The sequence below is a fragment of the Apteryx mantelli genome, chromosome Z (genome assembly GCF_036417845.1).
Source record: "Apteryx mantelli isolate bAptMan1 chromosome Z, bAptMan1.hap1, whole genome shotgun sequence".
NCBI lineage: Eukaryota > Metazoa > Chordata > Aves > Apterygiformes > Apterygidae > Apteryx > Apteryx mantelli.
In genome coordinates, this window is record NC_090020.1 from 68,560,699 (window position 1) to 68,692,073 (window position 131,375).

At 38.9% G+C, this 131,375-nt stretch overlaps 2 protein-coding genes across 4 annotated transcripts; one reads left to right on the top strand and one right to left on the bottom strand.

Annotated features, from left to right (window-relative positions):
* The first annotated feature begins 61,344 nt into the window (after positions 1 to 61,344).
* Positions 61,345 to 65,508, top strand: MOCS2 (molybdenum cofactor synthesis 2). 3 transcript variants are annotated; one of them, XM_067315656.1, is made up of 5 exons: positions 61,345 to 61,504; positions 62,119 to 62,254; positions 63,036 to 63,189; positions 64,607 to 64,730; positions 65,399 to 65,508. In XM_067315656.1, the coding sequence occupies exons 2-5, from the start codon at positions 62,134 to 62,136 to the stop codon at positions 65,465 to 65,467; spliced, it is 468 nt and encodes a 155-aa protein (XP_067171757.1). In that variant the 5' UTR covers positions 61,345 to 61,504; positions 62,119 to 62,133; the 3' UTR covers positions 65,468 to 65,508. The 3 variants fall into 3 exon arrangements, with proteins under 3 accessions (XP_067171757.1, XP_067171755.1, XP_067171756.1); XM_067315654.1 differs by lacking the exon at positions 65,399 to 65,508 and adding an exon at positions 65,123 to 65,392; XM_067315655.1 differs by lacking the exon at positions 65,399 to 65,508 and adding an exon at positions 65,123 to 65,392 and having other exon boundaries at positions 61,345 to 61,440.
* Positions 65,509 to 69,961: 4,453 nt separating this feature from the next.
* Positions 69,962 to 121,571, bottom strand: ITGA2 (integrin subunit alpha 2). Its single transcript, XM_067315636.1, has 29 exons — positions 121,372 to 121,571; positions 112,353 to 112,462; positions 111,033 to 111,124; positions 106,919 to 107,033; positions 106,409 to 106,536; positions 105,089 to 105,237; positions 103,849 to 103,999; positions 103,249 to 103,414; positions 101,922 to 101,995; positions 100,344 to 100,482; positions 98,118 to 98,263; positions 97,273 to 97,416; positions 94,906 to 95,109; positions 94,002 to 94,138; positions 92,366 to 92,505; positions 91,120 to 91,271; positions 89,841 to 89,951; positions 89,153 to 89,235; positions 88,159 to 88,300; positions 86,472 to 86,564; positions 85,312 to 85,388; positions 85,129 to 85,212; positions 81,658 to 81,760; positions 80,735 to 80,845; positions 80,086 to 80,190; positions 79,655 to 79,768; positions 77,207 to 77,296; positions 73,510 to 73,626; positions 69,962 to 72,647 (listed from the first exon to the last, which is right to left on the bottom strand). Exons 1-29 carry the CDS (start codon positions 121,569 to 121,571, stop codon positions 72,558 to 72,560), a joined length of 3,567 nt encoding a protein of 1,188 aa, XP_067171737.1. The 3' UTR covers positions 69,962 to 72,557.
* Between the last annotated feature and the right edge of the window lie 9,804 nt (positions 121,572 to 131,375).

Consider the following 131,375-nt stretch of genomic DNA (forward strand, 5'->3'; position numbering starts at 1 on the left):
ATTAAATAGTCACATCCATCACAGAGGCTGCAGCACAAAACACTGATTTGGAATATTGGTCTCTGAGAGCAAAGAATTCTTATTTCAGGAACTTGTTACTGAACTCCTTACTGGATGCGATCAATCTAAACCCAGACTGACAGCATTTAGATCAAACCGTAACTTGTTCCAGGAAATGTTCCATTTTAGGAAGGATGTCTGTGAATAAATTCTATCAAATTAAAGACTATAGGATGTAATTGTTCATGCATGACTATAAGTGTTGTTTAAAAGTGAAGGTTATAAGTACCTAATAAATACTTCAAAACAGTTTGAAAACATAAAAACTGAGATTACTTCCAAGCATTCTATGATTTGAATGTCCACACAAGAATATTTTTATTACAATTAAATGTAATTCACTTTGTAATCATTACAATTAAAAATTTCTCAAACTGCATTAGCTGAATCAGTCTACAAATCTTACTGAGATACTTCATATTCTTCCCATTAATTTTCTTCTTAAAAAACAATCAGAACTCATTTATCATTGGACAAATCCAGAGCTGCATGCTAGAGCTTGAGTGAAAGCTATCTGGTAATGTGCTAAGGAAACACATGAACCTCAGCCCTCAACAGCCACCAGGCAGGTCTGCAGACACTACCTCAAAGAGTAGTACCTTACTTGGCGTTTATTTTCTTTCCTCCTGCAGGATCTGGGCTCAGCACTCCATGGAAGCCCATTAATCACCCCAGGGTAGCCACAACTTTGCTGCAGAAGCCCCTTCCTTGTGGCTTGGACTTCCTGAACTCACACTTTGTTTCTACTGCTTTAGATTACACTGCGACTGTTTATAGGTCAGTGCAGAATGAAGCTGTTATTAGAAAGAGATGCTCTTTTGATTCAGTATTGCTCCAGCCAGTGGCTAAAAACAGACATTTAAATGTGCAACAGATGAATGAATGTGTCTTGGGATAAATATCTTATGAACTGGAAATCATCATCCTGTCCTTTCCAAACAACATTTCTATCTGCTTATGTGGTGAACTCCTGTGGTTTGTGGGCAGCTGATTTGGTAGGAGTTACAGAAAGCTCACAGATAAAGTTAGCATTTAATCTTCATTGCCTCACAGCCTTTATACAGATGTTCTTTCTTGCATATTGCATGTATATATGATCAATGCACATGCAATATTTAAGACCAAATGTCTATGTAAAGACTGCAGGGTAATGAAGATTATATTCTGAAAACAATTGACACCTTATAAACATTAAATGGAGGTGTCTCAGTCCTTCCAAGACCACTGGGAGGGTAAAGTGGGAGGGAAGATGCTTTCATTTTTTATATTAATGTTTTCTGGAATCTCATGTATACTTTAATTTATTTTTAATAATGTTACTGATTAGGATTTTTTTTTTTTTTTTTTTTTTTTTTTTTGCCTCAGACTGTCTGGCTGAAGCTGCAGATGTCCATATGCCTTTGAGATGCTATTTGACCTGTTTGATCCTTGCCCAGGTCCTGTCAAAAAATGGCTGATATGTACAGACAAATTGCTTAAAATAGGATTTTCAAAGGCTTTTAGGAACTTATAGTGCAAGCAGCATCTAATGACATTTTCAAAAGCTCCAAAGCCAGTTTAGAGTCTAACTCCTGTTAGCTTTAATGGGCAGTAGATACTGAACCTTGTTAGGCTGCACATGCATTTTTAGGTATCTGCCATTCCCTTGATTATCTGACTCTGCCTGTGCTTGTAGAGATACTAGTGTTTGCCAAAAATGCAACACGGGACTGTAAGGGATTCTCATGGGTCCTCAAGTCCAGTTCTCTGCCCTAGCAGCCAGCTTCATCATGTAGTGCCATACATTGTCAGATTCAGCTCATTATTACCAGTAAACCATTTTAGGTTCCCCAGTGGAAAGAGTAGCAAAGAAAATATAAAGTGTAATTATTGTGTATACTTAACACTAAACATATACTCCTGTTAATCTAAAGTGCATTATTTGGAGACTATAGTAACAATATCAAATTATATAGAAAGATTTTATAATGATTCCAGTTTCCAAAATAAATGAGGAAACTCATTAGCTAGCTTTACCTTTGGCCTACAAAATATATCTCCAGTTGATTCAAATGTTCTTTAACGAAAAAATATTGGATCTTATCTCTTTGTTAGAATGATTCATACCTAATACTTTAAATCAATTCTGAGAAATGAATACTTCTCTAGTACTTTGTTATGAGACAAGGTATCAGCCACTGTTACATCACATTAGTGATTCATTAGTCAGACTTCTGATGTTGATGCCAATCCCGTGACATTTGTATAGAAAACTTCTGTTCTTTGTTGGTACAGTAGCTCAAACAGGTCAGTACACTCTAGTTTTCATTTAATGTAACATTAGTGACTCATTTGCTTTTTCAGTTTGAGGTCTGTTTGCCAGGGATTTATGAATGGTATTCTTTTTATATAGTGATTTGATTTCTCTAAATTGCTTTTTGTCTTTGCAGGCAGTGGTCATTATATTCAAATGTGAATGTCCAATGTTGTGTTAGAATGAAATGTGCTGTATACTGACCTGTTTGTAAGACAGTGGCAGATGAGAGGGATCAACAGTTTTAAGAAAGTAGCTTTTTATTTATACTCCTCTAAATGGATTTGTTTAGGTAGTATTTTGACTACACAAATTTATTCAAACACAGAAGCTATAATGGCAACAAAGTCAGGCCTGGGAGTCACAAAGAAGATAAAGAGAAGATGCAAGTTCCTAACTTCCAGTGGTCCTTCTGGTTCAGTCGCCCTCATTCTGACAGTGTGTAGGTGCTTCTCTCCCTCTCTGTGCAGAATAAAAGAAGGGAGAGACACGAGACACACAAATACAAATGCAGTAAAAAATAAAAGATAGTCAATTACTCTCTGGTTTCAGTGAAAAAATTTGAGTAAAAACAATTCTAAGAAAATAGGGTATCTGGCCAAAGCAGAGATATCTCATGGACTTAAAAGGCTCAAAAGCAGTCCTGGGTAAAGCATTTTGTTTCAGGGGAGACTCCACAAGGTTGACAAGAAGTTGTCATGTTGATGTAAACATGTCAAATGTACCAAGCACAGTTAATAGCAGTTCATGGCAGTTCATATAGTATAGATCATATAGCCTCTGTCTTGTAATTTTGACTTAACTAATCAGAAGCCCTGGCTGTTAACAACCACAGTGCATCAGATAACACAAAGCATTTCACTCTGATCCCTCCAAAGAGGAGAAAGGAGAAAAGTCTAATAGAGGGTGATGGTCACCTGTGGATCATTCAAGCAGACATAGGGTATTGGTTTTTCCTTTGGTTAGATCTTGCTCTGATTTGCTTTTTTTCAATGAGCGTGTTAGAAATTGTGATACCAATATTTATACCATCATTTATCATGGATTATTTATTTTGCTAGGACTGAAAATAAATATTGACACAAAGGTTCAATAATTCAAAGGTTATTGTGAAAAACTGAAAAGGAAAAGATTGAGAACAATTTGAGAAAAACTGAAAATAAGCAGATTTGTCCTCCAAAGTTTTCCAGACATGGAACCCATAAACCTAGAAACTTAAATGTACTTTTTGTGCTTTCTCTGGCATTATATAAAACATAACACCAAACGTATTTTATATTGTACAGTTCATCCCAAATATACCCTAAAGCAAGCTGTAAAATGGAATGCACTTAGACACACCCAATTACACTATAAAACCAGAATGCTATATAGCAATTAATCCAAGGTAATTCATAAATCTAAGCAAAACCACTGAGAATAAAGTAAATTAAAAATGATAATTTTGATTTGGCATTTAAAATACAGTAAAAATCAAATATAAAACTCAAGGGCCACATTTTGAAAATTCATCCTTTTGAATTGTACCTGTAAATTACAGAACCAAGTCACTGTTGTAAAAAAAAATTGTACTAAAATAAATTATGTCACAAATGTATTTCTTTTGAATGTCCACTACACTATTCTGCCATATCAAATGCATAGATGATTGAATAGCATGCATTGCTATGGCTTTCTCATTGAAGGATTTCTGTCAGTGATAAACATCATTTTTTGATATCTGTTTGCTTGTGTGTGCCCACAGATCGGAGGCATCTGAAACCCAGAGAACCCTGCATTTGGGGGAAAGTCCTTTGGACTCAATGAGCATTTATCCATTGAGTTAAACAGGCATCAGATCAGACTACAAGTGACCTAAATGGTGAGAGCAAGTGCCTTCAGGAGCAGTGTTGCAGCTGGACTTGGTGGCTGTGCCTGCACTAGTAAATCTGTGCGTGCTTCACAGCATCTCTGGCCATGGTTGTCTGGGCCAGCAAACTCTCACAGCAGTCCCTGGCATGAAGCGGGCCCATCCATCTCGTACTCTCCCGAGCAATTCCTAGGCACAGTTTGGGAGTTAGATGATCCAGGGACTGTTTCCAATAGGAAGGCTGCATGCAGCCAACCCATTTTGGAGGTGAAGGCATATTCCTGCTGTAGACTCAAGTCATTCAGTGCCAATTGGCTTTAGTACCTGGAATGTTCCCAGGCACGAGTGTAGATGTAGCCATTGTGGGTCAAGAAGTGACTTCCCACTTGCACGGGTACAATGAGAATGCCCTGGCCCAAATGTTTCTGAGGACTTTTTCATGGTCATATGCCCAGCTTTTCAACAGTCCTGCCTAATAAATGGAGTGGAACTTGCCATGGAAATACTATCTTCCTTAATGCAAAAGAAAAAGTATTTTAAGAAACCAAAGAACATGCACTGAAATGTTGTGCTGCCTTCTCCAATAATTAGCGCTGTTATGGCTCTGTATGAAGAATGTGGAACATTAGAATATAATAGTTTGTCGATACACAATACTGCATGTTAAGACATGTAAGGATTCTACATAAAGTATGTAAAGGATACAATGGCTGGGAAAAGCTGATCATCACACATTTGTTAAAAAATTTTGGGGATTAGTGTCTGGCTGCATATTGCTGAATCAGCTGCTTTTGGACAGTGAGAAACTTGTGATCACGTCAAGCTAAACTTGAGTGTGATCAGGCCTATTTGTGAAAAGCAGGCAACAAGAGCTTGGCACTAGTAGGCAAAAACTCTTTTCTGTGAATGATATGAACAACATAAGGAAAGCCATAAGTATAATTCATTAGGAACTCTTATTTTCCTCTACCGTGTGTCTGAATGTAAGAATTAGTCTTATCATCACTGTAAGTGAGCAGGAACATGAGCACATTAGCACGTTATTTTGAATAGGAGCCAAATAGACCTTTGTGAGAGACCACTTCTCACCTTCACTTGAGGCTGCAAACTGTAATTTAGGGGTGAGACTACACGTTGCAGGAGGATTCATGGAGAAGGCAGCTGTGATCTGGCTGACCGAGGCGGTGGATGGAGTGACCACATGAACTGACACCTTCAAACCATGCTGAGCCCTGCAAGGGTAAGGCCAGTGCTGCCACACAGGGGGATCTGAAACTGCTTTTTGGAATAATGGATCTGATCCCAGGAATGTTGGAACTTTCTCATGTAAACGGTGGCTTACAGAGCTCAGTGCTTCACAAGACAAGCTAAGGACTGGGTAGGCTTGGCCAGAATACAGGGAGATCAGATATAGAGACAGATTTATGAAATTAGATGTTGAAGGCAAATATTTCATGATGCCCCCTATTTAGAGAGGACACCTAATTTAAATGACATATTCATTAAGCTATTAGGATTTGGGCCTAAAACAAAAAAGTATTTCTTGGTGAATGATTGGACATGGGTATAAAAACGCCTAACTGACATCTGCTGTATTTATTTTGGAGAGTGGTTCAAGAGCATCCTTGCCAGAGACTGATGCTGGCTGGCACTCAGAGGTAGAAGGTGCCAAAATGAACTGCACAAATCTTTTTTGAATGTAAAGGAATCTTGGCAGTAATTGGGAAAGACAATACAATAAACTGTCTCTTAAATTTGAATGGTTAATCCCATCTATTGCTTTGTTCAGCAATGATCTTTTGAAATAAACATCAAGCACGTAGGTCTGCTGAGTTTGCAGCAAAGTAAAAGATTGGAGGGTTGTGATTTCATAGGTGACCTGCATTTTAGCAGTGGCATCAGGCTAATGTATTGACATTTTGTACCTGGCATTGGGTCCCTTTGTCTTATCATGGCCACGAAAAGTTGATGACTGGTGAACAATTCAAAAGCACCCTATCTCTCCAAAAGAAGAAGGGGAAAAGGGGACGTGGCATCACTGGCATCTTAATATCAGTGATCTCAACTATTCTATGGATACCAAAAACGTAGTCACCTCCAAGGCCAAAACCACAGTCACTCTCCAATTTGGAGATACAAAAATACCAATCTTTCCCAGCTTTTCACAGAGTTTTTGTCTTTTCATCAGCAGCATCTACAAGTTAATGACTTGAATCCAGAATCTGAAGCTGTTATTTTGTGGGCAATTTATGAGCTGGTGATGTGCTTGTGAAATGCACAGGTGGAAGGGACAGCAATTTAACCTAAAGTAGGAAGTAAAGAAGGCTTTAGGGTGACCCTACATGATTCTAGCATGGACTATTGCTTTATGTGCCCAAAATCTGACTTTGCTAGACTGGTGTGATTACCTCCCTGACTTACACACAGATGCAGTACCAGCGATATGGAGCAACCCTTCACAGTCTCTTTTCTTGCAGCTGCTCTTCAGCATAGCCTCTTATTCATAAGAAGCAGGTGACCTCATGCTAACTCTTTTTATCATGGTGAATGTGAAGTTTCTCAGTCTCTGAAGTAAGTATGAGTGCTGAGGGCTTTGTCAAGATAATAGCGTTAGATGTGAGAGTTGTTCTGAAAGACAAAAGCTGCATCTTAGCTCTGAAAAGAACCTTTGGTGGCCTGCGGGATCATCTCTCCAATCTAGCAACATTATCTGCTTTTGTCAGAAAGGGTAAAATAAGGTCATACCTCCCTGCTAGTCTTTCTTTCCTTCTTCCCTCCCTCACCCACTAATAGAGGAGCTTTTGCCAGCCTTAATAGAAACATATTTGGCAAAATGGAAATTATAATCTGGAAAGCAAATAATTGAATTTGACCTATCATTCTCTTAAATGCTAAAATGAGACTCTGAGTATTTCGTTTACCTTTTTAAATTGTGTTTGTTTCATATTGATTTTGCAGTGTGGCTTCAGGGTTCTTTACACATGTAGATCTCATTAACCATTTGACTGATACAGAAAAAGAGGGAAGTCACTCAGTGTTTTATTGGTGGCTCTTTGACAGATACATACACAAGGCACTCAGCCATCAAAAAGGACAGCAGATCCAGTCAGGGCATCAGCTTTTAGCTTGCCAGGGGGGGATATCTTTTAATCATTCCAGAGGAAGATTTTAATTATGCTATCCCTTCTAAAATAGTAAAATAATAGACATCCATTGCAAGGAGGAAATCATACAACAGGAAATGGAAAGAGGAAGTGTGCATGATGTCATGCAAGAGCCATCCTCTCTCTAGGCCTTGTAGTGGACAGCAAGTCCATTTGTCCAGTAATGCAAACACTATCACAGAGTCCTAACACATGCTTGCAGTATGGAATTCACTGAATTACCAGCTCAATACCAAACCACTAGTTACCAAGGGTTTGTTTTCACAGACATACAGGCATAAGGGTGTCTACTGCTGACGCTGCCCTACATAGTTCAAAGTCACAAAGACAAATATTCAATGAATAGGCCAGGAAAGAGGTCAGAGGAAAAAGAGGTCAGTGTAAAAATCACCTTGAAGTTTACTGTGATTCAAGGCTGGCACATTAATATGTTTGTCATGAGTAGAGGTTAAAGATCCAGATATAGGACCAGAAAGTGTAAAAAGAGACAGATTCAAATAAAAACAATGGACAGGGCAACAAGTACCACCTCTGGGTTTGACCCAAGACCTGTTGTTTCTTGTTTTACAGAATAATTATTGCAGAGAGAAACTTACAGGCAGCAAGAAGACTTCTGTAGGAAATGTGGGGTCACAGTGGATTGAAGAAGGGGCTTGTCACAGCAACCAGATGGAAATGCCTGGCTAGAGCCATATACAAGTTGTGATTTACTCAGACACAAGTTATTGGGCTCAATACAAGGATAACTGAGTGAAATTTAATGGCCTGTGACATATAGGAGATGAATCTAGATGATCTAATGGTCCCTTTTGGCCCCCAAGCACTATGAAAGAAAAAGTGGAAAATTTTACATTTCTAAATAAACTTTTTATCTGGAAGAATCCCAAAGTTTTGCATTAATCATAGTAACCATCATATTTAGCACTCATGGTGTCCTGTATGTTTTTAAAGAAGCATTTAAATGTGAACTCTAAATGTGTGCATGTGTGTATGTGTTCATGTCCTCACATGAGTGTGTGCCTCTGTAAGTACCAGGGTTACTAGTTAACCAAGACATCAGGCTTAATGCCCAGTATTTCATTCTCTTTCAAAGACTGATCTTTAATGACCTCAGAGTAGACCAGACCTCTGTGTTGCATCTTGTCCAGACGAGATATGGTGCCTCCAGCAAGCGACTGTATGAATGCTGCAAGACATCAGCTCAACGCTGAATCACTGCCATAACTTCTCAAATCAAATACAAACAGATCTGTATGATATAGACATCCTGTGTTTCATTGCACTCGCATAGGTTGGGGATGGGAATTACATACATTACATACACATATTTTCCTGCCCTCGACGGTGAGAATGCAAGTTGTACCCTGAGGTGGCAAATAAAAAGATGAACACACATGCAAAACAGATATCAAGAAAGGACTGCTAGCGAACTAATGTTTGTTTATTTATTTTTGTAAAGAAGCATAGCCAAGAAACTTATGAGAGAAAAATTGAAGATGAAATTATGTTGCCTGGACAACACAAACCTTCAAATTATACTAGGTACTGAATCTTCAGTAGCAATGAAATAGACATTGAAGAATATTTGTAACTGGACCAACCTACCGAGAGTAGTTTCAGCGAAAGAGTGCAAAACACCTGCATTTTCCTCATGACATCAACAATACCCTATGGGCAGCAAGCTGAAATACATATGTCAACCTGCACCTCTGTAATTGTGACATAAGATACCCAGTGACTTGAAAAATAAGAAAAATCTCTGCATTCCTAAATGCAAAGGTTAAAAGGTCTGGGTCTACGAACAAAGTCCAGGATACAAATCAACAGTCATTTTATCTGTTATGCAGAAGCATGATGGAAAGAACTCTTAAAGTTAACATGAGAAATGCTGGTCAGAGAATGATTTTTTAGAAAAAGCTTTTATATGTCTTTATTGTGCCAAAGCTAATGCTGCAATTATTGGCTTACTCTGACTAGGGTGGGAGTTCTGCTACTTTTAGCTAGTTACATATAATAAAGTATTACTATATATAGTTCTTATTACACACTTCCTCAAGTATGATGAGAAAATAAGTTAATTCAGTCTAATATAGTATTGTGCTGCACATTGTAGAAACCTTACAAATAGAGTTGGGCAGAGAACTGCACTATCAAGCTAATTAATGAATGTGAAAATGTGTATTTAAGCCACATAGTCACTCAGCTGGTCATTTTTCTTGGCTTCTGTGTGCTGGAAAAGAGAACTATGTGATAGAAAAATCAGTTATATGTCCTTGTGAGCCAACAATCAGAATTGAATGTTGCACATCTGCCTCTTGCATTATAAAAGTTTGCTTGTTCTGTTATACTGAAGCCTATGCAAATACTGAAGAGGTTTTGAATCTTCTCAGTGGGTAAGACATTCTCTAAGGTCTTTACTGAGTCTTTCCCACTCACAAGTTGTTATTTTCAAATAAATAATATGAAGCATCTCTCTCTATCCTTTCTATCTATCTAAAACTGACTAGTGTTCTTATAAAAGTAAGGATGATAAACATTAAGAAATCCTTTGAAGGTGATTCCTGAGATTTATCATTTAACTTTGAGCATTCACATGAGATAAGAGGAAATGTGTACAAACAATGAGAGAGTCCAGGAAGGCTGTGATGGTGGTGGTAGTGTTTAAGAGAGTCGGAGAGCTCCTTATCCTATGGAAAAATGACAGAAATTGTCCTGAAGCTGGTATGACTTCATAGAACCTCAGAGTGGATGGCAGTGACCTGGCACCAGCAAGACCCTGGGAATGAGGAGGGGTCCTGGGCTGGGTTCATCTCCACCTCGCTCCTGCCTGTCCAGAAGAGAAAGCTGGATTTGGATGAGGACAATCCATTCATGTCAAGGTTTCACTGGTGGTTGATAACACATTGCTAGTATTGTTCTTATTAATGGTAACTTAATCAAGTAGTGGAAGCCATTAACATCAGGCAGGTCTTCCTGATCTTATATTGGTGCATTAAATTGAGCAGGTTGTATACTTGTTCAGAAAGAGATCTTTTCAAAGGGGATGCAAATGCTCAGTGAAGATACAGTTCTGGAGTATGAAAGTGAAAAGTCTAGTACCCCAATCCTACCAAGAAGTAACTGCAGCCACTCAGGACCTTCAGACTTAAGCCAGCTAGGAGGCAATCCTGTATGTGTGTACGTAGCTGGACACACAGTTCTGAAAGAATTAATTAGGCTGTTGGAAGGCGGAAAGTCATTAGCCTCCCAGCACAAAATGAATATAAGAAGAGGCTTGTGGTGGAGAAGAAAGGTACAGAGAATTGTAAAGAACAAAAGGTAACTCAAGGAAAACAAAACACATTTCAAGATTTGACTGAAAATAGCAGATACTGCTTTATTACTGGCCAACAAAGGAACATAGTCAGGAGTGCTGAGAGCTATGGGAACACTCTGATACACACAGTTAAAAGGTCAAAATTTAATTAAACACATCCATGGCCTAATTAGAACACAAAGAGATAGAAGACAAGATACCATTCATCATTCAGGGCTTTCTTCATTTAAGGGTTTTCTGTACTGCAAGTAAAATTTTCATATAACTTTCTGGAAGAGAAAATAATGTAGTAAACTGTGAGAGTTAGCAGTTTTTTCTTAGATGACAGCACAGTGATTTACAATACAATTTAGTTTCTCAGAGAAAAGTATAAATAGATTTTACTTTTTAAAATAATCTGATTCTTAGCTTTTTAAAGGAATTTCTAACGATTCAAAGACATTCAGACTTAAAATTCAGCATCCGCTTTTAGAGAGAGTGGTTCCCACACCATTTCTCCAAGCATATTATGTTGCCTAATGTTTGCCTCATTAGCATCTTTCTAGTTAGTTTTTGATAGGTGTTCCCCACATTATTTGTTTTTATCATTTGGAAGACTCGTGTTTCTTTACAATCCGTTGAATCAGGTCTCCGTGACTTTCTGACTTAAATGTACCATCAAATCCCATCTTTATTGCTTTTCTGAAGTCCCTACTATTGGGCCTGATTCAGATCTTCACTGAAATAGTATAGAGATTTCTATAGACTTCAAAAGGCTGGGGATCATACCTACAGCATGCAATTGAAGATGATTTCTTTTACGCATCATACAGATGATTAAATCAGCACTTGTTTCCAGCTGGTGTAACCATATTTTCTTAATACTTGGAGAAGAAAAAAAAATACCCAAATTATCAGATTCTGTATGATGCACAATTTACAGACGATATTTTAGGATTTTCATCTTCTATAAAAAGAAGCTTAACATCATTATTTCTCTTGTCACTTCATAATTAATACTCACTTGGTTTCATTTCTCATATTCTACTAGGCAAAATGCAGTTTGCTTCACCTTTTCTTTTTGTTTACATGTAATAGGCATGAAAGACTGTGCAATCCGTGTGATAAAAATAGTGGTGTAATATTTGTGCTCAGCGAATTACCTATAGACAGCAGGTGTTACTGTCTAGAAGATATTGCATATTCTTCATCTGCTGTGTTGTTGCTGAAATTGAGTGGCCATGTGAAACTCAGTTGTAAGATGCCTCATTCATTAGGATTACCTGCATCCCCAGACTGTATACAGGTCAAAACAAGCTGTTGCAGGGCTGCTAGTCTCTATATGAACAGATACTCTTAAACTGCTTACATATGGGCTTTTTCCCCATAACCACTGGGGCTTCAGAACTACAAACCTCCTTTTCTCTTTTGAATTCAAAATTGAGGTTGTGGTAGTAATCACATGACCCCAGAAGCAGTACCCAAAATATAGGTAGAAGGAATGAAAAAGAATGAAAAAGATACTAAATTGACAGTGTTGGCCAAAAACCAGATGCATGTATATTTGACATCAAATAATTTATCATGGAATGTAGAATAAAGTTTTGAAAATTCTGTAATTCCTATCATTTCTATGTCACAGTATGACACTTTCCACTACCTTTGCCTTGAGTTCCATCCACTCAAAATTGAGATTACTTTTTTCTGGGCCTTGCCCAAGCAAAAAATGTTATTTATTATTGCAATACAAAATAACTGCAAAGGCACATCCATTATACTGATGCTCATAAACCAAATTCAGTGTTAATGAGATCAAGTGCAATTCATTTAAAACATTTATGTTTCCTTAGCTTCAGTGAGATTATTTTAAAAATTATGTGCTATTTCAAAGTTTTAAGTATCAGCCTGACGTGAAATAACAGAATGCTTTGTTTCACTTTGCTAGCAGCATTAAGAGCGTGTAAGGTCATATTATATGTTATATGAACTTTTGCATGTCATGAATGCAGTTACAGTTCTTATCTCTAAATGGGAATACGATATTAATGAGCATAGGTTTCTCCAATAGCATATTTACATATGACAGATTCAGTGTTTTACTGTATAGAGCTTTTCAGTGTTTTTAAAAGTATTTGTGTAGTTGATATATTTTCTGGTAGTCCGGCATTTTTAAAGCAATTTTTTTCATTATTGGTAGCAAGTACTGGCATCTGTATTTTTTTCTTGGCTCAACATTCTCCTAATTCAGTAATAGATGTATTTGAGTGGTTCTAACATACCTAATTTGTTTGCTAAGCTATTATGTCCCAGGACTAAAAACTGCTTCCCCCCCAAAAAAAAAAATCCAAGTAGGATAACACTTAACTTTATTTAAATTATTTAAAATAATTCCTTGGAAAACTTCACCCCAGACATTCTTCATTTGAAGAAGGAATTAGGAAAAAAAGGCAAAGAAAAAAAAAGAAGTGTCTGCACAGGGCTCTCCTGTTCTTAATTTTGGTTGAAACCAAGCATACCCCTTTGAAGTACTGGCTCTAGTAACACACACCTTATCCCTCTCTGTGCCAGCCATATGAACCTATTTACATTGTAAGATTCAGCCAGAGGCCAGGAAAGAGATATGTACAGTAATTCCAAACACAGTCTATAAGGAAGTGCCTCAAAGATTTTCATAAAAGTCAATGACACCTATCAAATGGCATTAGAAACATGTAAGCAGGCATGGCCATGATTACCTCAAACTGACATGATAGTACCTGTCTCAAAGAAATTGCACTTTATTGAATTGTCTTTAAACATTTATATAAGTAACAAAGTCAGCAAAGTAGTTTAAACTCCACCAAAACAGATGTCAAAGAGTGACTATGCTTTGAAATATAAATGAAGTCAAGGGTCTTCTGTTGCTTTTGAGTAAGACAAGCTGACTGAAAAGCAAAACAATTTAAATGAAAAATATTGTTTTTATGTTGTGGTACTTTTAGCCATAACTATCTATCTGTCTGTCTGTCTATCTGCCTGCCTGCCTACCTAATAAAAGTAATGTGTGCTCCTAAAGGTAAAGAAACAAGACTGAAAATGCACTCCAAGCCCAGCTTTTACTACTTTGGAATAACAGGAGACATTATTTTCTGTCACTGGATCCTTCATCAATACTGGATACTACATATTCTTGTATGGAATTACATACATTTCAGCAAAACTTACTGAGCACCATCAATGCCTGTTCTAGGTATGATGCTAAATATTTTGGAGCTTAGTTCAGCTATCTAGTTATGAAGAATGACAGTCTGGAGTATGTCATAAATCTACAGTAAATCATAAATCTGCCATAAATTATCATAGTAGAAGGGGAATTGAGATAAAGCCATATACATTCAGCAGTAGCAGCTTTGGATCACCACAGAACATACGTGTGTGCTTGACTTTAAGTACTGAAACCATCTACATTCTTCAAGGGAAATGTGTGCTTGGGGGACTTCCTGCTTATATCACCAAACCTTTGGAAAAACTGTGTTTTTCAGAGTTTTCCAGGACCGAATTTTCCAGTAGTTTTTTTCACATTATACAATATTGATAACAGTTGTCACTCTGTCACCCTCAGCAACTGACTGGGCATAGATCCCTGGCTACTCACACTGTAGGGCTTCTCTGTCGTGATTTCAGTCTGTGTATGAGCATGTGTTGAATACATTAAAATGAATCATCAAAAGGCACCAGGTGCATAGAGTGAACAGAGCCATATAAAAAAGCAAGAAAGTCATAAGTGCTATCATGCCCTGTTTTCCATGAAATAAACAAGGGAATACTGCACCATTCCATATTTATTATGGTTAAGGCTTCATTAGCTCCCACAGTAATCCAGACCATCCCTATTGCCAAAGAGTTTCATGTACTATGAAGATGGGGGAGATGATGGAACTAACTTAGTAAGTGCTAAATATCTATTGAAAAATTTTGTTGTGGGCTATATCCATATGCACTTTGTAACCCATTCTCAAACTCCAGAATTATTTAATAGTATTTCTCATTATACTACAATTAGTATAACATTTTTATTCTAGAGCTTGACTCCTGTGTTCTGGGAATATTTGTTTTTTCCCAGATTCTAGCTATTGCCTGAGTTCTAGCATTCCATAAAGTTCCATATGGACATAAAAAGTTGCCAGACCTCAAATTCCAAAGAGGAGCATCTCCTGCTCTTGCTTTGTGCATATTGCTGTGTCACAGCTATGTGTCCAAGGTTCCCAGGTCCTTCCATGCTTTCAACACCTGTAGGTTCAGTCCAGGACACAGCCTTGGGTGACGGCTGCAGCAAGCAGCTGCTCTGTGGAGTCTCTTCAGCTCTGGTCGGATCCCTGTCCTTCCACAGGCGCCCTCCTGCCAGTACCTCCCTTGCTCTAGTATTGATGTGCTGTGTGGAGTCCAAGAAATACAGAAGCCAAGCTCATGAGAACATGCTGTTCCACCAAACTCTGCGCTCTGTGTCCTGATAAGGTTGCAGATTACACTCTTTATTCCAGAAGCTCTGGAAGCAGGTTTCCAGAGCTCTGTTAATATCCTTCTGCTTGCTATCTCTAGCATTACTAAGATTGCCAAGTATTTTCTTCTCAAATGCCTAATCAAAATAAAATTTAGAAATGCAAGATTAATTACTTTCTAAACCTTTTCTCCATGTGTAAACAGTAAGTCTGACCATGAACAGCAGTTTGACATTTCATTTGCATTTCACTAATATGGAAATCTGCTAAAAGTAACCAAAGAAAATGTGTGCCTGTTATTGTCATAAATGTTCTAGAGTCAGTGCTGGGTTGGGTTGGGCTATACCCTGTTTACTTTGCTGAAGGCACAGTGAAATTTTCTATACCTGCACATTGACAGTGATCCTGAGAATTCTGTTGAAAAATACTGTTTATTATTATTATTGTTAATTATCACTGTTACTATTATTACCATTAATGCAAGATGTCACTGACTGCTGATATCATAGGGCTACCATCCAAGACTGGAATATCAATACCAAAATTCAGGAGTGGCCAACACACACCTGGGAATTCCCTCAAATTCCCAGTCTTAGCCCTTTGTATGCCAATCACAGAAGAGCTGTGTTGGTGCTCTCCAACCTGAGACTGATTGGGTGCTATACAACCTTTTGCTGGAGAGATAGGCAACAAATACCAACTGGACCATTCAGGTGTCAGTCATTGCTATAAGGAGTTCTCTGGGGGAGTCCTGCCCATATCATTCCTTCCTTTCTTTCCAGATTTATGCTGTTGGGCTTTGCTCAAATGTTGTTATAGTTTATGTGCTGGGAATTACTTTAAATACACATTTTCTTCTCTGAAAAATAAAAGTGAACCAAGCCATGGATTCACAAAATTAAAAACATGGAAGCAGCAGCTCACGTGAAATGCAGATACCTGGAAGCACAAAAGTTAGAAATCTTGCCTTTCTGTTGGCAGGCAGCCACCAAAATCCCAGCCCTGGGGCAGGAAGGGCAGGGATCATTGCCCCACTGTAGTGATAGCAATGCCAGCTGCTTGCCGGCCTGCCGAGCCCCATGTACCTCATACAACTCTGAGGGATTTGGCAGCCTTGTCTTGTCTACCTGCACCTCCAATGCAATATTGAGAGAGGATAACCAATAGCCTTAGGGATGAGGTATTCAGGTGAAAATATAAGCTTTGGGCTTTACCACTTCAAAGTGCTGACAATATTCCTGTATACATCACAAACCTTATTTTTGACACTTAGATTTCTTTGTATGCCTGCTGGCAGGCAGTTATCATCCTGACCCTTCCCCTTTAGTAACAGTTGCACAAGATCATCCCACGCAGAACTGGGAATAGGTCCCAAGTGTGACAGATCCAGATCTTGGTCACACTGCTTTTCAGAAGAAATAAGCCAAACCTTGAGCTCTGCTCACTTCAGGCAGGTTGCATGCAAGGACTGCAACAGAGGGACTGGGACACAGACGTTACCGTCTGGCAGGCGTGTTGGGTCCACCACCTGCAAGAGGGTAGATGCAAAGGATAAGAGCCTCTTTCCACTGTCATTTGTAGAGCTGTAATCTGTGTTATGCATCTTCAGACCTGGAATTTAAAGTTTTGAGAAAAAAATATTTGTAATCTTATGATGAAAGATGAATAATAATAGACTGTAATAGTAAAGAACCATTGTTATGTGGCAGCCTTTCACCAGGTCTAAATCCATTTTTTAAAGCTCAGGTGAATCTGCAATCATTAAAATTAGCTCATTAAATAAATGGCTTAAAAATCAGATGTGGAGCTGCACAAAACTGTGGCTGCTAGACCCTTTCTCTGCCTGACTCCACCAGTCAGCAGGCAGGGCAGGTACTTTGAAGCAAGCTTGTTACAGCCCAATATTAAATGAACAAAGAGGCAGAGTCTGGTTGCACTAGGGTGCACTTTGGAAAGGGAGAATGTGAAAAAGAAGTACTCTTTGGCATACTTAATTTAAAGGGACTTCAATGGCAAGTTAAAGAATTCATAGCATGTCAGTAGCAGAAAAAACGAGTGCTGTATTCAGTCATACACCTCTCATTATATTTCTATTTCTAACACTTCACTGTTTCTCAGACAATGCATTAGCATTTCTTTCGTTTCTATAATAATAAAACATGATATTTATTATTAAAAGGTAGAGACTAGAGACAGAAGGTAGGGAGCTTTCATCCAGGGGGACAAGACAAGTGCTCTGTAAGAACATTACTTAATGTAGAACCATGACTCACATGCAATGTCATTTTAACAGCTTTCTGTGTTTAATTTCCTTTCCTTTAACCAGTAGCCTGACACAGCGGCGCTCAGACTGCAGTCTATGGACCACCAGTGATTTATGGGGCTCTCCCAGGTGGTCTGGAGAATTAAACGTTTTGGGAGCTAGGCCATATTTGACAGATGTTGGGGAAGGGAACCGAGTGTTTGAGAAGACAATTTTTTCTTTTTGCGTGAATGGTCTCCAGAGCAAAAAAGCTAGGAAGCCATTGGTTTGGGGAGCCCTTTTCTTTTATTTTTGTGGAGAAAAAATACTATCAGTTGATTTTTGGACACTGGTTTACATTCTCAGTGTCTATAGCAGTCAGAAAACCTTATGCCTTTGCAATGGAAGACAAAACAGAATTTTATATGATGCAGAGCAGCACAACCAAAGAGTTGCAAAACAGGAGTGGAAACCATGGAAGTTTTATCCTTTCGAAACTTCAGAGAGATTTCAGGTAGCTGAATTTAATTATCTAGGCCAGATCTAAACTTGGCTTTGCACTTCCCAGCTCCTGTGAGGTCCCAACATCCCAAAGGGAAAACTTCCCCAGGGTGAGAACAGGCTGTGTTTCTTCTCCTTTGCTCCTTGAGAAGTTTTGTTTGGAGGGAAGGGAAGGGAAGGGAAGGGAAGGGAAGGGAAGGGAAGGGAAGGGAAGGGGAGGGAAGGGGAGGGGAGGGGAGGGGAGGGGAGGGGAGGGGAGGGGAGGGGAGGGGAGGGGAGGGAAGGGAAGGGAAGGGAAGGGAAGGGAAGGGAAGGGAAGGGAAGGGAAGGGAAGGGAAGGGAAGGGAAGGGAAGGGAAGGGAAGGGAAGGGAAGGGAAGGGAAGGGAAGGGAAGGGAAGGGAAGGGAAGGGAAGGGAAGGGAAGGGAAGGGAAGGAGCAGTGGGGGAAGGCCAGTGCTTGGATGGAACATGTGTCTTGGCTTCTCTAGGCCCACCCACCCCCCAATGTGCCAAGCGCAGCTTGAGTCCTGTGGTAGGATGCACAACGGCTCATCCTGCTGATGGACACACTGCCAGTGGTGTCCATGCACAATTCAACAATGATGACGCAGACACCAGGAAAGAGACAAGACACCTGCTGGGATGTTTAACTTGCTACTCTGCTCAAACTCTAATTGATCAGTGGCCCTGGAGGGGGCGGTTTGAACTTGTATCTAAAAGTACAAGTGAGTACAAATTCACAAGTGAGATCTGTCTAGCACCAGGCAGCGGTGGTCTGAGTTAACTCCAAAGGAAAGGGTGCCACCTACTGAACTGCCAGCTGTGATTTCTGCAGCACCTGGTTTTTCCTTGGAGATCTTTTCATGTACTTGCTGACCTAGCCTAACCCTGCCAGAGTTTATGAGATCCAGTGAGCTCATTGCCTAAGGGGGCATGGCTGCAGGCCAGATAGGAAGAAATGTAATACTTAAATAATGTGTGTACTTCAGTGTTCAAAAATGCAACAGTTTGGAGAGTGTAAAGATGATGGGGAAAAATTGGAAAGCTCTTTTTATGTCCAAAATTAGAGCTTACACCAGAAGCAAGAACAAGGCCAATATAACTCATTTACAGGGAAAGAACACTTCCAGTAATGTTCATTTAGCCTATTTCTAGCAATGAAGTCTGTCCTGGGAAATTTCCATTACATTATGATGGGCTTAATTAGAATTATTAGAATCAAATAACTGTATTTGACAGAACACTTGGAAAAGAGAATGCTGCAGTTGTAGAGTCAGCTGCATGCCTGTCCTTTTCTGATCTTCTCTGACTGTACCGCTCAGATATTGGTCTTCACTTTTCCTCCAGGGAATTCCAGTTTTTCCAGACTTAGACTGAACTTTGGGATGCTGAACTCTGTGCCATAACCCTGAACACCCAACAGGTCTGAGTGGGCCTTGAACATGCAGGTCTTCTACAGACTCATTTGGAAAAAAAAATGGTGACAGGTTCTGGTTTAATTATTATGTCACAGAAGCCTGTTCTATAGTCTAAACCATCTTGCCATCAGTTCTTGAAAAGTCTTCTTTTTTCTTTCCCTTCAAAGTGATTTAAAAATGTTCTATGTGAGAAATAAAAAGATCCTGAAAGCATAAACTAAGGATCAATGTCAGAACAAAATTTTCAAATGTATCAAAACAACCAGGTCTAAAAAAATTCCTTTGGAAAATCAAATGGTTATTTTGACATTTTTCCTGGTTTGGGAACAAAAAGTTCCCAAACTATTTTTTTTTTTTTTTAATGGAGGGAGGAATTCATTTTTCTTGTGTACTCTTTCAATGGGGGTTCAGGATGATGAGCATCTTACAAGATCATGCTTTGGAACAACTCCACTGAAAGTCAATTGAATGATATTAAAGCAAAACTGGACTAAAAAGAGAATAAGGCTTGTAATATACCCTGGGGACTCAGAAAGTTCCATTTTCCTTTCCATATTCTTACATTACTCACACTAGTACCAATACCATGAATGCCTTCAGGATTTCAATTGTTAAAAGTAAGCCATTTTAAGATGGAGATCACTTAAAAATGAGTGTAAATCCAGGTGAAAGCAAATGTATACTGCTCTACAATCAGGAGATTAGATAATAACTTACCAAGAAAAACTAAGAATATTTCACATACAGCTTCTGAGCTGAGAATTAACATTTTTTTGCTGGACTTCAAACAATTTTATTGTCGCTACTAAAACAATATACCAATAAGCCACCAAAATGATATTTTTAGAGTGAAATGAACTTTCAGTAAAATTTGATACTTCCAAAGTACTTTTTTTAATCACTTGAGAGAGATTGCTTGCCTTTTTTTTTCATCTTCTTGTGAAATGAGAGGAATGTGCAAACCAGTATGGGCTAGTAAAGCATATGACACAAAGTTTGGCTCTACTGAAGTCATAATTGGATGAGACTATGATCCACCCACAGAAATAACACAAATCCTTTAACGAGAGACTTAAGAATAGTTAACTAAAGCCAACATAGCAACAAACTTCCCCTGAAAACACACCTTATCTCAGGAAGTGAAAACTATTCACTGCCTAAATTTCAATTAACTTTGTCACGCTTTTCAGAACCACAGCAAACTTGATTCACGTTATGATGACAGATAATTGCTTTTACAGGTCTGGCTTGGTGCAACTGTGGAAAAGGCTTGCCAGACTGTATTACATGAGTGAAAAACATTAAATAGACAGCTAACATGTCTCATCTCTTCCTCTACCTCTTCTCTCTTTTTTTGTATCTTTTGTAACCTCCCACAGAGGTTTATGTGTGTGCATCTGTGTGTCTGTGTCAGTAAAAGCCCAAACATTAGATCACAAGTTCTTGTTTATATAAGCTTCAATTTATCCTTCAGGCAAAAACTTAGAGATTTCCAAACACACAGATGCTTGCCACTATCCAAATTCAATTTGAAATGCTCTGCACAACATCTCCTTTAACTTAACTAACCTTGTACTGTTCAAATACTTCATAGCGTGTTTTGATTGCCAAACATCATTACTAACTTTGCCATCGTTAACAAAGCTAACTGAAATACAAATAAATGGAATTCCATAAAATGTCAAATCTTCTGAAAAAAAAAAGTATTCATTTTATTGAACACACAAATCTGGTTTTACAAACATTTATTATACAACATTATTATAGAAATTCTACCATAAAACCAAAAGAAAATTATGTTACCTGGTATGATCTTCTAGACCCTGAAAGAAACACTACAGGAGTCTGCAGGAATGGACCATCATCTGCCAAGGTTCGAAGGACTATAATTTATCCACTTACAGCAAAACCTAAGGAAGAGAGACAAACCCTGGGAGACAAAGCAAGGTTTACTCAGGGAACCGCCAAAGAATGATCCCCTCAAGGGAAAATTTGGAAGTCTGTGGAAGAAAGTGGGAGAACTGCTGAACCTAGCAAGCTCTGGGGAATGTAAGGTTTTGACACCGTGACATGTTGCAGATTCTTTCCACGGGCGTACGATGCACGCAGTGATTCTGTGCTCCAGAAATAATTTAAATAAGAGAGATTCAGGAAGAGAGAACCAGTGTCACTAGCTTCCCGAAAAACTCATACTGCAGGTAACACTGAGGAGTCTTCAAGATCTCACCCCTTATGAATTCATTTCAAGAGAAAGCACAATGCAAAACATAATGTAATTACAGACAAGGGAAGCAGAAGGTTTGGCATCAATAATCTCCATTTTGTCCACATGTAAATGTAATCCTGTTTTTAACTTCATTGTTATTATTATTATTTTTGCTTTCAGACAAAACACGCTTTATAAAGTGGCTGCACATAACCCTTCCCAAAATCACAAAAATTTGAGTTTGTAGCAATGTCATTATCTGCTAGATTACCTGTTGAATAAGGAAGGACCATTCTGCATGGAGCGTCTTCTGCAGCATGTCTTCCAGCTTCTGCTTCTCCCTGATCCTCCTGTGCCTCACATAAAAGGGGTATGGGTCCCCAGTCTGCAACTTCCATTCTGTAGAATGGACATGCACAAACACTTAACAATTAGCTGACCCAAATTTACTGTTGTTAATTTTTCGCTAATGAGCTAGCTGCTACAGAGTAAGCTAGAGTGAATTTGCAGAAAAACATCTACTCTGTTACAATGGACTATGACATGTTATTACTCTGCAGTGTTCCCTACCAGAGACAATGTTGTTGACATCTCAGTGAAAGATAGATCCTGGATACACCCTGGATACACCATGAGATACAGTAGGTAATAGCATCTGCATGGGATGCTATCATGAACAGCTGAAATGCTGCAAGTTCACTCCCTAATTTACCCAATAGTAACTTGCTCATCTACCTATAAGTGTTTGATGCATATTGAAAATATGCTGTTCCATGCCCACAGGTATTCGTGTATTGTCCCCATCTGGCACAACATGAATCTATAGCAGGAATTGTTGCATAGCTTGAAAAATGTAAGCACAGTATGTTCTCCAAAATACATAGCAACATGCGTCTGTGTATCTTGTTCAGAAACATGTTAATGTGCATGTACAAGTAATAGCAAGTAAAAGAGCTTTTGGTTTAGGCACATTTTACCACTGGATTTATATGGGCATGAGGTAACACCTACTTTTTTTCTTCAAAGAGCTAATCCACATGCATAATTGAAACAAGTGCTTATTCTGCTCACTATAAATATGTACCAGATGTATCTCTTATAAATGTTACATTTTGCAGTGTGGTGGGATTTGCTAGTACCTGTGAGTTATGTCAGCCTTGATCCAAAGGGAAATAAAAATGAAGAGCACTGCATTCTAGGATATGGTGTGCCCTAGATGTGGTCACAGGCAAGTCTGTAAATACAGTAAACAGTTACATTATCATCCTATTGATTTACTCTGTGTAACACGATGGCTTGATTGTTGTAAACAGGAACCATGTCACTAAAATAACAAACAAAATTGATTGTACTGAAGCACACACATTGTAATTTCCACTGGCTCTTAGGCTTGTTCTGATATACACTCACAGATCATGGGGTTATGATTAGCTGTTCTTCATGGTCTAACAAGAGAATAAAGACGTGAAAATATTGTGAATACATTGCATGGGTCAGGATCCTTAAGGATTCACTTCAAGTATTGGGTTGCTTGCAGTTAGAAGGCATTTGAAAGAGCTAATCATGTAAAAGTGTCTTGGCTTTAGATAACTAAACACTCTGGGACTTCTTTTAGAGCCCTTCTTATAATATAAGAGCCCATTTAAAAATATGAATATGCTACATGAAAAGTTTTTGCTACAGTTTCTCCAAATAACCCTGAAAAATGCTATTGCAGGATGTCAGATATGGACCCTCTTCTCACCGGCTCCAGGTGACCCAATAAAAAGGCTTTAGGCCCGTATTCTCCAGCAGAAAATCCTGTGTGTAGTCCAAGAGATACAAAACAAACTGGAGAAAAAACATAACACAGCTTCAAAGCTTTCTGAGATGTTTATCCTCTCATTTGTGCATCTGCTAAAAAGTCTCTGTTTTCACTTAATATATTAAAAAAATGCAGCAAAAAGAGAAAGGCAACTTGTGAACCAATTACTAACAAGTAGAAGTATAACAGATGCAAACAAAGAGCTACAGTATTTTTCACCATATGTTTCAAATCAATCTTATTCCTTCATCAGTTGGAAACAAAGCATAATGTTGTGGTTCTGACAGTAACTAACCTTGATCTATCAAACCATAGAAAAACTAACAGTGCTTTGAGAAGCCATTTGTTATATTTATCATAAACAGGCAATAGGGTTATTCACCATTCATTTAGAATTGTATTATCTAATTATTCCCATTTCAACTCCTTTCTAATTGCCCTCTGGTGTTCAAATATATATATTTCTCATTTACTTGTTTCTGCTCTATTCAGTTGGCATTTTATTTAATAACTTCCAGTCTTTGCAATTTCATGTACACTGGTCTGTAGGCAAACAGGATGGAGATGGGAGGTGGACCTGGGAAATTGCTGAGCAGGATTGCAGCTGCTTCCCCCTCACATGCCACAGACCACACAGAGCACCAGGGAGTGCTAATGGTGTCCCTTAAGTCCTCATGAGAAATCTACCCACACATACAGGCACCTGCACAGCATGGCATTTTTACTGTCTTTTAAACAAGTCATTCATCTTGAGGCTAATAGCAAAAAAGCTCCACATATTGGGTCTCTACAAGATTATCTTGGAACCTCAGTATGCTTTTTAAAACCAGAGGTTCTTTCGTAACTTGTCTCTCTTATTTTTTCATTCAGTCATTTATTTGGCTTCCACACAATAGAATCCAAATGGTACTCTACATCTTTGAGACTGTCAGCATAATAGGGACCTGGTAAGATGTTAAGAGTGAGGCATAGAAAGGAACCCCACAATTTCAAGTTTCAGGTAGGAGTTTGGACTAGATGATCTCTAGAGAGACCTTTCAACTAATTTTTCTATCATTCTCTCTTGCAGCTTCCTTGTAAATGTACAGAGACATGTTAGGAAGAGTTGCAGGTGCATTTTGTCACCTGTCTGCACTGCGTGCCCTAGTGGCTAATATTGTGCAAGACTCAGCAAAGGTGCTTTGGACATGGATTTTATGTTCTCTTTCACCACCTGTAATTAATCAGCCTAAAAGCCAGGATATTACGTACTGTGCTCAGTTTCACAGATTTGTTGAAGTGCAGCTCCCTCTACACATACCAGTTTAGACAGGGCTAGCACCGAGAGCTCTGAATGTCACAGCATTCACGGGCACGCTGTTATCAGTTCAGACTTTCAAGGGCTCCCTGCTCCCCAGTTAGCCTTTCCTTACTTCAAGCTGCTTGCACTGAGCTCATCTCAGGCTCATATATGGGGTGATAAATGTACTCTATCTTGCTCTGAGTATGAATGAACTGTAAAAATCTAGGGTTATAGGTTTGCCAGATTCCCAGCTCTCGGAACCACCTTAGTTTGTGTTTGCCAGACTTTCAAGATCATTGGCTTATGTTCATGAACTCAATGAACTTTGCACCCAAAACTCAGGTCAGAGAGCACTGATGTTTAATGTAAATATTGTGTTCAGATCTAACCGTGACTTTGGGTGAACTCCAAAAGAGGACTTAAGCACTTTATTTGGGAATATAGGAATTCAGGAACTTAAGTCCAAAGCATGACACTGAAAATACCTGCCTAACCCTGGAGGCAGCTAGGGTTAATAGACATTTGACTTTTTTCACCTTAACTTTTCATCCAAAGTTGCTCAGTTTATGCATCTTGATGTGGACAATCAAGTTCAGTTCCCACTTCTTCTGGGATGGTTCAGAATTATACCTCCTCCCTTAAAGGGAAGTGTCCAAACACCAGGCAATAAACAGTTCTGAGCAGAAGTACTCTCTACCACTATGCCACTGTACAGAAGACTTCAAGGTTTATGGGGCCAAGCATGACTCAGTAGTTTAGTAGATAAGTGGCTCAGGTCAGTATGAAAAGATCTGAGTTCTGGATTTTGCTCCCAAGACAGTGTCTGCATTTCAGATAAAGTAGATAAAATACAGGAACAATCATGCAAACAGCAACCAGAACTGTGTTTCTTCCTAGCTGTAAGTGTAACTGCTCTACATCTCTCAGTGAACCTTTAGTATTTTCTGCACAGCAGTACAATTTTCCCAAGAGGGGTGAAAGGGGTCCTTTTGCACCTCCCATGCTAGCCTATTACCAGATTAGGTAACTTCTTGGTGATCTACATCTTCTGGAGAGTGAGAAAAGAGGGATTAAAGTATTTTGAGATGAGGAAAGAATTGAGCCTATTTCCCTTGAGCACTCCCACTGCTTTTGAAGGGCACAGCATAAGTTCTGGCTACATTTTAAAAGAAACAAATGAGTCCTGCCTCGTTCTTTAGAGACATATACCTTCCACTGAGGGTCCTGGCTGTGCATACCAAGTGGATAAAAGAAATTTCTTGCAGCCCTGAGTGAAGGGCAAGATCGAAGACACACGATATCCTTTGAGTTTCTTTTCGGGCAAGCTTTTGGAGGCTGTATGCTGACTGACATAAGGTAGCTCCTGGCTTAGCTTGCTCTTTGGTTTTCAATATCGTTCTAAGATGCCTAATTTTGCATGGACAATTTACAGACAACTAATTCTGGGTTCTAGTTTTCATGCTGGGTAACAGATGTTTGAAAGGCACTTTCCTAGCATCTAGCTTTTAAAAACCCAGGTTGGGTATTTAAAATGGATCAAGCCTACAGTATGGGAGTGCTGAAATTTCCCTCTTTTCTGTCAGTCTCTTCAGCTTTTCCTGCCCTTCTCCAGCTGTGTGCAAGCAAGACTGTAGGCGAGGACATGGCTCCAGCAGTAGCCCCTTGCTCTCTCCCATTTTTTTCCTTCATTTTCATACTCTTCGCTCCCCGTGAGGGCAGAGGGATCGTGTTATCAGAGGCAAATCCCCTGGCCTCCCCTCCCTCATTTGCATATACCCTTCCTATTGGTTAAAATGCAATGGTTCCACAGTGATGTCACCAAGGGAAGGCGTGTGCAGACATCACCGCACACTTGCATTGGCTGCTCCAGAATAAAACGCTTGTTACATTAAAAATGAATAAAAAGATGAATTTACTGCGATCACCATCGCTCAAGAGACCATAGAGCAGCAAGAAAGCTCTTGTCTGTGTTTAGTCTGAGAATATTTACTGTAAAAAAGACCTTTGTTCCTGGCTGGGCCAATGGGACCTGTGCTTGTGGGAGCTTGCAGGGTCACCCCCAGGTATGGGTTGCCTGCAGTGTATTGTGAGGGCAGGGGGCCTGGCTGGAAGCAAGCAAGGACTGTTATTTCTTTTTCAGAAGAGGTTTCAAATTCTAAAGAATGAATAAAACTGTTATTTATAACCCATCACAGGCGTGCATGGCTCTTTGCTGAGGGCAGAGATTAACAGAAACAAGTCTCTCTTCTTTCAGATCCCCTCTTGAGACTTGCATGTGCTGTTACGGGATCAGAAATCATCTAATATATGAGAGACTGAGTAAAGGGCAGTTTGAGAAAATCAATATTTATATTAATATTTACAAAGTAAAGAGGTAAATAGACAGATGGTCTGAATGCTCTATATGGAAGTGAAACTGGCTAAATGTATGCACATAGAGAGGTCAGACTACTACTCCCTTTTCTATTTCGTGTCAAGTCAATACTAGCCAAGCACAGGTCCAGTAAGAGCACCACGATGAACTAATTACTTAATTAAAAAGTGGGGGCCATACAGGGCACTTTCTGGCTCTACTACATGGTATCATCCCTGAACTGAGGCTGAATATCCTACTTTCCAGAAAAACAATCCAGTAACAGAAGTGAGGACACTAGTGCTTGAGGTTTTTTTCCCATGTAGAAATTAAAGAGGTGGCATTATGATATTCTGTAGTGCTGGCAAGGGGATGTAGCTGCTTGCTTAGGCTGAAAACGGGGCACACTGTGCTGTTTTTCCTTCCTGCCGCGTGCAAGGACAGTGGGGCCCTCTCAGAGGAGAGAACATTGGAGTTGAACCCTACTCCTTGGCATATATGCTGTTCTTGTCCATTGGAGTTATTATTTTAGGCTCTTTTCTGAATCAGCAAAATGTAACTGGGTCTTTAATATTTAGGATAAGTTTTTTTCACAGCTTTCATTTTCCTGAAAAAAAAAAAAACAACAAAATGCAACATCATGAGTGGAGTTAATGGATATATCTCCTGCTCTAATACCAGTGTGGCAGGTGCCTTTATGAACAGCTCACAGGGCCATGCGGCTATCCATGGAGATCTGATATGCCTTGATTCTGTCCCTGATCATTAATTGCAGTCACTGCTGTTGTCCTTAGAAACTAATGAAGGAGAGAGAGCTCTATAGTCAAAAGGAGTACAGTACAAGGTCCAAAAGTTCATTTTTCCATATAAAATGATCTTACACATATAAGGTGAGGTTGCCCATCATCACAGCCCTTGAGTTTCTCTCTGAATTGGTGGTCTTATCTACAGCATAGCTCCTGCAGTATCAGAAAGGAGATCTGACCCACTGTCTATTGAGAGGAAAAGTATTGCAGCTAAGTCTTGTATCACACTCTGGCCTTTTTTGTAAAAGCTTCTCACCCAAGTCCTGACTGGTCAAATTCTGCACAGAGCAAAGCTCAAGGTGGTGGCTGAAGGTGAAGTTTTACATAGCTGAACTTTTCATTTTCAGAGACGGGTTTGGAACCAAATTATTCTTGAGTTATTTATTACCTTACCATAACAAAATAAAAACCATACTGTATCTTTCATAGCTGAGAAAACTACAGAAGAATTAATATAATCCATTTGTTTATTTGGGGGCAAAAAGTCACAAAACCATGCAGTGTCCCTGAGTTCTGGATTTTGCATTTGGATCTCTTTGGATGCTGTCTAAAATTACGCATAGGCAGACAATTTCCTACTGAATTGGAAGATACTCATTTGCATGAAATATACTGCTGACACCTTACTGCCAGCAAGCAATAGCTGGTGAGCAGGGGTAAAAACCACAGACATTTGATCAGAGCATATCTTTCATCACAGCTATGTAGCCCTGTATCAAAGCAATGTGATGGGAACGGTTTAAGGCAGAAATAGTAGTAGCCAACATGCACATTTTCACTCTTTGGAGAGTGCTAGGAATTAGTCTTTACAGTGTTGAGCCTAAAGAATTTTATAACAATCAGCAAATGCAAAGTACAAGCAATGTGAGCCCAAATGGCTCTGCCACAGGTGAGAAGACATGGGTTTCCTGAAAATGTAAATATTTTTATTTACCTGTGTTCCTCTAAGATAGAAGTTTGTGGTTTCTCTACCACTTGATCAAGAATTATGTTGCTTAAAGATACTTGTGCCCCAGCTCAGCAAATATTACATGCTGGAATTACTATTATCATGGATAGACTCACTAAGTTGTAAGATCAAGGTTGTGACCATTTGGAATGTTTTGGCAGTATGAAAAGGACCAGAAACTGTATGGAAATTCTTTGCATTACATCACTGCAAAGGTGGAAAAGAGATCTAGGCTGCTTCTTTATTAGGAAAATTGGTTTGTTCTTAACCAAAACATTCTGACTACCACAGAATAAAATCTTGGTGAAGACAAGGCAGCTTACTGTTTTCACACATTTTGGTAGGTTGTGTTAAAGACAACAGGAAAATTTAAGGCTATGGTAATCTACCTCATGTTAAAAATAGAAGCTGGTTTGTCTTCAGCAACCTTATGTTTGTTATTAAGTCTCAAGTTTTTTGGCACATGAACAAGTCACTGCAAGCACAATGTGGGTACTGTGCGAGTTAGCTACTCATGGTAAGTATCCCAGTGAGCATTCTTCCAGTATCTTATGCCCTAAAGGCAGCAGGAGTAAGTTAGCTTGCACTTTCTAGAGAGTACGGCATGCAAAGAACAAGTACAAAGCAGCTAAGCTAACTCAAGGCTCTGGGGTAACAAGTTCATGTGACAGAGTCCCAGTGTAGGTGAGCTTGGAGAACACGCCTTTTTCCCAATGAAGACAAAACAACAGCTTAAACGTGCAGTGGGACTATTTGCCACACCATCCAGGTGATCTCTCCGCTTACACTACCGATCACTCTTTTGACTGAAGTAAAAGCATTAAGAAATCAGACACCATTTATTATAAGCAATTGTTCATTAAAACAGTACCTGCTATATTGCTTCCTTTTAACTGTCAAAATTCTAATCATTAAGAAATTTTCCTTAGGCAGTGTAATCCTCTTATTTTAGGAGATAAAGAGCTCCTTTACAACTGCTGGAGGGTGAGGAGAAGGCAGCAACTCCTCCCCTTCTGTTGTTGAGATTTTTGTTGAAAATTTAGAGCCTCCTCTGATTTACAGGATCTTGGGTATTCCCAATGGTAGGAATAAGTATATGCAGGTAGCATTCAAATACTGCAAGTACTGCTAATAAAGGTAAGTATGTGTAAATCTCTAAGAAAATATCAAGCCACTTTGAAGAATACCTTGTACCTTTTTGTTGGAATTGGGCTGCTACTGAAAAAAGCTATGCTTTAAACTAATTTCCAAATTCTGAATGGAATCAGATGGGTGTTATCACTACAATATATTAATTGAATATAAAAGCAAGAAGAATACTGCTGACATGACTCAGAGATGTAGAATCCTGCCCCAAGAGTGTGGCTGTTTCAGTATTTCTGGCCATTGTATGGCACTGCAATATTTTTAATGGTTTTGTTTTTTCTCTTCCAGAATCCAATAACTAGGAGCAGCAACACTTGTCTACTGCAGAGAGGTGTTGTGAGGTTTTATGAATGTTCTGCACTGAGAAAATGTAAACACTATAAAATATAGGAAGCCAGACTGTCAAACCAGGGAACACCAAACTAAACAGCTTCCTCTCTATTCAAGCCTTTAGCTAGGCCAACAGCTACTGGAAACTCTTGTGCACCTGTAGCTCTAGATGAAAACTGAAGGAATTCTGAAGTTGAGACTGCTGACTTGGGTGCTCACATATCAAACTACACTTTTGAAATTCAGACAAAGAGGTTGAAAACGTAGAGCTTATATTTTCCTGCTATGTAATATATAATTTATCTTTTCTGCTGCTCTGTGCCTGCATTTTAGGCATTCTCTTGCTTTCAGGGATAACTTACAGGTGGCTGAAGCCTGCTGCATAGCATGCAGTAACATTAATACAAGCTGACTACATGAAGTCTAGCTTGAAGCTGGTTTGTTGTAAGAGTCCTGAAGCTCAGTATCCTTCCCCTTTCCATCTTGCCATTACTCTTACAGGTTTCCTCCCTGGGCCTGTTCTAAGATCTTTTTCTGGTTTTAGTTTGTACTAATGAGCTTTTTTATACACAAGTTTACTTTAGCGCAGATGGTATTTGTCCACAGCCAGAAACACTTTCCAACAAGTACCATAGCTCAATAAATAAGTTCAAAAAGCATCTTAATGGAAATAAACAGTCAAATGAAATATTGCTTGGATCAAAACAGAGATTAGCGAGTATTAGCTCCTATGAACACCATAACTGGCCCCTTTTTCCTTCCCTTGTCTTAGTTTTAACAATTTGATCTAGTACACAAATACAAAAAAATAGACAACTGATTTCATGACTATATAGCGTGTGTATATATATGTATATATATATATATGATTTAATGAGACTTAGTAACTCGATCTGCCAACACCTGTGCTGCATTAAAAACAGGATATTGTGCATCTCTCTAAACTGTACCAGATAAAAATGTTCACTCAGTATATAGAGTACTTTGCTTTATAAAAGTGTGGTAACAGATGCCTGTTACCAAGGACAGCGGAGAGTCCCTTGAGAAATCCTGTCTATGTTTTTTCCATATAGGTGTAATTTCTTCTTTACATGCAGGCTGTTAAAGTTAATTTAATTTAATTTGACTTCATCTTATTTTTGCATGTAAGAAAACAGCAATAAAAACATACTGTTGATACTTCATGATAACCATAATTTCTATGAAAATATGTCACAGTCCCTTAGAAGGAACAATGGAAGGAAGTATAAGTGAACTGCTTTCATTATAGTTGAAAGAAGTACAATGAAATGTTAATGAACAGATCATCACACAGATTTTTTCCTATGAAGATCCCATTTACTTGTTTGTCTTAGAGTGTTTTAAGAGTAGGCATTCATCCCTTAGCCTTGAAGAGTTTATATCAAGATTTGGCTCCTGCATTTGATACTTTTCAGAAGAACAAAGTTGAGATTTAAATGCAATAAATAACATTCATATCATTGCAAAAGTGAGGGATTGCTGCTAATGTGTACTGCCACCAAATGGTCAGTTAAATGAAAAGAATCACAGAATCACAGAATCGCAGAATCACAGAATCGCTGAGGTTGGAAGGGACCTCTGGAGATCATCTAGTCCAACCCCCCTGCTCAAGCAGGGTCACCTAGAGCACGTTGCACAGGATCGCATCCAGGCGCGTTTTGAATATCTCCAGAGAAGGAGACTCCACAACCTCTCTGGGCAACCTGTTCCAGTGCTCTGTCACCCTCACAGTGAAAAAGTTTTTCCTCATGTTAAGATGGAAGTGTCTGTGTTTCAGTTTGTGCCCATTGCCTCGCGTCCTGTCGCTTGGCACCACTGAAAAGAGTCTGGTCCCATCCTCTCGACACCCTCCCTTCAGATACTTGTACACGTTGATAAGATCCCCTCTCAGCCTTCTCTTCTCCAGGCTAAACAGGCCCAGCTCTCTCAGCCTTTCCTCATAAGAGAGATGCTCCAGTCCCCTAATCATCTTTGTGGCCCTTCGCTGGACTCGCTCCAGTAGTGCCACATCCCTCTTGTACTGGGGAGCCCAGAACTGGACGCAGTACTCCAGATGCATCAGTTTCACCTATCACTAAGCCAAAGAACCAGTATTCCCTGAAATGACTTAAGTGGCCTGATAGAAGAATGTGTGTTTAATTCATAAAATAATAAAGTAGATATTTTACTTATTATCTGATAAGCAGAAAAAAGAAAATTAAGTGTTTCAGATCTGAAGGGGAATTATCACTGGATTAAGTAAAAATGACTAACCTTTTGAAATCCCTTTCCTCTCCTTCTTTCTTTTGATTCTAATCTGCATTATGCTGTGCCCTCACCACGACAGCTGAACATATCCTGTCTGAACTGGGATTCTCCCCCTTCATGCTACACCAAGATCCTTCTTTTTCTCTTTTAATACTTTCCTACAGCTTTTGTCCAACAAGCCTATCAGCATTAACCTGCCAGGGACTTACTGCCCTTTTGTTAGGGAAAAGAAAGAAAAAAATAAGCAAACTATGCCTCCTTTCCAGCTTACATGTCTTTGCCTGTTAAATCTATCTACTTGTCAACTTCAAGTACTTCTTCAAGACTTGCTTCTAGTGCAAAGCTTACAAGAAACTGCCATTGGGCTAATGGCTGATCAGAGAGCCACAGCAGGCTGCTGCTATGTGGTTTCCTATATCATAAAGGTCCCTGGGTACAATTCAGAGCCATTACTCTGTGAGTGGTGCCAGCCTACAGTAACCTGTGACCCTGATGCCCATGTTGCCTTGTTTACGTTACTTCTGTTTGTTTGCTACATTCACTTGTTATGCTGTATCCTAAATTACATTTTAAGTTCTACAGAGCAAAGCCTGTATCTTCTTATATGCTTATGTGGTGTTAAGCACAGCAGGACCCTGACTGAGACATCTGGGTACTATTATAAAACAAAAAATGAATCATACCAATAGTAACTAGGACTTAAAAAAAAGCAAAAAAATTATGGTTAGATTTTGGCTGTTGCAGCATGGGAATGTAAGAAGGCCATCTCCTTTCTCATGGTCTCATGCACAGACTGTCCTAATTTTGTTTCTTGGGCTAAATTAAAAGACACATGGTCACAAAGACCAATTTATTTGGGGTAAGGGCTACTCTTTTGCAGTACTTAGGGCAAAGGAGCTCTGAGGGACTTCCAGGCATTGCCACAGTAAAAAAGCGCTACCACTGGCTCTGACACCTATGCAACAAGATGGAAAGGTGAAGCCTTGCCCAAAATATTCTTCTACACTATGCACTGAAGTGGGTGCTGAGTCTATGAAAGAGCAGCACTCAGCCTGCTTGCTGCAGCCAGCAAAGTAGTTAAAACCTTCAGCTGGTGTAGCCCTTTGACCAGAACCATGCCTTCCTTTCTGCACTGAACAGTATTTATTTAGCAACAGTTAAAGGCACACTAGATCTAGAACAGACTGAGAAGATTGCCTTTGGCATCAACTCCTCGCTTTCCGAGTTTGGCTGGGATGAGAAAAAGGGAAAACAGAGAAGTGGTAAATGGAGAGAAGATGAAGGACAAAGCAAAGTACTGAGATTGCTGGTAATTACACAGAGAAGGGATGTGACCAGCTTGGTATAATGCATTTTTTTATTTCCTGGCATAACTCTTTACAAAATTAAAGCTGTCACACTGAGTCTGTGTATGTCGGCCTGGGGGATGCAGTGGAAGGTAAGGAAGGCTCCAGGTGCAGTGGAGGAAAAGGCACAGCTGAGATCTGAGGCAATGTGAAAACCTGTATTTGTGAAATGAATGGGGGCATAGAAGCTATAACAGTGTAGGAAGGATGGAGTGAGACAGTAGCGCAGTAAGAGCACATTCAGGTGCTCAACAGATGGTTAAATGGCAAAAATAGAAGAAGAAAATATCTATAAATCCCTTTTGCCCTTATTATGCACAGAGTAATTTGTAAATATGAAGTTAATTTTAATGAAAGGAAATGCTGAAACATGAATACCTGTGGCCAGAAGACAGGTTTGAGTATGCCGAAACCAAGCTCTGGTATGCTGTTCCAGCTGTTCAGTCACAAAATTAGAACTGGGTTAACAAAAATGTTAATGCATTTACCTAAGCATCTGAGCACACCTTATATTTTGTAGACTTATAAAAAGAAAGTTAATTCTTTTCAATTAAAGATAGTTAGGAAAAATTATATCCTGGAGGACAAGACATAACTAATACCGAGATCTTATCCTATACTTGTCTGTGGCAACAACACAGAGTCAAAAAAATCAAGTAAAGGAGAGACTTTATGAAACCATGGAAAAATTAATGTCAGTTTGCACATCCTCTGAAAAATTTATCGCTGTGATGGTTCAGGATTAATTAGAGTTCTGACACTGCTTTTAAGATACAAAGCCAAATATCAGTCACAACAAAACAATAATCATCATATATAATGTAGTTAGCTGAAATAGTCACAACTACTGCAATGTCCTGAGAGGTCTCTTCCAGACCTTTGGTGTCCTTCCTACTACACATGTAACCCTTCTGCAACTGTAGCTAATAACATGGGCCTGAGCATCAGGACCTCCTCCATATTGATTTATGGTCATTGCCTAAAAAGTTGGGGAAATAAAGCCTCCCAGAGAGAACAATAGGTTTTCTTTACAAAACATATGTGCTGAATTTCCATGTTTTTACTCTTCTCTGTCAGTTTCACTCAAGATGCATTGCAAGTTAATCACTTTCTCATTTTTTACATATGAACATCACCCATCCTGGAAAACAGTCATTTCTAGTTCTCATGAAATAACAAAGTGATTTTTCTTTAAATGAGGAAAAAGAAAAGGGAGAAGAAGCAGAAAAGGAAGATGAAGAAGAAAAAAGTAGAAGTCTTAGCTGAAAATGAAAGACTTGTGCCAGACAAACTGGATCTGCATTTGCAATACCCTTGCTTCAGGGTATTTGGATGTATCCACAGTTTTGATTCAGACTATTAGAGAGACAGAATCCAACTGTAAAATTCTAAGTGAGATCTGAGCAATGCTTAGAGTGTGTTTGGATATAGAGTTTTGGCTGACCTATTTAAAGGATGATATTGTGCAAGAGTTTACTCCATAATCTAGGCAATTGCCAAGACATATTTAATAGGAAAAAGTAGCCAAGACCTAAAGTTTTTGCTAATGCGCAATATCTGTTTCTTTTTTTCATAAAGACTGAAGAAAAAGTATTATATACCACATTGTATAATCTTTCAGATACCTCCCTGCAAAAGAAGCCACCATCCTTCTAGGAAAAAAAAAAAAAAAAGCAAAGTAGAGGGGGGCTATTATAGGAATTTAGGATTATTTCTATAAAACAACACAGATTTACAGAGATTCCGCAGCAAGTGAGAAGGTTTATTTTCCAGTAAGCTCCAGTTAGTTAGCTACTGCCTAATGATGTGATTAGGCTACTTCATCTTATAGAGGATCAAAAAGTTGCTCCTCCTGATGACTGTGCTTTATATCTCTTTCAGTTCTTCTCTTGGCTTCTCCACAAAAAAACAGGAGGGTTCAGCTACTATTATTATAGTCTTCAGGTCCATCTAAAGCACTGGACTCAAACTCAAGGGCTTTAAGAAACACCTTATTGTATTAGCACACTGAACAACAGAATGATAAGTTGTCAAAGGAAGGGCATCATCTAAATACTGGTCAGGAAATAGCATTGTAATCTGCCCTCTGCTAATGATTTCTTTGTGGCATGGAGAAGTTTCACATATTCTGTCCATCTTTGCTTCCACATCCTAGCCACACAGTAAGAGGATAATGATCTCAAAGCTTGTTGTAAGAATTACTTAGTTAATTGTTACTAAAGTGTGTTGATAAGGTAAAATAGCAGCTTTGTGTAACAAGAAAGTGATCTTGAGCATGAATGAGTCTTTTCCTGATGAAAAGCTGGTTTAAAGAAAACAGCTTTAATCAAGAAAAAAATGCCTTTTGGTCAAACCAGAGTGTTGAAAAGATAGAAAGTCTATTAGTGAAAAAAGAACCTCCAGCTTTAGAAATGCAGACATAGTATTCTCTGGCAGAAAGCAAAACTGTGTTAATAAATATTTGTAAATATTTGCACAGAGCCTCAAATCTACTCAAACACGGATCCAGTCTAGACTCAGAAAATAGTCAACTTTATAAATGTACTAGCTAACATGCATATAAGCATTACCACACATAGGGCGTCACACTGCTAAAATGCATTTGCTGGCTGACCTGGAGACTGTTCCCTTTGTGGAATGATGTATTGATTATATTCCATCCAAGTTTGCCACAGCTTTGTGGTAATGGGCTCATTTGGGTTTCTCTTCTGAGAAAAACATCCCATCCTTCCCACTGGCATTCTCAGCTCTCCAGTAGGTCCCAAGATATACCTGGAGACAACAACAAAAAAAAAAAAAAAAGGAAAACTATTTCAGGAAGTAACATCTTGAACAGAACCTTTGCAGGCAAGCAACGGAACCAAATATTGGTAGCAAAGCACTAACTGCACAAGTTACTCTTGTCCACGCAGGGAAGGCTGGTGCAGTAGGAGAAACTGTGCTCACTGCTTTGCTCCTCCATCTCCTGGCACAAGGCCTGCCTTCTATTAAGCTGTCCTCCTGGTGGGGTGTGAATGCATGTATTCCTAAACTACTCATGGGCAATTCATACACGTAAGGGAAATTAAATTCATTGAATAAAATATGTGCTGTAAGTTAAGCAATTGTCTCTAGCATGTTCTCTGAAAGCTTTGAGCTTTGTCCATTCATTTTCAAATGACTCCAACGACAGATACATGGATAAGACTTTTGATTTCCTCTGGCCGTCAGGACTCTAATGTCTGAGTGCTTTGCCATCTGTAGCGTATTTATTCTCACTAGACCTCTGTGATGTAGAGAGGGACTAATAAATCCATGTTAAGGGTGAGGAATGAGAGCCAGAACACGCTGGGATCAAATAGGTGATCTGGGTTTGAGTAGGGTATGAATTGAAGCCTTCCTGATCACAGACTAAAACCTTAATTGCTGCATTCCCCTCCTCACCCCCCCAGGACAGTCTTTGCTGGGAGGTTGTTCAGGCTAGGGAATTCTGTAGAGTTGGCACAAATTCTATGAAAAATATTTATTTCCTTTTTTATAGCCTATAGGGCTTTTTCACAGAATGGAAGATTGGAATAAGCTGGAGAGTGAAATCTGAGATACGGGGAATAGATTTGCAATCAGAACGTGAAGGTAACTATCGTGATATCAATGAAACAGAAATTCAAAAGAAGCCTCAAGGAGGGAAGGAACAAGAGAATTTCCTTATAGCAGTGGTCAAAAAATCCACAGGAGTAATCTCTTTCGCTTTTCAGATTGTGTTGAGTTCAGACATGCTGGATGGTTATTATCCAACACAGTCAGCTCTCCTTGTCAAAGGTGCAGATAGAATTTTGTTTTCAAATTTGACTTGCAGCTCAGCCCCTGCTGCCCCTTACTGCCTTTTGTTGTTCTCTGAGTGTGTAGCCCTGAATCATACTTTTTATTTAGCCACTAGATCACATTACATGTATCTAAACTTCTGTCCATTGTTACTACCTGTCAGATTTATTAATCTTCAGAAAGTCTTACGTTCTGTAGTTATATTAGTTTGCATTTTTTCAGGCTGAATCACAACTTAATACTTCCAGCCCATAGTCCTTACCTCTCAATGTGATTGTTACTATTTCTCCCAACTTCCTTCATGTTTACTTCACCTAGCTATTTTCTACCATCTGCAGATTTAATTACTGTAGTTTTACTACCCTCCTCCATTGAATAAATATTGACATGCAGTGAGACTAATCCCTATGACACTGTATGGATAATTCACTACCAGCTTGGTCTCTTGCCATTAACTGTTACTCTTTGTTTATGACCCTTCAGCTAGTGCTCTAATCATGTGCCTATTCACTTCCAAGCCAATTTACATCAATTTTACAAGTTTTCAAGAAGCAATGAACAAATTCCTTACTTACACTTGGCTATATTTACTCTCTGTATTTCATCATAGCACCAAATAGTGCTGATTAATATGCTGTACCAATATCTATGCATGAATCAAAGGAGGGATATCATGATCCATCTATCTCTCTCTAATTGTCTTCAAATTATAATTTTTATTTTTCAAAATTACTTTGCAGCAAGAGCACATGATCAGGCTGCAAAGTGTCCAATGCGTCAAATGAGCCACTCTAACGGTCTAGGAGAGTGCTGTTAGCTCAAAGCAAATAGAGGCCAATGAGACTTAGTCTGCAAAGGAAGAAGTTTAAGTTCTTTTCAATGACTTTGTGACTAGTAAAGGCTAGGAAAACACACACAGTCAATTATCATGGCTAAGATGACTTATGGCAACCTAACTGTATTTTTAAAATCGAGGACGATAAATCTATACTGTATATGTATATAGTTTACAATTCCTTTGACTTTGACATCAAAGGATGTATATGTATCACATACTATTGAGAGCAAATGCAAATCATTTTTGCCACTGCCAATGTTATTTGCCACAATTTTATTGCACTGAATGATGTCCTGACCCAGATTCTGATCTGACAGGATTCTACCTGAACATAAATAGATAACTTTTTTCCTGCTATTTAAGGTGTTGCTTCTGAGAAAAGGAGAAATGGAGACATAAGAACTTGTGGCAAATGAAAAGTTCATGGATACCCATTGCTAATTCATGTATTTACAAGAAAGCCTTTAAACACATTGACCAAATGCAAATGCTAGTAATCAGATCCTGCCTCCTCAAATATTCCCATTATTGTTTCACATGAAGACATTTTTCTTAACTTCTTTTCCTCAAAAAAGCTGTTATTTCTGGCATAGTATGGTTACCCTATTCTTCCCCAGCATTTCAGTGGTGGGTGAAGAATGATTTTTATATGTACAGTCTGTAAAACTCTTTGGGATCTGTCATGATGAAAGGGGTGCTCTGTGTACAACACTATTATTAACTTATTGTATTTCACCAAATTATTCCATTTCACATCATGTCACTCTGCTGAAAGAACCTTGCCAAAAATAAAAGCAATGCAATATCATCAGTGGAGAAAACAGACTCCTTCAAGAGGCAATGTAGCATGCAGATAGCATGAGAGTCCCTAGGAGTTCAGGCTGGCATTGCTAGAGAATGCAGGGACATCTACAGTTTCAGCATGCATCATGGGAAACAATGTATTTTCTAATATACAGTGAGATGAAGAGTAAGAACTGAATTAGATTGTGAGGTATGCTTAATATATCAACTTTTGAATTAATGTCTCTTCAGAACTACTAGAAATGATCATTTATATTTTATCAGTTTATGCAGATGGATGTAATTTGGCAAATTCTGAAACAGTTTGTTAGGCTTTTTAGCAGTCTTAATAAAAACATCTGAGTCTTCTTAAATGGAAAGTTTCTATTCAATTATTCATTATTTTAGAGATAAAACACAACCATTTGTTATTTCCATTTATTTTACTGGAAAGTCAGTGCTTACGAGTTTTAATAATCCTCTTTTCTCTAGCTAGTTCTTTGTGATGCGATACAATGTACCATGTAGTCTTTGTAAAATTAATGGAAGACTGTTTCAGCTACAGAATAAATACAATGAAGACTGACTTTAGGATCTGAATGATTTTTGATAGGACTTGTGACTGTGACTCTTGAATTCTAACCAGTTTCTATATCAGCTCTGCTGGCTTTCTACTTGTATTCCAGAATAGCTCATTTTAAAGTAGGAAACTAGATCCAGAATATGATCTAAAGGATTTCCAAGTACAAAAATCACATCAACACTTTATTACTTGTTTTGCAAATCTTCACACAGACAAGCAAGTACTACTGTGATTAATTTATTGTATTCCCAAGGACTCATAAATCTACAGGCATTCTGTGACAAAAAAATAAGTTTTGTTTTGAAGGTTGTAGTTAATATGCTCACTAACAAACTTTCCTTTCCTTAAGGCTGAATCATGGATTTGTTCCAAGCCCCAAGCAAGAGACAGCATGTTGCTGCACTGCCACCAGAAAAGACCAGGACGGCAGTTGTGATTTCAGGAATCACTTTCTGCATCGGTCAGAGGCAGTGATTATGCCAGTTCTCTATCTCTTAAAGCATGTGTTCCCTGGAAGATTGCCCAGCACAGCACAGTGTCCCCTTTTCACTTTGCACTTCCACACTTCCAAGCTATCACATGGCCCTAAATTATTATCCTTATTTCAGATGAAGGGAAAAGAAAAACTGTCAGAGATGGATCAGATTCTTTGGTAAATCACACTTTTCTGGATACAGGGAAGTTAAAACTGAAAAAAGGTGATTCTTCTTTTCACCTTCCTGATTCTGGCCCATGTCTGAAATGTATCTTTTTCCTAGTCCAATTTAAAACAGTCAAAAGATAACCCAAAATCACACTAGGCTAAAATAGCTCTTCATAGGCTGCTCTTTGGGCAAAGAACTAGCTAGTACTGCACCATGGCCAGAACATCTAGAAGTGCCCAACTCCTTATCAGCAGTGATAAGAGTGGTACCTGGATTAAAGTTGTTAATGCTGCCCTATGCAAAGCAGCATGTTGCACACCTTTTGCAGCTCTTTTTAAAGCGCGTAATAATACAGTGTTAACATAGAAATAAAAATCTACACTAAAATAATATAATATAAATTAGATTAAAAGCTAAAGCCTCTAATTTCAGAAACTAAGGCAGCCATACCAAAATATTTTTACCACACTGGTTAAAATCACATAGGGTATTATACTCAGCCCCCTGTGGCTGCAAGCACAATGGGTGGACGGAGCATTCACTCTGCATATGCTACTTGGCTTTAAGTCAGACTTCTTAACAGTATCTCAGTGGCATTTTCCCCAAGACAATTCCCTTTGTTGTGTTTTTCTTTTACAGGAAAAAAATATATATGTCACTGAAAAACCACATGAGAAACAGTCTTAAAATTGTGGCATACCCTTCATCTCAATGGAAATGCCCCCAGTGCTTCATCTCAATGAAAATATTGTAGGGCTGCACTGAAATGTAACTTCTCATAAGAAAACACAAGCAAAAAACCACAAAAAATATACTGGCTAACCCTAGAGTGAAGTATATTAAACTCCACTGCTTCACTTTGTTTGAACTGACTGATGAAAGAGAGGAAGAAAATCAGAAGACGCAAAGCAGTAAAGAAATAAGTGAGGAGGTTCCAGCAGGAGGGAGGAAGGAGTGCCGGGCAGACGATGCTGAACAGCAGTCTGCCCAGATGCCTTGTATGCAAAGAATTAAGGTGGTTTGAAGAGATTTGTCCATTCATGCCCAGTACAAGAAGAATTATGTATGACTCATGTTATTTTCCAAAAGGTTGAGTTCCACTAACCAAGTTGAACTAATCAAGTTAGTTCAACTAACTAACTAACAATTTTTGCTGGTAAAAATTTAGGTTCTACTACTTTGCAGAACTGCCATGAAGAATAAATAGTTATTTTACCTGTAAAACAAACAAATTTGCTTCATGCTAGTAACTGAAATTTAATAAATTCAATTAATTAGGAAACACAGTATGTAATGGCAATAATAATAAATCCAAGAAATTCCATATGTTTATATTTATAGAGCTTCTTTCAGACCTTGAACTGTACTCTTGGCTTAAGGTTTGATTACTCCATGCTATTTCTTGCAAAGTTTTAATCTTCTGTTAATGGTCAGAAGTTTGTTTTTTGTTTATGACAATTACATGTTTTTACAGGTCAAGCAAGAGGCCTTAGGAAAAATGTTGGGATGGAAGGGAGGGGGAAGTGCTTTGAATTTTGATGAAGAATTAATTCAGAACTAAGTTCTTCCAGGCTTTTAATGATGTTTTCTTTTTGGAAAGACATTAGAGTTATTTAATCCATGTGACCTCTATGGCACTAAGGACAATGCTTTGATTTGATTTTTTTTCTTTACTACGGTTTTGGTTTTATCTTTTTTATCTGTTATATTTAGAGATCTTTGTTACATATCAGATGTGATGTTTAAACTTTGCTGTAATTACTGGGTTTTTTTCTTTCTCACATTTAGTTTATTAATGCTGTTATTCACATTATACTGTCTAAATATTTTGAGAATTCTTCTGGGATTGGAAGAGGGCAATTAGTATCAACTGTTGATATTCTCTTTTCTTCTTCCTGTGCTCCCAAGATCTTATCTTTAATCTAGATTAAAGGGATGGGAAAGCAAGAGGAATTCAAGTCATTTGGATCAGGATTTAGAATCTAAATGTCTTCAAAGTTGTGCTTGGCTGTTTTGGTTTAGCCTACTGCAGTGACAGGGACCATCTGAGGACTTAGAATTTGGATCCAGGTTTGGATTCTTCAGAAATAAACCTCACACATGGAGGCAGAGATAAACACACAAACATACACACAAATGTTCAGACTGGACTGCGCCCACCTCTATTTGCATATTTATAAAATTTTAAGCTGGTATCAGAACAAGGTTAATAGTGGAATAATTATAGACAAAAATAGATGGTCAGAGACAAACTAGGAAATCTCTAAGACAGAATGTAAGCACTATCACTAGATCCTGTTCCCTCCCCTACTAGCCAGTCTGGCATGTAGATTCAGAATATTAATTGCATGAAATTTTATGGATGAAGCCAAATGTCTTCAAGAAAACACTGAAATTTAAAATGTTAAAAGACACTGTCTGTCTCTAATAAGACATGTGATGCCCCCAAACATGTGCTCAGCAGGAGCAGGAGTTCGTCAGATCCACAGAGCTTATTCATGCACAAAAGCTTCAGTGAGACAGATATAGTCCCAAACCATTGCAGAACTTGCTTTGAAAAAGATGGAAGTCTTAGAAAAAATATGGACAATGCCTGATAAAGTGGACAGAAGCTACAGGAAGCTCTCTTTGACCCCGAGACAGGGAAGCTAGTGAGAGGCACCTGCTATTGGCTAGTGGACGATTATTAAATATTGACAAAATGACAGCTAATACATGATCTTGAAATATGTAACTAAGAGAGAATCCAGAAGGGCACATCTTCCGTAATTTCCTTTTCAGTCAGTTTTGCATTTCTTCTTTTTTGCTTCACCTTTTCTGTACTTCTGAGTCAGTCTATCCTCCGGTCTTGGGGATGGAGATGTCAAATCCAAATCTGGATCTGAATCCTACAAATAACCCTTATTTCTGAACTCATGCTAGACTCCATTCTGTAACAGAGCAAAGGGGCTGGAGGACATGGCAGTGTGTGGTACAGCTGTTAGTGTCAAGGCAGACCCTACACAACTCAGGCAGGATTTAGAAGTTCTAAATTCCTCTAAAATACTCAAATGCATATTCTCCTATCCCAAGATTTTCTACTGTTCCTTCATCTCCATCTCCCTGTCTTTCTGTTTCTCACCTCCTCAGATCAGCACCTCTTTTTCTCTCCCCTCTAAACACCCCATGAAAATGTCTCTCTCTTAAAGGAGTGTTAAGGTGGCCTAGGAAAAATATGCTCTTAATTCAGGCCTCTCAGTTAAGCTGGGTGAATAGGGCCTTTGCATTCAGTTCATGCCTCACAAACCTTAATTCTAAATACATAAAACTGAGAAAGAACAGGAGGAAAAAGTGTAGGCCAGCAGCCAAGAAAGTGATGCAGCTGAATCCTGTGTGACACTTTTATTCAGCCAGTAGCATAGCTCATGTAGCTGCATGAGTTGGCACCATGCATTTGTGTGTTGGGACATATGGTAACCAGAAAAGCCACAGTACTGCTCAGCACTACAGTCAAGGAATGTGCCAGTCTTTGTTTCTTATATCCCAAGCGACATAGCTAGCAAGAAAAAAATCATGAGAGGTCTGAAGAAACCCACAAAAAGGCATCAAATAGTGGAAACAGGTCTCCTACTCTCTGACAAAGATATAAAAATAACATTTGCCACCTCAGAATAGTTTACTATCTAAGAGGCTGAGAAAAAAAAAAGGGGTAGGAAGATCCCTGAACTTTGGGCACAGTTGCCAGCCCAGTACCTGGACAGAAAGCAAAAATATAGACCATGCCTCAGTTGAAGAAAAATATGCACTTGCTGTTTTCTCTGCAAACATTTAATACTACTGAGCACTTGAAAATAGTCAGAACAGCCAGCACACAGAAGTAATTTGGTATCCAAATTATTGAGAAACAGTGACCTGGTTCTGGTCTCAACAATACACAGATGAGTGTCAACCCCATTTAGGACAATGACGTTAGGCTGCTATATATAAATGTAGTTCATGTGAAATGAAATTCACCTTCTGTTATTGGTGATCAAGACTATTCAATTCTTAGCTCCTGAGAAAGGTGTCCAGCTTTTTAAACACTCACATAACTTGTAAAAATCCTCTGACTGTCTCATTTTCTCCTCTACAGTTAGGTATTTTATTTTACTGATTAATAAGGGCTATCAAGTTCATGCAAGCAATAAATGCATGGTCCTGAGCACAGGGATCCGCTGAGAACTGAAGTGTTAGGAGTTGAAGGAACTAATACTTTCTGTGGAAGTCCTCAAAATAATAGAATCATAGGAAAAAATTACTTTGGAAAGGACCTATGGAGGCCATCCAGTCTGAGCCCCTGCTTAAATCAGAACTGTTTTCAAAGTCAGATCAGGTTGCTCAGTGCCTTGTTCAGTCAACTTTTGTATCTCTCCAAAGACGCAGATGTCACAGCCCCTCTGGGCAACCTCTTCCAGTGCTTGACCAATCCCACTGTACAAATATTTTCATTATCTGCTTCAAGGGATAATTCTTGGAGTAACAGTAGGTGTTTTTTGGGAGAGGGATGGGAATGGATATTGCTCCAACTGTCCAATTACCTTGCACTGAAGGTAGACAGCCCTTTGAGGGCAACATTTTTTGCTTCAGAGGTCCAGTCCTTGTTCCCCCAAACATAAAAATCAAATCCAGCCTAAGCCTTTCCTGGAAAAGATGCAAACAATAAGATTTTTTTTCTGGAAAATTTAAAGATGTATGTTAAGGAATTAGTCTTCTTTAATTTTGCCCTTGAAAAAACTGTTCTTCTTGGAAGAGTAACCTCTTTAACTGGTATAGCTAGAAATTCTGGACATGCTGGAGGTAAACTAAAATAAAAGAGGAAGGTAATAGAGCTATTAAGATTTTTGTTTTCTTTGCATAATTCTGCTGCAGAGTAACCTGCAGTTTTGTGTTTTACACTCAGCATTGTGTATTGGAATTAGGACAACAAACATTAAAAGAGACGTCATTACCATCCATGGTGTGTTGAAATTCTGGGAATATTTACTCAAAACAACTACAATCCTGGCAGTTCATTCTGTTTCAAGGTTGAAAATGTTCAGTGTCTCAAAAACAACAATGAAAATAAAAGATTATTCTAACAGGCCCTGGCTGCAGGGACTTGCAACGAAACCATTTCATTGTCAAGGTCAGTTTAAATCGATTCTGCCATTGATCCGTGTTTCCTGGGACGTTTACAGCAATTATCCTGTTCTTTCCCTGTGTATAAATGTAATACTGATGTAGTGGCCAGTACTGCTGGTACATACTAACAGCTAAAGGGAAGTTGTATGGGAATTACCCAGTTGCATTTTTCACCAAGTACTGAACTTGAAATAGTTGCAAAAATTATTATATTGTATTATCAATACCTACTGTTCCTTCTGTATATTTGGCAAATTTCTCCATGCCACCAGGGGAATTTTATTCATCTGGAATTGCTCAGTGAAGTGAAGAAGGGCGGCTTCATCATCATCCTCAGTTATAGGGAAGGCTAGTGAATTTCCAAGACATTTATGACCTATGTGTGTGAATTCTTGAAGAATTCTGCAGCAAGTATCAGTGCTATGCGAAGGGGAAAAGTCTTGTATAGTTCGTCTGTATAGTTAAAGTGGGACTGCAATTTGCATCAAACATAAGCTTAACATTTTCTCCAACACCAGTGGGTCACAAAGAGGGAATTTTACAGTTGTAAGAATATAAAACAGGTTTGAAGGAGGTATAAATGATACTGAGTCTGGTCCACAACTGCTTGAAGTTAATTCTGGCCCTGTCACCTTCAGTTTCACAATCTCTGAGATCCCATGAGAGTTTACAAAAGTAGGATTGCCACACATCAAATGAGCCAAAAATAGACTAGACAGTAGAAATGATTCCCAAACCACAGTTCCTCACTTACAGCATATCCCTTCTCACACATAAGTTGGATTGTAAAACTAATTAGGCTGCAGCATCCAAGTTGAATGAATAAGTAAACTCCCATTCTTCTCCTTGCTGGAGAGGAATAGCATGACTATACTGAGCAACTATTTTTTTAAAAGAAATGACAAAAAGTTTCTCTCTCTGTTCAAGTCCAAGGGAAAGAACAAAATCTAAATCTCAGATCTACTATAGGTTTGTGAGCTATAGGCTTCTGCTAATCATATATGTGGATGAGTGTGTATACCACTCAATCTTTAAAATAAAGGGTTCAAAACTGAGCATGACTAGTTTTAAATTTGACTGATGCTGAGCTATATGAAACTAAGACAGGAGTTCAGGAGGACAGGTCTAAAAATGAGGGATTTTCCCTCAGTCCTGAGAAGCCTTCCCAAGATTCTTTTACCAAAGAAATAGTTGCAACGGAAGCACTGCAGAAAAGAATGATTACCTTGGGGTCACTGGAGGAGGCAGTGTGGCATTTGAGCTCATACTAGGTTTTTTATAGATCACATTCATTTCCCAGGTCTGAGATCCGACTACTGAGCCCAAAGGAAATTCCATATCAATTTCTACTTTGGAGAGTTTACTTTTACAGTGAAAGCTTTATTCCAGATTAGTTGAGCAATCTATAGACTCTCACTTAATGTCAGGAGGCTATTTGATATTCTAGACATTTCTGCTCATAACGTCTAATATCATTTCTTTAGCTCAACTAATCACTTTTGAGCTGTTAATTTGATAAACCAATCTTAGAGTTTAAAACTCATTTATTGTCAAAATGTAGGACAATTTTATTTCAGAGGTACTACCTCTGGATCTTCCCACAATCACAGCCTATGTCTGGGTGTACTGGCACCCTGACCCCAGGTGTACAGGTCAGCTGAAGCATGAATGACACATGAAATGCACTCAATTTCCTTAACTCACACTCTCATTTTCTTGACTAGAGCATGTCTATCTTTGTGCAGAGGTTTCCAAATTTTTTCTTTTTTAAATTTGGTACTAAGAGAACAATTACTTTCTGGTATTAGACATCTGAAGTTCTTCTGACATCTGGGTTTACACTCCTGCTTTTAAATTTATGAATGACTAACTAAAGACTTTATCAGTGTGAGTTTCTACTTACATGTCATTGTTATATTGGCAACTCTTAGTCGGCAGTTCCATGGGCAGTTTATTTTGGCATAAATCCCACACTACTGCTGCAACAAATGATCCCACCTTTCCACTGCTTGTTCCCACCTGTACTGCCTCTCTCACACTGGCATCAATGTCCATGCAGCTGCATGGTGAACCAATACACCTTCTTTGCAAAGCTTTTTTTGTCTCGACTGGAGGGTTTTCAGCAGTTACCACATTTGATGGTGAGGCTGGCTACACTACTGAAAGTGCTTATGGAATTAAGATGTTAAATGTAAACATAGTATGGTAACAAAATGCTTTCATTAGCCTTTTAATACAAGGTCAGTAATCGTTAGCATTAAGTTGATGAAACTGTATTTGCTTGTTATAAGAAAATAGGTTATCTGCAATACTTTAAAGAGTATTGTGAATTTTGATAAGACTTGTAAGTGCAAATTTTTCATAAAAGACTCAAATGTCTTTATTGCAGAAAGCACATAAAACTGAGTGAAACTCAAGCTGCAGATACCACGCTTCGTGTATTAAGCAGACACTGCATGATCCAAACTTTCCAGCTATTTTTACTTCTCACTGTTTAGATACAGGTTTGAGAGAAAATGACAAGACTCTACTTTTAGGATTAGCTATAAAATCTGAATAGCCAGGAAAACCTGAGTTTCAGTATTGGCTATATCTCTGAGCGTCAAATTTATGGACACAGACATGCTTTATTTTAATCAACACCTACTTTCCATTTATATCAGTCCTGCAGAATATGATTGAGATCAGATCTCTTAAAGAGAGCCAAGTTTGCAATTCCCAGAACCCTAAAGTTGCTGTGTATCAGTATAGACTACATGTCTCTCAAGCTGCTACGGGCAATATCTTTACCACACTCTTGAAGCATTCTGCAGTGTGTCTAGTGTGTCTTTTCCCTCAAAAGGCAAGGAAAAAGTGCCTTTGGTGTCTGTCCTTCAGAGCAAACAACAGGTGGGGGCAGGTATGTCCAGGTCCTGCTCCTGCCTGGAAAGAGGGGCTGCAGTGCCCGGATGGTGGGGATAGAGTGGAAGCTGAAAGAGAATTCTGAGGAGGCCAGGAGAAGTGTAGACTAAGGAAAGGGAAGAGTGCCTTGAGTCTGGAAGGTGCTGGAGAAAAAATAATTGGGAGGTACCCTGCATTAAAAAAACAAAAAACCAAAAAAACTCACACCACAATTCTGCTCAATTATCATTTATAGTAATAAACGTATGACTTTACCTGGCAGCTGGAAAAAATTTCTGTAACGGTAGTTTCTTTACCAAACAATCCAATATGTTTACCACCATAACTTGATCTCCACCAGAGAGCTATCTAGTAAGTTATCTGAGTCAGCATATGGAAAACATGTTAGTGCCTCTGCACATGGAAAGAGTGTTCTCTTAATACACACTTTTTTTCTGTCAATTTTCATTTTAATTATTGAATAGCATTACTCCAAATATAGCACTGGAAAAGCAGGAGCCTTTTAGGAGACTTAATAGCTTGTATCACAACCTCATGCTAAAACATTCTGTGTCAGTTTGTGAAACTGTCCATTTGACCACATTTACTGCATTTGTGAGCTGAAGTGCTAAGGAAGGGAAACACTATGTACACAAGATCCATGTTCTCACTGAATATCTGTAGCAAGGAGAGTTGCACAGGGAATTACCATGTATGACCTCTCTTGTTATGACCTCTACATTTTTGCCAAAGACATTGTTTCCCAGTACAAGGACCCTTGTTCTGTGGTCAAGGACCGCATTCCTTTTTCAGCCATGTATGACTAAGCATCTGCATTGCATTTGACTACATCATTACTTTCTGCTTTGCCAATCTTTGTGTCATTAATTTTATTTTTCTTAGAATATCACTGAAAAAAGTGCTGAATAGATTCAGGAGTTCCCAGAAGCCCTAGCAAGCAGCTTTCAAACTGGTAATATGGTACAGAATATTACCAGCTGAAAAGTGAGAAAAAGAGTTTGAGAATGGCTAGCTGAAAGTCCACTTACCTTTATCATTGAATCTCTTCAGCAAAAATTTAACCAGGCTTGCCTGTGAAGATCTTTAAAGCCAGGTAGGCTGGGTAATCTGCTCTTTCTTCTGCCTTCATTTATTTTATCCAAGATTGACTGTCTGCCTGGGTTATAGTTTCCCAGGTTTTCCTTTGCCCTCACAGATGTAATAGCCAAATGGTCAGGAGGTTTAAGAACATCTTAACAGCCCAGCTAACTCCTACTTTTAGAAGAAACAGAAATAGCATCCATTCCCTAAGTGAAGATACATTTGACTAAATTCTTGCTTTTGTGTCTCCAGGTACTAAATATCAGATAATTCAACTATTAGAACTTTCTCAGTATAAGCCATATAAAAGTGACCATTATTTGGACACGAGCTGTAAGTGCACAAAACCACTTACAATTTGATGGGATTACTTTACTTCAGCTGTCTGAAAGTTAGGTGTCTACTCTAATCTAGTCACAGATGATACCTCTATAGTCAGTGGAGCTCCACAGTTGCCTCTAAACAGGAAATATCTTACCAGCTAAATAGCAAAGTTAGGCTGGTGTGAAAGAGCAAGCTGAACTGCTTTAGGGAGATGCCTCTGTCTCTTTATTAACTATAGAAGAAGCCTAGGCAACAGATTAAGGTTAGCTAAATAATTCTTGGACAGCTAAAATTAGGTAAAATGACTCCCATCCTTTCTGCAAGACCTCAGCTCAGAAGCTTTCACAGAAACTGGAGCTATTCTAGCTGGTTTTGCCACCAGTCTATTCTACAACTTCACTCTTTGGCCTTTTATTTTTCATCCTTACCTTGTAGCTCTTCCAGTTCCAGTGATGCCTTTGAAATCTTGAGTTGTCAGTACCACTTTGACTCAAGAGGCTGTGACTCATATGCACCAAATGGATCCTGGCACACCGAGTGCTCCAACTCTTCAGCTTCCTGTTGGGGATGCAAAAATTTTCTAAGATTCTTCCCCCATTACAGAGAACTATACTATACCATAGTATCTATAATCTTTAAATAATGCTATTTTATTGCTCTGTCACCAGGAGATGGTATTCACTAAGACCAAGTTTAGCCCAGAGAGGCTAATTTCTCCAGACCACCCCAACAATCAATGGAGAAACAGGCTTTAGCCAGAGGCAAGCAGAAGTTAATTCAGTTCTTCTGAACCACTCTTTGGAAAAGCCTATAGTTTTCGACTGCTTAGAGTCTACAGAGATTAGTCTCACTAGGCTAAGCCAACTTTTGTGAATACCCTCCTAAGTGTTTGGAAGTTCCTGTCAAGTTTTTCTGTCCTTTAGAACGCTATTAGTTGATTTAGAAGAAAAACATCCTCTGCATTACTTCATGTTGTATGCAGTCATCTCTATCAAATAACCCTGCAGTCTACTTGGCGTAACATTCCTTACTTAACTAATATATTGTTCAATGCTCGCTGCAGCATGCAGTCTGCCGGCCCACCGAAGAAAGAGTCAAGCTTTTTTCAGTTCTGATGGTCTAGCAATTTGAAAGTGGAAAGACAAAACATGACCATTCTTGTGCAATACTTACGTTGGTGAATTTGTTCTTGAGTTCAGTGGGAAAAGGGAGTGAATAATCTTGGTCCTGAATCCTTGGTCTAACCCTGAGTACAGCAAAAATAATAGCTCTTTGCTTTTTTTTGTATAATTTCTACAAATGGAGTGGGTGTTGTCTGCATATTTCTGTGGATTTAATAAAAATGAAGTTAAAATTGGGATTTTTCTTCTCCTTTCAAAGCTAAGACATAATAAATTTTTAAGACATAATAAACTTTACCAATTTTAATTAGAATTTACATACATGCCCTTATGCAGCTGGATTAAATAGTACTTCAATTTTATTTATTTAAAAAATGCAACCTCCCAGCTCTGTGTGCTTATAATTTTTTTTTAAGATTCCTGTTAATAGTAGAATGCAGGGAAAGCCAAAATGTTTTTTCTCTAAGAATCAAAAAATAGTACAGTAAACTTTGCAAATTGCAACATTTAACAGATCAATCTTTTCTCTAGCAATGCATAAAGATGTTTGACATGATTATTGATTGACATGTTCATTCCAGAAACAGATTACACATTGGTCTGAGAAAAAGATGTCTGCTGGTGCCCTCATGTGGATGTGAGTACTGTTATATATAGAAAATTAATCTTTTAGCCAGAGCAAAGCAGTAGGAACTTTACAGTCTTGGTTTTGCACACAAATTTTGATACTTTACTGAAGATGACCTTTTATCACTTACTTGCAGTGTGGGCAATTCCAAATTACTTAGTCATAAGCAGAATCTCCTAGCTGGATGTCAGAATATAGCATGGCTCCTAAGGTAGATGTGAAGTACAAAACTCAACTCATTCTTAACCACAAAGCCACAGTCTATCTCCCTCACAAAAACTACTGATTCATATTAAAAAGTAAAAGTTATCAATGACTAACTTTCAGAATTAATCACGCAACTGTTTTCCATCGTTTGCAAAAATTTCAACAGAATATAATCTTTTCTGGAAAAACACATTTCTTATTTACAAAGAAAGCATTCCAGTTGTCAGCCAACCCAGGGAAGAGTTGAATATGCACAGTGCATATTGTCAGGTGGACATTATTCCAGTTTGATCAGCCTCAGTGGAATAATGACATTATCACTCAGAATCTAGCCATGTATCTCTGGAAATATGCAAAACAGGTGAGTGAAAAGCATATGATACTTCCACTATGAATATACTGTATGTACTAGGATCAACATCTGCAGACTATCAGCAAGGCTCCTATGTAGATGGCAAGCAGGTGGCTAGGGGAACATGGCCTGTTCCAAGCTGCTGCCAACATGCCATGCCAGGGTCAGTGCAGCTATACCTGCAGTGTCTCTAATTGTCTACAACAGGAGTTGTCTGTGAAGAACATCTTCTACCATTTCATCTTTGGAGTGCTTACTGTGAAATGATTCAAAAGTTTATGTACTTTTACCCTATTTCTCAAAAATGCTAAACTTGAGATATAGAATTAATCAGCATATTTAAATACAAGCCCAACATTTTACAGTTTCAGCTAAATAACCTTTACATTTCAGGTGTAAAGAAAAGACTGAAAGCAAAACAACTGGAATAATTTAACTGGTATTGAAAGGATTCATAACTTGATACGATCAGAATCTAAAATTAAGCTCGACTGTCATTTGCAGAATATCTATCACGATTGTGCTGTATGAACTTCCAGAGGTAAGTAAAGATGATAAATAGTGATATGAAATATTGTAAAAATTTGAGCCAAACCCCATTTTTCAAGCTGTGCAAAGCAGCAACAGTCACTGTAAATAATTGATAGGTCGAGTAGCTGCAACCTGAAATCTGATATGGCAAGTGTCTACCCTCTGAACTCAAATTCTGAACTGGTGCGTAAAGAATTTGATTTTATTTTCATCAACCACGCAGAGACCAGCGAAGCTTCTATGAAAATTCACTGGCTTCAGCAAACCCACATTGTGAAACATGTTTTACCTTGGGTAGTGTTTCAAATTCGTACACATTATGGTCATTAGAGGGCCAAAAATTAATTTGGGAATATAAAGTAACAACATAGTTATCAATCTGCAGGTATTCCATATCTCTTTGAGCTAGGTGCTAGGTGCTATATAAAGGAAGGACAAAAGAGCATACAAGGCAACAGAAAAACTAGAGACAGGAGAGAAGTTTTATCCTTTTAAATATAACACTAGAAACATGACTTGTAGATTTTGTGGTATTCAAAGTTCTTTGCTCTTAACCACAGCTTTGTTACAGGAGTTTGGGGCCGTTGCAGCGAGTAATGCATTTGTGCCATTACTACTTTTTTCCATAATGATGGATAAGAAATTTGATTTTTCAAATATTTAGATTCTCCAGATCAAATGCTAGCCAGGTACGTGCAGTTCAGTATCATGCACTTCAAAATGTGAGGTTCTTTGGGATAAAACTTGTGGTTTGCACAGGCATCAAAGATTGTAGAAAGAGTTTTTACCCTAGCCTCATCAGCTGAATGCCCTAATGCCCTTTTCCCATCCTTCTATACAGCACATGTTTTACTGCTTAATGGTCACCCCAAATGCCATAGCTAGTTCTATTTACATGGTGCTGTGCACACACTGGTTCTATACAACGTTCTGCTATGCTTTAAGGCAGAAGATAGTATGAAAATGAAGAGAGGCATTTCTTTAGGAATACTGTAGCCATCAACAAAAAAAGGAAATACTTTATACAAAAACTGAAAATTTATGGATTTTTTAAACCACATTTTAAAAGTTACATATTTCACTTACTGCTGTTGCTCAATGAAAATAAAAAGAAATGCTTGTAAAAAGAACTTGCCTACAAATGAGACAGTTGAACAGAAAGAGTTGTGTGCCTATGAATTATAGTTCCAGGCTGCTTATACTCTGCCTTAAAGCTGTGTATTCTCTGTGTACTTGTGCAATGCATTTGTATTGGAAGGCCCTCTTAAAACTGGGTGATCTATTGATTTAGGGAGCTAAAGATTAATTCCAGATGTGGTCATGCTCTTCTAGCCCTTCAGAAAGTAACTAGTGCACCATCTGTTTTGTAATAGACAATTTCAAAGAGTGCCAAGGGGAATGTTAAAGACATTGGTCAAATGGCCATATATACCTCACACACAGGAATTCTAGAGGTCATAGTGCCTCAGACAGATTCATATTTTCACTTTTTTCCCCACTCTTCCACCATGGAAGCTCAAGGAACAGCTCTCTTTCTTCCCAAAACAGGAAGGAAATGTTTTCCAGATTATTACCACTGTTGATGTGTATGAGGCCAAATTCAGAACTGAATTCAGTGGAAAGAATGGAATTCATGATGACATATCTCTTATATCTGCCCCATTTTTAGGTTATGCCAAACAAACAGCTTTGTTTTGCTTTAAATGAACTCACTAGCAGGGGGTTAATGCTAAACTGACTTTAGATCTGGCTGGTCACCCAAGACAAATGAAGGGTGCAACGGGTAAGGAAAAGTTATTCCAGATAATGATTTTTTATTTTTCCTGGTAATTTTAGAAACCATGAAGTGAGGGCCTTGTGTCAGTTCTTCTAAATATAGTGTTATGCATCAACATCTAGGTCTCTGATGTGTATCACAGATGCATTCAGATCTAGCACCAATATAGCAAAATTGATCACGACACTAAAACAGGAGTAAGAGATGTTCTCTGCAGAATTCCTAAGTATAAATCTGGACTTCAGAGCAGTAATTCAAGATTTATACCAAACAGTCCTGAGAAACGATCCAAAATGGAAATGGAAAGAAACAGAAAATCTACTACAGGAGAGAGAATTGTGTACAGTCCTAAAGACTCACTTTTGCTGCAGTGACCATAGGTAAATCTTCAGTAAAAAGAAATAAAGATTAATAACATGTCTCCAGTTCTTTCCTCTTTGGCTTTCCCAGGGTGTCTAGTCATGTTTTGTGCCAAATTTTATAACACACTATTACAAAAATAGCTTAGTAATAGCAGACTAGTGTACCTACCTAATTTTCACTGGCTCTACTGTGATTCTATCTCTTGAATAGCACATTGCAGAGCCAGTGCCTTAGTCCTTGGGTATGTTCAGACTGGATATTCAAGTTCAAGGTATGTTGCTGTCAATAAAGAAATAAATTAATAACAGCCCCTTGCCATTCTCTCTCCTTGGCATTATTAGAGTTGAATTTCTCTTAAGCCACATTCTATTTTGGTGGTGTAGGGGAATCCTTTACAGTAAGATTTGCTCTTTTTAATATTAAACATTATTAAAATGAGGAAAGTCTGCAAAGCAGAATAGGAAATGTCTGCTTTGGAGGGCTTAATTACAACTTATAAAATTCAAAAACATACAAAAGAAGTTTCATCTTAGAGGCTACTATATACATGTGTGTGGGAGGATGCATACACATCTGATTGTTAAAGCAAAGGTCATGGCTTAGGACAAGATCTAATTAAAATTTTTAGACCCAATAAAGAACACTTAGAACTAAACATTACATGCTGCAGCTACTCACAATTACACTTCAAACCAGAAGCTGCAAGATAAATAAGTGCTTCAAAGAAGGATCCAAAACAGACAGTATGTTAAGGGAGAAAGCGTATGGAGATAACCTACAGGAATTAGGAAAGAGATGTTTTTGAAATACCAGTCTCTATGGAGCTAACGTACCTCCATCAGAGCTGAGGAAAGTTCTCTCCTCTCATTTCACTTTATAACTCCTAAGCATAGATACCTGTCCTCCCCCCAAAAAACAGAAAACAAAAAAATAGCAATCTGAATACAACTCACTTTTGCAAACTAAGAAATGTAGTGGTCACAGCTCTATTTTCTGAGGTGGCTGATGTTTCTGGTATGAGCTAGCATGTATGTCCTAGGGCATCTCAGACTGTGGCAGTTCTAGGCATCTTCAAAAGTAGAATCATAAATATCTAGGAAACTTTAAGATGGAGGAAGAAAAAATCTCCAGAATTAGGAGGTATTTAAGGAGAGTTTTTGTTCTGGACATCCACAACACTTCAGCTTAAGTCCCGTTTTGTTTCTTAGGATCTTTTAACCTATCTTTGTTGGTTCTAGAACACAGTTAATAGATGATAAGAGTCAGAAATCCTACTCTATTACTGTCTTTTGAGGCTAAATTCTGCCTTTAACACAAGTCACGCAACACAGGGATGAAGACTGACCCATCCTTTGAAACATGCAGTCAAGCACAGGAGCAGGTGAGTCATTAGCTGGAGGACAAACAAAGAAAATCCACAAACTTGCTGCCTGCAACTACTCTCTCCTTACTCCACAGTGGACCTAATTCTAAATTCAATGCCAAATCCAGGGATAAATCTTTCAAAGCTCACTGTTTTGTGGACTGAGAGACTAATTTGCTCCAGCTGAGCCTCACTACTCACCCTCTTGACTCTAAGGACAGACACCTGTGGCACATCTTTTGCACTGGAAAAATGTGCCAGCCACTTGCTAGCTACTGACTGGGTCATGCGTGCCTTGTCAAAGTGATCTATTTCATTTAAGATGTATAGATCCAAAATTACACAGCCCTGACAAAAAAGAAAGCAAGCATTTTATTCACTTGACACATGCTGTCTTGAAGAGAGTTCAATTTGTAACAGCAGTTAATCATTCACAAACAAAAGAATAGAGTTTTAAAAAATAACTCATTTGTTCCTCACAGCAGAGGATTAAGACACGGTGTACTGGATAACTGGTACAAAATACTCCATGGAAGTAATTTTCTTTTGCATGTTCTCTGGAAAACTTTTTTGACACTTTGATTTTCATTCCACAGTAAAACTGTGATGCTTTCCCTGCTGTTGTACTTCAGAAACAAGAACTATTATGCAGAACAGTCTGCTTTGCTCTCAACACAATCTTTCGAAATCATGAATAGCAACTCTTATTTTAAGGGCACTTTTTTGCTGCAGTCCAGCTAGGGTGGATGTTTTACACTTGACTACCTGCCTGGAATCACAAATGCTCATTTATGTATTGCAAACTCTGTGTCCCTAATAACAATTACAGATTTCTCTCTGGTTCGCGCGATAGAAGGAGTTACTGTTTGAGTGTCGTGAGCTTACAAGTGTTGCCTGGTAAACAGCACAAAAATAACTCTAGCTACACACAACGACAGTTTCGGGGCACAGTTGTGGCCTGTACACCAATTGCTGCGGATCTCTCCGCAGCACCTGTCACATACCCCATGCTGCTTTCCCCTTTTCCCCGGTGCCAAACTGCATAAAGTTAGCTACCATTCTTCCACAGTGCTATTTTTCCATGCAAGTGATTGCTGAAGGTGTACAGTTGTCCTTAGGGAGACAGGTGACATCATGCCAAGGCAGTCCCTGTACCAAAAGGGACTTACCAAGAAATCTCTTAGCAACACATTTGAACGGATCTTTGGTTCACATACGTTATACATGCATTATACGTATATATTACAGATTTATAATGTGTGCAATATATGCTGTATGCAACACAGACTGGATTGATCCTATTTGAAATCCACCTTTTAAGGTGCTGTTCCCCAAAATTACAGGCCACGCTTCGGGGTGCAACCGAGACCATGGCCTCCCACCCGATGCTCCCCCTGCTTCTCCCCTCTTCAGGGGCGCCCAAGCACCGTCTCCCGCTTCGGCTCCCACTCGCGTTAAACACCGCAGCGGAAAGGCTCCTGGGCCGCCCCCGGCCCGGCGCCCCGCAGCGGGCCCGCACCGCCCCCGGCCCGGCGCCCCGCAGCGGGCCCGCAACGCCCCCGGCCCGGCGCGGCCCTGCGCCCCGCAGCGACCCGCGCCGCCCCCGGCGCCCCGCAGCGGCCCGCGCCGCCGCCCGCGCAGGCCGCAGGGGGAGGGCCAGGCCCCGCGCCGCTCGGCCGCGCGCAGGCGCCGCCGCCGCTGCCGCTGCCGGCCCGCCGGGGACGGCGGCTCCATGCGCTGCCAGGTAGGTGCCGCTGCCCCGGCGCCGTGGCAGGGCCGCGGCCGGGCGGCCGGGCGGGGCGCGGGGCCCGTCGCTGGCGGCTCCCGGGGCTCCGGCGGCGGCGGGGACTCCCAGCCCCGCCGGGTGCCGGGCGGGAGCGGCGGGCAGGAGCCGCACAGCGGCTGCGTGCGAGGCCTGGACCCAGGCACGGGTTCGCGATTATTTTCAAAAAAATCCGTCTTTTTTTTTTTCCTTTCCTTTCCTTCTGACAACCAAAGCAGCAGAAACACAAGAAAGCTTCGTGCTTTTTTGTGTGCGTGTATACATATATATATACGTATTAGGAGACGTTAACGCGCAAGAGCTCCTCCCTGCCCTGCGTGCTCATGGGCTCGCAGTCGGAAGGGCGCCTTTTTTCTTAAACAGGTGGTGGTGCTGTACTTTGCCAGGAGTGCTGAACTGGCAGGGCTGCGCTCCGAGACCGTGTCCGTACCGCGACAGATAACCTCGCTGCAGCTCTGGGAAGAAATTGTTAAGATTCATCCAAGGTACTCGGGAAAATTACTGCCGGCGTGCAGCAAATTTTAACAGTTTATCTAAAGAAATACAGAGCTGGAACATGTGTCAGTATTTTGGTATCATAAAAAAAGGGATTTGCTTTGCTCTTGTAATCTGCATGCTTTTTGACAGATTGCAAATTCTATAGCTTTACACTAGAAAAGCCTAGATCCAATAAATGTTCCCAAAAGCTGGACATAAGTAAGATATGCGACCTATCATCCAGGAGGGCCACTGTGGAAGCAACTCTGCAGGTGACAGTAGAGCACCTAACCTGTGCTTGGTGTCTATGGAGAAAAGGAAATGTCTCCAAAAGGCATCCAGCACAGCCAGTGCAATGAAGAAGAAATTTTTGATAAAGAGCAGGTGTTTTTGATCACTTCTCCCTCTCTCTGTCTGCTTAGCCCTTTGTCTGAGCTTATGGCAGTCTCTGGAAGGCAGGTAAAGAAGGGAACTCAAGCTCTGCCACAGGCTTCCAGCCACTCAACCCTTACATAAGGAATAGGCACAGCAACGTTCAACCTCCTCTGCCTCGAAAGGAGTCTTCGTTGCATTTCATAGGGAGTCAGGCCCTGAAAGAGTATTAGGTGTGCTGTAAGAATGCTTGTTGTACCAGTAGTTTTGGGGCATGTCAGCTGAGGAATTTCCATCTCAGGTTAAGGCTGAGGTAATTCACTCAATCCTCTCAATAGTGAGTTTGATGTACAGAATCACACAACAGTTGAGGTTGGAAAGGACCTTTGGAGATCATCTGGTCCAACCCCCCTACTCAAGCAGAGCACCTAGAGCAGGTTGCCCAGGACCATATCCAGTCAGCTTTTGACTATCTCCAAGGATAGAGACTCCACAACCTCTCTGCACAGCCTGTTTGTTTAAAAAAAAAAGAAAAAAAAAAAAAGGTTAGAGCAGAGGTTAAGGCCCTCAGGGTTAAGTGCTGAATGCACCCAAGTTTCTATAACTTTGGATTTAGGTGCCAAAGTCCTCCTTTCAGCACCACCCTTCTTCATTGGGTGTACCTTTAATGGCTATGGAAAGAAAAAAAAACCCACCTGTTTAGCAATGGTAGCTGTTTTCTAGTGAGAAGTTCTAAACAAATGTTAGACCAGGGGCCTTTTCTTCACACAGAATCAGACCAGGTGTGTTTGGGGGGAAGAGGGCAGTAAGGAATGAGCGTATTTTACTTTGCAGCCTACATTACAGCCTACATTACTGCTCCAGTTGGTGTCAGAAGCAGTAGCACCTTTGTTCAGTTTGCTGTAGTTTGCCAAATTCATCCTTTTATGAATGAAGACTTGGAGCAGTACATTTTGCATGTGTAGTTACTTCACAGTGGCCTTCTTGGAAATGTTCCTAGCTTTTCTGGAAAAACTCAACATAATAGTAGGGCATTGACCACAGACTTCTATTCACATTGCTAATGGATATTCAAACTGCAGCTTGAGCATACTTGACAATGCTCTTCTGTTCCACCCATTTTCCCCAATGAATTAACTTGGAAGTGGCACTAATTAGAGGCCATCCTTCTGATGAGCACTTTAGTTTCTTAGTTGTGCTAAGTTCTTCAGTGACTTGCTTTACTTTCTTACAGTCCCTCTGTTCAGGCTGTCCTCTGAATCAGTGCTACTGTGTTTCTCTCAGCCTGTGCCTTGCCTGCTTTGTCTATCTGGCTGGTAGGAAATAAGATGATTTTTACTCAGGCTCTTTTGGTCTGCCTGCTCGTTTCTAGGCAATACAGTTCTCTGCAGTCTGTGCTGCACTCTGTACTCTCAAATAATGTAATTAGATGCCTGCGTCTTTCAAAGTAAAGTGTTGGCATTCTTTTCTGTCCTACTGGTTTTGTCCTTATACTCACTGCATGACTGAACTTAGTCATGAAAGAGACTCCCTACCTCATGGTGTCCAGAGCTGTGGCCTGTCACATCAAGATCTCAAAGATGTGAGGACCACGCAAATATACAGAAGATCTGCTTTACATATCCAGATGCCAGAAAACACTATATCTCCTCTGTCATCCATTTTACCACTCCTTAGCAACAGCAGATTTCAGATCTGTAAGTACAAAAGACCAAAAGCCTCATAAATTGTGAGGTTGCACAAGAAGAGCAACTCTTAGACCACTGAGTCTCCATGAAATCTTAGGAACAGCATCCCACATCACTTCTTGCTGTGGAAGAAAATTACTGTTCTGTCCAGCCAGACTGAATCAGGGGACACATTTCCTTCTAATCCCGAATCAGATAGCTGGTATCCTTTGAGTTACCTACTGGTTTGTTAGAAGCTTCTGAAGTGGATCTTGTATACCTCAGTCAGTTTTGATGTCATTTATGAATGCCTGTAACAAACTCAATTCCTGACTTCTAAAATTTCTCTGAGTTGGTTGCTTCTAACCCACAACAATAAAATCCAAGAGTAGGAGGTGGGTGTTTGTTATGTATGATGTTTTAGAAGTATATTGGAAGCAGAATTGTGTAAGTCTTAGAAGTATTGACCTCAGCTGCCCTAGGCTGTGCACCAGTTTGTTGTTTAAAGAAATCTCATGGTTAAATGCAAACACTCTATTTAGAAACCTATTTGTGCTCTTGCCAATCCCCCTCAGGCTTGCTGTCATCCGGGATCAAGTGGTTTTTGCTGTTCAGCAGGAGTACGTGCTTCTTGGAGATCAGCTCCTGGTCCTGCACCCAGGAGATGAGGTTGCCATCATCCCACCAATTAGTGGAGGCTGAATCTGTCCAAATTCTCTTTTGTAGGTATCACTTCTTGTTTATTTTTCTATGAAGGATCATCCTGTGTTGAAATATCGCATGGATTCTGTATAATCTTCCTCTTTTTGTTTAGGTCCAGAGATGTGATGTGCATTTCCCCCTCTCGCCCCCACTCTTTTCAGAGAGTTTAACTTGTGCTTCCTGCTGGAGAGAATCATAGTGCTGACCAGAAACTGTAAGCTGCTGCACAAATAAATGATTAACACATATGCAGTAAATGGAAGAAAATTGCCAGAGAGGTCAGGCATTGTTTTGATTTTGGTTTTTAGGTCTTGTTCTGCTTTAGTAGTTGTTTCTGGCTGTCTATAGACATCTAGCTTGCCTAAGTAAGATAATAGTGAAAAACCTGCTGCTACTTTTTAAGAGAAAAGATATTAGAGAAGAAAAATTGTCTGCTGCTTAAAAAAAAAAAAGGCCTGGAAAGCATATTAGGATTAGAACCCAAGAGTTCTCTTTATTAGAAATCTCTGTTGTAAACTGTGTTTGATTTCAGGATAAAATGCAGAAGGGGTTGACAGTCTTACAGATCTGCTAGCAAAATGGTCCATACTAGTTGACTGTACTGTTAAATTGGGGCATTGGACTAGTTTTAATTTAGTCCTACTGGACCAGACTTTCCTGCCAGAAAGGATCCCATACACATTAAAAAATAAAAGGGGGTCCCTTGAGATTTGCAGTTAATACTCTCTCAGCAAGTCTGCTGGGAAGTGAATTTGACATGGAGGCTGGTCTCTTGAGGTGAGTGAGTAGGTGGTGCATGTTTTCTGAATAAACTGGGGCATCAGTACTGGATAAAAGCAACTGGCAAATGTTAGTATTGCCAAAAACAACATCAGAATCTGTTTGGTTTCAGTTCTTCTAGTGAGCTATGGATGAAAGTGAAGACATGCCAAAAGATTTTATCAAGCTCAAGTCTGAAAAGCTCTCTGTAGATGAAGTGTCAGAGCTGGTTATTTCACCATACTGTGGTGCAGTGTCTCTGTTCATTGGTGAGTTTAGTGTCTCTAAGCTGGATCTCTGGGTGTGTTAATAGTCTAATAAATGGAACCCAGATTGCCCCACACCCCAAACTCGTGCTTCTCAAATAAATGCATTTCTGGAGTGAACCCAGGACATTTAGAAAATTCACTCTGAATTATTTAGAACAAGACCATGGCAACTCTTACGCAGCTGCATTGGGAGGTAGTGAGAAGCTTCCCTGCTCGTGTTGCTATCCTGGCTCAGCAGAACAGCAGCTTTGGAACACAGAACTGCTTGGAATTACTCCCCACCCTCATTCCAGGTGGGAAGTGGGTAACTGTGGCTATGCAAACCACATGTGCTCACCTGTATGGAAGCTGCTGCTGCTCAGATCTTGGTTGAAAGTAAACTAATGCTCTGGGGAAGGTCAAGGTTAATGGCTCTATCCTCTTGCTTAATGTAGATGGTATAGATCTTCAAACCCACTTGTGCTCAAACCTGAGTGCCACTGGGCTCCCAAATACTGAGCACTTAAATGTAGCATGGGCAAATACAATAATAGCACCTTATCAGTTACAACAAAAGATATTCCAGCCCAGCCAGGGCATTGCTGACTGCAGACTTGCACAATCTGTGGACTAAATTCTGGCTGGAATGTTAAAGACTTCTCTTGTGTGAAGAATTTCTTTACACAGCCAAGATGAGGGGAGGACAGTGTGATTGCACAGTGCTGACCTTGGCCATGATGGGAGATCCTAGGTTTTACTCAGTATATATTGGTGCTTTAGTTGATAACTTACTTGTGTTTAGGTACTACAAGAAATAATTTTGAAGGGAAAAAAGTGATTCACTTGGAGTATGAAGCATATACTTCAATGGCAGAGACTGAAATAAAGAAAATCTGCAGAGATGTTAGACAGAAATGGCCATCAGTCAAACACATTGCAGTGCACCATAGACTTGGGTATGTATGGTCAGACCCCATCCTTCTGAAAGTTGAATATTAATCCTTGACTGGTGCTTGGCTCTGCTTATGTACCTGCAGGATGCGCAGGAGTCTATCTATTCTGTAATGCAGCAAAGCTTGCTGCAGGATCAACCTCTCACTGCACAACTAAGTTTCAAATACCTAGTCTTTCGCTTTTCGAAAAGTGTATACTTGTAATGTTTGCTGGAATCTGCATTTAGACTGCATGAACCTTGATACTGGTGTTTTAGTTTCAAAGTGGGGAGAAGGGCTGGTGATTTCCTTGCAGAGTTGTTTTTTTTTTTTAAGGCACTTCTTTCTTTATTTCTTCTCTTTTCTCTTGAAGTGCTTTAGAATGTCAATTTTTTTTTGGTCAGATTTAAGTCAAATTATGCCATAGGAAGCCTAAAAGCTTAGAGTAGGGGGGTGGGAATGGGAATGGGAATTGCTAACCATGCTGGTAGGAAAACCTCCAGTCCCTGAATCTTGGAATTCCATCTTTTGTTGGGTTTAAAACACAGAATGCTAGTCTCTGACATGCTCCTGAGCTTTTCTGTTCATCAGATTTCTCAGTGAAATTAGCAGGGCTTGGGGAGTGTGTCACAAATGCCTGCTTCTTTTTCTCTCAGCAGGAGTAACTTAGGAGGTGATCACAAAGGCTAATATTAGCTCTGGAGGGTAGTTTCTTTAGACTTCCTCTATAGTCAACAGAGAGTGATTTCCCTCAAGGGCAGCTCAGAGCACTGAAATTTAAATTTTCCCTCTGAGCTGTTTGCCAGAGGAGTCTTACTATAGAGGGAGACTTGGGAAGCAGCTTTTGGGAATATTGCCCTTGTGAGGAGTGAGACAAAACCCTGTGCTACCTCTCTTAACTGAGTTTGGTGCATATAGCATGCCAAATGAAAAACTTCATAATTTGAAAGAAGAATTTGTCAAAAATTAGATTTTAGTGCAAAATCCTTATAGTTTGAGGTGCTTTATTTCTTTGTTTTCACATATTTGTTTCCAAACTGAGGTGATTTCTCAGGCTTTCAGGTAAGAACTGGCCTTTCCTGACTTGTTACTATTAATCAGCCAGCTTCCAGTGAGTATCCTATGCACTGTTATGAGTTAGCAATTTTCCCCTCTAATTCCATAAACTTTATTAAGAAAGAAAGAAAGAAAAGAAAAAAGGCTATGGCTGGTGGGTTTATTTATTCTAAAGCATGGAATTCTCCCTTCTGGTACTAATTTTGGTTGTGGTTTCCTTTCCTTTTGAAAGTGTATTATCTTTTGGACATGGCCTGACACTTGCTCAGTATGAATGAGTCAGGAGAGTGGGTGGCCAGAATACTGACGTGACATGGCCACAACTTTTGGTTGATCTTGATGGTAAACATTAGCTAAAAGTGCTGTTGTTTCTTTCTCTCCTTAGCTTGGTTCCAATAACTGAAGCAAGTGTGATTATTGCGGTCTCCTCTCCGCACAGAGCAGAATCCCTTGAAGCTGTGAGGTACTGCATCAACACCTTAAAAGCATCCGTCCCAATATGGAAAAAGGTACATTTGGGCCAAGTTTGGTTCTAGGATTGTGCCAGAGTCTTAAACAGCTGGGCTGGAGGCTGCTATTGCTCTTAGGGAAGGAGCTGAAGCATGATGGGCAGCAGTTGCTGCTGAGGGGACACCTCTTTCTAGCACCAGTGGTTGTTCCGGGATTCAAAGCCCTGCTGAATTTGGGACTAGTAACTGCTGGGTAGTAACTAATCTGTCCCAATTGTGTCATACTTACTGTATTTTGAGCACTGATGTCACTTTTTTTAACATCAACATTTTATGTACACTTAAATATTCTAATTCTTACAAATGATGGTAGAGTAGCACGGCATCATGTAAAATGTTAGTTTCAGACATGAATGCTGTATGCTCCATGGCTTTTACATCCTTTCTTCTAGATCTTTCCTGAAGTGGCTTTTGCACAGGTGGGCCCTCGTGAAATTATTGGGGTTCAGGCTGCGTTCAGCCCAAGGTTCAGTGGCTACCCCCATGGAAGGCCATATGTTCTAAGGCTGCTGCCCTCTCTGCTTTCTGTTTGCTGGCTAAGTGCTGTGTATTCCTGATGTGATCAGTAAATAATTGCTGGGTGGCTGTTGAGTTGTTTGGCCTGGCTTGCGGCTATGTATGTAGCAGAGACTCCCACAGTATTTCCCATTCTTTGTTTATATTTGCAGGAGATTTATGAGGACGAATATTCTTGGAAAGAAAACAAGGAGTGCTTTTGGGCAAATTCAGAAAAATAACTGTACTCTTTTAAAAATAAAGTCTTTCTGTTCCTAATGAGCATGCTGGTTTAGTTTTGAGTTGTTTTTACAGAGAATCTATATGTTTTTAGTCAGTTGTAATAGACATTTCAATCTGAACAATTTAATTAGGACTGAGTTAAATGAATGACTAATAATTAGGTTTTTAAATGGTCTTGATTTTTCCTTTGAAATCATCTCCTTGTATTTTTTCATCTAGAGTCATTTTTTAAAACAATCTTCCCTAAAATTCTTGGTTGCAAGAGTTTGGTTCCTCTCTGTTATATACTGCATTAATGCCTTTATGTTGGTAATCCGTGTTTACTGTCTGCATGGGAGGTCATAACAGGACAATTGCTTTTTTTTTTTTCTTTTTTTTTTTTACCTTAAAAAAAATCCTGAGTTTAGTTTTATATGAATGCTGAGTCAGTTTGCAAGCTTTATGCTATTTTGACATAGTTGTAACATGAAAGCTACTTGAAGTAGATTAAACATTTTGATACAGACAGGGGAGAAAATATAAACTATACCCCAGAGTTATTAATTTTTTAGTAGTGGTTACTTTCTGGTAACTGTGTCTCACAGAAATGTTTTTACCATGCAGATGATATTACAAGTCCATCACATTAAAAAAATATGGACAAACCTTGATTCAAAATTAGATCTAATACTCTACCAGAAACAAACTTGCATTAGCATTAACACGCAAACCCTTAACTACATCTTAGTGATGTCTAGATATGATTAATTTTGAAAGAGCTTTTGTAACTGTGTAATTCTATGGTGCTGCAGAAAAAAGCCATCTTCTTTTACAAAGAGGCAACTCTAAGAGTAATTGGCTTTAGTAGTTTGACTTTAGATGGGTTAGGATTCAAAGTCATCAAAATGTATTGGTTGTTCAAAGGACAGTGAAATCTAGTGTACTTCTTACAGTTTATATTCACATTTAAACTTTTAGTACAGTTTTGTTACTGTTATGAAACCTACCTGAAGAGGAAAAAGCCTGACACAGGAAGCATGGGCTTCCACTGAAAACAATCAGCTGCTCACCAAAGAAAGAGCATTTCTTCATATTATTATTCTGTGCCACGATAGTGTTTGGATGCTCAAAGTCCCATTGTGTATGGCATTTTTACTAATGCTGAAAGGCAGTTTTTGTCTAATTATTATTATCAATGTAGACAAGATAGATATAAAAGATGGCAAATGAAAGAGGTAAGGAGAAGTAAAATGATTTGCTCAAGCTCGTGTATTGTTACATCACACAACACTTGGGCCTCAGCTGTATCATCCATTTCATTGTGTCTGCAGTGAAAATCTACAAACGGCTGTTTGCTGCACAAAATAAAACCTGAAAAACAGGCAGTGATATCTACCCTCCCCAATGATATCTATCAGTTTTAATACTTAGTGATGCTTATTTTATCTGTATTAATTAAACCCCAGTGAAATACAAAACTTTAGGCAGGAGCATGGTTAAACTGTGCTGCTTATCTTGTGTACTTTCCCTCAGTGGAAGTGAGAGAGAGCTCCTCTGCAGGACAGCAGCTGCTCCTTGCGTGCATGCCTCCAAACCATGTGGGCCTTATTATCTAGGCAGAGCTGAGCAAGTTCAGGGTTGCATTTTCCTTTGCTTTGGGTGTTGGAGAGAAGCCCTCTGCTATTCAAATGTCATTTTTTCTGGGAATTGTACAGAACCCTGACTACAGATCGCTTTCTCAGACCAGTAATTCTTCTTTTTGTTAAAGTAACTAATACAGACTGTTTCCTGGTTTTGGTATTCATTTTTCCACATTAACTTGTTTACTGTTACCATGCAACTAATGAGTGTGTTAATTTCAAACAAATATATAGCTAATTTGCCTTGTGGTGGATGATTTATGAATGAAGTAAAACCTGTACAGTGCTTGTAAGCGAGTGCTATGCTTTAAGACAGAAAAACAGTGGTATTTAGAACAGCTAAATCATGCTTGGGACTCCAGAGTCATAGGCAATTCCTGTGTTTCACTAATGCTTCTCTAGTGCTGCAGTCTTGTAGAAGATTTATCCAGGGTGACCTTAAATGCACCTTCTCCATCAGCAATGCAACTGGAAAGGAGGGTGCAGAAAAAAAGAGAAAGAATAATGGTGTACTTCCCCACAGTGACCAGGAACAATGAACGGAAGATATGTTGTACTGAGTCACAACTGAGTGTTACAATGTGTGTACGCTGCCATGGTCAAAACAATGAAATGTCATTTTGTGTCCCTAGCTGTGCATGAGGCAAGTACTGCTTTGTTCTGGAACAATGATGTATCAGGATTGTGTAACTTTGGGATCTTCAGCTGGCATCTCAAAGAGAAATGGAAAAGCCCCCTAGGAGGGATGATGAGCGTAATTAGAGGTAAAATGTATCTCACTGAAATTTAAGTACATACTCCGAGTTAGTTGCTGAGGCTCCTTCTATAGAGCTCCCCGCTCTGCTGGGCAGAGATTATCTTAAGAAGGCAAATTATTCTGTCCTATGATAGCTGCCTAAGGCTATGTCTGGAGTGACCCAGAAGTTCTTCCAAATTTCCAGGCTGGGGGAAGAACCCCAGCTGCTTCTGACTATGTGTCAGGGAAGGATGTGGTTGCACATGTCCTGGTTTTCACACACACAAAACTAGGCTGCTGGTCAAAAAATATCTTGTGTTCTAACAAGGTCTGTAAGCTGCATGATGGGCAACTGAAGATCAATATAAAATGCAGCCCTAGATTTCTGGGATATGTCTAACTGTTTCTCTCTTTTGGCTCTAGAGGAGCGTAATCCCACCCGTATGTGGCTCTTCCAGCTGTGTGACAGCATGCTGCAGAGCCAGCGGCTCCAGCTGGAGACAGGAGTCACTGGGAACAGCCACTGTAGACCAGAGTGTAGATGTGTGACTTGTGTAAAGATATGCAAGCCAAGGTGTATGGCAGGGAGGGAAGTAGATGTCTGCAAAGCTAGAATTTGTCCTGAGAAAATGATGTGGTCTTGGCTGGCAGTATTTTAAAATAGACTGTCCCTTTGCCTGGCAGAACGTCCACATATTAACACTGCATAAGTTTGAGTTTCCTGCCTCATAATATTTCATTTTCTTTTGTTCTCAAGAGGAGTTCAGACTGATACATGCTATGAAAGCATTAACTGATGGAAGATTGTCCCGAAATAAACTGGGGGGCTGCGTTATAAGGAGCCTACCCAGGAGATGGCAGCAGAGAGACAGCTGTGCCGGGCAGGGAGCTCCTGGCGAGGATGGAGCACTGCACAGGTCTCCAGCTCTCAGCCAGTGCAGCCCGTTTGCCTGTATTTGGGGTATGCTGGGAGATGCAGGTGCTCCCGTCTACTGTAACTCATGAAACTGCCAGTGTTGCACTCAGTAATGAAGCCGTTAATTTACTCAATTCTAAATTAGTCTTCTTTTGGCTTTTCTTTCGGCTCATTTTTCCTATAGCTGTTCAGGGAATTTGTAGCTTCACAGAAATATTTGTTTAACGTACTCATCTGTTCTGTCAAAAACATAAGGGAGAGGAAATAGTAAAACTAATTATAAACAAAGTGTAATGAAAACAGATGCAAAACCCTCAAAAAAAAAACCCCAAAAAACCCCAACCCTCTGAAAACTCAATTTTAAGCTCTTCCAGTAAGTGTTGCCCTGTGGAGTTACTTGAAGAAAGAGAACAAGCTTTTGTTACTGTCTTATATCCAAAACTGGTGTGTAATGCAGGCAAGTCACTATGTAAGGAAACTGGTTCTCAATTCTGCAAAAGGTTTAAACTTGATGAAAGATAGAATTTTGTGCCTTAAGAGTAGGGTCATCTGATTCTGTATTATAGAAGCGTTAAAGTTTGTAGTTGGAAAGTTTATCTATGGCTAATAAAGTATGGAGGAGTTAAGAGGAAAAAAAGTAATCTCCACAGAAGTGGCTAGTTTTCAGGTGGTAGTTACTGTGATGGCTGTCCACTGTCTTCCCATTCACAGCCAAATTCCTCCCTCCCTTCCTTTCCCACCAGTCTCCCTTGGCAATGCTGCCTTCTGCTTTTTCATCATATGGTGGGGAATAGCCAGAGCTGTTGTCAGGAGACGCTACTACTGAGCAATTCTGTACATAACAAACTATATAAGTGGAGGGGGCATGGGGCTGGCAGAATAGATGCAAGTGAAGTGAGATAACCACATCTGTATATGAAGGCCTGGGCCTGGTACAGTTTTATCATCAATGTATTTGCACTCAGAACTATCCAAATATAGGTGTTTTGCACTAATGTGAACTGACTTATACTACAATATAGCTTATTACTGGTGTTATGACGATAACCTACAAGAGCTCAAATGCAGCTTCTTTGTAAACCTAGCAGAGTCATCCCCTTAGGGTTTCACTGTGTGCTACTGGAACAACGGCATATTTGGCCCCATTTTATGTAGTGCTTTTTCAGTAGCATTTCTTCCCTTCAAAGTGCTGTTTAAAAATAAATGACTCTGTGTTCAGCAGTATTCTTGTTTTTATTGTAGTAACGCTGTTAGGCCCTCAGGTAGGCACTAGACAGAGAGTCCCTGCTCCTGTGGAGCTTACACACTAGCTTTCAGAACTCGATTTGATTATAAACTCTCTTGTACATCCCAAATCTACATAAGTCTCATATGAAACTAACTCTGAGTTAGGACTTGATTCTAGTACTTCAAGAAGTCTGCAGCTAGATTCAAGACCAGAATCAGATCTATTTATAACTTGAGCTTGCTGAAGTTATTCCTGACTTCTTTTGCTGCAAGCACAAACAAAAGCACATGCTGAAGCCTGACATGTCAGAATATTATTTCATCTGTAACATGCTGTTTTAAAAAAGTAAAACTAAAAAAAAACCCCTTGAGCATAATACAAAATATACATCATATTTCCAGCATTATTTGCAGCTGTGCCAACTCAAAAGTGCAATAAACTCACCCATTACAAAAACTGAATTAGCCATTTAAGTATTAATCATAAAACACTAACCTTAAGTGGTTAGGTGATGGATACAAAACCTTACCCAGTGCTGTTCCTTCCCTTTATTTTGGGAATAGTATTGTTTCCAGGCAAGGGGGAAAGTCTTATTGTCTGGGACAAAATAAAACCCAGTGAAGACAAGTGAATTGAATCACTGCTGTCTACTTGATGAACTGTTAAATTCTCCAAAAAGTTGGGTGTGGGTTCATAACTGCAAATCAGGAGCTTATTCTTGAAATTTACACAATCGCTACATTTCTTTATTTTTTAAATAATTGTTTTGGCCACAGACTCAGCTGGTGGCAACAATCTTGATCGACAATCAAGATCAGAATCCAGATTGTTTTTCAGAATGTTAACCCAAAAACTAAAACATAACATTTCATAGATATAAATCCAAAACACACATAAGATTACACTGACTGAACACAATCCAGGTGCCATTGTAAATGAAGCTATCGGCTCCTGACTGATTAAAAAGACTGAATAAAACTTTTAAGCATGCTCAAGTCTCATTTTTGAAGAACCTTTCAGAAAATAATTTTAAAGGTGCCTACACATAATGAAGAACTAGCTTTGTGGAAAACAAGGCTTGAGGTTCCAAGTCAGTTAGGCACATTTAAATGTTTTACTCTTCAAGTGAATCACCTCGGAGTCAGAAACAACCTTAATTGTAAATCAGTATACATAAAGACAACACACACATCTTCTCTCACAACAGATTATTACTGCCAGCCATGAGAGTGAAAGGCAGACAAAAGGCCAATTATCTTGACTGTTACCTGTCTTAACAGCGGGGGGCCTTCGTGAGACTGAGCTTGCATTACAACAAAGGCAGTGTAATAGCATGTGATGAATCTGAGGTGTTAGTAACCAACACAGTCACTCAAGTGTTGTGCAGTTAACAGAGCTGCATCCAGAGCAATACAGTACTTTATAAAATGTAAGTTAACTTCTTCAAGACATGGAGACATGGGACCACAAATAACAGGTAAGTAGGTCATACTGAGCTTTGTTCTCCTGGAGGGCACTGAGATGCTAAAGGAAAAAGTGCAGTACACAGTTTATTGAGCTTAGATCTTCACTCTCCTCTGGCCTAACAGCAGCTTACTTCTTCGGTCATCATCTCCTCTAGTTCACTTCACACACTTATGCTTGCAAAAATCTTCCAGTACAGAATTAAAGGCAAAATCTTGACTCTTTTCTGTATTTATGCCAAAAGTCAATCTGATGTCAGAGGGACTGCTAATTTAAAGCCCAGTGTAACAGTATTGGTAGTGCTTCTCAAGATGAAAATTGAAAACTAGTCATAACAGTGCAGAGAACATGTTGTAAGTGGTTGTGAAATTCATATTTTCTTCTCAAAAAGACAGTATGCAGAAGGCAGTTATAGGTATCATTTGGCAATATTTTCCAAAACCAATATACTTCAATAATTTAATTGTGACCTTAGTGCAAGGAGTATGGTGATCTTTTGCAGCGGTATGCCCGTCTGGTTGTCCTATAACACATGGATAGACATCTTCATATGCAGTTCCCATTTTATAGTTTATAGATTAGTTAAAGGTTTGCTGGTGCAAATCACTTCTTTAAAACAATAAGGATGGAGCTAGTCAATGATATATTGAATTTTCTTCTCCCAGGCTGGAAACAGTGTTCACCACACAATCATCAAGTTAATAGAAAATGTCCTTTACACATATGGTACTTGTCAACTGAATTATGAACTGATGCTGTCCCACAATAATCTGAAATAAATTGCTCTGTTTCACTCTGCAGTGGATCAGGAGAAGGTTGCTGGCACAATATGTTACTGTAAACTCCGGACCTGCCAGTTCTAAGGGCTAAGTGTGTTTGAAAGGCAAAAATATACAAGAAAAGGCACTATAAATCATTTTTGGAAAAAAAAAACCCAAAACTGTCCTGCAGTTACTCTTACAATAGAGTAGAATTTGTAAAATATTTTCATCTGTAAAAAAGACACTTTAATTAAAAATGTTTAAATGTTATTAAACTTTAAGGCACTCCAGCGGAAGAACTGGTTGGATCACAACTACTGTTGGTGGCTCAGATGTCCTCTCTTTATCCCCATCACTCTGTATCTTCAGTCCTTGTCCTTTGTGAGTTCTGTAATTTCATCAATATCTTCTATATCCTGCGTCATTTTTTCGTACTGTCTCTTGAAGAAGCCAAGCTGTAAGAAGTTTTAAAGTAACATATCATGTCATATTAAAACTAGCTATCCATTAGTATAATTGCTAAAACAGGATATTTACAAGAGTCGTTTATTTAGTCATTTACAGCTACATTTCTCAGTTGAGCTAATAGTATGGTGGTAGAAAATGCAAATGTGTATGTATGTACTCACATACAGTGTTTAATTTGTTGAACTTTCTTAACTGTAAAGTGAAAAGAGCTGGGGCGTAAACTGCCTGGCACAACCAAACAGCACAACAGAAGTTGTCTCTCTGCCAAAATAGAGGAGGCTGAAGCCCTCTCCAGGCTGTCTTCGTGTGCCAAGGAGCTGTTTAAACACCAATTCCCTGGCACACAGACACACTTTTCCCTCCCCTTAAACTAGGTATTCTTTGTAAGCCACTTATTGCCCAAGCCTTTCTCTGCCCTCTTTTTGTCTGTTCAGTGCATATCCTCTCCCTCCTTGGTCTTCCCCAGTGATTCCTACTCCCCAGCCTTGCCCACCAGGAATATCGTGGGAGTGTTCAGAGTCCAGCTGGTGAGTTGTGGAGGGACGCAGGCAATGTCAGAAGACAAAAATGCCACTGCCCTTGATTTTAGCCATTGGCAAGTCGTTCAACACCTTCATGTGCCAATATCTATGGCCACTCATTTCAGTAGGTTTTCTCTCAGAATTTTTAAAAGTGTATCTAAATGCTACCTCCAGGGTGTAGTACCAATACAGTATTATTATTACTACCAAACTGCATAGGCAGTTTTGTTCAGCACTAGAGAAAGATTCCAAAGAAAGTAGCCCAAGTGCAATTATGACGAAACATTATTTTTTGCTTTTCTTTGTAAGAACATAAACACCTACTTACTTTCCATAAAACAGCAACCAATGCTAACAGCAAAAAGAGTCCAGCCAATATACTGCCAATCACAACACCAACTGGTATCTCAGCTTTCTCATCAGGCTTCATTATTGTAACTGGGATCTGAAAGCAGACAGATTTGTGTGTTACGGGTTAATGTCAACAGCATTTAAAGTAGTTTTTTTGTAAACCAAATTCTTTACTTATCAAGAATAGCTGGCCTGTACACATTCCAGAAAAAAAGACTGTAACACACCAGACAGTTGCAGCCCTTACACTAGTGTCTACTGGTGTCCACAGGTACCTGTTCGCACCTCTGTAGCACACAGGAATGCCTTTTAAGGATTAGGGTCCCTCATCACTATTGGCTATACACAGGTAGAGAAGCAGTAGCTTCCCATCAGTTGCCTGTCTCTTCAGTAAAAGGAATTCTTTTGGTGTTGTCCCCATACTGCACAGACACACCATCACTAGATTAAACTGGACATGCTTAAACACAGATTGCAAGCTGGGAACAGAATCATGCAGATCCACCATCTGCTCAAAACAGGCTTCCACTACATCAGCTAGAGAGGGACTATTTCAACTCACTGCTGTTACAATCCATTATCTGTGGTGGCCAGCTGTGATAGGGCAAACTAATCACGGAGTCCACACACTATTGTACGCTCATGGTGGCTGCTGACATTTCTGCCCTTCTGCCAGGCAGGTCCTCTGTCTCTTCTGCCTGCTCTTCTGACCTTCTTGGAAAGGCACTAGCAACTTGTTAGATATTCCTTGCCCTTCATGTAAGTGTGTTCTCCTGAGAAAACTGCATGAAGTTGCAGCAAGATGTATGGGTCAAACAGGAGTATTTCTAACATACCTATGCTTCCTGCTGGTCAGAAGAACTACAATCAATACCAGAGAGCTCCCAGAACAGTATATAGTGCCTGCAGATTAGTTTTCAGGTGTTATCCTATCTAGTTGCATTGGGTATGGCCAACTATATAGTTACATGTAGCATAGCTGCTCAAGGAGATATTGGCCTAATATTTATGAACTGACAAATCTTTGGATTTAATCGTGGAATAACATTCATTTAGCATGAAGATTTTTTTTTTCTTCCTGAAACATGATAAAAAAAGTCATGTCGGTTTACTTTCTCAGGGTTGCTTGCATTTGTCTGATGTAATTTAATCTCAGGCTTTCTGGGAAACTTGTGCTGAACTGACATCTCAGTGATTTAAGTCGTTTCTGCTGGAAGGCTCTAATGTTGTGCTAGGTGTGGCCATATGTATTCATTTCACAGAGGCAGGCTTTGTGTATTTTCTAATAAAATGGCCATAATGATGATTATAGCAGGTTAACATATTGTCCTCCAGCTGGCAGTCCTTTCTAACTTGGAAAAAAATCTGAAAGCTCTTACGCAAAAATATCTAAGCAGCTTCTCCACATAGCATCACAAGATAATATCAGTTCATTTGGCTACACTGCAACCTAGCTCATCCAAATTAGAAGAGCCAATATGCGTGTGCAGCTTGTCTAGTAATATTTTTTCTATTAGATTAACAGTGAAGTAGCACTATTTGAGAGGTAAATCTATGCCTAACATAATTATGATCAAATGTCTTCCTTAAAGTCAAACTGTGGTCAGTAAAACACCATGGCTGTAATTCACCTAATCTAATGCTATATCTGTATAATCTATATATGCTCTATCTATATATGCAATCTATATATGCTATAAATATAGACCCTTGGCTTCCAACAGAGAGGAATAGGTGCTTTTAGAGCATAATTCACCTTACTTATTTTCAGTATCATCTTTAAGATGAGATGAATTGCTTCCTATTGCTACCTATTCTTTCTAGTGATTAGGGTTTATGGGAAGGCTAACTCAGATGTGAATGACTAATGTAGGTGTCAGGCTGGATGACTCCTACCATCCCAGCTGATTGTCTGATATAGTGTAAGTAGGCAAACAAACCCAGAACTGCTACTGCACTGTCCTCTGCCCAAGAAAGTGAGAAGAGGCAAAGAGTGGGCATGATTTCTGCCCTGTCAAGAAGTAAATGCAGTGCTGGGTACTGACTCCATTGCCAAAGTGCCGAAGGAAACTATCTGCCCTAAGTAGAGCTTAACAATGCACTGCCCTTCACCAGGTGATAAATTTGCCGTGACACTCCAAATATTTACAGGGCAAAAGGTTATCAAGTAAGAATCAGTGTGTAGACTTTATCAAAATACATTTCCTTGTTCAGGAGCTCTGGCAGACATCTTTCAGGGTCTCTTCAGCTGCTGCCTTGGAGCTGTAAAAGTCCCAGCTGCAGATGTTTCAATGGCTGATTGAAGAATTACTTTTTACTTGTTAACTGTCAATTTAATCAGTCATTTGAAAGGTTTAATTCTGGTTCTCCTGAAATCACCAACAGAACTGCTAGTGCTGCAAAATTTGGCACTACCATGGTACAGCTGTGGAATAATGTCCAGTAATAGATGGTTTATGGGCTACCTAAGAGGCCTGTAGAATTACTTGGAATATTTGAATGGTGTATAAAGCAGTTTCATCTCCTAGTAGAAATAAAGTCATGTCATAAAGCTCAGGGCCCTCAGCACACTTCCAAATACTGTCATGTTATTCTTCTGCAAAATCTTGGCATTATTTTCAGAACTTCAAATATATTCCCTTTACTCCTTCAGGAATTAGAGATTTCCCTGAATGCAAATGGGCTATTTAGAGATTCTTTACAAAAACTGAGTGATCCATGAGAAAATAATGATAAAAATAGTACTGAATTATGGCCTTATTTTTACTTTGAGATAGGTCAATCAGTAATTTTCCTGGTACACATTTAACTGAATTTTCCATTGCCTATGACACAGCTATGCTACACACCCTCACAGATACTTGACTCCCTTACTAAGTTGCAGTTTGATCTTCAAAGGCCTTGATTATATTTCTATGACCTAAATCTTGCAAATGGAAAAGTGTTACTCTGTAGACACGTCAAGAGAACAAGGATTTTTTTTTTATTACAATAGCACCATAGTAGAAAAGTATTTTTCAGGTGCTGTTTACGTTTGTATTTTAGTGGATGGAATCCTTGGGAGAAGGATTCCAAACTAAAAAGAGTGGTGTTCTAGTGACTTTTGCTGAGATTACCTGTCCCATATTGTCCATTGTCCATATTGTCCATATTACTGCCATTCCATTTTCAAAAATACTCCACAACGTTTTACAGTTGAGATTAAGTACATTTGCCGGAGAGCTGTGCCAAATATCTGTTTACAACTATCAAAACAAATACACTTCCACAAGTGAGACTATAAATCAGATTTGCTAAAATATTTCCCAGAGCTCATTTATCTAGGGCAATTAATTCTTTTGCAGAAAGAAGTCCAAATTTTGATCTTTTTTAAGAACAGGAAGCTAAGTGAATTTCGGAAGATTTTAATTGAGTTTTGTTCATAGTTTTACAATCTATTATTTGAGATCTGCAGATTTAATTTCAGCTGATCGTTGTTGTATATACAGGACTTAGATAAAAACATTTTAGTATTTTAAAGGAGGATGTATATAGCCAATGGATACTTTAGTTCAACATAGTCAAATATTATCAGCATGTAATTTGCTATAGACTTCTCAGTGACACTGAATATTAAACATTATCACTTTAATAAACCAAAAGAGAAGTTAAATATCTATTTATCCATCACTTACAGTTAGGGTATTCTCTCCAATTACGAATAACTTAGGGTTATGCGTATCAATTTCTGCCTCTGCTGAGAGTTGTAATGTCTGGAAAGTTGACTGAAAAATAAGTTAAAAAGAAAAAAAAAAACTGTGAAGCTCTATTAAAGGGCAAATCAATCAGAATATATAGATATCCTAAAAAATTCTCCTGTATTGAAATGAAGCCTTGAGAACTAGAAAAAAAGTCACAGCATTGAGAAGATTAAAATGATCTTTCTTTTTAATTGTCCTGAGCTAATAATGTTTCCATGAAAGCAACAGTGTATCAGTAATCCAGATTTAATTTCGCTATTTTTATTTATTAGCAATGAAAGTCAGGAACTGGCTCTGCTTCTTTATCATACAGTTCAAGCAAAACAGAAGAATTTGATTAGATATACATTTTTACAGTTATTTCAAAGCTTTCAATGCTGTTAATCATGAAGAAATGGGAAAAGAAAAAAAAAAAAGCCCAGTGAGAAAGGGAGGAACAGCCCAGCAGCACAAGACAGATGCGGACGTAGCTCTGGCCTTTGAAAGAAATGGAATCTGAATGTTCTTTCCCTTCTTTCCCCCCTCACCTCTATCCAATGCTTCTCCGGTTTTCCCCGTTTAGTTTTTCCTATCACTATCTGTTCCTCTCCACTGTTCAAATTCTGACATCACTCCCCCAACTTAAAGAAGAAGAAAAAAAATCTAAGCCAGCTCCCATTTAGAAAGGGTCCTTGTGCCAGATACCACTTCCTCCTGCGACTGTCCAAGGCAGAGGAGCGCAGCTGTGCTTGCGCTGCCAGTTTAGCACTGCTAAACTCTGCTAACTCTGCAGCCACAGAGATACCCACTTCCTAGAATACCACAGGAAACATCTTGAAGTTCATGGGGGAATGTAAGCAGCGCTGCCAGCGTCACAAACAGTACCAGAGAAGCTGTCCCAGGGGCAATGAATGCTCTGTCCTTTTGCCTCCTGAATCATCTCTCTGCAGTTGGTTCTAACAAACCTACAAACACTGGCAGGGCCAGATACAGTTCACTTGACAGAGGGAACATGAGCTACCTTGAATCCACAGCAGCCGATGCGCTGGACTGACCACCCATGCAGTGCACGGTTGTATGCCTACGCTGTGGCCATCTGTCCAAATATTCTGTCCTGGGCTGCTAGATATTTAGAGACTCGCCTGATCACTATTCGAAGTACTTTGTTAATTCCTAAACACATCTTTCTTTGCTTTGTTTTGCAAGTACCAGCAAGCCTGCTGTCCTCTTCTTGGACAATGACTGATTGCCATTAAGTAAAAAAGCTAATTATATGCATTGCTGGGTGCCTGCAAGGTTGTTTGCACTAAACATTGACAATTAAATAGAAACTAACAAAATGGGAGGTAAGAAGAAAACTGTGACATGTAATCTTCCCACCTCCCAGTGGTAAACAAATTATTTCCAGTCAATTTCTTGCAAAAGTAGCAACCTTTTATTCAGATCTCTCCCTTCTGTGTACCTGTCAGCACTCTCCCAGTGTTCTTGATCCAAATGATTTGAAAAATACCTACTTTAAAGACAGGCAGATGCTTTCCTTCAGACACTAGCATAAGTATATTACATTATCAAACTGACCTTTTCCTTTTAAAAAGCAGAATGCTGAACCTGACAACAACCCTGCTGTTAAATGTCAATACATAGTTTTAAGATTTGGCAGACAGACTACCGAGACTGCGTCATGTTCGGTCGGTTGCCTAGCTGAGAGGCAAACATGGTCTCATTTCAAAAGTCTGGTAATTCATGATGAATTATATCCTGGAGGACACATGGTGATTTAAAATGCGACAGTCAAGATATTATTGAAGGATATTTTTAAGCATCCTATAGGATGCTCTTTAAGCAAGGACTGTTTCCTTGACACCAACTCTAATAAAAACAACAAAATCAATAAAAAAATTTCCACGCCTTGTCTAACAAATATAACTGGCAGCACTAACAAGCTTTTGATATTTTGATATGATTTAAAATGATCACTATGTAGGCTGTGACGTTCAAAAGCTAAAAGCAGCATTATATTTCAGGCTATGACTACACTGTACTGCTGTCCCACATTCAGTTTTGTGGAAACTGTTGTTTCTGGCCCCTTGAATGAATTAAACAGTCACAGCAAGGGTTTTTTGTTTGTTTGTTTGTTTGTTTGTTTCCAGCTATGAAGATCTGCATTATCCTGGCATTTTCTTAGATTTTGTCCCAGACTGCAGCTTATCAGCTCTATTATGCTGGCTCACTACTTATTTTACTTTTAGATGAAAGTTTTCAATCTGGAAAAATAGACATGATAATGTAAAGTAAAGGACGGTCTCCCTGTATGGGAAAGGTCTCTTTTTATCTAAGTTTGAAAAATGTCAGAATCTATGAAATATTTGGATATTGCATGAAAACGCAGTTGATGATACTCACAGCAGCAAAGGTTCCATTCCAGATTCTGGTGGACACATTCACAAAATACTCCCCCTTCAGCATAAGGTCTTCCAGTTTGCATGTAATGGTACTGCACTTTGCATTCTTACAATTCTTCCAGTGAAAACAGCAAAGAGAGGCAACAGTATGCATTAAAGAATACACCTTAACAAATGTTCTTTTAATGATCAGATTTTTCACCCTGGCCTTTGTGTGCATATGAATTAAGTGCTTGCAAGCTGTGAACAAGCACCTTTCCTTCCCTCTATGGCAGATGCAGTATGTTTGGAAAAATACATAGGCTCCACTCCTGCATAGTTAGCAAGGAACACCATCACCGCCACAGCACGCCCCACAGGTACAGCAATGGGCTCATGAGGATCAGATCTGTGCCCCTATCCTACTGCACTACAGTGCTCATTCTTACTCACCAGTTCTTTAGAAGCTCTGAAGTTCTCTTTCTTGAAAGATGCAGAATAAGGTCTTTTTCCTATTTGCAGTGGATTTATCTGAGCTTGACAAGTAACACATCTGGCCTAGAAAAGATGGCAGGAATTAAATTAGATGACATCATACTCAGGAGTTTATAGTCATCTTATCATACTAATATATATTTTTGTGACCAGATATTGACAGTCACTGCTGACTGCTGGAGGCTAGATTGTGAATTATATAATACTGGATACTTTTGGAAAATAAGAGACTGAATGTGTTTTAGGTCAGAATTAAACTGCTCTTATAGTAATTTTTTTTCTCCTTGAGTGACCTGAAAGTTTTGTCCTAAACTAAAAATTTCGTTTTTATTATACTCATCCCAGGAACTTGGAAAAGGACCTAGGTGAAGAGTTCCAGGGTCATATGAAAAGTCAGCTGTGGACTGTAAAGATAATCCACTTCTACCAATACTAGAGTAGTGTACTGCTGTCTTGATCATCCTCCCCCTTCCCTTTGTGAAGATGGGAAGAGAAGAAAGGGCAGAGATTCTCTGAATCTCAACCATACTATGAAGGAAATAACTGATGTATATGATGCCGGTTAAACCCCCCAAAACACAGCAGTTTATGTAATTAAGTTCTTCACCTGATCTGTGTTGACTGCAGTTACATACATCAGTGGGTTGTCTTTGCTCGTCAGTTCTGGAAGATGGATTTTTACAAATGCCATCTTTACTGGAATACTTCCTGTTGTTACCTGCAAAGCAAATAATTCATGATTACTTCATGCAGTTATACTCACATAAGTAAGAATTATTTTGTATAGCAAGAAAATCATAAATCCAGGATGATTAAGAAAGAATTGGATTTCTTTTGCTATAATCTTTTTTGCATTAGTACACTTACTGAAGTAATAATTGCGTTATACCAATACTGCAGCAAAAAGTACAATATTTTGTTTCAGGTCCCAGGCTATTTCCTTACCAAGCTATTAACTGCATGAAATACTTTTTTGAAAACCAAATATTCTGCCACAGCCAAAATGCCTATTATTTAGTCCTTTAGCATAGCAGTTACATGAAATGTAAATGGGACATAATTAAAGTCCCCCCCCCACACACATTGCACTGGGACCACATTTTTCTGAGTTATGTAATAAATGCTGTGATCAGTCTAGCTCTTGCATCTGGTTTGAGCATTTAACCCTTAGCCACACTTCAAATTTCAAAGTCCAAGCCTGGGAAGATTTATTTTAATTTATTGAGTCAGCAAAAAACATGCACTGCGAATAGTTGGCCTAAAGTTAAACATTAACCATCCTGCAAAGATGTAAACAGTGCAGGACCAATTCTTTCCCCTCTCCACTCGTGCAGGAAGTACACATTTCATCCTTAAGCTCATAAAGATTGTGAGTATCTATCCCTAAGCTATTCAACTGTTTCGCTGATTCATAAAGCATTGAAATCAGACAGTGAAATCAGGAATGTTTTTTTCAACTGCTTTTTGGGAACAGGCTACCAGGAGGAGGTAAAGCAGCTTCTCGAACTAGAACCAGAAACTTTTACTAACCTTAACTGAAAAGTTGAACGTGGGGCCAATTTCTTCAAAATTATTCACAGTGGAAGGAATGTTATGATCAGAGTACACTTCATAGAAGTTGATGTTGGCAAGCCTAGTTAACAACCGTAAAACAATACATTTCAACTTGGCAGCTGCTATGAAAACATATGTAACTGGATGCATTTTGGTTTGTTATAAGGTATTTATAAGCAGAGGTCAGAAATACAATCAGAAGAAAAAATCAGTCACTTGTAATGCTGTCTGAATTTTATAAAGTTGGTTAAGAAAACACCCTGTGTACTGAAGCCCCAACCCCGAGTGAGGATGCGAATGTGGGACAGCAGGGTTGGGCGGCGCTGTGGCAGAGGGAAGACTCCGTGCAGCCTCCTGCACCCCTCTGTGCCTCGGCGTGGGACTGCAAGCTCCTGTCCAACAGCAGCTGCTGCTTTCTGCCTCCCAGTGGTCTCCCTCCTCATTAAGAGCCCCCTGGACAGTCCCACTCGCTGTATCTATAACAACAGATATGAACAGGCCCCAAGGGAAACCCTGGGCCTAATGCCAAATGCCACAGACTGGCTTGTTTCTGTGTTGCCTGGGTGCCAAAACACACACGGCACCCTGCTTGTGCGCACGTTACAGATCACGTGGCCCTCTCGTCTCCTCGGCCGCTTTCTTTATTGTTTATGTTTTTTTTTGTTTAAAATTTCCAAAGTAACGTGAGGGCTGTTGCAACCCACCGTGGCATGCAATTAGGGGTGCGTAACGGAAGGATGCAGTAGGAGGGCCTGTGGATGCCAAAGGGGGCACAGCCAGCTGGGCCGGTGCTCAGATACAACAAAAGCATCCCTGTGTGGTACATCACATCCATACTGCTCCTTGCGAGCAGCTCCTCTGGAGCCATCCCCAGAACTGTTTCTGGTTTTTATCCTAGAGGGGGCTAATTTGAGCAGTCAAAAACCAAGCCAGGGAGTGAGTTAACGAGGAGCATGGACAATCATGACTCCATTACATCAGCCCTTCCTGCAGCACAAGGCACGAATCCCTCTTATTTAGCAGTGCAGCTCTACCCATTTAATCTGGGTAACATCTGTGCATACAATTGCAAATCAACACATGCAGTCTCGCAGAGGCACTTCCTGATCAATTGATGTTCCTCCATACTGCATCTGGGATCCTTTTCAATTCTCCATGTTTTCTCCCGTGGGAAAAGAAAGAAAGGGCCTCCTTACAAGGACTCCCAGAAAAGCCATTTGAAGCATTTTCTGCTTCCTCACTGCTCAAATCTCCAGTCCTTCCTGGATGCATTATCAGCTTCCTTGTCCTTGCAGAAGTCATTGACAAGACTGACTCCCACCTCTTCTCCTGGGAACTTACATTAGGAGAGTCTCCCTATAAAATTCTCTCTTTAGGAAGACAACACAGTTTTCTCAACTCTTGTCTTTTAAAAGGTTGCCTCTTGGCTAAATTACCTGCCTCAAGAAGGAACCATGAGAAGCTGACTGAGTTCTTCATCTACAGATAGATATTTCCTAAGTGGAGGACAAGGTCAAGGACAAAGGATCCAAGGCAACCATTTAAAATTATACCTTGGCTTAATATGTATTCCCCTTAGTTCTTTTAAACTGACTCATCTCCAGGAATCTAGGTCCTTCTGTGGCTGAAGTGGTTCCTTCATGTCTTGACTTGCATATGAAATTCCATTTTCTCTTACTTCAGGAGATGCACCTGAATTCTAAATGTTGTTTTTCTTTGAGTCACTCTTTTATAGACTCCCTGCCTGGCCTCTTCTGAAGCAGTGAGTTTATACTGGTATTTCTCAGCTAATTATATTTGCAGATTCAAGTGTGCATCATCTAGTTTTCCTAGGAGGCTGCTGTGATAGCCACCTGGTTAGATGCTTCTGTATCTCTGTGCCACTGCTAACTTTAGTAACAAACACCCTACTTCTGCTGAAACCTCATGCAACTTTCTCAGTGAATCAAAAGAACTTGTGTTGCTGACCCAAATATACACTTCTCAGCAATTAAAACAATCTGAAAAATGCTACACAACTCCAGAATTGGTGCAGCTGGGTGATGTGAATCCAGGGCCTCAGAATATTTTGGAACAGCTGCTGCAAAGCAGGTTTTTAAACTCAACATCTATACTGGGGTCCACATTCCAATTCAGGTCATTGCATACAGCCTACAGTTTCATGTGGCTATGGTAGTCTTTGAATATTCACTTCCCAAATTCATTGTTGTCATTCATTTTTAAGCAGGTTCCTCTTTTTACATCCAACACTTATGCCTCCATTTCTGTCAGTCTTTGAATAATTGCTGTTTCTTTTCTACCAGTTTAGATTTATAAATTTTGGAATGCTTTGGCATTTCTTCACCAGCAGTTGGTGACCGAGTGCATGAAATATAACTACATATAGTTTATCCTAGAAATTCAGTAATTTGGAAAGATAAACAGATCTTTTCTTTGATGAAAAGTAAAATAACATATGTTATCTGAGAGTCAAACCAGTGTATTTTTGTTTCAGTTCTAATTTAGCTTAAACTGTAACTGAAATTACTCTTGTTTGGAACAGTAACAGACTGATTACTCCTCCAGTGCATCCCAAATGACTGGGAGTTTCAAGGGCTGAAGAGAAGAGATTTCTACGGCATGAAATTAAGGTCAGTCTTACAGGTATTTTCGTCTGTCTCTCTTCCCCCCGCCTCGCTGGCTCTCCTTACAAAATGCCCTTCTCAGGCGTAAAGGACCCCTCAGGCAACAGTTTAGTCTGACCATTCAAGGGGATGAGAAAAGGATGATGCCAGCAGGCAAAGGAATAAGTGTGAGCCAGAGGCTGCAGGGAGGGTGGGAAAGCAGGACTTGCTGCTTCTGCTGCCATGAGAGGTAGAATAGAAATAGAAAGGGGAGGATGCAGCAAAGGTGAAACTTTTCCATATGCCACCTCAGGTTTCAGTTCAAATAATTACTTCAAACTACTAACAAGCATTTATATTTTGGTTCAGGTTCAGCAGACATGTCAATAAAAATGTTTTCTTTTTTATTTCATTTCTGAGAGAAGTAATGGTTTGAACTGGGACATTTTTGTTTCTTTCTTTTTTTGCTCAATTTAGCTTCAGATTTGATCTAACTTGACCACATTTTGGCCTAGAGGCCCACCCCGATATATAGCATATATTAATTATATTATCAAAACCACAAGAACTGTTTGTTTTTTTTATATAGCCTCCATTCATGTGAGCATCTGATCCCCTGTAACAATTATACATGTGGATCCATAATTGCTTCGTACACATTCTGTAATTCTTTAAATGCAAGATTATTGGAAGAGCATAAATTTCTGCTACTACTGATGAAGTGGGAATTTCTTATGGCTTCCAAAACAAAAACAAACTTTCGTTATTTTTTCAGTGGTCTTTCAGAGGCTGTTACTATATTCAAATGCCTTTTAAAAATGACCCCTTTTGTTATTCAGCATACCTTGTGAAGTGAATTTCTGCATCATACAGCAAAGGAATTGATAACCCGACCTCGTTGTCCAAGTCTTGCTCTTCCTTACTTTCACTGTTCATCAAAACATGTTTAAGTCATATGTTATAAAATTATTTGATACAAATTAGAACATTAATAACTAATTTGCTTTCCTATAATAATATGGGTTACCTTAATGCACGAAAACTTAGAACTGCCATATTCTGAAGATTTTTCAGGTTAAAATCAAAACTAATATCAAAAGATACCTACAGAAGAGACATGGAACAGACAATGAATGAGTTTATATTAAAACATGGAAAGTACTTACAAATAGAAACATAATTATATGTGCAAAGATCTGGAATTGCCCTGTGCAACTGAATTCTCCACCTATTTCTGTGTACCATTTCAATAATCTCTAATACTATAGAATTGTTTTGTTCTTGCTTTCACCTACAAATTGACATTGTTACATAAACATGAACTATTTGTGTTTTTTAATGGTGTGTAACTAGCTGCAAGCTGCAACAAAGGTGTTCAGGGTTGTTTGAATTACATGCTTTTAAATACTGGCATTGACACAAGCTTTGTTTTCATTCTTTTCTTCCATTCATTCCAATAGGTCCACTTCAACCAGCAACATTAAAAATTTAGAACAAACTAACTTTTCAGATCTAATTAGGTGTTTTGGTTTTGCTTTCTTTTCCTCTGCAGAATGTCATGTTTCTATTCTTTCTGGCAAGTTTCTTATTGCTCCAATTGACTATGTTAGAGGCTGGAAGTCAGTTTTTGTTCTGCCCGAGAGGAATAAGAGATTAAGTTCCCTAAAACCATGGATATCCTGAGATTTATGCTATATATGACAAAAAGGATATATGATCCATCCTAGTGCTGTGTGGGCCACCCCTCTCCTCTCAAGACAACCGTGTTTCCTTGCAGAGATTACATTCACAGAGCAGGAAAGGGAGCTAACTCGGGGTTCAGTCAGCAGTAGGAGCTTGACTGCAATGCTGTTCAGTTCCCTGGAGACTGTAGCATGCCGAGCAGCGGCTCTCAGCTTCTGGTCCCAGGCCTTATACTCCCAGAGCTACAAAGCTGAGTTGCATCTGGGAGTTCAGGCATTTTCCAGGGATACGGAGAAGTGTGCTTCATGGGAATTTTTTCCCTTAATCTGGTAGGGGTCACTAAAGTTCAGCCCTTAGTTTGGTTCTTTGAATGTCTCTGAAAAGCAAAGGGAATTTAACTGCAGCTAAATCTAAGAAATCCTCACCAGCAGTAAATGCAGATGGCGGGGGCGGGGGGTAGTCTTGGGGTACAATACAAAGCTTATTTAAATATGCTAGCTCTACCTGTTGTCCTGTTCTGAAAACAGGATAGCTGATCTGGCAAATGACTGTAGTTTGAGCTGTGCCAGTCTGACAAGAGACTTCAGTCCCATCACTCTGTAGAAGAAAGACAGAAAAGTCATCTTAATATCAGTTTTTGATAAAATAGACAGGAAATCCCCAGGTTTGTATTTTCAACAGAGCATCTATTACATTAAGGAGCAGCCCAAATAGGTATTACGACAGCAATTCCTGGAGATGCTCCAGATGGGTGGGGAAGAGAGGCAGGGGTTACAGTGAGACAAGTGAAAGGTAGGAAAAGGCCCAATCATGTGCAATTTCTTGTGGGCTGTAAAGATCTTGTGAGATTGTTTGCTGGACAGTTTCCAGTACAGATCAGCTATCGCATTAACTGTTACAGTGTTTTCTTACAGCATTTTTACAGAACTTTTATAGTCATATTTACACAACCTGACTGAGAGTTAAGTACTGTAACTGCAGAAGTTAATGTGCAGTTAATGTACCTTTGTAGGAAAAATCTACAGTGCATAGGAGCTTATATACCACTTTACAGAATATTTAGCATGTCATCATCTCACACCAAAGGAAAGACAAACTCAAAGGCTATAACCAGTTATCATCACACTGAAAAGAATTCATTAAAATATACTGTCTTTTGTTAAAACGCATCCCTACAAAACATTTACCATTCATGAATTATGCCCTCCCCCCACACACACCTTCTCAGCTTATGCATTTTTCCTGCTTTGAAGCAGGCACATTTTGGGGCAAAAGCTTCACTTGTATGCTTCTAAGCAAAATGGCTTTTAAAGCAGAGGAAAATCCTAGCTCCAGTGTGGTCTTTTGGCATGAATGGAACGAATAATTCTGCTGCTCAACAGGATGGGGAGGTAGAGGGGCACCCTCAGTGTTGTGTGGAGTACTTCTGCCAGTTCATTGTTAGGAAAATACTGCTCTTGGGTGGTGATGAATGCTCCCATTCCCTCTCTCCCTTCAGTATAGGGATTGCTCTGGATTTCACCCTTCGTATTATCATGCACCTCTCCAGTAGCAGCCTGACAACATAGGCCAAGCACTGAAGTCTGGATTTCATCCTACATGAATTGTCCAGGAGCAACAGTTCAGATGATTAAAGATTTACTGCACTCCCCAAAATAGTCTGCAAAATTCCTTTCTTTTCCTTTTCTAAGACAAAATTCAGTAGAAGACTAGCTTCTAGTATAGCAATATAGCAATCACTTCAATCTGATTAACTGTCTAGCTGGAATACATGGCCTTGGCCGTAACACCATTTTTAGATCCTGTGCTTTAAAGCTGTACCCATGCTGCATGCTTGATTTATCATATATGTATTCCCTGTGGCACAGCAACTGCATTCAGATGTTGGGAGTCAAGCAGAAGATGTGGATGCCAAGTCCTAAAGTAAGGAAAAGATGACTGAAATAGAGGTGAGGTCAGACTCGATGGATGGCCAACTTTTATGCTGAGTTGGCAGTGTCTCTCCTTGACCTAAATAAACTGATATACTGAAGGGAATAATTCTGGTATTTGAAGAAATAAATTGGGAGAGGTGTGTATGCACATTCTCCTTGCCTGGGATAGGCACTACTAGAAAGAAAAAACTTTTGTATAAGAAACTGGAAAATCAGTGGCAATAATACAAACAATTAGAATGGGTATTTCCACATACTGGTAAAGAAGATGAAGCAAAAAACAAGTTGTCCGAAAATGTAGCCTGGATTCTGGTGTTATATGCATTTTCCTTTTCATTTCTCAGTTTCACGTTGAATGTCAGCCTTCTGTTTTTGCTGCTGACAACAAACTGCTGTTTGCTGTTGGAAAATAAAGTTCAGTGTTGTAAACAGAGGTACTAGAACAGCTGTGGAACATGAAAATGTATCATACTTTATTGACTGTAGCCAACAACAAATAACAAGCAAAGCATGACCTGTTTCGTAAATTCTACGCACCTAGATCCTCTATTTTCTAAACCCTTTGACATAAGAAATTCTGTGATGGTATTTCTTAAAACTGAAGGGAATTAATGTTTTCTTAAAGTTAAGGATCTTGATTATGTACCATTAAAATCATTTTACTGAAGTTACAAAGGTTCCACCATAGCAGAAACATCAGCACAGCACGGGCAGCTGGGTAGGATGGCAGCTCCAGGAAAAGGCAGCCGTATCTCTCTGCATACTGTAAATATATACCTATATTTGTGTATGGATCTGGAAGATGTGCTGCCCAAACAGCTGATCTCTACTCCTTAGTGGCAAAGCCCGCTGCAGGCACCCTGACTGCTCCCCAAAGGAGGGACTGAAATAGCCACTTCAGGGGCTGCTGCTTCTCCCAGTGCTCTCCCTTCTACAACAGCAGCCAGACAGACATTACAGCTCTGAATGATTATGGTGTCCTCATCCCTAAGGTACCAAAATCTGAGTTTATCTACCTTAATGAAAATTTTCTTCTTATATATTTGTGCTCCTGGCATACCTCTTTTTCCTTGATTATGGACAGAAATACCATTTCTATTCCCCCTTCCTGCCTCTGTCAGCTAATTTGAAGTAGGTGTTGAACTGGAAAGACATTTTCATCCAGAAGTTCATCCTGAGTCTATAGACAAGCCAACTTTTGAAAACTAACAAAATGACCAACCCCAACAATTCCACTTATTCATCTCTTACCTATCATCTGTCTTCTGTTGAACGTTAAGGACAAGATCACAGATACAAAGTTCATCTTCACCACAGTTTTTAATAAAAGGAATCTATGAAAAACAAAACCATTTCCTGAATGATAGGGCTCAATCTTAAGACACTACAGTCTGTAGATATTTTTAAACTTCTTTGAGGGGAAGCATACTCTTGTTTTGCAGATGAGAAAATCCTCACAAGGGCATTAAAAGCTTTGACACGTGAAGAGGTTAACACTGAGTAGCATGTTACTACATGTCAACTGATCTATAGTAATACTCTAGATGGGGTGATCTTAACCCACAACAAATACAATGTAATTTAAGGGACTCTGCCTCTCTTTTATTGACTCATTTATTGTAGGTTAAATTAACCTTAATTCCTTCATGTTTGCCATCAACTAGGAGTTCACATGAACAGTTGCTTGGGCCCAATGAACATGCTTGTTATGCCATGCTGACTTGTGTATCTGCGTGTGTGTGTGTGTGTGTGTGTGAGAGCAAGCCTATAGACAGAGGCATAAATGGAACAGGGAAATACACTCAGGCATGTGTTTTCAGCACAGTGACCTAACTAAAACGTTTTTCAATTGCATGTACTTCTTTGGTGCTTGTGGGGGCCACATGTTATATATCTGTGTATAGCCATGTGTTTTCCAATAGTAAGACTATATACTTACACTATAGGCCACAGATGCAGGAGAATATATATCAAGGACAGGACTGGAGCCAGGATTTGCAAGGCCAATGTCAATGCGCAAACTGAGTGAATTCACTGTATCAGAAGGTTCCTGTAAAACATGTGTTCAGGTGATAGCTGGCAGCATAGCAAATAGTGTAACATTGGTAATTCTATTGTAAATCGATAATATATAGTAAAATAATGTTTAATGTACTGTAAACAAGAAATAACACTGCAGTTTCATTTTTTTTAAAAAATAATCTTATAAGATTACCTATTTTGGCAATGCTAAACAGTTTTTAGTGCCATTTCTATGATAAAAGTCCTTTTTCAATCATTCTTAGAAATGCTATTCATCACAATTACTTCTAGGACTAAAACATACAAATTCTCTGAGGCTACAGAAGCTGGTCCTCAGAAGCAACCATCAGGTTACTTCTGTTCTCACCTGGCTGCATAAGTCAAATTCCTATTCCACTCTGCATTACTATCACAGATAGTAGCTAGGCCTCTGAACAACACTAGAAGAGAATATATTTCATGTCTCCTCTATTTCTTTGAACTAGATGGATTCTATTCTAGCCCTACAGTTTATGGCTCCACAACAACACAAAATGTGAACAAGTTCAAGATACTTGCCCTGATACTATTCAGGTATGCAGTGCAAAAAAGAGGAAGTTTCAAAGGGAGGAATGTAAAACTGTACCTATTTATTCATCTGGGTGATTCGTACAAATTGTAAAGCAAGCAGGAATTAAAGTAATCTGACTTTCTAATTACCTGACATAGCATCATGGAAAGGGCTTACTGCAGTTCTCTGGGCTGCATTTGGTCTTTGGTTCTGGAGAAAGATGGAGTTCTGATTCTTTTTATTTTTTCCAGACACAACCTGTACATATCATGGGCTACTATGCACCAGAAGTATGCCTAAAATGTTTTTAGTCTGAGATTAAATTTTGCATAAAATTCTTAGTTCTTAAGGATTCAATCTACTCAGAGTGAAATTAAAATCTACTCATACTGTGGGCTCTGTGTTGGGTCAGACCTGAAGCCCATAATTATAGTGGCCTCTCTGTCCTAAAAATCCTTCTGTTCTGTGCTGAATAGGAAAGTTATTAGTTTCTTTGAAATCAGAATCTTACTCTGCATTTTTCAGTTGTGGAGAATTTGAGAGAAGTAAATCACTGAGTACATCATGCATGAAATTCATCTTCCAGGTGTTCAACTTGTTCTTCTGATCATTTTTATCAAATGAAGCTGTTTGCAGTTGCGCTTACCTGTACACTGAAGATGTCATGAACACAACTCTCCTCACGACGTACTACAAGATCCCTCTGCATGTACCTCTCATTATTTTCTTTGAATAATCCTCTAGAAGTCACTCTAGAGGACTGGAGATCAGCATCCAGTGTTGCATTGTACCTTATAGCTACAAGAAGAACAACAGTAAATTTTTTCTGCTGAGTCTGACTGTCAGTGATCTCACTACTATATTCAATATTACAGAATGACCAAGCTTTCCAAACCACCCCAAGTATTTTACTTTTTCCATAGCTTGCTAAACACAGAACATTCTCAAAATGATAAAATTTTCTCTTGTGTTTTCCAAAGCAGTCAAACAGGTTTAAATCCTGAAGTAAGTTCTCATCCACAGAGAGCACATTAAATGGCAATCAATCCAGCCTGCACTGCAGATGTCTGAGCCTGTAACTTGGGCAAGAAGCCAGACAGCAGGGCCAGGATTATACTAGATAAAGAGGCCTTACAACCATATTCCTGAATTCTAAGGAAACTATAAAGAATCTGCATCTTCTCTTCAATCATATCATAATTTCTGTCCTCTCTTTGTATTATGACTAATACACTGTGGAAATTCACTGTTATTTTATAGCTAACAATCACGAGTTCCTAAAGGCACTGTATGTAGCACTGAAGCAGTCCAAGTAGTGCTACCAAAGCTGTGTACATTTAACTAAATAGCTTCATGAGAGGCCAATGTTAGTCTCAGAAATATCTGGTGCTCTCCCGTCCTCTGAAAAGAAGAGCTTCTCCCCACTGGCATCTGCAGTGAGCTTATGGAAATTATTTTTTGTTGAAGAGAAAAGTATGCAGTCTGCTGTTGAAACCAGCAGTTCACAAAGGCTCTATCCCCAAGAGTGGCATCTTCCAGAGATATCCAGTTACCCTTGCTAAAGTTTCTTGTGGTATCAGCCGAAGAAAAACTATAGAACTTGGTGAGCAGAGGATGAAGAAAAATTAGCTTCTCACTAATGATATTTCCTGGGGTTTGTAGGACAGTGAGGATATAGCACTCCTGAATATTATTAATCCCTCAGTTTTCAAAGATTAATGAGACAGTGATGACAGTAGGTCTTAAAAATACTTTCTCAAGCACTTAAATTTTATACTGATTTCTCTTTTTCTTGGTATTCAATCCAGTATTTCTTCTGAATTTCTGCTACTGATTTGAATAATGGGCTTTTGAAGAAATTAATATAAAACATGCCATTGAAATAATCTTACCCACTTGATTATTTCTCTTAGCAGGTCTAAATGTAGCCTCAAAACATATTTTGACAGTTATTTCTGTGTTCTTGTTCAGCAGACTGATTTTCTCAGGTTTAAATGAGACAATTATGGACACATTTGCAATGCTTTGTGACCTGAAAAATATTTTAAAAAGACTAAGTGTGATTTTTAAGAGCATTGGGTAACTTAGAAACCATTTTCTATCACTGGTAAATCTGTAAATGTAAAATTAATTTTTATGGTTCCCCATGTAAACATTTTTTACACTACTGGTAGATTTATTTTCCTTTGCATGTAACTGCATTTGTTGTATAGTGGCTTTCAATACTGACAATAAATAATTTATCATGTCAAACCAATGGATAATCAGTAACTTTATCCTAATGCCCTAATCCTTTTCTTAAGATAATGAAGCTGTTGTTGCCTTTTTTTCCCCAACAAATAACCTTCTTATGCTCCTTTAGGGAAGTCACTGAGCTTTTCTGGAAAGGCGAAGAAGGGTTATTCTTCATTTTTAATTAATACTGTACTTTTTCAGTACAGTACTTTCATGTAATTAATCAAGATTTTGAAGAATAGTTGCAAAGGAACCCTGCAAGTAAACACAAACACTTTAATCAAAAGTGAAACTCATTAATCAGACCAAATGCTGGAGTGAAAAAGAAAAATAAGCATCCTCATTAATCAAATAGACATAAACACTGGTATTCCAAGCAGCATAATTTTCTTTAATGCAATTACCACTAGCACCTGCAGCAGTTTTATTGTGAGTCAAAGGTCCAAACTGACCATTCATTTTTAATAATGTTGTTTTATGATGGAATAAGTAGCAATTTAGTAATGTTTTTCTTGTTACAATGGGAGCCTCGGGCGAGAAGAAGGGTGACAGATAGGAAAGCAAGCTGTGTTTTAATTTAGCTCTGCATGGAAACAGTGGAAAATACACAGCTCAGGGAGCACAGGGCTTAGATTTTGTGTAGCCTTTCTTTCTTATTTTGTGAAACTACTCAAACTGCTCTGGCAAAAATGCAAACCCACATGCCAGAAAAGATGTTTTTTGCCAGAAATGGGTGCCAACACTCTTTCACTGCTTTGTGTCCTTACCCTGCAGGACAACTCTCTCACACAGATGAGTCTGTCAGCTAGCAAAAGTCACGCAGGCTGTGGGGGAAGTGTTTTCATCTGTTTTGGTAGACTCAGCTATCAGAATTATACCTTGGCTGTTATATAACCTGCTGTGACAAATACTCCTGAGCAAGCTCCACTCCCTGCAGCCGCCCCGTGGCTCCGGACCCACGTGCCTGTGCAGTGGCCGGCAGTGGCTTCTCCTAGCCCTCCCATCCCTGCTGGATCCCACCGCAGCACCCACCACCACCTAGCTTCACCCCCATGCTCTCTGACTCCACTCCTGAAATTGGCTTTCAGCGGTTTGACAATACATACTTAAAAGAGGTTTAGTCCAATACTGTTTTGCAACTAGCTACAATAATAGCAATTAGACAATAACTGTTGGCCCCGAACACATAGAATGAAAGAGCTTTTCAGTTTGTTTGTTTTGCTGTTTAATTAACTAAATGCTCGACTTGCATCTGAATCATGAAGTGCTGCCTTTCTAAAAGAGTTTACTAACCAAAGTAGAACCACATTTCCATCAGCACCAACTGATACATCAGTAATGTCATCGTCATCTAAGTCTCTATGGCCATCTACTGATCTTCCAAAGAATTGGAGCCGTTGTCCAAAAGCAGAATCTGATCCTAAAATTTTCTGGAAAAGAGAGTTTGATTACTGAGTGGACACAAGAGTGTTTAAGCTTTTAGATAGCAGCCCAAGCAATGGATTTTTGCATATATTTCCTGTACATGAAATGTACTGTTTAAGCAAAATACTTTTGCAGATGTTTTCTCAATTTTTTAAGCAGCTTTTCCTCCCCTGTTACAGCAGACAATGAACTAGACTTCCCTGTCTTGTCCCTTGTCTTTCCCTGTCAACTAACGGACTGCTATATGCCAACTAGTGCTTACTGGAAACTTTTTCCATTCTACATTGAGCAACTCAAAAAGTAGGAAGTTTAACAGGACTTCTAACAAATAATTTCTGCAACCAGAAAATCTGCATGGAAAGTGACATTGAAATTATAACTGTTACATATAATACTGTATATTTATAATTTACAGAGCTGAGATTTATCTAACCTTCATTGTTGTGCATCACCCTAAAAATAACAGCTGTCAAAAATGTACAGGAAATTAGTTCACTTCATACACAAGCACCAAAAAAACATAACAGGCCCAGATGGAGCATCCTGCAAGTCATTTTTCTCTGTACACTTCATCTGTAAGCACTATAACATCATTCAGAACATGCTGACAGCTGAAGTAAGGAGAGGCACAAAACTTGAAATAAGTCATGAGAATAACCATGTTCCTTTAAGAGGATGAAACAGAAGCCAATAAAAAGAAAGGCAATCCTTCAGTTTTCCTCTAGCAGATCTGAAGGCACTGAGCACAGCATTATGCAACAAAGTTATTTACCTGAGAATATTTGGTACGTATAGTCTTTTGATATCCATTGTAAATGTAAATTGCTCCAGAGTTTTGGCTTTCCAGTGGTGCACCTATTACAACATCATTAAAGCCATCTAAATCAATGTCTGCAAGTATTGCGATTGCTGATCCAAAGCGAGCGTTTTCTAAGCCTTGTGGACCTTCCAAGAGTTCTTGTTGATCCAAAATTCCCTTTAAAAAAGGAAAATGAAGAAAAAGCAAAAATACAACTGTTATTGAAGCAAGTTAGACATAGGAGCAGGATCTATGTGCATTGCTTTTTGTTTTTGTCTTTTTTTCTAATACGTTCCCCTTGGACTCCCAAACCTGAATTCCTTCCCCATTGTACTGCTCATTCAGTTTGCATTATATCTCAGAATCTTGGCAAATATTACACAGCAAAATTAAAGCATGCTATGCAAAGCTGCAGTAACAGCAAATATAACCATATGTATGAAGCTTAAATGTGCTCACTGTCCTCATCTGACTGTTCTGAAAATTTCACAATACATTGAAAAATACGGTTTCCAGTTTTGGATTACCAGTTTTTATGCAGAGGGAATGGAAATTATGTAATTGGACATAATTCTTTGAAATAGAAATGGAATTTCCTAACTAAACTAATGCAAAAAACATGTGTTCAAATGCTAAACTCCTGACCTCTCTAGTGCCAATGAGGAAAGAAAGGTTGGAGAACTGTAGAGTTAAATAGTCACATTTATATTAGTTTAAATTCAGCAAATAATACCTTTCTCATCTCTAACCTCAGTTATCACACTGTACTTAAAATTTTAGAAGTATAAGCCAAGCTATTTATTCAAAATGACTGGAAAAGTATAATTTGCACAATGTAAGCAAGTTACACAAATCCATGTTCTTTTTTTTTTTTTAATCATTCTTTCATTGTTCTTAACATTTCATTTTAAATAATTTTAAATCTACATTTAACACAGACTAAAATCTGTAAGGATAGTCTTCTTGTTCAGTTTCCAGAACAAGGAAAAAAAATCCTTTCATTTTTCTTTTCTTCTGTATTTTGTGCCTAATGACACAGTCACAATGATCAGCATCTGTTGCCAACAGCACAGCTTCCAGTACTTCTGTCTACCCTGAAATTGCCCTGAATTGCACAGTTTCACGTAGCTCTAAGATGACCTAACATTGGGCTGCTGCTGAAAAGGGTGGTCCTTCCTCTCTATTTATTTCATTCCAATTTACCTAGTAGAAATGCCATGTTCTGTTTTCTCTGATTAATTGCAGGTATTAATTTACTTCACATATTCAAATATCCATGATTGTTTGTGAGACTGTTCAAAGGTGCCATAATGTTAACATAAATATTATGAAAACACCCACCACGGGTCTGAATAAAAAAACACAGTCAGTCAAGCATCAGACAAAATAACGTGGCCTTGCTGACAAAAGAAACAACATGAGTAAGAGCAACCATTCAGGGTGAAAGTCTGCAAAAAATGCGCTAGCAGAAGAGCATTTATTAGAACTATTTTGGGAATAACTACTTAGGTGTTGAACAGATTTGCCAAAATCAATTGGCAAACAATTGATTAGCAAAGGCCTTAAGCTAAGCTTTTCAGAGAAGTGGTCAACATTGTGTTATATTTGTATACAGTGTCTAGCACAATGCCTAAACCCTAAACAAACTTTTGGTTATGTCTATGCTGCTAAATAAAAGGGGGCCAAGAAGCGACCTAGAGCAGCAGACACCTGATCACTAATACCGTTCAGCTATTAGCTTGCTTAGTGGCTCCATTTTGGACTGCTCCAGCTGGCTTATTCCCAGGTTATATACACAAGTGGTTCTGGGGAAAGGTTGCAGCTTGCTTCTAGGAAGGAGAAGGGAGGAGACTGCACTGGGAAGGGCTCCATCCACAGGCCTCTAACCCTGTCCTGTGTAGGCTTTGCACCATTTGCCCATGCCCCCACACTCCATCCCCAGGCAAAGCAGGTGCTCTGTTTCTCATTATAAAAACACCACTCACATTATTTTAAGCACTTGGAACTGAAAAAAATATATATATACAGGGTCTTAGGGTCACAGGGACATCACCTGGGGCCCACGAGAGATCTGGGGCCAAGGGCTTTGTGGTGTAGATGTGGCCAGTCTGCTTTGGAAGAAGACAGCCATCACTCTCTGGTCTTTAACTCTCTGGATTTAACGGAAGAGACAAGGCTGGTAAGTACTATTGCAGTTTGAACTGCTTTTTCCTTTGCAAAACTTCAGTCCAGGGAACAACAGCAAACCCCTTCAGCTGCAAAGGAAAATACCTGGACTTGTACCAGGACTGATGGGGATGTAAGAACTCAATTCCAGCACCACAACAGTTTAATTCCTACCTCTGTGATGGAAAACATGTATACTCTTCCTTCCTCTTTCTTCAGGTCATTCATAAACATTGGTGCACCTACAAGCAGCACATCTGTAACAGAATCTCTGTTAATGTCCACTGAACACACCACACTGCCAAAGTAGGAGCCAATCTGAAATCAATAATAAGAGAGTCATGTTTATATGTGGACTTTGTAAAGCAAAATGTTTTAGCATCTGACCCTGCAAACTCTTACACCCAGAAAGAGTCCAATACTAATAAATGAAACTGCTCATTGGAATGAAATTATTATATAACATCCTATAGTGTTTGAAGAATCATGTGTCCACTGTTTTCGTCCAGTAACTACTGCTATAGCTTTACCACTCAGCAAGAAGAATGCTAACAGAGAATAAGAAATTAGAGATATATTTTTGTATAAAATTGTGCACATAAGACCACCTGGCCTCTGATTTACTCCCAGATTTGTCTGATTAAAACAAAACAAAACCCCAAACCTTCTAAACTTTCAGCCCTTTCTCAAATGGGGAAAAGAGAATGAGCTTTCAAATCTTGCTTTTAATGTCATCTACTTCACAACTTCCTGGGCAGAGTGGAGGTCACTGAGCCTCTGCCAATTAGAATTGTTGACAGAATGATACATTATGTGGCTTCATATTTTATCTTTTACACTAAATGAATGATTCCCTAAAATGTTTTTTAAGAGTTAGTTAACCTCAGTGAAACAGTCCAGAGGCAGAGAAAAGTGCACATAGGATTCTAATGCTTTGCAAGAAATATGAATTTTCAAAACAAATGCATTGCCATTTACTCCTGTGCTAAACTCTGTGATCATGAACAGAATGTACTTGCCTGCTCGCCTCTCTGGGACTGCACAATTGTGATATTACCATGGCTGTCAACATCATAAACCACAACTCTGCCAGTATAGTTGGATCTTGGTGCACCAGCAACAAAATAGACAGAGTTTTGAGTTGAGAGAACAGCAACAGAATAACCTGGGGGAAGAAGCCAACATAAAACATGTGTGAGAGACCATTAACTACAAGTTGTCAGTTCATTATCCATAAAAGCTGAGAGGATGAATCAAACTGGTGCATTATTGGCAGAGGATAATACTTCCATACCATGGCTAAGTTGCCACACACACATCAAACAGTCTTCTGGAGAGAAGAATGATACACAGATCGAATTGAAGTAGGTTTACAGAATAGCATGGACAATAGTCTAGCCTATTCAGTAAAAAGTACACCACAAAAATGTCATGCTTGTGAAGCAGATAGGAAAAAGACTGCAAAGAGTAGCCTTGGAATGAAGAAGTGAAGAGAAACATGAGATTGGCTTTTGAGCCAGTCTTCAAATCGAAGAGGAACACCTGACTTCTGCAAAGCTCTCAGTGCATTTTCCCACAGCACAGAAAACCACAGCCCAGTACTTTGGCTGAATACAATCGGCCATATTAACAGCTTGTCAGCTGAAGGGCTTATATTGATTGAACTTCTTTGAACATTTTAATCCTCATCCCCAGTATTATAACATTATTTGCTTTCAAGAAACATCTTTTAATATCTGCAAATATTTTAAACATGAGTTAGCACTGTAAAGCTAGTATGACTACATATTTTACATTTCTGTGGTTTTAGTGCAGTATGTGTATTTTAACAGAAGAAAACAAAAGAATCTTCTAAATTCTTGTAGAATTTTCTTGTAGAATTTAGTTCTCTAAATTCTACAGTTAAACTGAAGAACCACATCCCAGTAACCGGGCAGAACATACACATCTTCAGGCAAGCTGCTGTACAAAGTGAAGAACACAGTCTAAAAGGATTAAGCCTTGGTGATTACATATACAGGTCTAATTCAGATTTCTGTGCAGTCACTATGTTTTTCTAGGGACAGAACACCAACACTGACTAGAAGGTCAAAAACCAACAACAGAACGAGATTTTATTCTGGAGATGAAGCCACCTATGCCACCAGGTCCTCACTAATAAGGCATACAACCATTTGAAGCGAGAGGGCGCAGAGCTGAATGGGGGCTACAGTAGCAAGCTGGGCTTAGTTTTTTAGCTTGGGCTCCCCACTCATATGGAGAGCACCTGGGGGGGACAGAAGGAGGTGGAAGAGAAACAAGGAGACAGCAACAGAGTGCCCTGAGGAGTAAGAAAAGGCAGTGACATTGTTTGCACCAAAAAGATTAAGGATGAAACTCTAGAAAGTTCCTGGTGGAGAAGTACTGATAGGAAATGACTGGACCTTTTAAGAGTTATTCTAGAAGTGGGAAGAAAGAAAATTCAAAGATATCAGACATGCAAAAGAACCAGTGCTGATTAGGCTGGGTTTATTTTTTCATTGTGTCAGACAGAAGTACTACTAAGCCATATGAAAAGAGTACATATTAATGGGAAAACAGCATTTCATTAAATAACTTCAGGGATAAGAAGTCAGAGTTGCTTAATATAGTTGCACTATTCAGAGATGAACTGCCAGATCAAGCAAGTTGTAGGTTTGCAGAAAAGATTTCACACTATGTGGCCGGTAAGTAAACTGAGAAGACAAACTGTCTTGCTTTACTGGGTCACAAAAACACGTGTTGGAAAACAAATGGGGGTTACAAATAAGACTTCAGTTAAGCTGCAGCAATATTCCTAAAACTATAAACTGAACTGGAAAAGGTCAAGAAAAGAGAAAGCACAGATGAAACGATACCAAATCAATCAACTTCTGATCTGCATGTAATTGGGGAAGCAAATAAGGAGTATTGAAATTAAAGGTACACAAAATGATCAGTATGATATAGTAAGTAGCCTTTTCAAATCTCATGATTTCTTATATCTTTGTCATAGGGCCCAATTATTTTTTCAGCTTAGCACATTGGTATTAGTAGAATTTTAAAAAACATAATAGAAGTTTCATTTAGTGATCTATTGACCAGTATATAAAATCTTTTCAGATGCAAAATTCTTCTTTCCCAAATCAGTTCTTAACAGGAATCTGGCTAGAACAGAATTTTCAAAGTTCTTTACTGTCTGAATAAACATCTGATAACATTTCAAGATTTATATTTCAGCCCTTTACCTAGATATGAGCTATGATTTCTGTCCTGTAGAATTTTCTCAAATACATGACTTGGAAAGGTGGTCACTTTGTTTGAAGCCTCCTGAACTACTGTTCCACTCCAGTCGTAAGCCCCAACAGCACCCAACAGCAGAACATCCTTTAAAAAAATAAAAGCAATGTTTTAGAACTACCTATTTCAGAAAAAGTGTGGAGGAAGCTGAAGTTACCATAGGTATATAACATCATTGAGTTTTAGCTAGTGCTGTAGTCTAATGACTGCAAACAGTTGCCTGGAGTCCTTTATAGTGTTACCATCTCTGTGCTGAAATTTACTACTCTATTAAGCGGAATTATCACATTATTGCAAGAAGATAAGTGACTTTTTTAGCTCCCGGGCTACTGCAACTCGAGATAAAATGGATTTAAACACTGTGATGATCTCTTAGCCTGTCCACCCTGTGGTTGGGCTTGATAAGTCTTTTAGGTACTCATGATACTCAGAAAAGTGTCAAAGTGGTAAGAAGGAATGAAAGATCACTTTTTGTGGGCTCTAGTTTTTATGTTCAAATGCAAATGACAGTACGCAAAAGCTGACAGAAAAAGATACAAAATTTCATCTTCTACGTGTATTGTAAGGAAATGTCATTGAGAGGACAGTTAAATCTAAAATCCAAATGAATACACAGATATTTAATCTTTGACTTGCCTGCAGAAAATAAACGTAATTTAAATAATTCATACTATTAACTATTGAACGGAGATACTGTGCAATAAAAATAGGATGTGCCGCTTTCCTAAACAAACACTAAAAGATTTTAAATTTTTGCTTTTTCCTAGTATCAAGTGCTCCGTAAATCGTAACTTCAATTTGCACTGATATGGGGAACTTTTTAAAAATTATCTCACTCCTTTTTAAGGGCTGAGAAAAAGGGATAAGACTTCATTATTTTCAGTTGAAAACAGCTTGAATCACAGTTGGATTTTTACAAAGAGGGCCTACTGGTCAAGATAATCTTACAATTGATTAGCATGAAAAATAGAAATTAGAAACAATAATAAATCAGATATAAGTGAAATATGTTTTAAACAAATGTTATTAACACTATAAATATTGGACAAATTCTTTTCAGATTTGATTTATTTACATCCTGGTCAGTACCTAGAAACAAGCCAGTTTTACAATATTGTTTCAATTCCTCTGAGTTATTCAACTGCAAAATGTCAGCTTGGAACAACTGAGCCTTTCATGCTAAGTGAACTCAGCAATCACCGAATTCCTTGGATTAACTTGTCTCAAAATCATTATAATCAAAGAAACTATTATTCAGCTTCATTTATTAATGCATATCTTTTCTTTCTCAGAAATATATACCATCAGCAAACATATTAGAAGTAATTTTTGTGGTGTTCAAGTAAAAAAACAACAACAACAATAATTTCACACTATCCTAATGTTAATTATAACATCCTTGGCATTTGACACTAATCTTAAAACTGGGTCATCATTTTTTATTAGTCTTGTTTTGTTGCATTTCTATGCATTCATGTCTACATAATCACATCTGCTTATATGATTAAATAATTAAATTCACATACCTTTTTCTGTGAGTAATATGCACTGAAGCCCACTTGTGACATTTCCATTTGGAATGTATCGCCTTGATCTGTACCTGGTGTAATAAGTATTTGTATATGGTTAACCTTACAGAACTATACAGTTGATCCAGTTCTGCTGCCTTTGAGAGTAACAATATGGGAACTATATGTAATTTGTCCTCTTCTCCAAATCTATCCATTCTTCTTAAAATATTTCCAACATTTACAAACAAGGGAAATCTAATACCTGATAAAGAGTAATATATTTTGCTATAAGTCTCCTCCAAAAGAGGCAGAAGACGATGGGAAAGATGTCTTGTAACAGTCATGCACGGTACTCTCTCTCACTGTGGCTAATGTGTTTTCATGTTCTCTAGGAAGCACTAATAATGCACTGGAGTTGAGTTTAATAACTGCATATTTACAACTTTCAAATGAATGTTTATCATCATATATGCTTTATAAAAACTGTTGTAATGGTCTTGAAAATACTGTGAAGTGCAGGAAAATTTCCTCTGCTAAACAGATGAGACTTGAGTAAAGAACATAACAGGAATTCAGTAGTACTTAGCAAAACCCCGGAAGAAGAAGGGGCTCAAATGATCTACTTGATTTTATTAGCAGCATGAGCCTGGTTAAGAACAAAAGCAGCTGAGAGAGAGGGGGAAGATTTCACCTTGAGCAGAGTAAGGCTGCAACCACAAAAGCTTCTCAGAGAGGGCTGAGGGCAGGTCACGCGTCTCGCAAGCACGGTCTAAATTTGACTTTAAAAAGCTGGCTTTCAGGAGATGAAGTGCCACTGACTCATCTCTTCAGCATGTTCATGCAAGTTGTACACTGACAACTCTAGGCAATGCTAGGAAAGGACTCTGGTAAAAGCTACACAGATTGCACTACTGTAACTTTGCAATTTTTGATTTGCTTTTTATCTTTACACTTGCTTGGTGTTAACAGAGAAACAAAGGTGAGTCTAACAAGCAAAAAAGATCTTTACTTCTCCAGTGATAATAGCTCTAAACACATTCGAATGCCTACAAACAAACCCTCAGAAGATGCCTGAAAACCAAGACTTTATTGAAGTTTTCAGCAACTGGGGGCAATTCCCACCAATCGGCAAAAACTGACTTGAAGCTCAGTCTCATTAGCTGTGAGAATAAACTGGGGACAGCCCGTGAAAAACAGAGCCCTTTTGGTAAGCAGCAAGCAGCCCACAGTTCCAAGTGCTCATGATTTTCACAGTAGTACACTAAGATGAAGCCAAATTAAATCCTCAGCTTCTCAGCTGGAAGAATCTGATCTGATTCTTCAGATACAATGAGTATTTTACCTTCTATGCTAAAAATGCGCTCGCCAAGTGTTCCTGCTTCTTCTAGTAGTGCAGCCTCAGATGACACGTTAAAGAAATACTTGTCTGTTGGATGACTAGCAATTCCTTTAATTTCTTTAATTAAGTTTTTAGTATCAAGTTCATGTCTGATTAAGTATCCAAGAACCTTGGGGGGAAAAAAAGAACAAAAAAGGAAGAAAGAAAAAACCATGATGTTACTCTGTTTTCTTCTGTATCACCTAAGTATTCAATATGTACAAAAAAATAAAAATAAAATGACTTTCATTCATATTACCAAATTGCTTATCAGACTGTATTCCTATACAACGGACCATTCAAATAGTAAAAGACAATGAGGGCAAAGGAGCAAACCCTGATGATGCTGAGGTTATATTAGTTCTGCTTTTTCAGCTAATTAAAAAGAACCAATATTCCACTACTTCATATAGATGAATTTCACCTAGTTTCAGCCTCACCAGTGGAAACAATACAGTACATGCATTATATACAGCTTATGTACAGAACACACACATTCACGCATATACACCAAAATGATCTTTCCAAAATTGCAATAATATATACAATTAGAGAATTACTTACAGCAATGCCAAATCTGGTTATATTGTCTTCATTGCATTTACCTATCACTGTTTGCAAGTTGGAGCCATCATGTGATTCACCATCTGTCACAACGACCATTACTTTTGTGGCTGTTGGGCGTCCCCCCGATTCAGGAGAGAAGGCATAACGTCTGTTATAAAATATTAGATGTATCAGATGTAAATTTATAATGGATGGAATTCTGACTACATATTTAAATAAATATGTTCATCACCGACTTAGAACAAACTGCATCCTTAGCGATTTTTTATTTCTAAATTAAAAATCTTCAATAATAATTTTTAATAGTGCTCCTGATAGTTTATTCTCAAAGAACTGATCAAAGAACTGTCAAAAATGTAAGGTAGGAAGTAGGAAAGGACAGTAGGGCTGGATATTTCTGATGGAAATGTAAATTCTGGGAAAAACAAATTTTTTGTACAAATGTTTCTGTACATAAAGTTTTTTGTCAGATCTAGTATCAATATTTTTGTGACACCAGAGTAGTCGGGAACTGGCTCCACTAACTTCAAACAAAAGGTGAGGTAGACTGAAAACAGGTCTCTTTATGCTACCAAAATTTTGGTTCCACTTAAGGAAGAATCTGTCCTAAATAGGCCATTGATTCAGTTGGTATTTAAGCCAAGAGTATAGTCCTTGAACCAACTGCAAAACAGCATCTTCCTAATGAGGAACAAACCTGATTTGTATACATATTCAGAGTTACAGTAGGTCATTTTAAGTTTTTCCTATACTTCATACTGCTAGTGCTGCGTTGACACATTGGCACTGGACGAGAGATTTTATTTTCCCTACAGTCAATCCATTTGTATTTGTGAATACAAATGTTATCAGTCTCACTGAATCAATGGATAAACTTTGCTCCTTTCAATGGTTTTGTATTTTCCCTAAAAGACTGTCTGCAGTGTTTGGTGCACTGTCATGTTAAGGCATTTGTGACAGTCCGAACGACTCCCTTGGTACCAGGACTACTTTAGGGTAGAATTTAAGCCAACGGGATATGCTTTTCAGCAAGCTTAGTTTATGCATCCCTACACTGTTCTGCACTGGGCACTGTAAATGTACCTGGTGGATTCTGCCTGGTGCTGGGAACCTCCTCAGCAGCTCTGAGCACTTGCACTCCCAACGGGACAAAAGTCAGCAAACAAAATTCAGGACGTGCTCATCACCTTGCTGGATAAGTTACAGTAGTACCACAGCAATAATCAACGTGTTTTACCTTGCATAGTCAATAGCTTTGAAAGTATTAGTCAAATCTCCTCCCTTCTGATAGGTTCCATGCATTGCTTTAACAACCTCATCCTTTGTTTTATATTCGTTCAAGTTGAACACTATGCGTGGATCATTACCATACTGAATTAAACCCACCTATACAATAAAGAAATTATGTTAGATTATCATACCTTACTGTTACACAGAATCATGATGTTAAACTATTCATCAGGCTGGAGTAAAAGATCTACAGATGCACGGGGGTTATCATTTTCTTTCAACACATAAAAAACCAATTAATATTAATACATGTTTGGAAAGTAAAGAAAGCTAAATACTCTTGCATATTATGCCATTATTCTGTACTACAATATGTTAATGCAAACAATCTGAAATTGTAGTCATTAAACATTTGTTTCACTTACCTCCAGAAACATTTATGGACAAAAATAATACTGGGAGGGCTGGGAAAAATGAGAAAATAGCAAAAATTCTACAAGTTGACAGCACCTCATACTGATCTTTCCTAAGGAAATTCTAAAGGTTAGTTACTTCTTAGCACTGCAAACCCTGCTTGTTTTTAATACAGGTGAATGCTAAAGAAATATGCTAAGATGTACACTTACTACAAAAGAAGAAAAAGAGAAGAGGATGCTAAAGCTAAAGTTCAGAGAGGACTTATGACACTGAGCAGGAAGCCTAGCTTTTAAGCACCTAGCTTCCAAAGTAGCCCAATGAGGAAGGCACCCTTGGGGAGAGATTTCCAGCAGCCCCATCTTTGTTCCCAGAACTGTTTCTGGAAAATGGACAACTGCAAAGACAGAAAATTTTTAAAAACAGGAAATAAAATTTTCCCTACCATCATCAAATTAAAAGGAAAAAAGAAATTCTCAAAGTTCAGATAGTAACTAAGCAGGAAAAATTCCTGTTCTAAAAATGTAGGGCTTGAAAATTAAAAGCCATATGAAAATCTCACTAGAGAAACTGTTCTACTATTAACACCTCCTCACAGATTACATTTTAATGATTCTTATACCTAATATATGAAGGAGATCTGACTCCATTAGATATAACCTAGACTTCTCTTTCAGCTGATCAATGTTTTAAATCAAATTATTAATTCCTTTTGGAATACATTAGCTGTGAGATAGAAGCCCCAGTCCTGAAAGATAAAGGACAACTGCGTAACCTACGGTCTTGAGGGAGATACTGTAGTTATGCTAAAGCATACTTGGTTTCCTTTAAAATTGCAGAATTTGCTAATAAAACCCATTGCTTTTTTTCCTTTTTCTTTTTTTTGTCTTTTTTAAAGATGTCTTTGACTTACCTGGGTTTTGGTAGGGCCTACATCTAAGCCCTGTACAAACTTTTTCAAAAAGTCACGCACCGCATCCCAGGGATAAATGCTGTTTGACTCATCACAAACCACCACAACATCTATGACAGAGGAACATTCTAAAACAAAAATAAGAAATGCACATTAAATGTACTTTCAGTCTCAAATTACTTGTAACTCTTGGGCTAAATCCATAAGCGCATATGTGGGTCTTACCTAGGCCAACACTTCAGAACAGGAAGGTTATGCCAGAATGAAGACTCAGTAAAAGCATATGCAGATTTTTAGCTTGTTTTCACTTTCACTGCTCCAGTGCAATGCCTCTGAATTCAGAGTGAGCCCAGATTCATATCAGCATTAGAGCAGAATCTGTCAATCCTTAGTGGATTTTGCTCTTTGTACATACATGTTTTAAAAAATCCCCAAGTGTCTCTGACACAACGTATCTTGATTTTTTTGATCTGTTTTTTTATTGAATCTGTTTTGCATATGTTGCCTTACTTTGAACAGCAGGAGAAAAGCTTCTTAGGATCTGGAAACTTGGACTGATTTCAGAACAGACTCCTGTTGCATAGTATTGGCTTCCACACTGCTGTGCCCACAAGGGACCACAAGTCTTTAAAAATAACAACAAAAAGAAGCTATAAACATAACAAATACTTGTCTCACTGTATCCATATACAAAAACATAGTAAGTAGGACTATGAGAATATAAAATGGGATGAGCCCTCTTGGGTTATCAGTGCAGGTCCCTTGTTATTGCAGTGACATATCAGGTAACCCCTTTCATACTTTGATTTCTCATAAAAAAGATTCTCTATTCCTGATCATCCTCATGCCTGCTTCTGCAAACTATTTCCTCCAAACTATGCACAGCTGTAACTTCTAGAGAGTGTAAATAAGTTTGCAAGGAATCTGTTGCTTTAGTTCATCTGCTTTATACAAACTATTGGTTTAAAACTAGTTTTGGCATTTGCACTCTGCTTATATGTATGAAAATAAGTACTTCCACTAACCAGGAGGTGGCATCATATCCACGAGCGAGCACATTTAGGTCTGAGCATGCAGAGGTAAGTTTTTTTGCAGTATGTCCTATTACTATGACCAACATGACAGGACCAAAACTATTTGTGATCAATGCACACACACCCGGAAGTATTAATTTGAGAAGCTTGTTCCCAAGGGAAGTGAACTTTGCCAAAATATTTATAAGTTAAATATCTTCATCTCTCAGCCTCACAGTATGCACAATCCTATGCAACCGCAGGCTGCAGCTAGGAGAAGAAGTTCTGCCCCAGCCCCACGTTCCCCTCGGCCACAGGTTTCTTTGCCTCTCAGGAAATGCTTCTTGCTGAAAATGATCACTACGAAAAGAAAAGTTTTCCACTGGATCAACCATGTGGTTGCATGACTGCTAGATCTCATGAGAGGAAACGTGTGGTTGGGAAGGGGAAGAGAGGGCAGTACTATCTCTTTACACAGTTAGATCACATAAAGCCATATTGTGAAACCTCCCCAGAATACAAATATCTGATATTAGAAGGATTTTTACAAAAAATACCTAGAGAAGAAGAGACAAATATTGAGACACTATTTTGTTATGTGGTTATTTGGGGGATTTTTTCTTTTTAAGAAAATCACATGAAGTATTGATAGATACTCAAGGGAAAAATACATAACCTCTGTCCTACAGTTCTGAAAGAAATGATAGCTTCATTACTAACACTTTCTCATTCACCTATCAAGTCAGGAGAGCCTGGAAAATAGAAGATGCACCATCTCTATTTAGAAAGTGAAGAGAAAGTGAACAGCATTCTTACCCTTTTCTCAAAAGTACTGAAAAAACAAGTAATTAAAGGCAGAAGCAAATGGAAAATAAGCTAAATGTAGCATAGGTTTACCAGATGCAGATCACATCAAACTATCCTAATATATTTGTCAAGATGTTGTAATTTCTAGAAAAGAGGAAAGAAGTATATCTAAGTTATCTGATCTCCAAGTAAGTGCTCTACAGGTTACCACATGGGACATGATTAGTTTTACTGGAAAAGATGGAATTTTACAGGGGTGAGAGGTACACAAAGAAGCAGTTATATCAGTAACTATGAAGCTGGAGGAGAGCTACTAGATTTTTTTTTATGATTTTTGGATCTTATTTGCCTGTTTTTCCAGTTTTATCCTGTACTAACAATAACTTAAATTTGTGATGTTAATGATCTCAGACCAAATGAATAGAAATGTTCTAATAAGCTTTGCTGAACTTCATTAGAGAGAAAAATAAAAAAGGAAAATGTTCTACTTCTAGGATTGTTACAGTCAGAAACTCAAGATTCATCAGTAATACAGGAGAAAACCAGGAAATCACATATTAAGAACTGATGAACTTGAAAACTAGCATATCAGACAGGGGCATGGACCTGCCCTTAAGGACTGCTCTTAAGAACTGTGGACATAACCTGGGAGCTCATTGGGTGGAAGAGACCAAGAAGCAGGTAGATGGGCACTGGCTGATAACAGGGTGACCATCAGCAGGCAGCCAACATACAAAGCAAATATGGCCTGAAGATATACATCAAGAAACACTTCTAATTGAGACAGGGAAATACTGAATCCACTGTGTAATGGCATGACTCTCATGGAATACAGCATACATCTGGTCAGTCATGTCCAAGAAAGATAAATTTTAAAAAGTGTATTTTGGAGGAAAAACTCCAGGATTGCCTACCAAAACACAGAATGAAAGAAAATGATTGTGTGTGTTAAATATAGAAGGGAGATTTTACACCTTAGAGAGATGGGAGCTATTTCAGCTGAAGCAACACTGCCACAAGAACAAACTGATAGAAACTTAGACTAGGAAAAAAAAAAAGCTGTTAACCATCAGAGGAGTGAGATTCTAAAACAACTTTCCAACAGGACTAAACAGGCCTCAGAAAAATGAAATGTGCATGTGTAAATGACTGCTCTTTGCCTAGGATACCTGTAAGAAACAATCACGCTGAACCAAACAACTGGAACAGCAGGATCCACTAGCTAACACGCAGGTGCACCAGGTGGGGTTACACTCAAACTGAACAGCCCGGATGCCTTGGAGAACATGGGGATGGAGAACGGCCCGGGGAGAGCTGCGGGAAGCTGGTCACGCTGAGAGCAGAGGCAGGACGGGGAAGCAGCAGAGCGAGCAGGGGCAAAGAAGCCCCAGGCGTAATGCAAAGACCCTCTCACAGCAGAAAGCTGCGACAGTGACAGAGTCTCGGAGTGAAGTCCTGGCTGAGAGGGACTTGCAATCAAAGACAACCTCTGCTATTGTCCAAGTCAAGCCACACTAAGACATGGGACTTCTGATATTCTTCATTGTTGAGTCACAGATAAGCACCAGTTTCTCTTTCTGTCAGAAAGAATGCACCTCACCAAAGAAGTGGCTAACCATTCAGGTCTTAATATTCAACTGTTTTTTTGGTGTTTTTATGCTATTTGGGTAGTCAGACAACACTGTATGGATCAGGAAAGCCTTTTTAATTGAAAGAATTTCAAGCATAACAAGAAAATGTAGATTTTTCTGCATGAGATATTTTAAAATTACTGCAATTACTAATACTGATTCAAGTGGGAATGCACGGGACAGTATTAGCAGTAATTAAAGGTATCACCCAAGAGACTTAATCAATATCTTCTCAAGCCAACAATCAAGAGAAGCACTGTTGCTGCAATTTAAAATTATGATTAGCTTTACTGACTTCAGGAGAGCTGCTGGAAAGCCTGGAGTTAGACCTACTTTTAAGTACATCAGTGAACTGGGGCATATGATAGTGAAGATAAATAGTTGAATACTTGCATGATTACTAGCAAGATGCAGCATAAAAAATACAACATTTAACGTGAGCCAATAGAGGCCAGAGTCTCAAAACTGCAGTTTACTGTTTCACTTAGTTACTGCACAGGCCTACAATGTGTGCACTGTAATCTGGAATACACCTGCATCCCAAGAGTCTTCATGCTTACAATGCTTAACGGTGTAAAAGACAGAGTGTATTGAACAGGCCTTAACTTCCTTTCAATCACGAAATCTCAGTTTTACAGGCTCAAAGGAGACCAGTTTGCAGAATATACGCATAGACAACACATCCTCCTCCAGCTCACTGACCAAATAAACTGCTTTGGTAAAGTAAAAGGCAATTTCATGGGACTGGAAACTCCAGCATCTCAGGAGAACAGTTACTGGGTAGGTGCTTTACCAACTACAGTGTTCAAAGCAGAGGAAAGCTCCTATAATGCCTTTTGAGAGCACAAGACCAGCTCACGGCTATCCATGATGGAAATATTCCTGTCTATGTTGTCCAACCTATATTACAGAATCTTTAATTATATGTTTGGCAGGTTTCTTCCATGGGATCTTTGGATAAATGCAGAAGGAGACAATTCTTAATTTTCCTGATTCTGTAACCTAGGTAAAGATAGCGGGATGAAATATTTTAAAATATGCAAAATATGTATTAACTTGTGCTGCATAATAAAATATATTCAATTTAGAATTAATTTAAAAGTGTGTAGAATTATAGTTTCTTCATTCTCCACAGGAATTTCTGTATTTATTGAATACATCATTGACACGTACCAGAAATCCTCCTGTTTTTGAGTTTTGTATCAGAGTCAAGCCAAGGTTCATTTCTTCCTTTATCTCAGTCACATTTGGAATGGTTGTTAAAGCTAAAATAAAAAGAGATTAAATAATGACACAATAGTAAATAAGATGTACAAGCAATTTAGTAAATTAGAATTTATTTTCTAAAACTTTTTTTCTCAGGATCTAAGATCCCTCTTCCAAATGCTTGTATAAAATTTTGTGAAAAAAGAAAGCTAATCTGTGTGAAAAATTTGCTAAACATGAATGTTAATTCATGTTGATTCATAGATGTTAATTAAGTATGGGAGAAAATGCCATTTAGAGTGCCTTCCCTCAAGAGTTAAGGCAACAGAATGGAAAAGAAGACAATTTCTTCCTGTAAGGACTTTTAGTTGGTTGAGTAGCTACAGTTGGGTGGCTACTGTTACAGTCCACAAGACATCAGATTCCTCTGATTCAGTATTAAGCTTTAAACAAAAATGTGAAAGGACCCGTGGATGACAGAAATGCTTTGCACCATAAATAAAGTTATAGTAGGCATCTCAGCATACTGTACTATGTTCAGAAAAAAATAAAATCTAATTACTGTTCTCTGTCATTCTGTATTTTCACTGCATTGAAAAGTGAATCTCATTTGAAACTTAGTCCATAAGTACACAGAGGCAGGAAAGGCTTCATATAATATGTTGACTAAGTAAGTGCAATTTAAAATGAGATTGTAATGAGAATCCTCAAGTATAATGTAAATATGTTATAAATATTACTACTACTTACGATGCTAATAATAAGGTTGATACAAATGACTAAGAAAGACGACAAGAGAACTGACAGAGGCAGAACAAAAAGTTTTCTCAGAAAGATATAGCAAACAGTAATAATGATAACATAGTTCTAGAATAAACTGATTCCAGAAATCAAATTCACCTTAGCAATGTGTGAAACAAATGGCAAAAAGACAAAAAGTTCATGTGCGCATCACATGGGCAGCTGTAAAAAGTGATTATGTGCAATTAATTTTAGAACTCAAAAAATATAATTGACAAGGAGAGAGAAGATCATTAGAAATGGCCTTATAAAATACAGTGATATCCGTATTTTATTTTTCAAGGGGCCTAAGACCAAGGAATGCTGATCTCATCAATGAAAGTGAAATTCCTCTGAATGCCAGTACAACATTCACACAATCTCTGCTGACACCTGTTTTTGTTACTGGTCTTGCTACTTGCTGATTGTTCTTTTGACATATTGGCCTGGTACAAAAATGAGGAAAAGCTGAAAAATTATAGTGAGACATTACTCATTACAACTTACCTTGTAAATTCAATTTTTTGCATGTGGTTTTGGATGTACCAACAGGACATGCATAGATATCTCCAGTTCTATTAGCTGGATAGCCACTCCAGGGTGAACCAACCAACAACCTAAAATAACAGGAACTTCATTAGTTTTTTAATGACACTGGAAAAGACCACCGGCAATACCACAAAGCAAACTGAAGGAAACAGGTAAAGAGACTTTCTAAAAATATAGTACCTAAGGAATTAAAGGGTTCTCTCCAGAGCTGTCCAGAAGGTGAGCTTTACTTAGATGTTAATACACTGGATTCAGTACATAAGGGGCAACTTTGGTACAGAATCCTCCGGAGATTAGATTGGCTTAAATATATATACTGTTGCTATTGTGTTCTCAGGCCAAAATGTCAGAAGAGATACAGCAAAAGTATTAATATATACTAATACATAAAAAATCAGATACATAGATTGTGAATTGAAAAACAACATTTTTTATTCTCCTGCCAGGAAACAGTTAACCGATTCAAGTTTTTCTTTTAACTGATAAAAAGCATTTCCTACAGATATACTCAGCAACAGCAAAGCACCTATGTCTGACTTTCAATCCTACCACACCTTGAAAACACTGAGTCAGAAAGAAAATACTGCAGGTGACTGCAGACTGCTGCATGAAGTATATTTAATCTTGAACAAGAACTTTAAGACTTAGGAAAATTTCTGCATATGGTATGAAGTGATTCACTTTCTATGAGTCATTCCTTGGTCTGCCATGAGGCTCCCACACCAGTATCCACTCCTCAAAACACCTTTCTCAACCTCTAATCTCAGAAACTTTAGAAAACATCTAGTTCATCCCGTGGGAATACTGCTTAACAATACCTATGTTTCAGCATAACTCTCTAAGAGACTGAGTCCACTGGACTGTTTAGGGCAGTGTAGGACTAGAAGAGAAGGATAACTCTTTATGCAATTTTCACAGAGTGAAATGTGGTAAAGCAAGACAAGACCAAGAACATGAGACCCTCAACAGATATGAAAAAAATGAACTGGCTAGTTAGCAAGCAGGGACTGTGGGTATTTCCTCCAATAGCAATGTAGGACTTTCTGTTTATGCATCAAAATTTCTGCTAGTAGACTGTAAAAGGACAAGCAATGGGACCTCAGTATGGAATATGGAGTTTCATTAGAAAGATTTCTAAAAGCTCAATTTGCCTCCCCTAAAACTTGATAAGTAGTTAATGTAAACACATTGCACTATGATAACAACACATTTTATAAAATGATTATGTTTCAAAGTAATTGCTATATATCCCACTCAGTTTCCAGGGATCATCCAATTTCATTACTTCAATTTAAAATAAATAAAATTAGTTTGAATAAAATGGACTTGATAAAAATATATAGTTTTAGATGCACAAGCAACGGTTTGAATCCTTTTCAGCTTTGCCCTAAGGAAAATATTATCTGCATTTTTTTTTAGTTTATTTCATCTCAATTAAACACAAACTTAGGAGTACAAATAATATTCCATTTTACCAGTTCAGTTAGGAGAAAATTCACATTCTATTTTCTTTGCATACAAATATTTTAAAAATACCTCCTTCTTAATTACCTTGTTGAAAAATAGTGATTATGCAGGCAACAGGAACAAATTTTGTGCACTTTCAGCATTTCTAAACCTGCAATTCAGGTGCATATAAATACCTGTCTACAAAAATAGTGTATGTTACAATTGCTGCGAGGATGCCTCTGACCTCATACCTTTTCTGCACAGTGGAAACCAGAACCACCATTGCTCAGCATCAAACAGCCAGAGCTCATTAGAAACTCCTCCTTAGGGCGTACATCAGTAGACCATACAACTAGCAAACACTTGCAATGACGCACAGGGCTGGAGCCAGTGAAGTCACCGACAGAAGCAAGACGAGGTGTTACAGTCTCTCCCCTTGGTAAGTACTACAGAGTAATGTACAGTAATAAAATGCTACCTGGGCTAATGGGAGAGAGAAAGGGCTAACCATTTTCATAGAAACAAAAAAAGAATAAAAAAGGAAAGAACAGCATAAGGGCCTGTGTAATGCTGTAAAGCTATTCCAGTTTCAGACATTAAGTTTCAAGCTGAATATTGCACTGCACACATTTGTGAATATTTGCATGTTTCTTCTATCTTTCCCAAAAGGCAAATATAATTCAGAATCCACGCAGGAGGATAGTTACTATTTAAAAGAATGACCTTAAAGGATCTTGGAAATACCTCTACGTCACCCTGTCTTGTCATGTAACTTGCTGTAATTGTCTGGACTGTGCTGGAAGCATCCTGCCGCGATGGGTTATCTTGAAGTCTAAAGCGCACTGTTTATACAGGCAGAGTGAAAACACGAAGCAACAGGAAACTGTTCTGTGATGATCTCATTCCTCAAATAGTTGAGCCATAATCATTTTCTTGCCCACATTTGTACATTCAATTAACATATGGTTGATGTAAATTAAAGATCCCCAACTTGTACTTCCGCTGCCGAGGGGACTGATGGGGCAGCCCTTCCCTTAGGCCCTCTCCCAGGTCTGCCAGCGAACGGCATTTGCTCTGCGAGGGCTGGGAACCAGACCAGAAAGCTTCCACCTCCTTCAGCTATGCCTACAGTAGGGAAAGGTACCCTGGAAAACTAACTTGAGAGAAAATGTCTTTAAATAACATGTGATGTTAAACAAGATTAGGTAGCTGGAGACAGAGATGTGTTAGAAATTTGTGGTTAACGCTAGAGTTTCAACTGAGAGGTTCCTGAGACAGGCCTATACATTAAAAGGCAATAACAACCTTTATATAGGGAACTATGATGATAAGAATGTGCATTAAATATAAATGTGGATCTGTGTCCCCAAACATGACTTTGAAGCATCATCGTTTTCTCTCACACAGCCACACAGCCACAACTTCTGCAGGCACCAGCCTCCCTGTTATCCTGGCAGGCCGGGCAGCAGCCAGCAACAGACGAGCGCTTTGAGCTCCTGCTGCCCCAGACCAAACTCCAACCTTGGGTCTGGCACAAGTCCACCTGCGACTCCAAAAGTGGAGCTTGGCACCAGGAAACTTGACACAAGCTGTTGTCTCCCACTGCCACTAGCCTTCAGCCTAGCCCTGTGGCTCTTGAAGGACTCTCCCCACCACCACCACCAAAGAAAAGGAGAAGAGTGCTTGAGCACTAGCTGTTCAACTGTTTCAAAGTCTAAGCCTAACTCCAAGCCCAACTCCAACCCTAACCTTTGCTATTGGCATAACCTAGAGACACACACCCTCCATAAAGTTAAAAATAAGCAATTCTCTCTCTGTCAGCATGAGTACTTGAGCTTACTCCATGGGCTTTACGCTGCTCAGCAGTAACCTGGGCTCTGAAGCTCCTGCTTTTCCCAGTCCCAACTTTAACTCCAACCCAGACATCTATTTATACCACAAAACTGTCACTCTTTACGCTCTTTTACACTCAGCCCACTTTTAGAACTTAATATGCACAACTTTATTTCACTTTTTCTAGCCCTAAAATTAGCTTTATAGCTATTGTGTCATTCAAACAAAAAACCTAAATCAAACAAGATAAACTCCTCTCATTCTAAATGCAAATCTGAAGCTACGCCAACCGTGCCTATAGCAAATTTAATCCTGTCTTTTATTTTTTTATTTAGCTTATACTCCTCATACTTTACTGGAAATTGTTATACTACCTTCCTCTTCGCTAGAGTTCATTGGCTTCATTGTACATTTGTGGGTTGCACAAGACCCAACAACATATAAAGCCTTTAAACCTGCCCAAATGCTAGCCCTACTCCCAATGTCATAACTATGCTGTAAGTAAAAAAATGCCAATCCATACATAGAATTTAACACTTAAAATTGACTATTACTGGAACTTTAATTTGCAAAAACGATCAGAGCCTGTTTCCTTATTTGACTTAAGAAATCTAGCCTGCCAACAATATTTGCCTGAGAAAAAATTATGAACCATGTTCTGCCAACCCTAACCTTCTACTTTCTACTGCCAGCCTTTCTGCACCTAGGAAATAATTATTATTCCTCTTGTATCCTGAGCCTTACTTTAGCTTTACACTAATGTAAACACTATGTTATAAATCAGCATCTCCTATTTGCCTTTTGAAATTAACAGGAACCATTACAGTAGACAGTTACACAATGCGGCTCTGGGAAAAGATATGTGCCTCTTTCTAAAACATGGGAAATGAAGAAAGCAAGAGTATCTGGACAGCACCCTGCTAGCTACAAAAATATCTCCTTACTTACTGTGATTAAACAGGATGTGCATGAAGCAGAGTGAAACTGAATGTATCATGAAAGAATGCAAGATATGATTACTCAAATACTTGTTTTTAAATAAACTATATCATATACAGTATATTAATGAACAGTCTTTTTCAGGCATGAGTTAAGTGTTTATTTTTACAATACTTTGTTATGTATCCTCGTAGATCATCTTTACATAATACTATAGTGATTAGTATGCAATATTGCTCAGATTTTATTAGTCAGCTCCTTAATCAGGCTCCAACATTGTATACAAGGCAGTGGAGCTTCATGAAGTCAAATAAAGTTCAGCCGCAACATCATACCACACAGGCTGCAGAAGTGGCAGAGCAGTCCGATGCGAATTATTTCTGGGAAATTACACCATGACAAAGCTAACAACTGGCAGTGTCCCGTAGCAGAAAACAAAATTAGAATTTATGATGAATAGCTGAATTCTCAGCTGTTGTCAGAATATGTTTTATATTTTATGGTGTGGGTTTTTCTTTTTCTACTTCTTTTCATGTATTTGGTCTTCAATGTGTTTTTTTTTTTAAAAAAAAAGTTGGCCAATGAAATAGGAATATAAAAGTAGAAAGGACCTCTTGAATCATCTGGTCCAGATCCCTACAATTACAGGAAGTGATGAATAGATACGAAGACCGGAAAAGTCTTCATTTTCATAGACGCTTCTCTGCACACCCCAAAGCCCTTATCAACATCGAAAACCTAGGAGCCTTTGAACAAAAGGCTATAAACCTCAAAAGCTAAGGTGAGTTATAGCAAGAGAGGTTTGACTGACAAACTTAAAAGGCATTGCAGAGAGAAGCCACTGCAAAGGCAAACTATAGGTCATGCAGTTGGGGGAAGCACAGTTGAGTAAGGAACTGTGTCTGCCTGTAGCAGTGGTGCTGACACTTAAAAGCAGGAGGTATAATGATGGCAGCATATTGTTTAAAAAGAAATTGGCCAAAATGTACTATCTTAATTAAAATCAGAATGTTTTGAAAATTTATTGATTTCAAGAAAAGCTACTGTAGAAATATGTCTTTATGTCAAAACATTTTATTGGTCCAAAGAGGCAACACACCAACTCAGAGGAAAAGCTACTGTACTTTGATCAGTAATGAGCAGTTTGCAATGATTTTAAAAACTATTTAGCAGTGCAATGACTATGTGATACACCAGTAATTCCAGTGCATATTAAGCTGTCTTTAGTGACATGACATGAAATAAAACAATAAATATTTAAAAAGAGAAAAAAATCCATAACAAATTCCAAAACAAAATTCAAACCCTCCAAATCCTAAACATAGATATAACCAAGCAGAGAGGCTGCAACTTGGTACCAAACAATACATTAACAACAGACTAAGATTTTGGTTCTGCTGTGGATTGTATCTATAGACTGTCCTGAAGACACATACATGTAGGTAATCTTCAAAGAAAAAACAGTTTAACAGCTATATACAGCTGTCTTCCTCATTTGGAGAGAGATACAAAAACACACAAATAAACCCAGCCTCTGGAGAACACTAGTATTGCTGGGTTTGCAGAATATACTATCTGCTGCTGTTTTTGGCATACATAGACAAACTTGTCAAGACAAACTTGACAGGGTACAATCCCCCTTTATAAAATATTATGCTTTCAAGAGAAATGTCCATTTGGTCTCAATTTAAGGTTCCAATACAGGCGATCTCATCACAGGGAGAACCACAGTGTGAACTGAATGATGTTTCTGTTGTGTCTAATTACTTGTGGGGTGGTCTGCCTAAATTCTTCTATTTGATGAGTACGTTTCTTTGGCACTCACAATTTTCCTTGACTCCATTAAAGAGCTTCAGTTTTGACATTTCCACCAGGCACAGTCAGAAGCTTTAGCTTTGCTCGACTTGCAAGTGTGCGCTTATTTGTATCGCATCGTGTGCCATCAATGCCCACGGTGGCAGACCAGTGTCCAATTATCCCGGATCATCTGACCCTACACAAAAAGAGCTCCCTTGCTGGTTTGTGTCACGGCTGCCCCAGCACATACTAGCCCCCTTGCAGTCCTTAACTCCTGGTGTGATAGTCTTCCCTCTCTGTTCTGAACTCATCTCCAAGCAAAAGCTGATAACATACTGCCATGTGCACAGTCCCAATCCTGCAAAAATTCTCCTGTCTTTATCATTTTCTATAGCCCTTATTGCCTCAGACAGGTGCCTCCCATAAATACATTCAAACAACATAACATACCTAGATCTGCTGTTTTCTCTCCTTTCTGCTCTTTGAGAGAATACAGAAGGATTTTTAAAGCTCCATTTAATTTGGCACCATGTGATTTTATCAACAGAAGCAAGGTCAAGGAAATGTGCAGTCCACTTCAAATAAGAAGTGATGAAATTCCTAGCAGATCTTAGATTCTGGATAATCTCTCCCTTGAAGATAGCTGTCATCCCAGCAGTGTTTGATGTGGTGAGCAGCTCCACTGTGCCTGAACAGAGTTTTCAAGTGCATCACAATGACGGTCTCTTCATAAAAGGATACAGTAATAAATGTTCCCTTTGGACAGAAAGCAGTGTCACAGCCTTACGCAAGGCCTCAACCTGTTTATCTCACTTCCAGTTTAGCCATGTCAACAAGCGTTCCACACACAGGTTGCGGGCTGTGCATCGCTTACAGTAAAAAGCAATCCTATTGAACAGTTTGAGTGTTTTTTTTAATAAAAAACACAAGAAAAAGTTTTGTTACTTTAAGAGAAAGAAGTTAGCCTAGCAATGAAGAGAACAGGAGAATAAACTATGCTTTTAAGCATGTCTAATGATTTTTTGTGAGAAAGACTGAAAAGAGCTTTTCTTCACCGAAGGATCTGTAACAATTCACAGTTACTAGAACAAGAGCTAGTAGAATTTCCCTGACTTTTGGAACTATGGTCAGGCACACTGAAATGAATGAACCAATGATGAAGAACTATCTATCTACAGAAAAGACTCTCAGATTCATAATATTCAGATACCTGGGAGAAAGGACAGAGAAGTTAATCCAAAGTTTCTTTCTTTCTCTAACTCCAGCGTATAATATGAAAACTCCTTCATTACCACTTTCTTGAATATCAGGAGCATACAACAGGGAAATACAAAACAAAAATAGACTGGGTGAGTCTTGAGCGTAGTGCTCCTGTTGTAAGCTTACAGAAAAACATACAAGAAGAATAGAACACAGGACATAATTTCCCCCCAAATACCAGGTATGAGCTGAAGCATTCAATTCACTTGAGGCAAACATTCTCGTTCTCCTTCAATAGCTTTACATAGAAGTCACCAAAAAAAAAAAAAAAGAAAGAAAGAAAAAAGGGAGCTCTGAACTATGGGAGACTAAGCACATAATTAAAGTGGGTAGAAGCACAGTGAGAAACTGCCATGCATCAGGCAAGGAGAAGGGGAAGTGCCTACCCAAAATAGGGAGAGGATACCTCAAACTTTTAGTTCAGAGGATACAGCTGTGCTCTCCTCTTACTCTATCTCCTGGTTACTGTCTGTGTAAACAGGGTAATGCCAGAGAAGCAGTGGGAGCTAGGTAGTCTTACATTTATGCATACACAAAAATTCGCAACCACAAAGCATGTCTCTGTGCAGGGCTGTGCATAACTATCTCAGCTAGCTCTATATTTTCATATGGACTTTTCCAAATTTTAAACTATTAAAGACATTTTCATATGCATTTCCATGGACTTCAGATTTTAATATCTTACTTTTTACTCAGAAAAGTTCAGCTACTTACTACCTGTCCATCATCAATTAAACAAACATGCCAATTTGTGGTTGTCCTGGTTCTGACATGTTTCAGTCTATGGAGAATGGTGCATCTAAAATGTTGTTTCAGCTTATGATAATCTGTATAGCTGGTATGACTTTTCACTATACACTTAAGACCACATATATATGAATAACTACTCAGAGTAGTTGAGTACTGATGAAGTATTTATAGATGTGTAGTCCCTGCCATGACAGACACCTTATGCTCTGTGATTGCTGGGACCCCAAAAGAGAAAACAACATGTTTTCCACTAAGTGGGCTTACATTAGATTAATACTTTTAAAGTTTTTGACAACCAATCTTCCTAGAGAAAATATTTTACTAATTACTCATTGAGACCAATGTTGTGACAACAGTGGATTTCACATCAAATTTTACAGGTGAAGAAATGCAGCTGAGACAAGGCCGTTGCTCAGATTTTGTTACAATATACACCCAAACATGTTGTTCCTCAAGAAGGGAACAACTAATATTATATCAGAAACAAAGTTATATAGATGTAAGTTCACGTAATTTTAATATTAATAATTAGAACTTCTCAGCCCCATTGATTTTTTAACCTCAGCAATGTTAAAATGGAACAATATCACAAATATATGGAATGTGTAACAGATATGCTATTGATTGAAGAATGACTGAAATCAGAGTTAAAATTCTACAAGATACTGTGAGTCTTAGGAAACTAGTGCATCGGTGAGAAAGTAAAAGCTTAGCAGGCTATACACTTTAAAGGAAAAAAAACATCTGAATGTTCACATGCACACATCTTCAGAATATTTTCACTTTGTTTTAATAAAGTCAGTATTTACTAATAAAAAGATAACTTTAATATACATACGAGTTAACAGGAACTCATTTAAATGAAATTTGTAATTACAAACATAAAAACAAGTTGCAACATTTTTCCTTAAGCTAATCGGACATATAACAAGGTATTTAAACTGCTTACCATTTGCCTTGTTCATTCAAAAACTGTTGTACTGCATATCCAAACTGCTCTCTTGATGGACCAGAAAATATTTTTGCTCCGAGAAGCCCAACATTGTAGGCTTCACAACAATTATGAAGAATGCCTGTTAAGAGAAAGATTAATATTACCATAGAAGCAATTAAAGAAGAATTTTGATCCCAGTGAAAAAGGCTTTTCATCTGTGCCAGCTCCCCCAGTAGAAGAAAATAAAATGTAGCCTTTGACATGCACAATAAAAAGCAGCCTTTCTCCTCCCTATAAACAACGGTATTCATCTACCCATATGCAAAGCCTGTCTAGCACACATCATAGGTGTTTTGCAGGCACAGATTAATGACTCATTCACTATTTGGCTTAACAAATGCTGCACCATTACTAATGTAAGTGTTTTAGTTGAAGAGAGACAAGAAATATGATTCAGAGGTCTTTTATCTTCTTCTACCTTAAGATAGGCTTAAGACAGAGCAAGCATATCAATGGCCTACTCAGGTACATTAAAAAGAAAATCTTCAGATGATAACTGTTAATACTGTTTGTATTCTACTGTCTATCTGCAGGTTATTGTTTGAAATACAGAAATAAAATTCAGGCTATCTACATCAGAAAATCTAGATTTTTGAGTTCTTTCAATATTACACCATAAGTGTTTGTTTTCTGTCCAAACAGTCAGAACAGTTGTCCAAACAGGAAAACTTAGAATAATAAAAATTAAAGATTTATTGCTACAAATAAATTATGACACTTAATCCTGAAACTGCACTTTGCTAGGATCAGGGTATTAACTGCTCTTCCTTGGGCACTCACTCCCCTGCCTAGGAGTAAGGGTATTTCGCTCCATTTCACTCCACTCCACTTTCAGGGAATCAGCAGGGCTGGGGATAAAGTTTGGAATGTCCCAAGTTTGCAAGGTGTGGGGGTCCAGTTACTCATGCATAAAGGACCTGATTTCTTTATAAACAAAAGTTGTCCGTGGACATCAGGGAGAATATCTATTACAGAAGCTGCAAGAAAAGGGCCTGAGACTCCTAATACCTGTGAATAGATAATTTCTTCTGCCCCTGCTTGGAGGCGGAAGACTGAGGCTATGGTGGGATCCCTGGAATAAGCTACAGATCAGCTGCAGACACTTTAGGGCTCATGACAATCCTCCAAAAAAGGCAAGTAAGGAAGAAATCATGACCTATCATTCCACTATGAAGTTACTGCCTTAGGTTTCCCGGTGTGATGAGTTCACAGAGTTGCTCCCTGGTTAAACAATGTCCCTTACATTTTCCCTCCCTTCCTCTGTGCCCTGACAGAATGAGTTTTATCTATTCTACATGTGAAATATATCTGTTATTTAATAAGAATTATTGCATAGTAAAGTGGTGATCTTTATGACTACTCCATATAAGAGCAGGGATCCTTTAAAGAGATGCGCTGCTCTTTGGCTTCTTAAAAATTTTAGCTTAAGTTCAAAGCATTTTGATAACATCAAATAACATCATAGAGATAACATATTACAGTCAGAATTGCATGTTACCAAGCAAAGTTCACTACATTTAAAAAACGTCAGTGAATTTTGTATCTCAGCTTATACAATAGTAAAGACAAATGTCACTAGCAGGAGATTAAATACAACTCACATACATAGTTTCTACTTTCTGACCATGAACTCAAAACAGGAAATCATATATTAGTCATTTCAAACAACCACTATCTACAGCTGGCTTCTGGAAAGCAAGTAATCACCCTTTGCTAAAACTATAGTTCTTTGAGAAACACCATTAGAGAGAAGAATTTTTCCCTGGTCATGTTATTCAAGACTGGAGAAGAGAGTATGTACAGCCATATCAATCAGTGTATTTTGCAATACTTTTGACACTAATCACAACCACATAAATTCATAGTTCAAGTCTGGGTTTTGGCAAGAAGATGTTGGATAGACATTAACTATATAAAAATTACAATACTGTAGAAATTTTGCCAGCAATTCTTCAGTGATTAACGTACTTGCATTTTATCAAAATATCTTGCTTATGCCACCTCCTAGGTTTATTTTTGTGCCTTATTGTTTTTAAAATGTATTAACGTCAGTCGGAAATCAAGTGTAATTTAGCAGTGCCTCATTCTTAGAGGCCACATGAGACTACTACAGGAGTAAGAAACTGTTCTAATGGGCAAGTGATTTCACACTTCTCTGTTCTTGGCTCTTCACACTTTCCTCTGCCACATTTACTGCTAGCCCCCAATCTTCCCAATAAACTGAGTAAAGAGGGGTCCTGTCCTGCGTTAATGCCCCTGTGTTTCAAGGTATGTGTTATGTCCACTCTGCTAGCCAAATTCTAACTTTGCTAAATGTACTCTGCCCACGTACTGAGGTGCAGCTGCATGGGAGAGCTTTCCTTTCTTGTCCGAGGCTACAGTCTCATTAAATGCTACAGCCAGATCAGAAATTTCCAGAACTGGATAAAACTATAGAGACCAGGTATCACAACTGTCAGCCCAGGTGGAAATCCCCACGCTGGGTCAGATTCACGTAGAAGACAGCAACAAGCCAGCCTGGGCTCAATGAGATGCATGGCAGCTTATACCCTGCCCTCCCACGGCTCCACGTGCTCCCCGCAGCCCCTTGCACCCTCCCCATTCCTCCAGTGGTCACTGTGCCTAGAAGTGCTGCCCACCATCTAAAGGCCCTGGCACAAAGATCGTCCATTTTCTTCTGATGCGTGATGCCGTGGGATTTCTGGGGCCTCGCCCACCATCAGACAGCAGGGACTCTGCAGCAGCCACGGCCTCTCTGCCCTCCGTCTCCCAGCGGCTCTCGGAGGGATTTGGGCCTCACTGCTGAATTTGGTGGGTCTCCAGGAGACCACTCCTACGTTCCCGCTCACTCTGAGATAGGGGCTGAATCTGAGGAATAAAGGCAGCACCTTGCCAGGAGAAGCCCTGGGAGACACTGCAGTTCCCTGGGGCTCCTCTGGCACTCGGGATGAAGGGCAGTATTTGCTTAGCGAAGCAATTCTGTCCCCACCACACGTGTCCGGCAGTCAGCATGTACAGTACACGCATCCATTCTGGGCACGCGGCCAGGGCCAGCGTTCTGCCAGCAGGGCTGGGCAGCCAGCACGCAGGCTCACACCTCCCACTCCCTTCTCCCCACCAAAAACACCATTTCACAGGTTCTTCCCATTTTTCAGGCTGCAGCTGAGGCCGCACATCAGGGAGCAAATTCACCCTGGCCTTTTAGGGCAGGCTGACACCAGGCGCAAGCTACCCCAAGCACCACCTTTGAAACAACGTGGGCTCCTCCACCCACCCTGATGTTGTCAAGGAGCTGCAAGGGTCTACGGGACGGGGAGCTGAGGGGCAGAGCTCAGGCAGGGACCAATGGCCCGGCCTGGGCTGAAATGGGGCCGGGGTCTGGGGGGTGGGGGAGCCCTTCGGGGCGCCCGCAGGGCCTGGACAGATGCAGGTGGTGGCCAGACAGGCACCCCCGCAGCGATCACACTTGGCATGCTGCAAAGTCCCTGCACCACTCCTAACGCCTCCTCCGCTAGAACTGTTTGTAAGCACGTTGCCTTGCTTGACATGGCGCCAGTGGGGTAAACTTCCTTCTTTTTGCTGGCAGGGTTAGCTCTGCTTGCACCCATTTAAAATGCCACCACTTCTTACAGTTAACTCTCATTTATTGTTATTATTTTTAGTGTTTATTTTAATTAGCTCTTAATGTTCCTTTGCACTGTATCACTGTGGCTTGATTTTATTCTTTTTAATCCTTTTTACAGCTTCAATATCAGAGCATTGCTCTTTACAGGTAAGAATTTTTACATGGAACAATGAGGGGGGAAAAAAAATCAGATCACATTGTTCACTTCTCAAAATTGCCTCCGTCATCCTTACTTTCTGGCCAGGCAGCCAGTCAAGAATAGCAAAAAGAAAAAGAACAAAAACAAAAAAGCAACCAGAAAGCCTACCTCTGACGATACACTGTCATCTTAAATCTTCCTATGGATCCGCTTTGCCTCTCACCCATGACTACTTTGCAAAAGCGAAGTAGAAAAACTGGTGACCACACTCTGACTCACCACAAACATTATCAAGCAAAACAGAGAGTCAATATATTTGAATCACAGTCATTTTAAATTCTACATTCTGATAACTGTTAGCAGGGTTTTGATTTTACATCTACTCCACACAAATATTTGTTGCTTTGGGCTTGGTCAGTTCCAGAGAAGAAAAATACACTAGGCATCTTTCCTGCCTTTTTCCTCCATCTTATACAGTGCTTACACTGTAAGTAGATCTTTTTTCTGCTTTGTGCAGAATCTAAATACCATATTCAGAACCAGAAATCCAAGCATCTGTAGCTAAAAAAAGAGAAAATGCTAAATTTTCTCCAAAACTATTTTAAGACTGTGCCAGAATAAGAGCCTCTCTTATGCATTAAAAGGGTGCCAAACTTGAAGCATCTAGGTTCAAAGTACTGTATATTCGAGGCTGGAAAGATTCAGTAGCTGTTGCTGCCTTCAGGCAATGAACTTGCATAAATTAAGATTCGCAAAATACAGAAAGCTAACGCTCTGGGTTTTAATAGCTTTTGGTGACAGAATTCTAGCTGGTGACCTAACAATCATGATGAGAGATTAAGACAAGTAAAAATCCACTTCCTAACTTCTGTCTGTAAACGCTGCTTAATTCAGTCAAATAAACAGACTGCATGGAACAAAGGAAGCGAGATACAAGCCGTAAACTTCTGAAGGCTCCTCTGAAGACTTCAAAAGCCGGTTTCTCTCCACTGACTAAACAGGGAACTCGGACATTTTGGTTTAAAGAGGACTGCTTTATTGAGCAGACTTGTTCCCAGCCTAACACTTCGGACAAAAAAAATAGAAAAAAAAATCTTTAATGAGGCAAAAGGAATCTGTAAGCTTTCCAGTAAAACTCTAGTACCTCTTTGCACTGTATTTTTTCTGGTATTGCCCATACTTTAGCAACTGTATTCCAGTATATACAACAGGAGCTGGAATGTAAGAGTACAGCTGCTTTTATAAGTCTGCATCACCATTTTCCTGCTGCTAGGAAAATGAAAAGCAATACATGCTCTGACTGTGCACCTTTAAGTCTGAACATGTGGGAATTCTTCTGCAAATAACATGTCTAATGGCTATAATGACTTCTGTTTGCTGCTATTAAAGTACAAGCTGGAGCAAGCTTTTTCTTGAAGTCATAGCTCATATAAGGTACACCCAGTTTATAATTGTTTGGATTTTGTATGCAAAATTAAATAAAGCTCACAACTTTAAGTGAGCAAGCAAAAAATATCCACTGGGTAATCCATCATTTAATGTCATGATTATAATAATTGTGTAGTTGTAAACCCTTATTCAGATTAGTCAGTATAACATAAAAGCATTTTTTTTAATAGGATGAGAAGCTACAAAGTGAAATAAGATTTCTGTGTGTGCTTGCTTGCATGATTTATGATGTAAGCTTATAAACTTGTAATAAAATGTACTAAAAAGATTATTAGTCTGTGTCTTGTTTCACAGTGTCATAACAAATGTGTCATTTTGTTTTCTGTTTAAATATTAAAACCAAATTTTTAGTCCATTTATATTACACTGAAAAGGTGATGCTCCAGTTTAAGATGGTGGAGATGTATGACAGAATCATACAATCACACAGACTCAATTATACCAAATCTCTGCTTTGATTAAACTAGCTGGTTAAACAGAGGCATTTACTGCTATCATTATCTGCAGTTTGCATTAGAGAGGTCTAACAAACAGTATAAAGACAAAAAAAGGCATAGTAGAATTTGATCACTGAATCTGTAAGGATCCATTTTATTCTACACATTGGTTGTAGACTTATTTAGTATCAATCTTGCTAGTAGAAACTTTATGATGAAGGGAAACACAACCTTTTTTCCTCAATAGTATGGCATTCTCTTTATCAAACATCTATTAGGTATGTAACCAAAACCAAAAAAGTCCATTATATAATCAAGCTAAAGCTACCATTTGTTTTTTAAATTGAGCTTTCACTCCACTAATGAACCCAGGAAAGGAAACAGAAACAGCCCACTGTGCAAAGCTGCATTCTGCTTTATAACATGAACACAGCTACAAATACTGTCCATTGTGCTGCAGCACAGCTTCAGATCTCCTTCCAAAACAGGGAAGCAGACACCGACAAACACAAAACCAAAACCAACAGCCCTACTTCAGCCAGGTTTTTCATTACACATTAAGGATTTTTCAATAGCAAAAATAAGGGACTAGAATGAATTCTCCGTATGTTATCTGAGGTATCCAAAACAGTTATATCTCACTTTGGAAAACAGGAAAAAAAAAAAAAAAAAGGGAAAGTAAGGGATTGGGAGTGGAGGGGGTAACCAAGTAGTCACTAAAGAAGAGAAATGCCATAACCTACCATTATGATAAAGATATGATGTTATTACACACATTCTTGGATGTTTTTTTGAGACCATGAATTGTTTTGGAAAAAACAAAATACCAAGAAAATCCTCTCTGGATTATTGTCTGCTTCCTGAAGCAGTTTCATAGATTGGCAGCTAGTAAGAGGTGTATAGCCTACTTTGCCTTAATTGCTCAGTCTAGCATTCTTTTTTTTTTTTTAAAGTATTTAGTATTTCCAGAAGGTGGCCTTAACTTGCCTTTTATGTTCATCTGTTCCAAGACAGTCACTACAATGTAAAACAAGTTCCACAAAGAAAATATTCACTCTTGGTCTCAAGGATTTCTTCCTCCAAGTAACACTCATCAGAAGGGCCTTGAAACCCTTTATTCTCTGCTGGTGCAGACAAAAGGAAACTGGGCAGGGGGGAGAGAACTAAAAACTCTTGGTTCCCTCTGGTTTTGTCTCCCAGTGGGCTGTGCGCTCCAGCTGAAGCTATCTTCATGTTTGCGGCATTTATAAGGGCGCTCTCTAGGGTGGTTTTTCTGGCATTTTGTATTATTGCCTCGGATCTTTTCATTCATCAGGGAACTTGTAAAGGCAGTTTTGTCTCACTCCAATACCCAATTGGCTATTATTTTCATCCGTTTGCAAAAATCAGATGAATTTGGACAACAAGTTCAAAATTTAGCAATGGAGTAGAGGCACCTACAAATACCCTTCACACTGTAATCACCTACTGTCCTTGAAAAACTAGGTATAAAAAAAATGGAATGAAGGCAAAAAGGGAAAGCAAAAAAGTTATAAAAGACAGCAGTCAAGTAGTACTTGTTTCATATTAAATATATTTAGTGCTATTTTATTGCAATCTATAAAATGGCATATTTTGCTGTAGGAATAAAGTTACTCTCATTATTCACAGGCCATGTTGTCAGTCTAATATTTCAACTGGAATTAGTCGACTGTTCTTACAGAATGAACACTGTAATTTGACCACCTTTTCTAATACATTATGTTTTTAAAGTTTTATTGACAATACTGGGATTACATAAAGGACAAAACAACCAGCATGCACTGCAGCACAGATATTCATTTCAGCTTCTAGAAGCCATCAAATAATTCACACTGCAATGAGCTTGTTCAGGGAGTAAATCCATCTCCCAAAGAACCCCCTTTTCTTCCCTCAACATACAGTTTTCAGCCTCATCTACTCCACTCTATTCTTGTGCATGCATGTGGTGCATGCATGTAATGCATGCAGTAATGACATCAAATAAAGTTCATTTCATGTAATACAAGTAATTCTATGTTGGTTGCATTGTTTTGGGGGCTTTCCTGTAAATCAGTATGAAATATATTTTTGCTATATCTTTAGCATACTAGGACAGAGCTACATGGAATCCAGGCTACCTACTGCAGAATGAAGGACTACTTGTAATTCAGACTGGAAAGGTATACTAATCTTAATCTGCTATGGTCAGGATAAGTGAAAAAATAAAGGCAATTTCTCATTATTTTTTCCTGTACATTTACTTCTCTTTGTTTGTAAATTTTTCTCCAACACGCAAAACCCCATCAGTCTATACCCACAAGGGTGGTCAAAAATGTCCAGCATGTGCACGGAAACACGACTTTTATAATCACAGTTAATCTGTTTTTATTTTAAATTGAACAGATTTCTTATTGAGAATGTCCCTCCAAATAAAAACAACGTGGACCTCTGACAGGAAATCAAAAAGAGAAAAGAATGTGATTGGCAAGAGGCTGGATTTTTTGTGCTAAAAGTCAGAGTATCCAATGATCCTCACTTCCATTACTCTGTTGATACTTCATCATGTTTACAGAAGTCTTAGAAGATGAGTCCTGATTGTTCTACTGTCTCCTCTATTTGGTGTATTTTCCTATATCTTGAGACCTAAGTTTTCTTCACATCAACTAAATTATCTGAAACTATTTAATAATTAGCAGAGATTATAAGGTTTAGCAAAGAAATGAATTAGAAGCCACGACCAAAAAAACCCCAACCCGTTAACAATGCCTCATTTAGTAAGAAATCGTCCCTTCCCCTCCTCCTCTTCCCCTCCTCTCCCTCCCTCCGAAAAGTTTTCTTGGCTCTGTTGGCTAACTACTTCTTCCTGGAAGTAGGTCAACTTGGAGTTTGGAAGCTTCAGAGTGTGTGAAAGTCTGAGTCATTGCCTTTGAGTTGGAACTGTTTATGACATGAGAAGCAGCACTGAAGAGTTGCCAATGACCTGTTATAAAAGCAAACAGAATACAAAATAACATACAAATTGTGAATGAAAAGTTGAGGAGACTGGGATAACACTACTAGATGCTATGTGTTTTACTGTTCTGTCACTACTGCAACGTAAGAGATCTATTTAAATTTACCCACAACTGCATAAGTTACTCAGGAAGAGCTGTCTTTCACTTAATAACTCTATATTTGTGGCCCGCATTGTTCTCCTCTGTTTCCAGGACAGATGAATAACCTGTCCTTTATCTGGAATTAAGAAATCTCAACAATCTACTGTACATACAAGGGAAGATTCCCAAGTCATGTTTAAGAGAAGTTCCTGCAGGACTGACAACTTCCTGTGTATTTTTAATAAAGACAGCAAGTATTCAGACTTACTCAATTTTATTATCCTGGCATGTTTCCATCATTAAGTTCAGCGGGAATAAATTTCTTTTACAGAAAACTCACACAAATTGCATCTTATTGAACTGACTTGCAAGTTTTTCTCTTCCTTATCTTGGTAAAACAAACAGCAGTGTTTCAGCTTAGTCCTTAGACTACCACAGTTGGCCCTCAACAATACCACAAAGAGATTAAAAATACACAAGGTTAACAAGCTTTACAGACATAAATACTGCATATGTATTTAGATTACTGGCTTCACAAGTAATGATCATAAAAAAAACTTCATGTGCTTCCCTATGATAAAAAACGACTTCTCATGTGGCATTTCACTACAGCAAATTCTCTTCCCTCACATTCACATTATCAGTTGTTGACCATTTTTTTAAACCAGTGATATTTCCAAATATAGGCAGAGAAGCATGAGCCGTATTAAGACTGAAAGAGAGGAAATGTATGTCATTACACAGAAACCAATGCGACTTACCTCTCTATACCTTGTTTGGCCTTAGCTGCTATGAAAGCACATGTTTGTACACAGATGTCAAGAAGACAGGAAAGCAACCAAAGCTGTCTGTATTCTCTGGCCATTTCATTTTCTAGGCTATATGAAAATTCCAGCATACTCAAATATCATCATCATTAAATGTGACCTAAAAAGGCTATATTTGGAAAAGGCTGAGGGACTCGCCTCAAGATGACTCTGCCATTCGGGGTTGTAGCCCGCAGCACAGGGAACGAAGAGGCTTGAAAGCGACTCTGCCGTCAGCGCAGAGGCAGTGTTAGGACCCTGCTCCTTCCTAACGGCTCCCGCAGAACCAGCCTGGAGCTGTGCTCTCTGGGCTGTACACAGACAGCCCGAGAAACAGGAATAGTATTAGTTGTAACAAGCTTGCTACATTAGCTTCCTGCAACAAGAAAACCTCCAAAGTACCACAGG

Coding starts and splice junctions, on each gene's coding strand:
- MOCS2 (XM_067315654.1), top strand. CDS start 62,134: ATGGATGAAAGTGAAGACATGCCAAAAGATTTTATCAAGCTCAAGTCT. Junction 63,190..64,606: donor GCAGTGCACCATAGACTTGG/GTATGTATGGTC, acceptor TTCTCTCCTTAG/CTTGGTTCCAATAACTGAAG. Junction 64,731..65,122: donor CCGTCCCAATATGGAAAAAG/GTACATTTGGGC, acceptor CCTTTCTTCTAG/ATCTTTCCTGAAGTGGCTTT.
- ITGA2 (XM_067315636.1), bottom strand. CDS start 121,571: ATGAAAAGCCTTTTTCACTGGGATCAAAATTCTTCTTTAATTGCTTCT. Junction 92,506..94,001: donor GGAAATGTGGTTCTACTTTG/GTTAGTAAACTC, acceptor AATATTTTTCAG/GTCACAAAGCATTGCAAATG. Junction 85,389..86,471: donor TTTTCAGAACAGGACAACAG/GTAGAGCTAGCA, acceptor TCTCTTCTGTAG/GTATCTTTTGATATTAGTTT.